Below are 144,179 nucleotides of genomic sequence, written 5' to 3'. Positions count from 1 at the left end.
GGGAGTAGAATACCAGAGAAATAGCAGGTCTTGGGTGTATAAATAGTTGTTCATTTTCCCTGATTATTTTCTCTTTACAATAATACAACCATCAAAATCAGAAACTAACATCAATAACTTACTGCTATCTAATCCTCATGAGCCACTTGAGTTTCACTAATTGTTCCAGTAACATCCTTTATAGAAAAGTGTTCAATCCAGGATCATGCATAGCATTTAGTTGTCATGTTTTTTTTAATTTGCTTTAATCTGGAAGAACTCCCCACTTGCTCATGGACTTTCATGGCTTTGAAATTAAAAAAAAAAATTTGTAGAAATAGTGTCCCACTATGTTGCCCAGGCTGATCTCAAACTCCTGGCCTCAATCGATCCTCCCACCTTGTGCTCCCAAAGTGCTGGGATTGCAGACCTGAGCCACCCTTCCCGGCTGGCCTTGAAACTTTTGAAGATTACTGGCCAGCTTTTTTTCCTAAATGGAAAGTTCCTCATTTTGTGTTTGTCTGATGTTTCCTCACGATTACATCTAGGTTATACATTTTTGTCAAGGATGTCACAGAAGTGATGTTGTGGCCACACTATCAAGGGGTGCTCGATATTGACTTGTCCCATTACTTGTGATGTTAACCTTGAGTAGATAACATCTGCCAGATTTCTCCATTGTAAAATTACTCTTTTTTTCTTTTGTAGTCATTGACTGTTTACTGGGAAGTACTTTGAAGTGATATAAATATCCATTTCTCATCCAACTTTCAGCCAATATTTTTAGCATCCCTTGATGATTCTAGGCTGAATTTTTACCATTATTTTGCTTGCCAAAGTGATGTTCTAATTCCATTATTACTCTAAGTTCATTAGTTGACATTCCGTGGTAAGGAAAAGCTTTCTCCTCTTCCCACGTATTATTTATTTATTTCAGTATAAGCTCATTCCCCTCATATTAAATGAGTTATAATCTATCACTGTTATTATTTATATTGATGCTCAAATTATCCCAGAATTAGCAAGTGGGAGCCCCTTCAAGCTAGTTTCTATGTTCTTTTGACAAGTATCCATTATTGTTTTAGCACTTTCTTATTTTTTTCTTTTTCCTAACCACTAAATGATATAGGAGCACCTCCTTAATTTCTGACACAAAAGATATTTCAGGCTCATTTGGTACTCTCTCTGGCCCAGCCTTAAAAGTAGACATTTCTCCAAAGAGCCTTGATTTCTTTTAGCAAAGAATGGTATTTATTTATTTATTTTTATATTTATTTATATATTTTTTTGAGATGGAATCTCGCTCTGTTACCCAGTCTGGAGTGCAGAGGTGTGATCTCGGCTCACTGCAACCTCCACCTCCTGGGTTCAAGCGATTCCTCCGTCTCAGCCTCCCAAGTAGCTGGGACTATGGGTGCATGCCACCACGCCCAGCTAATTTTTGTATTTTTAGTAGAGACAGAGTTTCACCACATTGGTTAGGCTGGTCTCAAATTCCTGACCTCAGGTGATCCACCCACCTCAGCCTCCCAAAGTGCTGGGGTTACAGGCGTGAGCCACCGCACCTGGCAAGAATAGTATTTAGAAGCCAAGACCTGAGTACAAAATGTGTTCATTGCTGTGAGGTGTTGCTCCTCCCAGACCCTCTCAGAGGATAGACCTATATTTACTTATTTATTTTTCCCTATTTATTTTTATATAGGAAAGCCTTAAGTTTATATGGTTACCTTCCATTCTTATCCAACACCACAAGATTCATTAATTCTAGTTATTTTCCTCTCCACGTGTAACTTCTCTCTCTGCTAGGCAGACACCTGTCTTTCATTAGTCTCAGTATGTTTATTCATGTGATCAGAGCCCCTGTACATTAACAATCTTCTGTTTCTGCCATCATGCCCCTGCACAGCTTCCCTCATCTGTGCAGATGGCCCATCCTCACCCCTGCACTGGCACAGGTGTCCTCTTCCCTCCACTCAAACCCTGACAACGTTATCAGGCTATCACCATCCCCCATTCACAGAGGCCACCTCACTCCACTTGGGCTCTTATACCCTATGATATAGCTTAGATATTTGTCTTCACCCAAATCTCATGCTGAATTGTAATCCTCAGTATTGGAGGCAGAGCTTGGTGGAAGGTGATTGGATCATGAGGGTGGACTTCTCATGAATGTTTAATACCATTCCCTTGGTGCTACCCTCATGATAGTGAGTTCTGGTTGTTTAAAAGTGTGTGGCACCTTCCCCCTCTCTCCCTTGCTCCAGCTCTGGCTGTGCGATGTGCCTCCTCCTCCTTTGCCTTCCACTATGATTGTGTTTCCTGAGGCCTCTCCAGAAGCCCAGCAGATGCCAGCATCATGTGTCCTGTACAGCTTGCAGAACTGTGAGCCAATTAAGCCTCAGGTTTTTTTTGTTTGTTTGTTTTTGTTTTTTGAGGCAGTCTTGCTCTGTTGCCCAGGCTGGAGTGCAGTGGTGCTATCTCAATCTTGGCTCACTGCAACCTCCGCCTCCGAGGTTCAAGTGATTCTCGTGCCTCAGCCTCCCAAGTAGCTGGGATTACAGGCACCCAAAACGCCCAGCTAATTTTTGCATTTTTAGTAGAGATGGAGTTTCACCATATTGGCAAGGCTGGTCTTGAACTCCTGACCTCAAGCAATCCTCCTGCCTCAGCCTCCCAAAGTGCTGGGATTACAGGCATGAGCTACTGTGCCCTGCTACCTCAGGTATTTTTTATTGCAATGTGAGAACAGACTAATGCACCCCATGACAGGCCCCCAAAATGCCAATACAACATGCCCCACTGATGCAGATTTTGTTCAACCCAACCTAATGGCTTTAGACTAAAATATTCAAAGGAAGCAAATGAAGAAGAGAGGGAAACATTTCCCTGATTTTTTTTTTTTTTTTTTTGAGATGGAGTTTTTGTTCTTGTTGCCCAGGCTGGAGTGCAATGGTGCAATCTCGGCTCACTGCAACCTCCACCTCCCAGGTTCAGGCGATTATCCTGCCTCAGCCTCCTGAGTAGCTAGGATTACAGCCCAGCTAATTTTTTATATTTTTAGTAGAGATGGGGTTTTGCCATGTTGGCCAAGCTGGTCTTGAACTCGTGACCTCAGGTGATCCACCCGCCTCGGCCTCCCAAAGTGCTGGGATTACAGGTGTGAGCCACTGCACCCAGCCTCCCTGATTATTTTTTAATTAAAAAATTAATGCAAATATCATGAACAATAAAGAAAGACTAAGAAACTCTCTTAGAAGGAAACTAAGGATCACTTCTTGGCCTTTTGGCTAAGATCAAGTATAGTATCTGTTTTTATCAGTTTCATATCTGATATGTCCTCTATCCAAGGACAATATATTAAATGGATTTTTGGAAACAGGAGATGGAATAGGAGCTTGCTACATCCACTCCACACATTGACCTGATATTGCAGTACTTCCAGGAACAGTGCACCCAAACCTTGAAAAAAAAAATTTTTTTTTTGAGACAGAGTCTCACTCTGTCGTCCAGCCTGGAGGGCAGTGGTGCCATCTCTGCTCACTGCAAGCTCCACCTCCCAGGTTCACGTCATTCTCCTGCCTCAGCCTCTTGAGTAGCTGGGACTACAGGCACCTGCCACCACACCTGGCTAATTTTTTTGTATTTTTAGTAGAGACGGGGTTTCACTGTGTTAGCCAGGATGGTCTTGATCTCCTGACCTCGTGATCCGCCTGCCTCAGCCTCCCAAAGTGCTGGGATTACAGGCGTGAGCCACCGCGCCTGGCCGAAAAAATACAAATTTTAATGAAAAAACAAAAAAAGAACAAGGAGACTAAGGAGACAGGACAACTAAATGCAATGTGGAATCTTGGGCCAGAAAAGAACGTTAGTGAGACAATGATGAAACTGGAATAAGGCATACTACTACTACTACTAATGTTATTATTAGTTAATAATGTTATGTCAATGTTAATTTTATGATGTTGATCATTCTACTATGATTATGTAAGATGTTACTATTAAGGCAATCTAGGTGAAAGGTATATAGGAAGACTTGATAGGATTTCTGTAACCTTTCTGTAAGTACAACATTATTTCAAAGTAGAATTTTTTTTTTTAAGTATTGCATTTTGGGCACATGTTCCCAGGATCTCCTTAGGGCTGTGTCATGTAAAAAAATATTTTTAAAGTATTGCATTTTATTTAGAAAAAATTCAAATAAGATAGACATACTCAAACTAAAAAATGAAGAACAAATAAGAAATTGTACTGATTTTATACAAACTCTCCCAGAAAACAGAAGAGGAGAGAGAACATTTCTCCCGTTGTTATTCTGATACCAAAATCAGAAAAGACGTTACAAAAGGAAAAATACAAAAACCATGGGCCAATATTCTTATGAATCTAAATAGGATAATTCTTAACAAAATATTAGCAAATAAGGGCCGGGTGTGGTAGCTCACTCCTGTAATCCCAGCACTTTGGGAAGCTGAGGCGGGTGGATCACCTGAGGTCAGGAGTTTGAGACCAGCCTGGCAAACATGGTGAAACCCTGTCTCTACAAAAATACAAAAATTAGCAGGGCATGATGGCATGTGCCTGTAATCCTAGTTACTCAGGAGGCTGAGGCAGGAGACTCACTTGAACCAGGGAGGTGGAGGTTGCAGTGAGCTGAGATCGCACCATTGCACTCCAGCCTGGGCAACAGAGCAAGACAGAGCAAGTCTCAAAAAAAAAAAAAGAAAAAAAAGAAAATCAAATCTAGTAATACATAAAAAGCGTAATACATCATGACCAAGTACGGTTTATCCCAGGAATGCAAAGTTGGCTTCCTGGTTTTGAATGTTGGTTCAACATATAAAAAACTCAATCAATGTAATTTAGCACATTAACAAACTAATAAAGGTATGGCCATAAAAGCATTTGCCAAAATCTAGCATTTTTTCATGGTAAAGACCACTCATGTAACTGGGAATGGAAGAGAACTTTCTCAAACGATAAAGAACAACATACTGGCTGGGCGCAGTGGCTCACACCTGTAATCCCAGCACTTTGGGAGGCCGAGGTGGGTAGATCATGAGGTCAGGAGTTCAAGACCAGCCTGGCCAATATGGTGAAACCCCCATCTCTACTAAAAATACAAAACTTAGCTGGGTATAATGGCAGGTGCCTGTAATCCCAGCTCCTTGGGAGGCTGAGGCAGAGAATTGCTTGAACCTGGAAGGCGGAGGTTGCAGTGAGCCAAGATTGCACCACTGCACTCCAGCTTGGGTGACAGAGTGAGACTCCATCTCAAAAACAAAACAAAACAAAACAAAAAGAACAACATACTTAGTGAAAAAGCAAATATTTTCCCTGAAATTGAGAACACAGCAAGATATCTGTCCTCACACCTTCTATACAACACTGAACTGGTGTCCTTGCCAGTACAATAAGTCAAGAGAAAGAAATAAAATACATACTATTTGGAAATAAAGAAATAAAAATGTTATCATCAATATAGAAAATCCTAAAGGATATACAAAACCATGAACTAATAAGTGAATTTAGTAGTCACAGAATACAAAAATTATATTTCAAGATACTAGTAATAAACATTTAGAAATTAAAAATTTTAAAATTACATTTACTTTAGAATAAATAATATAAAATTCTTGGGGATAAATCTGACAAAACATGCAAGATCTTATACTGGAAACTAAAAAATATTGCTGAAAAAATTAAAACCTAAATAAATGGAGAGGTATACCATGTTCATGAATCAGAAGACTCAATATTCTTAAAACGTCAGCTTTCCCTAAATTAACCTAAAGATTCAAAGTAATCACAATAAAAATCCCACAGCCTAGTATTTTTATGTTAGAAATTGACAAGCTGATCCCAAACTTTGTATGGAAATGAAAAGAACTTGGGCTAGTCAAAGCTATTTTGAAAAAGAACAAAGCTGGAGGACTCACATTACCACATTTCATATCGCTTACAAATTTATAATAATCAAAACAGTGTCGTTTTAGCACCTGGTAGACAGACTGATGGAATAGAACAGAAAGTTCAAAAATAGGCCAGGCAGGGTGGCTCACGCCTGTAATCCCAGCACTTTGGGAGGCTGAGGCAGGTGGATCACCTGAGGTCAGGAGTTCAAGACCAGCCTAGCCAACCTTGCGAAACCCTGTCTTTACTAAAAACACACACAAAAATGAGCTGGGCATGGTGGCAGGTGCCTGTAATCCCAGCTACTCGGGAGGCTGAGGCAGGAGAATTGCTTGAACCCGGGAGGCAGAGGTTGCAGTGAGCCAAGATCATGCCACTGCACTCCAGCCTGGGTGACAAAAGCAAAACTCCGTCTCGAAAAAAAAAAAAGTTCAAAAATAGATCCACACATATAAGTCAATTGGTATAGACAAAGATGCCAAGGTAAATAGTTCCAGTGGAGAAAGGATAGCCTTTTCAACAAATGGTGATGCTGGAACAATTGGACATAAATGTGCAAAGAAATGAAATTTGACTCTGACCTTGTATCATATAAAAAATTAACACAATAGGCAAATCTATAGAGACAGAAAGTAGATTAATGATTGCTTATAGCTGAGGAGATGGGAGAAGAAATGAAAAGTCACTACTAATGGGCACAGGGTTTCTTTTTGGGTTGACACAAATGTTCAAAATTAGATCATGATGGTGACTACATAACCCTGTAAATATACTAAAAACCATTGAATTCTACACTAGAATATATTCAATGTGTGATATATGAATTATATTTCAATAAAACTTAAAAATTTAACTCTAAATGAACCATAAACCTAAATATAAGAGCTATGACTGTAAAGTACTAAAAGAAAACATAAGAAAAATCTGTGTCACCTTCAGTTAGGCAAAGATTTCTTAAATAGAACCAAAAAAGGACAAACCACTCAAGAAAAAAAATACGTTTTATCAAAACTTAAAACTTTTGCTGTTCAAAAGACACTGTTCACGGGCCAGGCATGGTGGCTCACGCCTGTAATCCCAGAACTTTGGGAGGCCGAGGAGGGCGGATCACTTGAGGTCAGGAGTTTGAGACGAGCCTGGCTAACATGGTGAAATCCTGTCTCTACTAAAAATACAAAAATTTGCTGGATGTAGTGGTACACGCTTGTAATTCCAGCTACTCTGTAGGCTGAGGCTGAGAATCACTTGAACCTGGGAGGCAGAGGTTGCAGTGAGCTGAGATCACACCACTGTACTCCAGCTTGGGTGACAGAGCAAGACTCTGTCTCAAAAAAAAAAAAGAAAAAAAAGACACTGTTCAGAGAATAAAAATTCAGGTCTTAGCTGCTTTCAAAGAAGAAAAAAAGTAAAAAGTCACAAACTGGGAGAAAATATTTGCAAAAGCACATCTGTGATAAACAATTTATATCCAGAATATATTAAGAACTTATAATTCAATAATAGATAACCCAGATTTTTTTTTTTTTTTTTTTGAGACGGAGTCTCACCCTGTTGCCCAGGCTGGGGCAACAAAAAAAAAAAAAAGAAAAGAAAAAAGAAACGAATCTCTACAAGCATCATGATGGGTGAATCTATATAGCATTTTGCTAAGTGAAAGAAGCCAGGCACAAAAATGTACATGCTTACAGTATGATTCCATTTACATGACATTCTAAAAGAGATTAAACAATAGGGACAGAAATCAGATCAGTGGTCACCTGGGGTGGGGAGTGGAGACAGGAGATGGACTGCAAAAGGGCAGGAGAGAAATTTGAATGTGGTGGAAGTGTTTGCTTTTTTTTTTTTTTTGAGACGGAGTTTCACTCTTGTTGCCCAGGCTGGAGTGCAATGGCATGATCTCAGTTCACTGCAACCTCTGCTTCCCAGGTTCAAGTGATTGTCCTGCCTCAGCCTCCCGAGTAGCTGGGATTACAGGGGTCTGCCACCATGCCCAACTCATTTTTTGTACTTTTAGTAGAGACGGGGTTTCACCATATTGGCCAGGCTGGTCTTGAACTCCTGACCTCAGGTGATCCACCTGCCTCAGCCTCCCAAAGTGCTGGGATTACCGGCAGGAGCCACCACACTTGGCCTGGAAGTGTTCTATATCTTGATTCAGGTGGTGGTTACATGACTGTGTACATTTCTCAAAACTCATCTAACCATAGACTTTTTTTTTTTTTTTTGAGATAGGGTCTCACTCTGCTGTACAGGCTGGAGTGCGGTAGCACAATCATAGCTCACTGCAGCCTCAATCTCCTGGGCTCAAGTGATCCTCCCACCTCAACCTCCCAAGTAGTTGAGACTACAGGCGCATGCCACCACATGTGGTTAACTTTTTAAAATTTTTTGTAGAGACAGGGTCTCACTATGTTGTCCAAGCTGGACTTAAACTCCTGGGCTCAAGGGATTCTCTTGCCTTGGCCTCCTAAAGTGCTGAGATTACAGGCATGAGCCACTGTGCCCAGCACCATAGACTTTTTTTTTTTTTTTTTTTTGAGTTGGAGTCTCGCTCTGTCACCCAGGCTGGAGTGCAATGGCGTGATCTCGGCTCACTGCAACCTCCACCTCCTGGGTTCAAGCAATTCTCCTGCCTCAGCCTCCTGAGTAGCTGAGATTACAGGTGCGTGCCACCACGCCTGGCTAATTTTTGTATTTTTAGTAGAGATGGGGTTTCAACATGTTGGTCAGGCTGGTCTTGAACTCCTGACCTCATGATCCACCTGCCTCGGCTCCTAAAGTGCTGAGATTATAGGCATGAGCCGCTGCACCCAGCCCACCCTAGAGTTTTAATAGGGTGATTTTACTATATGTAAGTGTTACTTCAAAGAAGCTAACTTTTTAAAAAATTATATAATAAGTACCAAAAAATATTTTAGGGGTGGGGGGAAGTAATGCTTTATCTTTAGAAAAAACTCAAAGAATATAAAAATATACAAAATTTAAAAAAATTTCCTCTTTGCCATTTTCAATCCTAGCTCTATTAACAGTTTGTAACTATTATTCCAGATTATTTTTATATACTCATTTATATTTGTAAAAATATGTAAATATGATACCACAGTACATATTGTTTTGTAACCTGCCTCATTCATATTACTTTTCATTCTGGACATCTTTTCCTCTTTTATCAGTAGATTAAAATCTCTCTCCTCTCCCACATCGGCACATCTCACTGTCAAGGATGAAATGGGCTTTCCATTATGTTGACCACTTCTGCTTGCCATAGGTCAGCTAGCCAGAGAGGGTCGGCCTGACCGACTAGAAGAACAGACATCTTCCAGCAGCTGTCAGCGTCCAAAGGACACTGTGTTCCTTGGACCTCTTACCAAACCAGCCAGGTCAGTTTCTCCTCCTATTTCAAAGCATATTTCCTCTCATCCTCTTGAATTGCCACAGCATTTGACCTGTAGTTTCACTACAGGATCTGGGGAGAAAGGGAGGACTGTGTCCTAGAAGAAAATATTTCTATAAATACTGAGCAACTGTTCACACATTATAATTCCTATTATTTTAATCAATATACTTGGAGCTTAAACAGTTCTACTAATGCTTGAGAGACCTTTTCAAGGTCACACAAGCGACTGGCAGTGATCAGAAGGAGAGGGTAAGATGTATTCAGCCAAGACAGCCTGCGCCAGGGGCTGCTATCTCTACCAAGCCCAAAGTGGAATGACAGGAGCATGAAGTTCAGCATTGGCAGCTGGAAGTGACAACTGGATTGTGGAAACTTACATGACAGTGTGGGTGGCGTTTGCCCACTCACCCCTAGAAAGAGCACCTGAGTGCTCTAGACACCCAGGTTCTCGTTCACAGACCGCTGCTCTTCTCTCCCCTGACATCCCGGAACACCTGTCTTGGTGAAGTACATGGCAGCTTCAGACTGTGCTGACCACAAAACGCTCTCAATCCACATAAGGAATTAACAAGCTGGAGTTCTCCATATCACTGTTCTACAAACTGGAGTCGGCGAGGAGCTGACAGAACTGGAGAGGTCGCAGCCACTATGCTGTGGTTGATCGAAAGCTGTGGTTTGGGGTTTCTCAGGGCCTTTCACATTATTTTTCTTTTTTTCTTTTGTCATTAGTTTAGATATCATTAGTTTGTTATCAAAGAGAGACATGGAAATTATACATGATGAAACATTTTGGAACTTCAGTGGGATGGGCAGGTTCATGTTGATGCTATTTCAATGGTGATTTATTTCAGTCTACATACTTTGCAAGAATGTCACCATCTCTAAATAGGAAATAATCCTTGTAGGCCGGGCACAGTGGCTCATGCCTGTAATCCCAACTACTTGGGAGGCTGAGGCAGGAGAATCACTTAAACCCGGGACGTGGAGGTTGCAGTGAGCTGAGATTTTGCCATTGTACTCCAGCTTGGGCAAGAAGAGTGAAACTCTGTCTCAAAAAAAAAAAAAAAAAGAAAGAAAAGAAATAATCCTTGTCATCTAGAACTACCTTGGTAGGGCCCTTCACATTCTAAAATTCTTTACTATGTTTCTAATCCAAGGCAGCAGTGCCATGGTTAAGAGCACATGCATTTCAGTGTCAGAAACTTGGGCTCAGGTCCTGGTTCTGCCACCTACTTGCCAAGTGTTGTTGGACAAGTTACTTGACTTTGCCCAGCCTGTTTCATCTTTGCTGGGCTGCTGGGAGGTTTCTGTGGTATGAAGCAGGACACAGCACAGCACTTGGGACCTGGAAGGTGCTTGGTACCATGGCTATCATTGTTACTATTATTAAGAAATTTATTGAGGCTGGGCGTGATAGCTTACATCTGTAATCCCAGCACTTTGGGAGGATCACTAGAGCCCAGCCTAATTCGATACCAGCCTGGGCAACATAGTGAGAATCCTCATCTCTAAAAATAAAAGTAAAATAAAATGTGGGCGCAGTGGGTCACGCCTGTAATCCCAGCACTTTGGGAGGCTGAGGCAGCTGGATCACTTGAGGTCAGAAGTTGGAGACCAGCCTGACCAACATGGTGAAACCCTGCCTCTACTAAACATACAAAAAATTGGCCACGCATGGTAGCACATGCCTGTAATCCCAGCTATCCGGGAGGCTGAGGCAGGAGAATTGCTTGAACCTGGGAGCTGGAGGTTGCAGTGAGCTGAGATTGTGCCACTACACTACAGCCTGGGCAACAGAGCAAGACTCAGTTACAAAAAAAAAAGAAGTAAGTCACTTAACATCTCTGGGTTAAGCAAGGTGCAGTGGCTCATGCCTGTAATGCCAACACTTTGGGAGGCTGAGGCAGGTGGATGGCTTGAATCCAGGAGTTTGAGACCAGCCTGGGCAACATGGCAAAACACCATCTCAAGAAATACAAAAATTAGCTTGGTGTGCTGGTACATGCCTCTAGTCCCAGCTACATGGGAGGCTGAGATGGGAGGATCTCTTGAGCCTGGTAGGCAGAGGTTGCAGTGAGCTGAGATCACGCTGCTGCATTCAAGCCTAGGCAGCAGAGCAAGACTCTGTCTCAAAAACAAAAACAAAAATAGATAAAAGAAATCTCTGTGTTGTATTAATGTTAAGCTATTGTTTATTGAGCACTTACTATTTGCCTGGCACTGTGCTCTCATCATCATTCATCCAATCCTTAAAACACCCCATGTGTAAATGTTCTGCAGTCATCAGGTCTCTGCAAACCTACCCCCAAAGACTGAGGAAGCTGAAAGGCCATAGAAAGAGCCTGACAAATCCAGTTTCTCAGAAAGAAACATTTAGTAGAAACTTATTAACAGAAGCCAAGTCTCGGGATGGTGGATCCCCTCAAGGTTATCCCCCAGATCCAGGGCTTATATACCATAGATAATTTGCTTAAGGGCATGATATGGTTTGGATTTGTGTCGTGGCCTAACTCTGACGTCAAATTGTAATCCCCAATGCTGGAGGAGGGGCCTGGTGGGAGGTGATTGGATCATGAAGACAGACTTTTCCCTTGCTGTTCTGGTGATAGTGAGTTCTCATGAGATCTGGTTGTTTAAAAATGTGTAGCACCTCCCCCTTCTCTCTGTTCCTCGTTCTCCCGCTGTGTAACACATGCTTGCTTCCCCTTTGCCTTCCTCGCTGATTTTAAGTTTCCTGAGGCCTCCCCAGCCATGCTTCCCATACAGCCTGCAGAACCATGAGTCAATCAAACCTCTTTTCTTTGTAAATTACCCTGTCTCAGGTAGTTCTTTATAGCAATGCGAGAATGGACTAATACAGGGCAGGATTTTTGTTTGTTTGTTTTTTGTTTTTGAGACAGAGTCTCTCTCTGTCTCCCAGGCTAGAGTGCAATGGCACGATCTCGGCTCACTGCAACCTCCACCTTCCGGTTTCGAGTGATTCTTCTGCCTCAGTTTCCCGAGTAGCTGGGACTACAGGTGCCCGCCACCACACCCAGCTAATTTTTGTATTTTTAGTAGAGATGGGGTTTCACCATATTGGCCACGCTGGTCTCGAACTCCTGACCTTGTGATCTGCCCCCCCCTCTGCCTCCCAAAGTGCTGGGATTACAGGTGTGAGCCACCACACCCGGCCGGGGCAGGATGTATGTGTTTATGCCTAAGGACAGGATTTTTGTTTTTTTGTTTTGTTTCGTTTTTTGGAGATAGAGTCTCACTCTATCACCCAGGCTAGAGTGCAATGGCACAATCTCGGCTCACTGCAACCTCCACCTCCTGGGTTTGAGCAATTATCCCTGCCTCAGCCTCCCGAGTAGCGGGATTACAGGGGTGTGCCACCACGCCCAGCTAATTTTTGTATTTTCAGTAGAGACGGGGTTTCACCATGTTGGCCAGCCTGGTCTCGAACTCCCAACGTCAGATGATCTCCCCGTCTCGGCCTCCCAAAGTGCTGGGATTACAGACATGAGCCACCACGCCCATCTGAGGACAGGATTTATAGTTAGTACATGAAAGGAGAAATCTTAGAGGCATTCCCAGAACTAGGGTTAATCAGAAGTCAATATGGCAGATTAGCATCCATGATGGAGTTACTTTAGCCCCCATAGTAAGTATCACTTATGCACAGAGAAACATAGGCACAGAGAGTTAATCATCTTGTCCAAGGTCGCACAACCCATAAGTGGTGGAGTCAGGACTGCAGCACAGCAGTGATCTATTTTAGTGGATACAAGGGATGAGACTATGTGATCTCCAGGGTCCCTGTCAGTGACAAGCAATGTCTCTGTGGATGTTAGGGTTCCAAGGTTTTCTGAAGCACTCAACATTATCTCCCTAAAATTGTGCCTCCATGTGAAGGTGAGAATGGGCCCACATCAATGCAAAAAGTGGAGAGGGAGTCTGTATCTTGGCACAACATTTTCAGTCCTTCTCAAACTAGGAAAGGATGGTCATTCCACACCTCTTTCTCACATACAGTTAGATTGACAAGAGGCTTTCTTCCCAGAATATCTCTAAAGATAATGATATGTAATTTATGGCATGGTTCTGAGGAAGCCAGTAAGGTGGAGAGCCCAGGACTGCGCCTAGAAGAGAAGCCCCGTGAGAGAGCAGCAGCACAAGGGCTCAGGGCTGCCTAGCAAAAAGCCTTAGTTCTGCCCAATGTTCTTGGTCCAGTTCTTGTGTGCAAGGAAAAGCAGAAGGTGCAATCTGAAGAGTGTTAGTAACTAGTAACTATCAGTAGCTAAAGGCCAGTAGGCTGGCAGAGGGGACATGTTATAAGGGTCCATTGTCTGGATTCCAACATACCTGGATTTTAGGGGTTGATGGAACTGTTCTGTATCCTCATTGTGCTAGTTTGCATAACTGTATTTGTTTGTCAAAACTGGCAGAGCTGCACCCTAAATTTTACTTTATGTAAATTATGCCCTAATTAAAAGAAAACTAAAACAAAATCCTGCCACATATCTGATCTCATTTTATCCCCATATCTCTATCATCTAGGGCAGATTCTCTGCTTTGTGCTGGGGGAAGGTAAGGATGGTGGAGGGGAGTGGAACTCAAGTGGCTTTGGGACCCTGGCCCCTTGCCTGGAGCTATTTACATTCTGATTTGGTGAGGCCTCCAAGACTTTAGCCCCTGCAGTTACTTCTCTCTCCCACCCTCTCTTTCCCATGAATATCCAATGTTTTAAGTCATCAGTCTAAATAACACCAATAATTGATAAATTAATTTGTTAACTAAAAATTTGGGCCAGGTGTGGTGTGGCTCACACCTGTAATCCCAGCACTCTGGGAGGCTGAAGTGGGTAGATCCCTTGAAACCAAAAGTTCAAGAGACCAGTGTGGGCAACATAGCGGAACCCCATTTCTATGAAAAATTTTAAAATTAGCTCAGTGTGGTGGCGCATGCCTGTGGTCCCAGCCACAAGAGGCTGAGGTGAAAGGATCGCTTGAGCCCAGGAGGTGGGAGAGTGAGATCCTGTCTCAAAAAAAAAAAAAAAGGTTTGGCAATGGGTGTCTGAATTCTCCAAAGCTCCAGAGAGCCACCTCCTTTCAAAGTCCCAAGTTTTGTCACCGGGAGGAGACAAGGAATACCTGTTTGGAGGAACCAACTGCCCCAGGCATGTTACTCTGAAATAAAAGGAACTTGGAGTTTGTAGGCAAAATATTCTTGGTTTGATAAGAAAAAAGCAGGGTCAAAGCTGGGCAATCTGTCACACTTCTCAGCAGTGACTTCTGACAAAGATTCTTTGCTTGGCCATACCTTTTTCAGGCTTCTGAATTTTCTGCTAGGCCCATCTGTGCACTTCCTTGTAAAATCCGGTTTTAGCAAAGAACTCTAAGTCCGTTTATCAAGAAGGTCCTATCCTCAATATCATCTTCAATATCTGACCAGGTTCCTCATCCTCCATTATTCCCCAGGCAATGTTTAATCACCCTGGCCTGTCTTCAGCAAGAATCCTATTAGGTATGTTTGGCCAGAATCTCCCTTACCTCTGATGTTTCTTCTTGGTAATTTTCTACCCACTGATCCCTATAGTGCTCCTTGGCTACAAACTCCCATTGAGCCCAATCTCTCTACCCCTCTGCAAGACCCGGTTGCGGTGGTCCCCATACTTGGTGGTCCTGAATAAAGTCTTCCTTACTGTGCTTTAATAAGTGTTATTGAATAATTTTTTCTGTTAACACTTCTAAACTGTCTGTTGAACTACATTTTGCAATTTGGAGAGCATCAGAATGGAGACTCTGACATAATTATATTTTAAACAGAAGTTATTGTTCTGGGCTGGGCACGGTGGCTCACGCTTTTAATCCCAGCACTCTGGGAGGCCAAGGCAGGTGGATCACCTGAGGTGAGGAGTTTCGAGACCAGCCTAGCCAACATGGTGAAACCCTGTCTCTACTAAAAATACAAAAAATTAGCTGGGCGTGGTGGCGCGCACCTGTAGTCCCAGCTACTAGGGAGGCTGAGGCAGAAGAATTGCTTGAACCCAGGAGGCAGAGGTTGCAGTGAGCCGAGATCGTGCCATTTTACTCAGCCTGGGCAAGAAGAGTGAAACTCCATCTCAAAAAAAAAAAAAAAAAGAAGTTATTGTTCAACCTCAAACATCTCCATTAAAGATCTGTGATTTTTTGTTTGTTTGTTCTTTGTAAGTTGGGCTTTGACTATAGGATGGGACATATTATAATGGGTGCAATATTATTCCATTATATTAAAATTTATCCTGTATCATATAAAATCTATTGTATATTATTAACAGTAGCCAAAGTGATCGATCAACTTCCATCAACAAACTTACAATGCATATTAGGGAACTAACCCTGGTGTTAACAAAACATCCTCTGCTGGCTTTTTCTTACAAAAGCTGTGAACAAATGCCTTTGGTTTTCTGACAAAGGAGTCAAATTAATTCAAGGACTTCAAGTAAGGTATAGACTAAGCACAGATCAGCCCTTGACATTAATCTCCTTCTCTCCACCATGACCCCTAAGTCCTCAGGATTGTCTCAACACATTTGGAGAATAATTCAAAGTTAGCCATCATTAGCAGGGACTGCCCTGCCAAGCACACTGTGTGGAACAGGACCCGAACCAACAGCTTCTTTGTTATTCATCAACCCCAGGATCGGTTGCTCTTACCTCCAGGTAGGGAAGCTCTTCTTAGCTCCCTGGCAAAGGTGAAACAATCTTCATGATTTGTTTCCAGGTACTTCTAGGTGTGAATTAACATTTATGCAGTCTGTAAAATATGATGAAATTAAAATAAACATTTGTGAGGTTCAGTCCCCAAGTATTGTCTTAGAACATTCAGGCTGCTATATGACAAAATACCATAAACCAGGTGGCATATAAACAACAAACATTTATTTCTCTCAGCTCTGGAGACTGAGAAGTCTAAGATCAAGGCAACAACAGATTCAGTATCTGGTGACAATGCATTCCTCATGAACACCACCTTCTCACTGCATCCTCACATAGTGGAAAGGGCAGATGAGCTTCCTTGTGCCTCTTTTAGTATTCTTTTTTATTTTACTTTTTTTATACAGACAGGGTCTTGCTCTGTCACCCAGGCTGGTCTCAAACTCCTGGGCTCAAGCAATCTTCCCATATTGGCCTCCGAAAGTGCTGGGATTACAGACATGAGCCACCGCAACTGGCTCCTTGTGCCTCTTTTATAAGGGCACTTATCCCATCTATGAGGACTCTGTCCTCCTGACCTAATTATCTCCCAAAAGGCCCCACCTTGTAATACCACTGCACCATTGCTTGGGGGGATAGGATTTCAACTTTATGAACTTTGGAGAAACACAAACATTTAGACTATAGAATATTGCATGCCTACCATGTGCCAGGTACCATGCTAGGTGCCAGGGATATGACTAGGAACAAAATGGACAAGGTCTCTGGCCTCATAAAGCTCTTCGTGGTCTAATAAGGCAGCAGCCAATAAATAAACAAACACCAAATAATAATCGATGTCGTCCGGGCGCGGAGGCTCACGCCTGTAATCCCGGCGCTTTGGGAGGCTGAGGCCAGCGGATCACAAAGTCAGGAGATCGAGACCATCCTGGCCAACATGGTGAAACCCCATCTCGACTAAAAATACAAAAAATTAGCCGGGTGTGGTGGCACGTGCCTATAGTATCAGTTAGGAGGCTGAGGCAGGGGAATTGCTTGAACATGGGGAGTTGGAAGTTGCAGTGAGCCGAGATCGCACCACTGCACTCCAGCCTGGCCTGGCAACAGAGCGAGACTCCATCTCAAAACAAACAAACAGACAAACAAATACAACTATGGCAATAAATGCAGCCTACCTGACAAGGTAAGAAGGCCTCTTGGAGCAGCTAAAAGTGAGCAGACCACTCCAAAGCCAGGGTGACAAGCATCCAGCCAGGGGGAGCTGCAAGCACAAAGACCCTGACTGGAAGGAGGTGAAGGGAGGCCAGGGCAGACCTGGGGGTAGTGACGAGGTGGGGGCGGTGACAGCTGAGGTCAGAGAGGTAGGCAGGGGCCAGATCACACAGGACTCACAGGCTGGTAAAAAGGTGATGTCAAGGTCATTGAAGGTTAAGCACGGAGCGACATGATCTGATTTCCCTTTGTAAACAATCATGCTGGCTGTTTGAGTGGAGAACAGATTAAAATGGGAGAAAGTACAGAAGTAGGAAACCAACTTTTTATTAATTCAAAAACTTTTTATTAAATTCCTACTACATGCTAGGCTCCTTGACTAATGTGGGATGGTAGAAAAGGAAGAAAATGAATAAAGAGAGAGAGCTCTGTTCTGGAGGGAAAGCCAACAGGACCTGCTCATGGTGAGAATTCAGGGACACTGCAGAGAGAAAAAGCAGAATTTCACTCCCAGGTTTCTGGTTTTGGTAACTGAGAGGATGGTGGCACCATCTTGGGAAAGAGGTGGAAAACCAGGTCAGGGAGGGGTGGGAGGATGCAAGAATTGTTTCAGGGTCAGACGTGGTGGCCCACGCCTGTAATTCCAGCACTTTGGGAGGCCGAGGTGGGAGGATTGCCTGAGTAGAGACCAGCCTGGGCCACATGGGCAAGACCCCATCTCTTAAAAAAAAAAAAAGTTGTTTTGAAGAGGTAAGTCTGAGGTGCTATCTCCTAAGAGGAGATAGTTACTGCCTCAGAGGTAGTCTGAGATGATATCTCCTAACAGGAGATATCAAGTGCTATGGATGAATGGAGGGCTTCAAGGAAGGTCTGAGCTAGAAGACCATCAACATATACATGACAGTGGACCTGAACATCTAGAGGAAAGAACTGAACCCCAAATATCTCCAGCAACCAACCAGGTAGAAGAGTCAGCAAACGTGGCAGTGAGATAAGAGTAAAACCACTGAGTGCAAAGCCTTGTATACCTGAATAAAGACACCCAAGGATGCAGAGGGACTAACTTTGAGGCGCTTACAGTCAATCTAGTGCAGGAGAGAGACATGCAAACAGGAAGTCACAAAACAAAAATAGTCCTATGAGAAGGAACGCACCAGGTGCAATGGGAACAATACATGGGCACCTAATCCAGCCTTGGAGAATACAGGAGGACTTCCAGGAAGAGGTGATGGATAAGCCCCAAGGATGAGAATAAAATGGAGATAAGTAGGAGGAGTTTGGGGGAGATAACACTCAAGGCAGAGAGCGCAGCACGTGGAAATTCCTGCAAGCAAAAGAAAACATGGTCCTCTGGGGGAAAGGCAAGAAATTCTACATGGCTGGAGTGTGGAGGATGAGAGAGCAGGAGCTGAAAGATGAGGTTGGCACAGGAGTCAAATCATGGAGGTCCTTAAGTGCCAGACCAAGGAGGCTAGGCTTATCCCCAGGTCACTGGGAGGGAGTGAAACATTTTATCGACTCAGTGAAGATACTTCATTCTGCACAGATCACTCTGGCTACTGGTGGAGAATGGCAGGTGGCATGGAGACTCACCAGGGGACTGTGGCCCATGAGAGATGGCGGAGGCCTGAATGAGACAGGATCTGCAGTGGAAACAAGGGGTGTGAAAGGCCTGGGACACAGCAGGCTTGCTGAGTGACTAGATGAGGGATTGGTAGGTGAGGGAGGGATGTTGAGGTTGAAGAGGGCCAATAAATAGCATCCAGGTCTCCTACCCCGAATTTGGAACCAGTTCAGACAGAGACACAGTCAGACAGATGGAAACAAAAGTAGTAGCTTCATTATTGATAAGGCTTAATTGGAGAACAAGGTTCAGCCTGTGTGGCTTCCCTGACATTTCTTTCTTTATTATTTATTTTTATTATTTTATTTTATTTTATTTTATTTTTTGAGATGGAGTCTCGCTGTGTTGCCCAAGCTGGAGTGCAGTAGCACAATGTCGGCTCACTGCAAACTCGGCCTCCCGGATTCACGTCATTCTCCTGCCCCAGCCTCCCAAGTAGCTGGGACTACAGGCATGTGCCACTACGCCTGGCTAATTTTTGTATTTTTAGTAGAGACAGGGTTTCTCCATGTTGGTCGGTCTGGTCTCCAACTCCTGACCTCAGGTGATCCACCCAACTTGGCCTCCCAAAGTGCTGGGATTACAGGTGTGAGCCACTGCACCCGGCCTTCTTTTTGTTTTTTCTTCTTTCTTGTTTTTTTTTTTTTTTTTTTTTTTTGAGACAGTCTTGGTCTTGTCACCCAGGCTGGAGTGCAGCGGTGTGATCTTGGCTCACTGCACAACCTCTGCCTCCTGGGTTCAAGCAATTCTCCTGCCTTAGCCTCCCATGTAGCTGGGATTTCAGGCGCCCGCCACCACACCCAGCTGATTTTTGTACTTTTAGTAGAGACAGGGTTTTGCCATATTGGCCAAGCTGGTCTCGAACTCCTAACCTCAGGTGATCTGCCCGGCTTGGCCTCCCAAAGTGCTGGGATTATAGGTGTGAGCCACTGCACCCGGCCTCTTTTTTTTTTTCTAACCCTTTTTTTTGTTTTAGTTTTGTCTTTGTTTTTGTTTTGAGGCAGGGTCTCACTATGTTGCCCAGGCTGGCTTGAACTCCTAGGCTCAAACTATCCTCCTGCCTCAGCCAAGTAGCTGGGACTACAGGTGTATACCACTGTGCCCAGCCTCCTTAATATTTCTTGAATTAACTGTACCCACACAGTCATAGCAAAACTGGGCAAACATAAGCCCCCTCCCCAAGGACAGCCCCCCACAGAAGAGGGGAGCCTCTTCCCCAAGGACAGCTCCCTACAGCTCAGGGAGAGAGGGCTGAGCCACATGGGACCAGTTTCTCCTTGCAACTCACCAAGTTGATGATTCAGTCACTCACCCACCAATGGGAAATGAAGGAGAGGGCAGAGAGGCCAGAAGTATTCCTCCCATATTTTCCCTTTCCTGTAGAGTAGATTGGAAGTTCTCAGCCTTCTCTAAAAATGCGAGAAGAGGAGGAAAGGGTCCCTCACTGTGCTTAGAGATCTTCCATTTGGCCTTCTAGATCCAACCACTCTGGGCCATGGGTCTAAGTTCTTGTTCTTGGGCTCTCTCCACACACACAGTCCCCCAACCCCCCAGTTCTGGTCACCACTCTGTCCCCTCTCCCCTGTAGGCCTCGGGGTGAGAACAGATTCCCAATGGTACTGTGCAATCCCTTGAAGTTTCTTTAGAGCCTGCCCACATATTTGCAAACAACCTCTTTATTAAAAACTCAAACAATCCTAATTTGAGTGTGTCAGCTGGTTCCTGTGGGAAACCTTGATAGTCACACCGCTTCCCCCAGATAAAGAGAAAGCAAGCACAACTGACATGGGAAATGATTAGGACTGTCTTCCTATGGGTTATGGCTTGAGAAGTTTGCTGCTCAGGAAAGATAGTGGGCTTATTGAGATAGCAGTTGTCTTTTAATAGCTCTACTATTTTGGTGAGAATGATGCTACTCAGTTAAAAAAAAAAATCATTGAAAATCCCACCTCTCGGAAACAAACACTATTAAAATGTTTTCTCTTTGTGTGTGTGTGTGTGTGTGTGTCTGTGTGAAGATGAAGATCTCCTTATGTTGCCCAGGCTGATTTCTAAGTCCTGGCCTCAAGCAATCCTCCTACCTCAGCCTCCAAAGTGCTGGGATTATAGGCATGAGCTACTATGCCCAACCAGCTATTAAAGTTTTTGATTAATACTATTCTACATATTTCTCTACACATATATGCTCCTACAGATATACTTGATTTTACATAAATGAGTCACACTCTAAATGCTGTATCAAAACCTGCTTTTGGCACAAATGTTCTCAGGATCTCTTGAGGGCTGTGTCACAGGAAATAAAAAAAGAAAGAAAGAAAAAGAAAACCTTGCTTTCTCTCACTCATCCATAAGCCTTGTGTTTTGAGTTTCCTGTGGAATAATTCAAGTAAATGTGTCCAGAAGTAAATTGCATATAACAATCTAGAATTAAAAAGAGAGGTGTGGTCTTGGGGTCACCATCAGAGAGCTGGTCACCAAAGCCTCAGGAGGTAGAGGGTCCTAGCAGGCAGAGGGTGGAAGACAGAGAGGCAAGTGCCAACCAAAAGGTCCCTGGAACGCAAACAATGATGGTGGGAAGGAGAAAAGCACAGGAATTCTTGGCCTTCAAGAGAGGGGTGGCCAACAGCGTAGATGGCCAACATCAGGTCAAATAAGATAAAGGCTTTGGATTTGGCAACAAAGTGGTAGCTAGTGGCCTGGAAGAGTGATTTTAGTCAAGTGGTAGTGTGGGAGCCAAATTGTAAAAGAGCTAAAGAGATAATGGAAGGAATCCACCTGCTGACACCACCGCTACTCCACTCCCTCTTCATCACAGCTCTCAGACTCCAATGTGCATATGAATTACCTGGGCCTAATGTTATCATGTAGATCTGATTTAGTAGGTCTGGGTGGGGCCTGAGGTTCTGTATTTCTTACCAGCTTCCTTGTGATGTGTTTGCAGTGCAGCCCTGATAAGCTCACCTGGGGTTTTACCAAAGACACTCAAGTGTGGATGAAAATGAATTCTTGCGGTCCTAGATGCACCTCAGAGAAACACTGAAAAGGAACACCAAGGAAACTTCTCATCTGCCTCGTTCTTTCCTGTGTGTATGTGCCTCACTCATGAAAATCCCTACATTTGGGTCATTTAAAAGTTTACTTTTTTTTTTTTTGAGACTGAGTCTCACTCTATTGCCCAGGCTCACTGCAACCTCCACCTCCCAAGTTCAAGTGATTCTCCTGCCTCAGCCTCCTGAGTAGCTGGGATTAAAGGCATGTGCCACCACACCTGGCTAATTTTTGTATTTTTGGTAGAGAAGGGATTTCCCCATGTTGGCCAGGCTGGTCTCGAATTCCTGATCTCAAATGATCCTCCCGCCTTGGCCTCCCAAAGTGCTAGGATTATAGGAGTGAGCCACTGTGCCCGGCCTAAAAGTTTCTTAAATCCCAAATGTATGAGACTTTTCTAGTTAACTTTTTGTTATTTTTCTACTTTAATTGCACTAGGTCCAAGAATACACTAATATTATAGTCCTTTAAAACTTGTTGAGATTTGGCCGGGCAGGGTGGCTCACACCTGTAATTCCAGCAGTTTGGGAGGCCGAGACAGGCAGATCACCTGAGGTCAGGAGTTCAAGACCAGCCTGACCAACATGGAGACACCCCATCTCTACAGAAAATACAACGTTAGCCGGGCGTGGTGGTTCATGCCTGTAATCCCAGCTACTCGGGAGGCTGAGGCAGGAGAATTGCTTGAACCCGGGAGACGGAGGTTGTGGTGAGCCGAGATCACGCCATTGCACTCCAGCCTGAGCAACAAGAACGAAACTCCATCTCAAAAACAAAAACAAAAACAAAACAAACCACCTGTTGAGATTTGCCTTATAGCTAAGTACATGGTCAATTTTTGTAAATGTTCCATGAGTGTTTGAAGACAACATATTCTACAACTGTTGGGTGCAGTGTTATGTCTATTAGGTCAAATTTCTTAATCAGGTTGACAGGTCTTCATATTCTATTGATTCCTAAAAGGAGACGTGTTAAAATCTCCAGTCTCCCTACCAGGAAAGCTTTTCCTCCTCACCTCAGTCCACGTTATTCACGATAAGCAAAATGTTACGTGGTCTTTGCAGACCCAGCCCTTACCCTAATGCAACTGACAACCTCAGAAGACTTCCCTGGTCACCAACACCTCCCCAACCCCACCTCATACCTGGCACTCCTTCCTCCTCTGAGCTCTTACAGCATTCACTGTCTATACAAACAATTTGACACTTACATAATTTGTCTTCATCACAATTATTTGAGTTGATAATTTACTCCTGTCAGGTTTTAAATTCCACATAGGTAAAGATTATCTTATTTTTCTTTTATAACAGTTTTATTGGAATATAATTATTGACATACCATAAAATTCACTCTTTAAAAGCATACAATTCAATGGGAAACTATCTCATTTATTCTGGCATCGTCTATAGCTGTGGTTCTCAGTCTTGGGTGCACACTGGAATTACTGGAAGAGCTTTAAAAAATCCTTCAGTCTGGAAAAAAAAAATCCTTCAGTCTGGATCTCCCCTTCAGAGGTTCTGGCTTAATTGGTTTGGGGTGTGGCCTGGGGATGGGAATTTTTTTAAGCTCCTAGGATGATTTTAACTTGTAGCCGGGGTTGCCCTAGAGTGCTCTGTTCATAGCAGGCACCCAAGAATTGTCTGTTGTAATCATCAATTAGCTTTAACTTCTAGTATCCAGTTAATTAACTCACTCAAAAGTGGCCGTCTGTCTCCCCAATAGCCCATCAGCTCTTATCACATAATTGTCTGCTTATATCTGTCTCCCCAACTCAGCAGGAAAGGAACACTATGAGACAAAAGCATGTAGAAAAGGTAACTTCACTTGCAAAGATGTGCAGACTTAGTAGGACTGGATCACTGAATAAGAAATACAACAGATATTAGACCGCGAGCGGTGGCTCACGCTATAGGCGTGAGCACGTGAGCACTTTGGGAGGCCGAGGCGGGTGTATCACGAGGTCAGGAGTTTTGAGACCAGCCTGGCCAAGTTGGTGAAACCCTGTCTCTACTAAAAATACAAAGATTAGCCGAGCGCGGTGGCGGGCGCCTGCCCCAGCTACTCGGGAGGCTGAGGCAGGAGAATCGCTTGAATCCGGGAGAGGGAGGTTGCAGTGAGCCAAGATCGCGCCACTGCACTCTAGCCTGGGCGACAAAGCAAGACTCCGTCTCAAAAAAAAAAAAAAAAAAAAAAAGAGAGAGAGAGAGAAAGAAATACAACAGATATTAAAGGAAAAAATGTAAAGGAAAAATTACCACATTTACATTTGTCTTTTCAGCATGGATGACATGCTCACGTTGAGGAATGTGTGTCACAAGAATTGTGTGTGACATATCCCCAAATTTCCACATTCAAAAGTCAGGGATAATATGGTATTCATCCGGGAATCAGTAACTCATGGGAAAAGCTCAAGATGTCATTCACTTTGGAGACCAGATGTAAAGGAGTAGTATGGGTACTTTGTCTCAGGGTGGAAAGTGTCTCTTATGGTTTTCTTCCTTCCCATGGGACTTGTTGCACACTTAAAATGGCGGCAGGACCGGCACGCTTGCTTGCACAGCTGTGAGCTGCATGAAGGCAGGGATGGTTTTGGTCTTATCCGTTATGGCATCCCCTTGTGGCACATGTTAGGTGTTCAATAAACATCGGTGGAATGGATGTGATTACACTTCATGCCACAGTATATAAATATGATTTTAACTGGACAGGGAACTGCAAAAGTTTCCCATATTGATCCTTTTTGCAATCTTAATTATGGTACTCTGAGCTGGGATATTGCCTAAACTGCCTGGGCTACAACAAACTCTGAAGGGGCTTTTACTTCCACGTCCATAGTGGTTGAGGGTTCGCGTTGTGTGAACGCTGGAGCCTCACGTGAGTAGCTGAGTAGCGAGGATGGTCACTCCCAGATAAACGATTCTCGCGGCTGGGAGCGGTCGCCCGGCGAGGTCGGTCATTCTGCCTGTCCGGTAGCACCACGAAACACCTGCCACTGACACCTCCCCACCAGACCCCGAGGGTTCGCGCAGGCATCCCGAGCCGCGCCCCCTGGTCCGCCGCAGCCAGATTCCCTCCCGGGCGGGTTACGCCCCTAGGCGCAAAACGGAATCACTCCGTATGAAGAAGACAAAGTATAACCAGTCACACCAAAGAGAGGCAGCATTATTTAGCCGGCTACTCCCCCAGAGACTCCACCCAGTCCCCTGGGCCCGGCGTCCACCGCGCAGACGGTGCCCGGCTCCAGGAGCTCCAGCTCCCTCCACGTGTCCTGTCTTCCCAGCAGCCTCCTCTGCCGCCTCGGGAGGAAAATCTCCTGACAACTCGCGGTCTGCGGACTACGACTCCCAGGAGGCGCCGCGCCGCGGCTCTCCCCGCCCCCTCCCCGGGATGCGCAGGCGCCTTGGGCTCCGTCAACAAGCCGGGCTGGCGACGCCTGGATGCGGTTTCTTCCGGGATTTGTAGTTTTTCTGGAGCTACCCGGGCCGTCTGTCAGAGGGACAAGAACTACAAGTCTCGGCTGCCCCAGCGCTGCGAGCCTGGTCACGTGGCGGGGGCCGACCGGGCGTGCGTGCCGCCGTTGATCCGGTGCTGCAGTGAGGAGGTGGTTCTTGCCCGTGTTGTGTGTGTGTGTGAGTGAGAGAGCGAGTGAGTGAGTGAGTGAGTGTGTGTGTGGGGGGGACTCGGCTTGTTGTTGTCGGTGACTTCCCCCTCCCCTTCACCCCTTCCCCTCCCCGCCGCCGCTGCAGTGGCCGCTCCCTGGGCCGTAGGAAATGAGCGATAACGATGACATCGAGGTGGAGAGCGACGTGAGTCCTGGGGCTTCTTCCTTCCCGTGCGGGTTGTCAGGCGGGGACAGCGGCCGGGGCTCTTAGCGGGGCGACGGCGGGAGGGGGCCGGGCTGCCGCCGCCTCCTTCCCCTTCCCCTCGGGGCCAGGACTGCCTCCGTCGCGTTCCCGGTTCGCTCCCCTCCGGCTCCTGGCCGGAGCGGCCTCCTGGGACTGGAGGTTGGGGAAAGACACGCGGCTTCTGGGACCCCCACCTTCTCCCGTGGGGGAGGGTGCTGCGGCCTCCCGCTCCCACCTTCCCCGGCTCAGGATCCGGGGGACAAGGATGGGGGGCGCCCGGGATCCCATTGTCCGGATCCAGGGGAAGGGGACGGCGTTCAGGACCTGCCCCTTCGGACTGCGATCCTCTCCTCCCGTGACCCGCGGATCCTGGGGGCCGAGGAAGGGCGGAGAGGGGTTGGGGGTGCCTAGATGCCCGAGCTGGGTCTGCAGGGAGGAGACAGTGCTCGGGACCCCTCTGGCCCAGGTCGGATCCCGGAAGGAGGGGCGGCGCTCGGGACCCCTCTACCCCGCTACCGGATCCCGCCGAGGGTGGAAGGGTGGGGGCAAGGGGTGGGGAGGGAGGAAGGGGTGTCGGGCTGACTCCCCACCCTCCGCTTCCTCTGCCGCCGGCATTTTCTTTCTTATTATTGAATGTTAAGTGTAAAAATAACTTCTATATTTTCTATTTTTTTTTCTCTCTTATTCCAGGAAGAGCAACCGAGGTTTCAATCTGCGGTACGTCTCCTACTCTCCATTTCATTTTTATTTCCGTTCAGTTCTATTCCTTTTTGGGGTCAGAGAGAAAAAGAGATCGTACTATTACTTTTAATATTGTAGTAAACTCTAATGTTAACCACTAAGGTGAGGTGGGGCCTGGTTCTGGAGGTTGGGGGGGTTGCAAATCCCATTATTCTAGATTCTCAGGTGATAAGTTCGGTGACTCTAGGTGAGTAAGAGGAGCTGTATGCAAAGAATTGAATTGTTTTGTAGTTTTCAGATAGGGGATCCAGATGCCACTATGTAAGTGGAAATGAGAAATGCAGCATTCTGGTCTGGTAGTAGTATTTCAGGGCAAAGTGGTCAGAAGATTTATTTAGGAACAAGTAGGTTTTAAACCATATCTGTATAATTGTGTGAAGCTGAAGCCACATGCAGTAATCGCCTTTAACCAAGTCATGTGACTGCTATAGACCCGTAGAATCTAGCACAATATGGTATTCTAATGCAAAAATTGGAAATGTAGAGGAGCCAAACGTTACATCATCAAAGTGTCACATAAAGTTATTATGGTCTGATTCTCTGTATTTGAAGAAAAGGTATAAAGAAAATTAAGAAATAGCTGAGAAAAGTGGCATTGCAGAGACAGCTTTGCTGAAAGGTGATGGATGAGACCATATAATGTTATCAATAATTTCTTAGGGTTTTGATATTAATGTTCTCAGTAGATGGTTCTGTGGATTTAGATAAGCACTAATTTCATGTCTTTGGAGTCTGAGACAGTAATATGGATGTTTCATGAATAGATTTGAGGGAAAAAAGAATACACACAGAATAAATCAGAATCAGCGAGGGGAAGAGAAATAAGTATATCAGAGTGTCTAATATTTGATAGTTGGGAGCAGTAAGAAATGTATAGAATGGGGGTAAAAAGTTCAAATGCCCATGAGGGCCATAAAGAATAAAGAAGGAAGAGGTGAGGGCTTGGGTACTGGAGAGCAGTGCCTCTTCTAAAAAGTCAGCACTACTGAACTCCAGTGGTTTGTTACGTAGGAGTGAAGGGTCAGTATTGCCAAATCTTCCTATTTTTAATTTAATTTTATTTATTTATTTTTGAGACAGAGTCTCACTCTGTCGCCAGGCTGGAGTGCAGTGGTGCTATCTCGGCTCACTGCAACCTCCTCCTCCTGGGTTCAAGCGATTCTCTTGCCTCAGCCTCCCGAATAGCTGGGACTACAGGCGCGTGCCACCACACCCAGCTAATTTTTGTATTTTTAGTAGAGACGGGGTTTCACCATGTTGGCCAGGCTGGTCTCGATCTCTTAACCTCGTGATCTGCCAGCCTCGGCCTCCCAAAGTGCTGGGATTACAGGCATGAGCCACCACGCCCAGCCGATCTTCCTATTTTTAAGAAAGATTAGAAATCTAAAACTTTATGTTATTTTTCTGATTTTTAAAATGATGTGTGGAACAACTGTTTGGGGGCTTGTTAGAATTTGCAGGATGTCACTTTGATACCTCTGGTATAAGAACTTGATAACCACAGGATAAAGGCAAGCCATCTCAGTTATACCTGCTCTTCATTAGAGCAAGCAAAGATTGTGCAGGTTGTCTAAGCAGATAGGCATTAAGAAAACTTATTTATTGAGAGCTGATATTTCCATAAAATCCGGGGATGTAGTTGTTCCAGAAGTCTTAAAAATTATCCCTGGGTAATAGTCATTAAAGATAATTTGTTTTATTTTATTTATCCGTGAAGTATTCTCATATACTTATGCATATATTTGAAAATTGAATTCCTTTTTCACATTTACTTTTATCCTTCATGTTTGGGGCCTAGTCTGTTGAAAACTTTTTTTTTCCCTGCAAGTCTCCAGTTGTAAAATCTGTGCTAGGGCTTGGTCAGAGTTGGAGGGTAAGGATCGTTTAGCCTTCCTTTGCAGAATTATCCTTTGAATTGAAATTATACTGACTTCCCAGTAAGAGAAAGTTGTGTTTTTTTTGTTGTTGTTTGTTTGTTTGTTTGTTTGTTTGTTTTTTGGTGAAATTTTGGCTCGCAGTTCTTGAAAGCTTTCTGCTTTTCAAAATTTTCATCCATATGATTGTTGATATAAATTTGTTATTAAATTATTATAATGTTTCTGCTTTCCTGGAATGCTAATCTCATTGTTTTGTCTAGATGTTTTTAGTTTGCTGTTAAGGTGCCTAGGATTTTTCCTTTTGATTTTGGGGGTAGGCAAAGGAAGTTGGTTTGACACTTTGTTTTTAATTTAACACATCTATTTGTTGAGATTTCTAAATATTACTCTGCACAATGTAATTACAACAGCATGGAGAGAAAAAGCAGATGTGTTATAGACAAATTTTATAGTATATCAAACAACTATTGTGACTGTGTAGGGTAAAAAGGATTCCATTTTTTCCCCTCTGTGAATGCATCTGCTTACTTCTCAATATTTAATATAGATAATAAATATATTTTTTAAAATTTAAGAGGGAGCTGTTCTTAAGTTTTGCCTTAGAAAAAAGGTTTAAAAGAAGATGTGGACTGTGAACAACCAAATACTTAGGTATTCAGGACTACAGAAGATGTTGAAAAAGTTATTTGAAAAGGGTTCTGTGGATCCTAATATAAAAACATTCATGTATGTTTTATAATGTCACTACAATATATAGGCCTTACTACATGAGAAATGTAAGATACTGAGAACAGAGTTAGGAAGTTAGGCTAACTCTAACAGAAAGTGAAACTGATTTGGCAAATATTTTTTTCTATTGCTTCAGTACAAACGGAAAACAGCTTCTCCAATGACCAGTAAGCTTTGTTAAAGGAAGTAACCCCAAAGAGTATTCTTACTACTAAATTCAGTACATCGCAAAATCCCACTGATGTTATTTTTATTATATTTTGGAGGGAAGAGGTTGCATTTTAAAGATAAATTTCTGGGAGAGGTATATTATATTGCAAGGGCTTCCTTTTGCTTTATTTCTGTTTGGGAAATTTCTTTAGGAAAGAGTGAAAGTATACAAGGAATGTATGGGTTAGTGTGTTGGTCAGGAAATGCAAGTTTTTTTCCAGTGACCATCCTTGATGGCACCTGACTGAGTTGCAGTTGCAGTATACTTGTGAGGGGTTTGAAAACAGATTTGTGCAATTCCACTTCTGGACCTTTCTGGCATAAAATATTTTTAACTTCTCAGAGCTCTTTGCTTCTTTAGGAATATTCAGAAGAGAACGAGCTTGGTAGCCTCCGAGATTGGAATTCACTCAGGAAACTACTGTCTGTTTTACCTGCAGTCAGTTGCATGGCAAAAGTGCTGCACAATGCATGTACTTTTTCTCTGCTTAGAGTGTTGACAGTGATGCTTACAGTGATAACAAATGCCAGAGTTAGTTCCTAAATGTGCCTGTGTTAGAGTAAAAGTTGTTCTTATGTCTAAAAGAATTTTTCCAAGATGCCAGTAACGGTGAAATAGTTGTCAAAGAATTCAGCTTGGTTTTTAATTAAAATTTCCTGACCAAGGCATCCTTCTCTGAAATGGCTATAGTATGAGGCCCTGTTTGGATTATAGCATTTGCCAGTTCTTTTAGGCACCAGAAGAAAAAAGTTTGAAAACAAATACATACATTAGATAATGTTGGAAATGTATACCAGGCAATCAGCTACAAGCAGGACAGGTATTGGAAAATTGAAATCCATGTCTTTCTCTTAGGGAGCTTGGTGAGTTTATCCCATCCTACCTGCCTATTATTTTATGTTATAATTTTTGGGTTGATTAAAATGAATATTTTAAGTTGCTTAGAAATTGAGCTTTATCCTATCTTGTTCTTATCTATCAGAAGTAAGAAATAGATCTTTTCGGATGAGATTTTTGGGTCTGTGTATTCTCGTGTCCTTAGTCTCTAATAAGAATAGCTTGATAAGAATCATAAGCAACACAAGCTTCCCTCTAAAATACAACCTTCACATTTTGTAAAGGTAGTAAATATTGAGTGGGCAACTAATTCCCTATATGCTGAGAATTTTCTGTATTAGAATTGAGATGATTCCCCTTATAGGTGGGGTTAGCTGTCAGGTAGCCTGTAAGACATGGCATTGTTCTGGAGAACCTTGTGCATCCTGGAATAATGAAGCATTTATTTCCCTGTGCTATTTGCCTAGAACTTGGAGGAAATAAGATTACTGACTGATGTGATGCCTTGAACAAAGATGCAGTCTCTCTGCAGTAAGTTGGAAGGAAATAATTTTAAGAGATTTCCCTCAATTTTGAACAGACCTCCTTAGCCTAGATGACTTCTTGCCAACGTAGCAACTTCTTGGCTAACAAAATAATGTTTGCCTTCAACATCTAACAACACTTAAGATACACGTGCTTGGTAGTGTCAAAGATGGACAAATTGTAGGTGAAGATTTTTATTCTGGCTACCAGTATGGAAAGTTGGGTAGAAATATAACTGAGAGGCTGAATAAAAACTTTGGCAGAGATGTCAAAGCTGGAAGTGATTTGGTGCGGGAGTTTCTGTTGAGCATCTGTGGACCACTGCATAGCCCCTTAGTATTTCTGTTAGGGATGCCCTGGAGGAAGGGTTTTCTGGCAGACATCCAGACGTACAAATCCAGCATACTAGAAGAGTGGGCAGCATCCAGCCACTGTTCCCATAGGATGTGTAGGGGAGATGTTTGGGAGCCTGCTGTACAGTCCAAGAATACCTCTGTGGTCTCCTAGAATAGGGCCTAATTAATTTCACAAGGGGGTTTTCCGTACCATTTGTTTTCATTACTGAACATCATTCTCAGTACAGGCTCATCTGAGTAGAGTTTTATTTGTTCAAGACAATTGTTTGGCCTTGTTTTTTAAAACCAGTTTTGCATTTGGGGGAGGATATTAGATGCCTTACACTGGGAGTCTTCACCCAGTTTTTCTTCTTCAACTCTGAAATCTTGGCCCTCTCAAAAAGGGTTGCCAGCAAGCAATGACAGTTAACAAGGCAGTGATAAAGCCTGCAAACTAGTCCTCCAATGGGGGCGGGGATGAGGCGCGGGCAGTGTTATCGGTCTGGGTGGATCTGTGGTTTGGAAATGTTTCCCACAGAGAATTCTCAGCCTTGTGTAAAGGTTTTTCTGTTTTTCATGTGCTCTTTCAAAACATTAGTGATAACATTTAATTCAGAGTTGCCTGGAATTAGGCTTGTTAGTTCTGCATGTTTTTAACTTGTTCTTTCAAATCAAGCTTGGGGAAGAGAAAAATACATCCTTGCCATTGTCTCTGAGAGATTTAAAATTGACTCCACTAGTAGCTCAGGGATGGACATGGCAGCAGGGATTGGTGTAAGATTCCACTCTTCTGCTAGTTAAATTGGGCCTGGAACCACTACAGAAATTCCATCCACTGCTTTGAGAACAACAGTCCCCAGCCCAGGCTTTCTACCAGGCAGTGTGGACTGCTGCCTTTCCTTGTTGAGCCAACTTCTCAAACTTGGCTGGCTCCCCAGATGAGAAGCCAAGATTTCTGCTCATGATCTACAGCCAAGTTCACTTACAATCCTCCAACCGAGAGACTTGTCCATTTGAGTCCTTTCAGAGCTCAGTGAATGGGAGGGGGTAGTGCATTGTGGGGATGATTTTGGTGTTAGATTATACTTAGCTCCACCCCTTTAGTGCAGGTCCACGTGAAACCAAGTGCAACTTCATTCTAGCTGTTTGAGATTTGCAGGGCTCTCCCAGAAAGAAAACAGACAATTAGAATTTTATTTGTATCAACAAGAGGGATTGTGGGTAATTCTGGTGCACAGCTCTTAGCTGGGAGGAGGGCCAACAATCAGGGTGATTTAGTAGGCAGGAGTATCTTGGGCTGCTCTGGAGACCAAAGATGGGCGATTAATTTGCATGTAAATAAACCACCTTAGGTAGTATATAGCAAACAAGAGCGGCAGACACATGCCAAATGTTGTCTCTTGGCCTTTAAGCTCCTTAGGTATAGTCCCAGCCCAACTTATCTTTATGTAGATGATCAGAGGGAACAACAGTAAGTTCAAAAGGACTAGATACTTAAATAGGTTCAATTCTGTCGCACTATTTCATGCTACTGTTAGAAGGCATCTATAATTTTGCGCTAAAGTTGTATGATACAGAGTACCTACCTCTACCCTCAGGTTACGTGGTGTTCCAAACTTGACTGTCCTCTCAGCTTCATATTTCATGTCACTATAGTTCAGTAAACATTCATTTTACAGTGAATCCAGACTTAACAAGATTAGGACAACTTTAGAAGTGCTCCAGGCATCTGCCCCCAAAAGAGAGAGATGCTGTGGAGAACCATGGTTGTCATGGGAACCACATGTCCAGTTCAACAGAGCTGTAGGTGAGGTATTATGTTTAAGAGACCAGGAAGTAACTCAGATGACTACAGGTGCTCCCAGTCTCCTCTTCCTCTGTAATGACTAGGACTTTTAGGATTAAATAACAGGAGAATTTCAAGTCCTTTTCGTTTTCACAACTCTTGATAGATTTTTGTCTGTACGTCTTCTCTAGTACAAGGATTCATGTGAGGCAGCATTATTCTTGTGCTAAGCCAAGTTATTTACTCTTGTTCCGTTTTTTGAATTTCTGGCCCTCTGTTTGTGTAGATTGAAGCTACCTGAACTTCCCATGTACAGAATGGCTCTCTAGATCTAGCTCAGTGCAACCTTGTGCATTCAAGGTGAATGCTCAGAGCATAATTTCCGTAATTCCTAGAGTGTAGGTGTGATGAAGTTCTTCTTGCTTTGGGTTGTTTATGTTCCGTTGGAGGGGAGACCTCTCTGATGGGGACCTGCTGAAGTGCTCTTACCATGCTCTCCAGCGCTGTCTCTTCTGCCTGAAGCCAGAGCATTTGGCCATTCCTGATTTGGTGGTGGCAGTTTTGGTCCATCTCCAGCTGACTGTTCTTTGTGATTCCAAGCAGGCTAAGGCTTTGACTTGGATATTTAGATACTGCCAGTTAGCCTGACCTGCCACAGGTACCTGAGAGAATTTATTCTGAGTATGTGGTGTCAGAAGTTGTGCCCTCTAAGAACTGCCTGTGTGCAAGGAAGCCCTTGTCAGGATAGCACCTTGGATCTACTTTTAAAAAATAGGAACTCAGAATTCAGTTGTCATCTTATCAGCTCTGTCATAATGATCTCAGATTCATGCATCTAGGTTTTATAGAGGTTTTAGCTTCTATTATATGATTTGATGAGAAGGTCTTAAACTAGTGCCTTTTAGTGGGCTTGGGACTCATGGTGATGGTTTCACATTAAAGAAGCACCAGTGACTTAACTCTTTCTTCCCCTGGACACCCATCTGGGGAATCTCTTACAGTGGAGGTGATCACATCTTAAGAAGGGGCCACTGGAGCTTTCTCTAGTCACTTCCTAACCACAGACTGGTGGCTCTTCTGTCACATAAGCAAGTTGGGGGGGACCACTGATGTTACAGGAGAGTCACACTTTGTCCCCCTGAATAACTTTTATTTTACTTATGCATGAGCTGGATGCATCGAGCTACTTTGGATGTTCCTGTCGCAAGCGTTGCTCACCCCTTTCTCCCCCTTTAGCAGAGCCTAATTCTGGAGACTCCTAACTGCCCACCTCGAGAAATCCTTCCCAGTCCACTCGCCAGGGACAGTGCTGACAGCGTGTACTTCCAGGCTGTACCCCACCCACCTTGTACCAAGCAAAAGGAGTGACATTCCTAATGTGTTCTTTCTCCCATTCTTCTAGGCTGACAAACGGGCTCATCATAATGCACTGGAACGAAAACGTAGGGACCACATCAAAGACAGCTTTCACAGTTTGCGGGACTCAGTCCCATCACTCCAAGGAGAGAAGGTGAGTTTCCTGAGAAAGCTGAGTAGCTGGCCACTACTAGCTTGGAACTTGTTGCAGAGCTTAGCAGAGCACTCACCTATTGGGAAGGAAATGTAGTCAGAGATATTCAGGTAGCATGGTTGCCTTATTTTTGACTGTTTGGAGGATCACTGCATACCTTACCTACTCCAGTTTATCCTTAACAAAATATGTCAGATATAATGGAGCTATTTGTGAGATAATGGTAGGAGTTATCTTTTAAAATTTGTATTATTTGTAATAAATTCAAGAAATTATAACTATACACTATAGTATAAAGAGTGGCCAAGAGTTCGTTTGGGATAACAGTAAAGGTTCCAGAGGTCATTAATACCCTAGACCTCCATGAGAATTCCTTTCCTATGGTTCAAAGTTAATACTTATTGTAAATGAGCACTTGCAGAAATGTGTGTAATGTATGTGAAAAACAACCTGGGCACCATTGATTTTCCAGCCCCAATAATTGTTATTTCCAAGGCGTATAAAGAGCATTTTAAGCTGTGGGACAAAAGACTTGAGTGAAGAGACATGTTCATGTGAAACAGAAAAAAAATAACCATTCTTCCCCACTCCCTTCTGGAACCTAGCGTTTTCCCTGGAGGGCTAGGCACCAGCTGTTTCTACATTTGAAAAACAAAATTAGAAGCTTTGAGTAAAAGCCTGTGGGTTAGGGTCACTCCCTGGAATTTGGAGAAAACATCTGCATGGCTAGTTCCATCCTTGACAGAGAATGTAGTTGTCTGCAGCAATTCATTGGAATAACTGGCAAGCTGGGAAGAGGACCTATGCTTTTGCTTTAGTGATCCAGTGTTTTATAAAGAAGGAACTATTCTGTTAAGAACAATCTTTGCTTTTGGGTGCACTTTGATTTAGTTCTGTGCTGGGGGTCCTGGATTTGTTTGGTTATCCAGGATCAAATTTGGAACCCTTATGCTTTCATTTTTTATATTGTCACTCTGGTAAGTTATGGCCTCTATACTTTATCTAAGGTGTGGCTTTCCATGTGGCGTAAACATGGAGAAGTTCTGACCTTTATAAAGAACAAAACAGGCCATGTGCATACCTGGTATTGCAAAACCAGAATTTGCCATGGGTTAAGCCTACTTAGTGTGGACTTGATTTAATGACCTTAAACCAAGGTACTTACCTGGAATAACAACCTTCCTGGGTACAACACTAAGTACCACGGAAATCTTTATGACTAGAGACAGACTCACCCCTTTAGTCAAAGTAAACACATGCCAAAGATTATCTCTTAGGTTTCTTTGACCTGTTGACAGTTGGTGCTTATTCCTGTACCATAGTATCAATTAAAATTGCTTTGGTAAACTATATGGAAAAGAGATGCCTTCTAAGTCTCACATCTAACCAGGAGTGGCACTGGGGCAATGTTTCTCAAGGGGTGAGTTGCAGACCACCCACATAAGATTCACTACTGAATCAGCCTTTCTGGATGGAAACCTGGGAATCTGTATTTATAACAAGCAGTCAGATGATTCTTAGGCATTCTTAAGTTTGAATACATTGGGAGAGGTGGGTCATAGGATCACAACTATACCTTTTCCTTATCCAGCCTATTTTACAATGCCATAACATTCTTCCTTAAGTCCTTATAATTACATTATTCTAAATCCTATTTTCTCCTTTCTTTCTTCAAGGAAGTTAAAGGTTTGAATTTGGTAGTCTTACAAATGGAATAGTTTGTCATTTGTTGTGGCTCATTTATTTACTCATTCATGCCGTTCAACACATACTTACTGAGGGTCTGCTACATGCCAGGCACTATCCTAGATACTGGGAATACAGCAGTAAACAAAACAGACAATAACAGGAGCTCTTGCTCTGATGAGGAAACGATTAAAAAATGAAGTAAGAATTTAAAATATATGTATTATGTCAGGTAAGTACCATGGAGAAAAACAGAGAAGAAGAGTTGCAATTTTAATTATGGCAGAGAAGAAGAGTGTTGCTGGCAAGGTGACATTTTAGCAAAGCTTTGAACAAAGTGAAGCAAAGAGTAGTGCATCTGTCTGGTAATGAGCATTCCAGGCAGAGGGAATGCAAGTGTGGTAGCACTGAGACAGGAACCTGTAAGCATTCCTGGGCCAGGCAGGGAAAACAAAGAGGCCAGAGTGGGTAGAGTGGAATGAGTGAAGGGATGGTGGCAGGAGATGCCGTCAGAAAAGTAGCAGGACTAGGAGAGAGGAGTGGTCCAGGGGAACCAAATTCTAGAGCCAGTCAACAAAACCCCAATTTGAGAATTTACTAGATACCATTCTAATTTCAGAATCCTCCTATCCTGTGTTATAATCCGAATATGTCCTACTGACAGTGAATGAAGGAAATGTCTATAAGCTCTCAACCTCTTCCTCTTTAAAAAGCGAGCTGCCAGCGCTGTTTCATAGGTGCCGTGAGTCTAACAGCATATTTGGGTCCCTCAGGCTTAGGAGTTCTCACTAAACCTGGTGTTTTTTTTAGTGTGGTATTTGAACTAAAGGAAATAGGCTCATTCTTAGATTGTGGTAATTAAGGTTATGACATTATGTAAATAATCATGAAATGATTATTTTACCATGTGAGTTTTGGGAAACTTAGATTCTTAAAGGGAAAGCCTTTGATTTGGGTCTCTCTGTGTTCCAGTCTCCTTTGACTTAAGCATCTTTATGTTTCAGCTGACTTCTCCCTTAGCATTTGGATTATCTGTCATATGCGTCCTAAGCCTTTTGTTTTTTAAAGAGAAAGCAATATGTTAATTGAATTGGATCCTAACCAATAATAGGGGATACTTGTGTAAAAAAGAAAGAAAGCTTTAAATGTGGGACCCAAACTCTATTTACCCTTTGTTTTCTGTATTTCTACTATAAATTAAAATCATTTTAAAAAATGGTTGGCTGGGCATGGTGGCTGATGCCTGTAATACCAGCACTTTGGGAGACAGGCAGGTGGATCGCTTGAACCCAGGCGTTTGAGACCAACCTAAGCAACATGGCAAAACTGCATCTCTACAAAAAATACAAAAATTAGTTGGGCGTGGTGATGCTTACTTGTAGTCCTGGCTACTTGGGAGGCTGTGGTGGGAGGATCACTTGAGTCTGGGAGGTCCAGGCTGCAGTGAGCTGTGATGGCACCGCTCCAGCCTGGGTGACAGAGTGAGACCCTGTCTCAAAAAAATAAAAAATAAGAATTACCTTTTTCTTGAGGAAAAAAATCAGTAATAATTGACATTGTATTGCAGTGTAAAATTAAATCCACACAGCAGTTGTATAAGGTATGGTACTGTTATTTGACAGTTAGTTATTACTGCTGTTGCTCCTGTCAGTGTTGTTAACAGGCTCAAGATCACTATCCCATCTGTAGCAGGACAGGGGCTAGAACTCAGGATTGCCAGTTGCAAGTTCCATCTTTTTCCTATACCATATGGGTAAGCAGTTTAAGGATATTTTAAAGAAATCTTGCTTAAATACTTGTATCTTGTCATTGTCCTGGGAGCTTCCCCTGGATAGGCCGATTAATCTTGGCAGTGTGTCATACCACGGCTACTACAGAAATGCTATCCTCTGAGGTGGCGTATGTAGGTAACACTGAAATGCAGGGTATTAAGGATCATTTAAAGCCTATAATTTCTTTCTGAGTTCACATAGTTGCTCTGAGCTCAAGAAAATAGACCATTACAGTTGGTGGTTCATTTGGGTTTTGCCATAGGTCCCAGAGTTAGCAAGTAGACCCTCGAACTCTGTTGTTTGAGTCTTTTGTGTTCCTTGCAGTTTCTCAACTGTACGTGGAGTTCCACTGTTGTTCCACTGGGAACAATAGGATGGAATTAGAATCATCAGCCAGCCAACCAGAGTAATGGAGTAAGGGCAAGATCAACTGTAGCCCCCTCCCCACTTTTTTTTTTTTTTTTTTTTTTTTTTAACAGAGATGTTACTTTTATAGAAAGTATTATTTAAGTGTCCTTGCTTGGGTACCAGGGAGTGTTACACAATGGTTCACTGGCACTAAGCTCACCATACTTATGTTGGGGAGCAAGACCTGATAGCCAGCCTTTACATGGGAGTATAATTCTGTCCTCCATCTCATAAGCCCCAGTACCTGAGCCAGAATGATTATAACCAACCACACTGTCTCTTTATCATGGATGGCTTTAGCAGTAGGTTATTTTCATCATTGCCATTTGTAGCTCTACAGTGGTTTATAGTAATTTCTCATCTTTTAAGTCTCTCCCTCAGTGCCTGTTGTTATCAAACTCATTGCTCTCTGAGGCAGTTGAGCTCTGCATTTCTCCCTTATGGGGAGAGCTGTGTTGGAGAGAGAGAATATAACTTCAAATGAAAATAAAGAAAAACAGAATTTCTTGATTTGGAGGTGAGAATTTGAGGGCACTGCCTCTGTCAGTTCCTATCACAGATTCTGGCACATAGTAGGTTCTCAGTAAGTAAATTGTGGTGGAGAGAGAGAGCCAGAGGAAACAGCAGGCTTGCTCAGCCATTAAAGAAAACAGCAACAGTCAATATTATGTGTGCAACTATATAAGTAAGACCTTGTGAGTGCCGTAGAGGTTAAAAGACATAATAGATGGTGTCTACCCTTGAGGGTCTTGCTCTGTTGTTGGGAAAGAGGATTACATCTAACAATTAACAATAATGAGATAACATGTTGAGCATCAGATAAGAGCTTTACATTGAGTTAATCTCAGTTTCATTTCCATTAAAATCTGGTTTTCTTAACAGGTAGATGTTGAAACCAAATATAATAGTTCCCTTATGGCAGGGAACATGATTCTTAAGGATAAAGGCTCTCATAGCATTTATACTTTTATGTACACACATTTATATATTGTACTTAATATATGAGGTTTTACATATATTTGTGTGATTATTCAATGACTGTCTGCTGGCACTACACTACAATAAGTACCATGAAGGCAGGGAGAATGTCTCCTTTTGGTTATATTTCTTCCCTCAGTGCCTGCACATAGTAGGGAGCATAGTGAATATTTATTAACTGAGGGGAGGAATCCCCCATCAACCTGGCCACATTATTTTGGGAGATGGCTCATTCCTGTTGATGCTTTTAAGGCTGACAGTTCATTCGGTAACTTATGTCTATAGCATATCTGAGCTGCTAGAGGGATTGTCTTTTAAATGAAATGTAAACTATAGCCCTATCTACTTCTCCTCATTACTCATTAAGGTTATATTAGCTAGTCAGACTCCAACTTGGGCAATTATCTTTTTAAAGTTTCTACATCTTAAATTGTTGCCCATAGTTGCCCAAGTCTCCCTTAGGCTCCAGGCTCAGCAATTGTAAATGCATTTAATTTCTTATAAATTATTTGCGTGCTGCTGAAAACCTCCAAGGGCTTTTCATTGCCCATTTAGGTAAGGACTGGTATTCCGTGTTCTGTAAATAAGATACCCAGCTTGCCTACCTGCTTTTTCGCCTCCTTCCTGACATTAACCTTCCGGTTACTATACATCCTTGTATTAGTCCGTTTTCATGCTGCTGATAAAGACATACCTGAGACTGGGCAATTTACAAAAGAAGGAGGTTTAGTGGACTTACAGTTCCACATGGCTGGAAGGAAGCCTCACAATCATGGCGAAGGCAAGGAGGAGCAAGTCATGTCTTACATGGATGGCAGCAGGCAAAGAGAGAGAGCTTGTGCAGGGAAACTCCTGTTTTTAAAACCATCAGATCTTGCAAGACTTATTCGCTATCACGAGAACAGCATGGGAAAGACCTGTCCCCGTGATTCAATTACCTCCCACTGAGTTCCTGCCACAACACATGGGAATTACAATTCAAGATGAGATTTGGGTGGAGACACAGCCAAACTATATTATTCTGCTCCTGGACCCTCCCAAATCTCATGTCCTCACATTTCAAAACCAATCATGCCTTGTCTTAACTCATTTCAGCATTAACTCAGAAGTCCACAGTGCAAAGTCTCATCTGGGACAAGACAAGTCCTTTCTGCCTATAAGCCTGTAAAATCAAAAGCAAGTTAGTTACTTCCTAGATAGAGTGGGGGTACAGGCATTGGATAAACACAGCCATTCCAAATGGGAGAAATCGGTCAAAAAAAGGGGCTACAGGCCTCATGCAAGTCCAAAATCCAGCAGGGCAGTCAAATCTAAAAGCCCTGTAATGATCTCCTTTGACTCCATGTCTCACATAGAGGTCATGCTGATACAAAAGGTGGGTTCCTTTGGTCTTGCATAGCTCTACCCTTGTGGCTTTGCAAGGTACAGCCTCCTTCCTGGCTGCTTTCACAGGCTGGCATTGAGTGTCTGCAGCTTTTCCAGGTGCACAGTGCAAGCTGTCAGTCAGTGGATCTACCATTCTGGGGTCTGCAGGATGGTGGCACTCTTCTCACAGCTCCACTAGAGAGGGCCCCAGTAGAGACTCTGTGTGGGGGCTCTGACCCCACATTTCCTGTCTGCACTGCCGTAGCAGAGGTCCTCCATGAGGGCCCTGTCCCTTCAGCAAACTTCTTCCTGGACATACAGGTGTTTCCATACTCCGTCCTCTGAAATCTAGGCAGAGGTTCCCAAACCCCAATTCTTGACTTCTGTTCACTCCCAGGCTCAATACCATGTGGAAGCTGCCAAGGCTTGGGGCTTGCACCCTCTGAAGCCACAACCTGAGCTCTGCATTGGGCCCTTTCAGCCACGACTGGAGTGGCCGGGATGCAGGGCACCAAGTCCCTAGGCTGCATGCAACATGTGGACCCTGGGCCCAGCCCACAAGACCAGTTTTTCCTCCTAGGCCTCTGGGTCTGTGATGGGAACAGCTGCTGTGAAGATCTCTGACATGCCCTGGAGACATTTTCCCCTTTGTCTTGGGGATTAACATTCGGCTTCTCATTACTTATGCAAATCTCTGCAGCTGGCTTGAATTTCTTCTCAGAAAATGGGATTTTCTTTTCTATCACATTGTCAGGCTACAAATTTTCTGAACTTTTATGCTCTGCTTCTCTTATAAAACTGAATGCCTTTTACAGCACCCAAGTCACCTCTTGAATGCTTTGCTGCTTAGAAATTTCTTCCTCCAGATACCCTAAATCATCTCTGTGAAGTTCAAAGTTCCACATATCTCTAGTGTAGGGGCATAATGCTGCCAATCTCTTTGCTGAAATGTAACAGGAGTCACCTTTGCTCTAGTTCTCAACAAGTTCCTCATCTCCATCTGAGACCACCTCAGCCTGGACTTTATTGTGCATATCATTATCAGCATTTTGGGCAAAGCCATTCAACAAGTCCTTAGGAAGTTCGAAACTTTCCCACATTTTTCTGTCTTCTTCTTCTGAGCCCTTCAAATTGTTCCAACCTCTCCCTGTTACCTAGTTCCAAAGTTGCTTCCACATTTTCAGGTATCTTTTCAGCAGTGCCCTACTCTACTGGTACCAATTTACTGCATTTAGTCCATTTTCATGCTGCTGATAAAGACATACCTGAGACTGGGCAATTTGCAAAAGAAAGAGGTTTAATGACTTACAGTTACATATGGCTGGGGAGGCCTCACAATCATGGCGGAAGGCAAGGAGAAGCAAGTCACGTTTTACATGGATGGCAGCAGGCGAAGAGAACTTGTGCAGGGAAACAGCTGTTTTTAAAACCATCAGCTCTCACGAAATTTATTCACTATCACAAGAACAACATGGGAAAGACCAACCGCCATGATTCAATTACCGCTCACTAGGTTCCTCCCACGACACATGGGAATTGTGGGAGTTAAATTCAAGATGAGATTTGGATAGGGACACAGCCAAACCATATCAATCCCTCTTCTGTTTGCCCAGGAATTTCATTCTCAGCTTATCTGAGTGCTTTGCTTTTCTCAAGGTCCAACCCCAGCCACACTGCCCGGGTGACTTGGGGGTTCCATATTGATGAGCCCTGCTCACAAGGCCTACCTGCAGCCTGTCCTCTATTTCCTGAGTTCCCCCCTTCCCTCAGTCTCCAGCTCCTTGCCTTAGAGGCCAATATCAAATACTGCCCCTCCCTTAGAACTCTCCCTTGAACCTCTGTGGCCTTTTGTGGGACCTCTCCTCAGTCTCCCTAATTTCTGTGATTAACTTATCACCTAATTAAATGGTATGCTCCTGTAGGGCAGAAATCTAATTATTCCTTCTGGGAGACTGTCATACAGAATGAGAGAGGTCTCACTCCCCCAAGAGTACTAGAGAGCTCTTCACCTAACATTTTTCGCATCTTGAGATTCGGAAGGATAGAGATTGATTACTAGGCCTTGCCTTTAGCATTTTTGTTTTCTCCAACAAAATTGCAAAAACTTTAGAAAAATGGGAAGAAGAAAAAACATGAATCCCTCCTTCCTCTAACACAACTACAGCCTTCCCTTTGGCTTTGACAAATGCTGCCCAACAGAAATTTAGCATGAGTCACAAATGCATTTTAAATGTAACTTAAATACAATTAAATTTTCGAGTAGAACCAATTAAAAAGTTAAACAGGTAAAAATTTGAATAATATAATTTATTTAGCCTAATATTCAAAAGTAAGTATGATCTCAACATGTAATCAATATATTTAAAATTATTTATTCACCAAGTCTTAAAATTCAACTTAACAGCACATCTCAATTCAGAGTACTCACATTTCAAGTGTTTATTAGCCACATGTGGCTAGTGACTATCAGATCAGATAGTATAATCCAAAAATAGACTCTCTGTACCCCCCTGCCCCATTTAATGTGACTAAAATTAGACATCATCTTAAAGTGGATGTGAAAAGAAACCTGCCTCCTTTTTTTTCTCCCCAAAAGCTGCTATTGTTCAATCCATGGATTTATTGATGGAGTCTAACAAGCAAGGAAATATAGTGTTATCAATTTGTGTATTCCTTCCTGGTCTCTTCATCTACATGCTTCCCACAGGGAAAGTACTATTTATAGCTTGCTGCTTTTACATAATATATTTTTTCCCCAGGTCATACAGTGTGCTCATGTTTAGTCATTAGGCATGTTTCTTTTGGGCTACTGGGGTTGCATTCAGTTTTTAAAATTTAAAATTTATAATTATAATATGGACATCTCTGTATATGTAGCCATTTCCATAGACTCCAAGAAGTTGGATTTCTGGGTTGAGGGGTGTGAGCATCTGACCTTTTTCCGTGTGTTGCCAAAATGCTTTCCAAGAGGATTGTTTTTATATCCTCTTTCTTCCATTTCTTTCTTTTTTTCAAGCAAATTCTAAAGAGTAGTCTTTTGGTAGTGTTTTGAGAGTACCAGTTTCATTATCACTGGAATTTTTTTTTTTGGAAGAGGGTAACTAATTCAGTAAACAAAAGTTAGTAATTTTGTATTCTGTTTATTACTTGTGAAATTAATTGCTTTTCCACATGTTTATTTACTAGCTCTATTTCCTCTTTTGGAAATTGTGTACTCCTGTCCTTCATCGTCAAAGTTTGATGCAGAAATGCCACACCTTCATTTCAAGCTACCAAATGCACAAGAAAAAAGAATGCAAGATTTAAAAAATGATTGTTTTGACCCCTTACACAAATGTCTTACTCCTGGCTTTAATTAAGCTGCTTGAGGGCTGATAGCTCTGCCTTTCCCTGGTAATCAGCAAAATGGCCCTGTGGCTGGGGAGGCCCTGGCAGCAGGAAGCCTTCAAGGAGCCATGGGTCTGTGCTGACTCTGGCCTTACAACCTTCCAGCCTCCTTTGCTGGCATTGATGGGGTTCCATTTTTGAATGAACTAGTTTAATGTGGATCCAAATTTATTGTGCATATTCTTTCGTTTTGGTTTTCAAAAGATGGCTTGTTCACATGGAAATGTACACCAGTTTAGCCCTGGGCCCTCCCTTTACCTTCGTATGTGTAAAAGCTTACACAGGTTTCAGAAAATAAATGGTTTCATTTTCTCTAAAATAACTAGTACAAAATAAAACAGATGTCAGTTGTTGAGTCCAGCAGTACCTCTTTTTTCATCCCTCCAGATATGGCATTTTGGTTCTTAGGGGAACAAGACAGCTGTAACATCAGCCCACTGGCATCTGTTTTGGGCACTGAAGAGGAAAAGTGTTCAGTAGAGTTAAGATTATTGTTTCTCACGTCAGCACTGGGACCCTAGGGAAGGGCAGTGGTGTTCCTAATGTTAACAATCTAGCACTACTATTCTTTTCCTCACCTCTCCCCACCCACTTTCTAAAACAACTTGAAGTTTTACAGAAATCCAAGTTACTGTGATAAAATTTATAACTCCAGAAATATTTGGAACTCTTGCCTTACATTGAAAATTTTTGAGAACCATTGCCTTAAATGAGATTTAATAACCTTGGACTTCATCTGAAGCATCAGTGCTAACAACTTCAGGAGTCATTTGGGGCCTTAAACGGTTCTATTTAGAATCCAAGTCTTTTGGGTCTGAGGCCTTTTGTGACATATGTAGTCAGTTCTTGCTGTGATGTGTGGGGTGGGTGGATGCTGTTCAAAAGCAGAGGTCTGAGTGGGTGCCTCTGCTTGAGAGGGTTGGCCTTCTCTCTGTCTGCTTAATGCCTTGGGAGGGAATGCAAATGGACACGTAGCTGCAGCATAAACAGTAGGAGGGACAGGAACCTGGCAGACCCTCTGCCACACCCTGGGTCTTCTACGTTGTTCATTTTGCTTTTATCCTTCTGGGCTGCCAAGAGGTAATGAAGCCAGCAGTGTACTGTGGGAAGCTGACATCCCCCACCTAACCTTCCACTTCCGCCCTCCAGACCAGATGGTTAGGTCAGTTCTCTCAAGCTCGCTTGCATCTTGAGGCTTTTCTTTTCAATGTGTTTCTCCTAGAAGCCTGTTTAGTTCTCACCTGTCTTTAAAATAGAAAGAAAAATAACCTTCCTTCAATGCTGCTATCCTGCTATTACAAACTACCATTTTTCACTTTTTTTTTTTTATGCAGGGTCTCACTCTGTTTTTCAGGCTGGAGTGTGTTGGCACAAGCCTGTCTCACTGCAGCTTCAGCCCCATGGGCTCAAGAGATCCTCCCACCTTTGCCTCCCAAGTAGCTGGGACCACATTCGTGTACCACCATGCCCGGCTAATCTTTTGATTTTTTTATAGAGCCCAAGTGTCTTGCTGTGTTTTCTAGGCTGGTCCCCAACACCTGAGCCCTAGTGATCCTCCCACTTCAGCCTCCCAGGGTGCTGGGATTACAGGCATGAGCCACTGCACCTGGCCTACTTCTTACTTTTCAACCAAATTCTGAAGACTAGTCTTCATCATTGCCTCACTTGCAACTCAATTCTTATGCCTGTTACTGGTGCAGAGACAATTTACCATTGGGCTTTGGCTGTTACTCCTCCAAGAAAACCACCTTCACTAGGGTCTTCCGTTGACATCCTTGTAGGCAAATCCGGTGACTTTCGTAGTCCTTTTCCTCCTCCAACTTTCCCCTCCATGACAACACTGTCCCTGCAATTCTATTGATCTTTTTAAATTAGTTCCATAGCTTCCCCTGTGTTCCCAAAGTATGAGTGTCCTGGAGGCTTGGATTCAAATCCTGACTCAACTTCCTATTAGTTTACATAACATTGGGTAAATTACAGCTCTGTGTCTCGGTTTCCTCATTTATAAAATAGGGAAAACATCAGAAGGTTGTGTGAGGATGCCTGACACTTAGTAAGTACTCAGTAAGTGTTAGTGCTGCCATTGTTACCACCCCCATCATCATTGTCATTTGTGTTGCTATGTGCAGCCATGGCTTTGGAGCAAGATCTGGCAAGGCTGCCCAGTATCCTTTTGTGTGGCTCCCAGAGGTGAGAGAGAGGCCTGCTGAGCCCTTTGCGTTTACGCACATGGCTACATGGGAGGCCTGGCTACCTCTTCAGTCCCTTCAGCCACTATCCACCCTGTCTCAGGGCTCCATCCAAGCCATTTAAAGAGCCATTTCTGTTCACAAAGACAGAATCAAAATTATGATTCTGCTAATTATAAAACCATCAGGAAAAAAATTTTCAGGCTTTTACTGAGTACCCAAGGCAGCACTTGCTCTGTGGACATGTTGACTTACCAAGTTCTATCTGATCAGTCACACTCACATGAAGATACGCAGTTGACTCAGCTGACTTAGAGCAATTTTCAGAAAACAGAAACTGAAAGTCCAGGGTTATTCCATAGTCCATGCCATAAATCCCAGGGTTTCTTGCTGGCTTCGTGTTTGCTGGTCACATATTATAAACTCATAAAGACAAGGAAGGCCCTGCCCCCACCTTCATGCTGTGTTTGGCCACATGATCTTGTATGGAGTGGAAAGATGGGAGGGGAGGATTGCAGGTGAGTCTAGCATTTTTAGCTTCAGCCTTTTGCTTTTTCTTTCCTGGACTACATGCACATGCAAATTTGGGGTATTTCTATATTTTGTGCTTTAAATTTTTTTCTTGTTGGGCCTTAATTCTTGTTGGGTACCCTGGGAAGAGTAAAATAAAGTTAACTCTGAACCATTCTTTTGGACTTGCTGAGGGATCAGGGCACCCTAAGTGACCAGGGGCACTTCTGCTTTCAGCAGAGGATGGAGGAAGGGCTGTGCTTAGCATTCTGAAGGCCTCGTTCTGAGTTTAAACCAATCCAGCCTTCTTTGGACTCCTGTTGTTCCCAAGACACTATGTTCTGAACATCTATGAATTTTATCTTCATCCAAAAACTACCCTGAAATGGAAACTGCCATCCCTCACAGATCTTTTTCTCTCTTCTGGCTTGTTTTGCTGTGCTTACTGCTCACTTTTCACTTCTTGATCCTAATTCCCTGGTTTCATGTATAAATATTTGAAGGAGAAACTGGTAGCAAAAAGGCTGTTACTCAGTCTGGTCATTCATTAAAAGTTATCACTGAACATTTGCAAGTGCTCTCTGGTTTCAGAGATTGTGCATTTTTTCCCTTGTCCCAGATGCACATGGGTAGTTAAGAGCTAATGTTGCCTTCTGGGAACTGTTAGTTGAAAAAATAGCTTTTACATAGGCAAATTTAAAAAGAGAGATGTAAATTACGTCAGTGATGGAAAGGGTAGACTTTGGAGGGCTAGATGGGGTCTTAGAGAATTTCTAGTCAGATGAGGAATAGGCAAGGTGAGAAATGTGTCTGCAGCTACAGAACCCATTAATGACAAGCATGCAGAGAACTCCTCTGTCCTCTAATTCCCAAATTCTTCCTTGCCACTCTACCACCTCTTATCAATACTAATCATTTTTCATTCCATCTCCAGTATCCAGAGAGGAAGGTATTTTAATTAGTCCCTTCTAATTATGTGCTCCTTTTTTCCACCCCATTTTGTCACCTAATAAACCCTAATAAGGCCCCTTTGTAGAAATGGGAAACAGTGTCTGAAGTATCCATTGCTAGGCTAGGAATTCTCATTCCTTCTACATAAGCTGACTGACTCAACTAAAGAAACACATCTCACTTTTTCCCCATCCCATCTTGACTATGCTATTCCAAACGCCACCTTGGTCTAACACAGGGCTCACCATTTCAGATAGGAGCGTGTTGCATGCACACATGCAGCACCAAGGCCAGTGCGTAGCACACAGTAGGTAATCACCCCAGCCAGAAGCCATCTTTCCCGCGGTGTCTCTAGTCTCTGCTAGTCAGGTTACGCTTGTCAGCACTGCCCTGTGATATTTCCATCTATAGACATATTTATCTCCTCAACTAGATAGTAAGTAAGCTTTGGGGCAAAGAAGCCATGACTAATACATTTTGTTTCCCCACAGTATCTGCCTAGTACCTTGTACGTAATTTGCACCTGATAAAAATGGTTGATTATGAACAATTTCCTTGAGGAAATTACCTTAAGGGTGCTAAAGAGGAAAGCCTGGAAATTCTAGTACTTGTGAGGACTTATGAATAAGCACGGGCCTTACAAACCTTTCTGAAACTCAGCCCAAACTGAGGCCTATAAATTGAGATTGTTAGGATTTAATATGAGTAGATCTGGTTTTGCTAGCCACGGTGTACATGTTTTCTTTGTCTTTCTCCCGCTGTTGTGTTCTGGTTGTTTAGGACCCATTGGGCTTGTAATACAGAATTGTCAAGCACTCCCTACCCTGAGTAAGAAGCTTTCCGGCTGCTCAGGAGTCTCTAGCTGGAAGGCCATACTTAAGCTACTAGGCTACCCTGCCTTGAGCTTCGCTTGGCTTTGTACTATTCTACCAGTTTGGCTGGCTGCCTGGCCGTAAGTAACTCTGACTATGTTTGTAGCCTGGAGAGAATCTCCCAGACAAGTTTGATGTCTAGGGGCACAGTAACATGACATCCATGTTATTGACTTACGAACTTACTCTAGCAAGGCAGTACCCAGGCAACCCACAGCCATTGTAGAGGTGTGGTTGTTTCCTGAAATGGCCCAATCTCATGCTCTTCCTGTGTTGACATCAAGCACCGACAGCTTTTTATGAAAGTCTCTTTAGCCAGGAAGGCTGAAGTAGTGACACAGCAGCATTGTTCAGTTCGGAATAGTTAACAGTGGTTTCAGAGTTTGGCTGGAATCTTGGGTCTTGATGAAACACATTGTACCCATTCCTGTCTCAAGCCAGGCCCTAGCAGAATTAGTGACCTAAAGCTTTCGTTTAAGTAGTATTTTAATGTTTCCAGACATAGCCAAGCTAAAGACTTTAAAGCAACCTAAAGAACCAGAGGAGATGGGAGGAGTACAATTCAGGAGTCAGATGGCTCTGAGTTTAAATCCAGGCCATGCCACTGTCCAGCTGGTGATTTTGAATAAAGCGGTGTACTTCTCTGATCCTTGGGTTCTTAGTAGAGCTACCTCTGAGACTAATCTTGTGAGTTAAGCTCTGTAAAGCACTTGGCACCTTGTATGTCACAAAGAAGGCCTTCGCGGATGCAGTGGCTCGTGCCTGTAATCCCAGCAGTTTGGGAGGCCGAGGCGGGTGGATCACCTGAGGTGAGGAGTTTGAGACCAGTCTGGCCAACATGGTGAAACCCCATCTTTATTAAAAATGTAAAAATTAGCCAGGCAACGTGGCATGTACTTGTAATCCCAGCCACTCTGGAGGCTGAGGCAGAAGAATCACTTGAACCTGGGAGGTGGAGGTTGCAGTGAGCTGAGATCACACCACTCTACTCCAGCCTCGGCAACAGAGCGAGACTACGTCTCCAAAACAACAACAACAACAACAGGCTGGGCGCAGTGGCTCACGCCTGTGACCTATAATCCCAGCACTTTGGGAGGCCAAGGTGGGCAGATCACCTGAGGCCAGGAGTTTGAGACCAGCCTGGCTAACATGGTGAAACCCCATTTCTACTAAAAATACAAAAAAATTAGCTGGGCGTGGTGGCGCACGCCTATAATCCTAGCTACTCAGGAGGCTGAGGCAGGAGAATCACTTGAACCCAGGAGGCGGAGGTTGCTGTGAGCCAAGATCATGCTGTTGCACTCCAGCTTGGGCAACAAGAGCGAAACTCTGTCTCAAATAAATAAATAAATAAATAAATAAATAAATAAAGCCTACAGTAGCCATTATTGTATTTCTTCAGCCTTTTCCCACCTTACCCTCTCGTTTCCAGCCACCCAAGCAGTTGCTGCAGGCCAGGTTCCCTCACTGCCTGGATTGGGTTTTTATTTTGTCCCCTGTGCTTTTTCTCATATTGCCACAGGCATCCCGGGCCCAAATCCTAGACAAAGCCACAGAATATATCCAGTATATGCGAAGGAAAAACCACACACACCAGCAAGATATTGACGACCTCAAGCGGCAGAATGCTCTTCTGGAGCAGCAAGGTGAGCACCCGAGCTCGTGGGGCAGCTGGCCCTGCTGTGCTCCAGCCAGGTCAGGCTTTGACACCTGGGCCTGCAGAGTCAGAGCCAGTCATGGAGTATGTGCTCAGTAGCAGGCTTGGTCCTGCTTCTTGGGGCCTGAGTAGCTGAGTGTTAGAGCCGTCCTGAGGAAGGACCTGAGGCGCCAGTGAGGAGACAGTGGAAGCTAGGAAGTTGGACATCTGGAGACTTGTATCTTTTCTAGCCTGACCTCTCCCCTTCTTGGGGCTCAGGTGCTCTGCCTGCAGTAGGGATCATACCTGGCATCAGGTGTCTGAAAAGAGCTTTGAGGTCCTTGGAGTGGAATGTGCTGTGTAAGTACCAGAGACTCCAGGTGTTCAGGGACAGTGAGCCCTCCCCATTGTCAATGGTAGTCCAATCAGGGCAGCCTATGGGCTAGGCCCATGCTGTTCTCAATGCTCACACCCGCCTTTTCCTACAACCACAGGGGAAAGCGAGAGCTGATCAAGTTCTTTGTTCCTGGGGAATTCACTTCTCTTCCTCCCTCATGGAAGATGCAAGTAAAAGGAAATGCAAGTAACCACCTGGGTTAGAAAACCTCAAATAAAATAAAATAAAATAAAATAAATTAAATGGGTTGACCTTCCAGGCTCAAGCTGAGCTGAACCAAGGGATGGGCAGTGGGTGGTGTCAGTGGGTTGGTTACTGGGCCAGGCAGCCTGCATGTAGGGGCTATTTGAAAAGCCCAGGTATTTTATGTGTATTGGTGACTTGCTTCCAAGTGTCCAGCTTGTCATTCCAAGTGGATCTTGTACACGAGAGCTAAGCCAAAACTGTTCTTTGGCTGATATGTCTTATGTCATCCTTTCCTGCTGTTGTGTGGCCTCACACCTTGTGGAGCCTCATGCTCCTGGGCCAGCTTCTTCTCTGTTATTGCACTGCTGAATCCCACAGGGAGCTCACGCTCCAGTCTCTCCACGGGGCTTCCACGGCAGGACGGTGACATCACAAGCCTTCTCTTCAGAGTTGGGTGGGATTGCAGAGTGTCTGCTGGCTCCCAGGTCCAGCTGGGAAAGGCGGGAGGGAAATGAAGTGTGTGAGTGAACAGCCACCCAAAGGGAGCTACTTCTGAGCATCTTGAGCCTCGGGGGCCAACAAGCAAGCCCTTAGGAAGAACAGGCTGGACCCTGAGTCTGAGACTCGGTTACTCCCCAAGTCTCCAGAAGGCAGTAACACACTCCCTTGGTTGCCTTTTAGTCCGTGCACTGGAGAAGGCGAGGTCAAGTGCCCAACTGCAGACCAACTACCCCTCCTCAGACAACAGCCTCTACACCAACGCCAAGGGCAGCACCATCTCTGCCTTCGATGGGGGCTCAGACTCCAGCTCGGAGTCTGAGCCTGAAGAGCCCCAAAGCAGGAAGAAGCTCCGGATGGAGGCCAGCTAAGCCACTCGGGGCAGGCCAGCAATAAAAACTGTCTGTCTCCATCGTCTCATCCTCCTTTCAGTTCATTGGTAGAACCCTCAGAACCATTTAAGAGACTCTTTATTTTTCTCTTTCTCCCTTTTTTTTTTAAATTTTTATTTTTACGTAGAAGCTCTTGGACAACAGCTCTCGTTCTCCTTCCCCATTTCCACTGTATATTTTTTAATGTATTCCCTTCAGGGATTCCCTGTCCCCAACAGGAATTTTTAAACCAAAACACCCCAACTTGGCAGCTTTTTCTGTGGAGGACAGACGACCGGCCGGACCTCTGAGCACATAGTGTCCTGCCCACCCTACCAGCTCCTCCAGCCCTGCCGGGCACATGCCCGGGGGATGCCTGCCCTGCCCAGGTGGCCTCCTGGCCCGCCCTCACCTCTGATAGACTTTGTGAATCTGAACTGCTCTACTTTGAGAAGATGACCGGTTTGGAGTAATCAGAATGAACCCTCCTCCTTTTTAAGGGTTTTTTTTTTTTTTCCTTTTTCTAAAAAGCTATGTATCGCTCCTATTGAAAGACCAGATCCTTAAAGAAGTTTGTGGTATAAAAAGAAAGTGGGGACAGATTCGCAGCACAGAGTCGCTGGCATGTTTCACTCCTGCTTCTCTCAGCCAGCTGTTTAAGCCTGCGGCGCCAGCCTCACGGAGGGCCGTGTGACACTCTCGTGGTATGTATGGGAGATGGCAGCAGTGAAGCAGCAGCCACCAGGGAGTGGCCATTTGGGGTTGGGACAGGGAGGGTGTTTTGGGTGGCATAGAGGTTTTGTATTGAGGGCCAGTGATGATGTTTTGATATTTATTTCCTGCTACTTAAATTTGAATCTGAGTGAATTGTACCTATTTCTGATGATGTCGGTCTTGCAAAGCGACAGATTCATAAAGTAATGATGAAATCTTTCTTTCTTCCCGTGTGTATTTCTAAGAAATAGAGCCAGCTGATTTTGTATGTAAATACCAAGAGCAATTTACCTGGTACTAAACCCGCACCCCAGTGCGGACCCTTCCCAGCCCTCACCCCACTTCCTTTCCTACTGTCCTGGAACCTGTCTCCATTGTGTGATCCAGCCCTGGTTCTGGCTGTGGTCAGCAGATCCCAGTGAAGGGTTTTGTGTGTTTAGGCCTCATTTCTTTGTCTTTTTCCTACTCCGTTCCTGGCATTTGCTGATTTCTAGTGTATACTCTGTAGTCTCAGTTCGTGTTTGATTCCATTCCATGGAAATAAAAAGTATGTTGTACATACTGCCGAAGAATTGTCTTGCAAGTTAAGGCTTCCCCCTTTACTATAAGACTATAAATAAAAACTTATTTTATCCTTCTTGGTGGTGGTGTCTTCTTACCCTTGTTAAGGCCAAGGTGGTTGATGAGAGACCCCTCTGGAAGCTGTTAGGGCCTCAATGTAAGTCTGAGTGAGAAGTGGAGGTGGCTTACCTGGTCTTGCAGAACCAGGAGCAGCCATAAGCCAGAGTTGCTTCCCCTTTCTCAGCTCAGCCTGAGAGAGTAAATGGGTGATGATGGCTTTGTTCATTGGATGAGGCTTTTGAGGTTCAACAGGGATGTAGCCTTAGCTGTGGCAACATTTTTAGATCTAGTTTCTGCTAAGCAAGTGACCTTTGGGGGAATTGGTAGCCCAGAGCTGTGGTTCAGGTTCTCCTGGTAATGAGTGCCCAGTTCAAAGGTGGCTGTTTTCCAGGACCTTTCAGTTTCTAGATAGTTCCAGTTTATTAAGAGGAGGCAGCAGAGCTGCCAAGGACTGGAAGTCAAGAAGGCTCCAACTGCACCGAGTTAGCTCTACTCAGACTGGGACCCAACACCAGCCTGAACTTGTTTGACCTTGGAAGAAAAAGGAATTATGGCCAGAACGCAGCTCAGTGTTGGTTTTCCTGTCTGGCTGACAGGAAATACTGCTGTTCCTAGACCCAGAGAGGAAGTCAAGTCAAATCAGTTCTTGGATTTGTCACCATCTTTAGAGTGGTGGAGAGCACTGTGGCTCCTATCAATTGTATGTCAAATCCGTAATATTTTTTTTGTTTAATGGGAGCTCGGGCAGATGGGTCATGTCAATTTGAAACATGATCAAGCCTCCAAAGGCCAGGATTACATTAAGGAAAAGAAAAATGCTGGGAAAGCAAGATCCCATTTATAAAGGCACTTCTTTTCAAGATAGAGGAAAGAAACTGCAATAAGGAAGAAATGGAAATGAGAATCAGGTTATTGCCTAAAGCCCTCAAGGTTAACATGCTTTCCTCTTTTTCATTGCCCTTAACTATATCTCTTTGTATATCTGGGCTTATTGGTGTTAGAAGTGAGCTGTGGGTGAAGCCGTGTTGATGCAGAGATGGAAGGCATGTGAAGCTGGCACCCAGTAGGGAGATAGCAAACAGGAAAGGGCAGTCAAGCCAGCATGAGAACAGGTGGTGTCCCTGAGAGCCAGTCCCTGGCTCCAGTGTATTGGCTGGACAAAGGATTGAGTTTAGGCTTCTCTAGATGTCAGTAAACCAGTTCAGACAAGGGGCACAGTGGCTAGGTGGCTGGTTCACCTAGGAAAATCCAAACCACCTGATTGACATGGTGAGCGGACTTTGGCACAGGGTGGAGGTACCACTGGAAGCAGCTTCCTGGACAGGAACACAGGGCAGGGGAGCTCCGCCTGGAAACTGCTCAGCTGAAAAGGACAAGTCAAAGTCACAGCCAAGCAAGCCCCTTCTGGTATGTGTGTCTAGGAAGCGAGTGTGAGTATTCCCTCAGGATACCAAAGTCTGACCATAGCTTACTCTCTCACAGTAATGGTAATCTCTGGTTTATTTTTTATATTACTCTGGACACTCACTTGCACAAAACCAGATAAGCTGTAGATTTGCTTGGTCACTGTGGCAGGTGGCTTCACTGAGGGGTCTGTTAAGCGTGCTATTTCCCTACCTTTACAGTTGCCCCAAGTGCAAGGGTATTTAGAATGGCCCAGTTTTTAAAGTTCTTGATATGCTAACCCCATTGTAAAACATCGACAACTTCTTAGGTAAAGAATCTAAGCTCACAGAGCTGTCATCTTAGCTGAGACAGGTTTAAAAAACAAGACTGAGTAGACAATAGGAGCCAGAGCCCTGAACTGGGACTGAAGTAAGCAGAATTCTGTTTCTGATAGTATCATGTGTGTTTTATGCTTGGCCTCTGAAAGCAGACTGGCTGGGTTCACAGTCCTGTCTCTGCCACTCGGTGGCTGTGTTACTTCTCCCAGCCTCAGCATCTTTATCTATAAAATGAGGATAATAATAGCACTAGCCTCATGAGATGGTTATGAGGCTTAAATGAGATAATGCTTATAATGTGCTTGACCTCAGGACCAAGCAAGCACTGAGGTGCCTCTGCTGTCATTATCTACACAAAACATGTAACCAGGGCTGACTCAGCAAGGTGGAAAAAGCCAGCTCCCAGACACCTTTCCTAAAGTGAGTAAGGGTTGACTTCTTGGTATATCACAAATGCTTCCCACTCCTCAGAGATGTGCCCCATCCTTACCAGGCACAGTGACTAAAGAGAGCAAGGTGACACCAGGACTGGACTGACAAACTCTTCAAGACTAAAGCAGCCCCTGTGGGTACATTAATTAGATCTGGTGTCAACTCGAGCGAGGCTCTGCCCATTCCCTCCCACCACGATTCAGTGGCATCTCTCAGCTTTGGACACTTTTGGAGGCCCAGGCAGAACTGCTCAGAAGCCCCATGTGGTGTTACTCAAAGTGGGATCCTTGGATCATGCCCAGGGCTGCTTGTTAAAAGGATTCCTGGGCTCTAACCCCTCTGATCTAAAGTGTGCCGTGGCCCACCAGTCAGTTTAACAAGCTCTTTCAGGTGGTCCTCAAGTCACTCAGGTTTGACTCCCAACAGTAATATAACCCGGGGAACCAAAAGGACACTGTTGGGGAAGTTAGGCACAGCTGAGCTGAATTAGCGAAGTGGTTCTGAGGTCAGGATGAAGGTGGGGGAGGCAGGCTTGTTAAATAGTTCAACCCTTAGAGCTGTCTTGATGAGTCTACGTGCTCCCAGCATGCCTCCAATGCTCTAGGGGGCTGGCTGAGCTACCCAGTTTTTAAACTTGAGAAGGAAGAAAGCTGAGGGCTGCCTACACTAGCCCCTTTAGAAGCCCCAAGCAGGGGTAATGACATGGGGCAGCACTCATTTCTGTAGCATGCCTTGGCTGGCCTCTGGTCCCCAGGCAGGTTTTATAATCCAGCCAGAGCAAGGGTCTCTTTCAGGTCTGGTCACCAGGATGCATTCTCAAAAGCCTCTGGGAACATGAAACTAGAGCATTCCTTTCTTCAAAACTGTTTCTCTAGCCTGAAGAGGAAACCCAGGTAGGAAAAAAGAGTTTGTCAATGTCTACACTGCTAGATAGCGAATAGAGAATTTCCTTCAGTGTCTAGGGTTTACTAGGGCAGCGGCTAACTCATACATCCCCAAAGTTTCCTTGGGAAGGGAATAAAAAATAGTTTCTAGTTAACTTCCTCAGGGAGAAAACCAATTTGGCTAAGCCAGGCTTAACTATAGGTAGGACTGGGTGACCGCACCAGGCAGGCCTGTGCATGGGTTTTGGAGGCTCTCCTGGCAAACCCTCATCACCCTGCTGGTAAGTGTTGTCATTGCTTGGTGTTTCATTGGGGTCAGTGTTGGGAAGGAGCCCAGGGAGCTTCAGAATGACTGCCAGAGCGGGTAGGGCTAGGGGCTCTGAGCCCGCCTGTCTGGGCTGCCATGCCAGCTACAACCCTTACCTTTGGGGTGACATTGCTCTGGCTTCCTGTGCCATAATGTGAGGACGATAATAGCACCAAGTGCCATTGTGAGGCTTAAAGGAGTGTGAGAAGGCCATGAATTGTTCCTGGCATTTAATACTCAATAAATACTGTCAAATCTTAGATGTGTCTGCCATCAGATGTCCTGGGTAGTGCAGCCATTTTTTAGTTTTGTTAAAATGTGGAATGAGGCTGGGCGCAGTGGCTCACACCTGTAATACCAGCACTTTGGGAAGCCAAGGCGGGCGGATCACTTGAGGTCAGGAGTTTGAGACCAGCCTGGTCAATGTGGTGAAACCCCGTCTCTACTAAAAATACAAAAAAATTAGCCAAGCATAGTGTTGCATGCCTGTGGTCCCAGCTACTCGGGAGACTGAGGCAGGAGAATCGCTTGAACCCAGGAGGCAGAGGTTGCAGTGAGCCAAGATCACGCCACTGTACTCCAGCCTGGGTGACACAGCAAGACTCCTTCTCAGAAAAAAAAAAAAAAAAAATGTGGAGTGAATAAACTCTCCTTTTCACTGATGTAATACGAGTTTAGTATATTAAAATCCTTGAAAGGGGAGGTAAATGTATGTTGAATGCTAAAAGGCAGTAAAAATTTGCATGTTTTCTGAAAGAACTTGAGCAAGACCACAAATCTGTTACCTTTTGAGAAAAAAAAGGAGTTGGGGAATGAAATACACCCTTGCAGGCTGGCTCAGAGCCATTAACCATTAACATACTGGCGACTTTGCCCTGTTCTTCATTCCAGTTTCAGTTTGCGTTTCTGCAGTGCCGGGTGGCAGGCACTGTGCCAGGTGCAGATACTGCAAGTGCATCTGGTGCCTGCCCCGTGTTTCTTGCCCAGGGCTGGTTATGACAGTGGTCAAGCCATCGTTTTTCAGCCTTCCCCTTCAAGGACCCCTTGAGCAGAATCTGCCTGGTGGGTGAGGTGGAGCAGATGAGCCTCATGACTGGGCTGAGGGGCCCACATGCTCTAGCTCACTCTGGATCCCATGTGCACGCTTGCACACGCAACACACCCAGCAGGATGGGCGTGTCTAGAAGAATGCCGAGCAGGTGGCCTTGGACAATTCACAACCAGCCGAGCAGGTCCCCTCCTGCGCCCTGTGCTAGATGCCAGCTGCCTCAGCAGGCCTGTTGTGACTGCCAGGCCCCATTTAGGATTGTTTTCCTTTGCTGTCCTTTGCAGGGTGGGGCTCTTGTATACCCACAGCCTGCTCTGGGCAAAATTATGTAGCACGGTGTCTGCTATTAATTTTTTCCAGTAAATTAAAGGCTAAAGAAGAAGAAGAAGAAAAATCAAGGATCCAATATTAAGAAATCTGAGCCCAAACCTTCTACTCCAGTGCTGAACGTGGTGAAGGATTAAGCCTCCTATCAAGAAAAACAAGCCTGACAGCCTGTAGACTGATAGAGGGAGGTGTGCCTTCTCTCCAGAAGCCTACTTCTGCAGGAACCCAGGAGTATGGAATGAGCCATGCAAAGTCTGATTCAAAAAATAACCCAATGGGCATGCACCCCCAGTCACTCATCCAGAATCCGGCTGGCAGCCTGGCAGCCCATGGCTCCCATGCACAGTGCTTGAGAGCTTCATTGTTTCCTGTCTGCTGGTGCCATCAACAGCTCTGGGGTGGCAGGGGCAGATCTTGGGCTAAAGGACAGTGGCCAACAGCTTTGGGCCAAAAGCCCACAGCAAGACCAGCCAGCTAAGAGGAGGAATGTCATGTCCACAGCGAATACCTACTGCAGCAAGGCTGTAGGAGACTTTGGAGAGGAAGGACCCTGTTTCCAACAACTTGACCATGTTTCCCATCCAGGGACCTCTGTGCAGAGAGTGGTGGTGAGCAAGTATTTCCAACTGGGAGCCCCCACAGAGTCGGTGGCTGGTCTGTGCACTTGTTACTGGACTCCTAGCACTGTGCTTGGCTTGTGGTGGGTACTCTACAAATGCCGCATGCATATGTACGTGTGCCAGTGGACTCCAGCCTCGTGATGTACCTTCATCTCTGTGCCCTTGATAAGGCGGTTCCGGGGTTGCCTCTGCATGAGTTCAACCCTCGGGTATTTGAGCAGCAAGTAGCCTCAGCCCAGCACTGTGCTGGCTACTGGGGCAATCTAGGCAGCTTATAAAGGCTGGGCCTTGCCTTGAAGAAGCTTAGAGATGAGGTTAGGCATTTAGCACAAATGCACATGTCTGGGCTCTGAATGCCAGAGGAGTTCAGGAGATGGGCCCTCAGAGCGGTTTGGCACTATGGGAGGGGCAGGGCCACCAGGTCATCGCTTCTCAAACTCTTGATGGGCTCTCCTTCTGTCCTGCCCACAAGAGCCCAGCCTTGGGCTCCCCATCTAGCTGTCCAGAGAGGCTGGGGGTGGGGGGCTGTTGGTGAAGGGAGGGTGGGCCAGAGCCATCTGCTCTGCCCAGGTTGGGTCACCATTCTATTCCACCACTTTCACTGGTCCCTTGGTATCCAGGCACAGAGCAGCCACTGCTCCAGAGAGTGAGGAGAGGGGCTAGGGGGATGGAGCCTCGCAAGGAGCATGGACACCTAGCACTTGTGTCATCACCATCACCATCGACATCTGCCTTACCTGGCTACCTCTCCGTTCAGCACACCTGGGAGCAGCACCCTTGCAGCCCTTCTCCCTTGACAGAGCTGTGACATTGAGCCCTGCCCTGGTCTGGTAGCTGAGGGCCCAGCCTCCCCTTGCCTCCTTTGTCCCATCAGCCCAGGCCATCATGGGCACAGAAGGTAGCAATGAAGTCTCACACTCGGGGTAACCAACACGCAATACTTACGGAAAGACTGTGTGATCAAGGGTTGAGAGAATAGTATACTGAACCCAAATGTACCCATTACATAGTGTGAACAATTATCAACATGCAGTACTCATTGAAAGAAAAGGGATGATAAAAATGCACTATTATTGAAAGTAAGAAAGTGTGGGGTCTGTTAAAGAGACGAAGGAGCCCACTGAGAAAGCTCCCAAAGGCCAAAACTGCAACAATTTGAGCAACAAAATAAATAATGTAGCATTGGAACATAATATGAAGTATAAAATAAATGAGTCCATAGTGAAAGAAATGGTTGAATAAATTGAGAATAAACATCTCCCATGTAGAATTCCGGGTAGTTTATGCAGGTGCTCTGCCTTCAAACATATGGAGCATGACGCCCCACTTCTGTTTGTTGTTTTGAGACAGAGTCTCACGCTGTCGTCCAGGTTGGAGTGCAGTGGCACAATCTCAGCTCACTGCAACCTCCGCCTCCCAGGTTCAAGCGATTCTCCTGCCTCAGCTTCTCAAGTAGCTGAGATTACAGGTGTATGCCACCACACCAGGCTAATTTTTGTGTTTTTAGTTGCTATGGGGTTTCATCATGTTGGCCAGGCTGGTCTCGAACTCCTGACCTCAAGTGATCCACCTGCCTCAGCCTGCCAAAGTGCTGGGATTACACGCGTGAGCCATCTCCCCACTTCTTAAGCGTGGACTGCATATAGTAGCTACCTTCTAAAGGATACATTCAAGAAAGGGAGAAAAAGTAACCTTATGGAGGAACCTGACAAACTACCTCAGCCAGGCGATGAAGGGTAACATCAGCATAAACATGATGAAGCAGGTTGATAGTATGTATCCTTGATGTGTGATGAGAATGGTACTTTACCTCTGTGGCCTTCCTCCAAAAAACTTACGCATGGTCTGGGCACGGTGGCTCATGCCTGTAATCATAGCACTTCGGGAGGCCAAGGGAGGATGATTGCTTAAGTCTAGCAGTTCAAGACCAGCCTGGGCAACATAGCAAGAGCCTGCCTCTACCAAAAAAAAAAAAAAAAAAAAATGTAATTAGCTGCACATGGTGGTGTGTGCCTGTGGTCCCACCTACTCAGGAAGCTGACCAGGAGGATTGCTTGAGCCCAGGAGGTTGAGGCTGCAGTGAGCCATGATCCACTGTACTCTAGCCTGGGCGACAGAGCAAGACACTGTCTCTTGGAAAAAAAAAAAAAAAAAAAAATAACCCCATCTAGTCATAAGGATAACATCAAACAAATCCCACCTGAGGGATATTCTACAAAATACCTGGCCATACTTTTCAAAACTGTCAAAGTCATCAAAAACAAGGAAAGAATGAGAAACGGTCAAAACCAAGAGGAGTCTAAGGAGACATGAGACATGACAGCTCAGTGTAATGTAGTGTCCTGGGTGGGATCTTGGGACAGAAAAAGGCCATTAGGTAAAAACTAGGGGAATTCAAATAAGGTATGGACTTGCGTTAGTAATGTATCAAAATTGGTTCATTCATTATGGCAAATGCCACCTATTAGTGGAAGATGTTAATAGGGAGAACTGACTAATGGGTCTGTGGGAACTCTGTGTACTATCTTTGCAATTTTTCTGTCAAACTATCCCAAAATGTTTATTTTTTAAAATGCTTTTTTTTTTTTTTAAGACATGGTCTTGCTGTGTCACCCAGGCTGGAGTACAGTGGCATAATCATGGCTTACTGCAGCCTTGACTTCTCAGGCTCAAGTGACCCCCCATCTTAGCCTCCCAACTAGCTGTGAGCACAGGTGTGTGCCACCGCATCCGACTAATTTTTTTTTTTTTTTTTTTTTAATTTTTGTAGAGACAGAATGTGGCTATGTCGCTCAGGCTGGTCTCAAACTCCTGAGTTCAAGTGATCTTCCAGCCTCGGCCTCCCAAAGTGTTGGGATTACAGTCATGAGCCATCACACCCGACCTAAAAAATACATTTTTTTTTTTTTTGAGATGGAATTTCACTCTTGTTGCCCAGGCTGGAGTGCAAGGGTGCAATCTCAGCTCACCACAGCCTCTGCCTCCTGGGTTCAAGCGATTCTCCTACCTAAGCCTCTAAGCCTCCCGAATAGCTAGGATTACAGGTATGCACCACCACGCGCGGCTAATTTTGTATTTTTAGTAGAGACGGGGTTTCTCCATGTTGGTCAGGCTGGTCATGAACTCCCGACCTTAGGTGATCTGCCTGTCTTGGCCTCCCAAAGTGTTGGGATTACAGGCGTGAGCCACCACACCCGGCCATGCATTTTTCTTATTGTTATTTTGTAAGCGCTGTATTTCCTCAGGGGGAGCAGAGGGCAAGGGAAAGTTTCCATTAAGCTGGGCTAATGATGAGCGCCCTGTCCCTGCCCTGCCTGGTTTTGTTCTTGGATGTGCCAGAGAAGCGGGAGGGAGGAATGTGAGGCCACCTGGCCCCAGTTCCCCAGCTGGTGGAAAACAGAGGCAAGGAGGGTTACTGCAGGAAAGTGAGAGGATGTGCAGGAACCTGTTAGGTGTGCCTGGGCCAGGTTGGAGAAAGCTGGCTGCTGTCAGGTCAGCTCCTGGGAAGACGGACTCATCACGGCCTCACTGAGCCACACGGCATCACACTGCACTGGTGTGGCCACACACTTGGCGGCAAGTGGAGACCTCATTAGAAGGGTGAGGGGCCTGCCCTATTTGCTGTCACCATCCCTGACCTAGTGACAGATGGCAGCTGGTATTCAGGGCCTCAGTCATCCAGCCTAGAGGTAAACCAAGCATGTTTCACCAGTGCCCCCTATTCCCCGAGACCTCTCACCTTCCTTCAGAGGCCTGCGGTGGTGGAAGGGCATGGGCTTTGGAGGCAGCAGATACGGGCTCGGGCTCAGGCACCACCACCTGACAGCTGGGAAACCTTGGGTGATTTGCGTGAGCTCTCTAACCTGTTTCTCCAGTTGTAAATGGCAGGTAATACGCCTGCTTCACCCACCTTACAAGGTGAGTCAAGGATCAAATGAGAGGCGGTAGAACAGGAGGGACTGTCTTAGGGGTTATTGTTTGGGCAGATGAGGCAAGAGTGGTCAGCACTTTTTAAGCAGCAGGTAAAGCCTTGGTCTTGGGGCTAATTGGTGGTAGAGTTTTGTATATAGTCGCGCCACATAATGTTTTGGTTAACAACAGAATGCATGTACGACAGTGGTCCCGTGAGATCATAATACTGTATTTTTACTGTACCTTTTCCATGTTTAGATTCACAAATACTTACCACTGTGTTCCAGTCGCCTACAGTATCCAGTACGGTGACAAGCTGCACAGGTTTGTAGCCTAGGAGCAACAGGCTACCCCATCTAGCCTGTGTGCGCGGTAGGCTAGGCCATCTAGGTCTGTGTAAGCGCACTCCATGATGTTCACACAACGACGAGATCACCTGACTGCTTTTCTCAGGGTGTATCCTCATCATTAAGTGACATGACTGTATTAGGTTGCTTTCAGTTGCAGGTAATAGTAAGTCCAACTTACATTGGCTCATATAACTGAAAATCCAGAGGCCACATGGGCCTCGGGAGCCATGTGATCAGGGCCATGTTTCTCAGTCTCAGAGCATATGTGTGTGCTGGCTTCTCATGCTGGTTTCCTTCTAGGTAGAAAAATGGTTATAGGAGGCCCAGGCCACACATTCTACCATCCCCTAATAGGAAAGAGCTGCTTTTCCCCGTCATACAGTGTCCACGTCTCTCTCTTTAGACTATTTTAGGTCACATGCTTGTGCTCTGAATTGATCACTGGGGCAAGGACAAATCATGCTGACTGACTTAAGCCTGAGTTACTCCCAACCTGAACAAATTACTGGGGCAAAGAGAGATAAATGAAAATTATTGGCTTAGCCAGTCAGGGCCTGGGCCTGGAGGTAGGAGGGCATCAAGCCCTGGCAAACCTTTTGGCTGCCACAGGTGGGGAGGAGTGGTATGGATGCCAACAGTGTCCCTACAGGCTTCTATCCCAGTAATAATCCACTGTTTGAGAGCAATGGCCATTTGCCTCTCTAGCATCCATTTACCCCTTTGGCAACAATCCTAATTTGCATTTGGAGCTTTGTTCCTTCCCCGTTCCCAAAAACTACGTGCTTCTAATGAAGCCTCATTTCCCTGTCATGGGAGAGGCATGTGACCAAGACTTTGGCCAGTTGGTGCACTGTATTCTCCAAGCCATTGGACTGCTTCTTGGAAAGGCACTTGGTTTGATTAAAGCCAGTGAAACACAATGATACTCACTGGAAGGAAGGCTGGGGTGGAACCAAGTGTGCCTGTCTGCTGAACCTGACCCCAACAGGATGTAGGGTCTGGAGCTATTGGTGCTGCCATTTTACAACCCCATGGAGAGCCTGAGATTGAGGCTAATGTAGAAAGATGGAGGGAGGGTGAGGAACCTAATAGGACCAGCCTAATGCCTGGACTATGCAGTTTGAGTCAACAGATGGCCTCTTTGCTTCTAAAGCCAGTTTGGGTCAAGTTTTCTACCAGTTGCAATGGTGTCTTAAATCATATTATACTTTCCTTCCTATTCAAAGGCAGTAAATGCCACCAAGCAGTGCATGTGGGCAACTAGAATGCTTGGTCCAATCCTTACTATTTGTCACTTGACACTAATATTACATGAAAAGCATCCCAGTCATGAAAGATATGGAAGAATGCTCAGTAATACCAAGAAGGGAGAGCAGTGTGGAACTATTGTTTACTGGTATTATTATCTCAGGGGTGTTTCCTCTGATTATCCATGAGGTTCTCTTTATGCTCCACTCCCTGTAGGGTCTGGCAGGCTTCCCAACTTATCTGGTGTTCAAGGTGGGTCTAAGGGTGAAACTGGAGCCCACCTGGATACAGAGATCTGTATTAGTTTTGTGTTTATTGATGGGAGAAAGTATTTGGGGTCATCCACCTTGAATGCTACATAAATGTCTTCTACTCAAGGAGTCACATAATAAATCTCTCCAAAGGTGCGGTGGCTCACACCCGTAATCTCAGCACTTTGGGAGGCTGAGGCAGGAAGATCGCTTGAACCCAGGAGCTCGAGACCAGCTTGGGCAACATGGTGAAACCCCATTTCTATAAAAAATACAAAAAGTAGCTAGCTGTGGTGGTGTGCACCTGTGGTCCTAGCTACTTGGGAGGCTAAGGCAGGAAGATCTTCTGAGCCCAGGAGGTCGAGGCTGCAGTGAGCCATGATTGTGCCACTGCACTCCAGCCTGGGTGCATTTGAGCAAGATCCTATCTCAAATGAGTGAATAGACAAATCTCTAGGACTCACCTTGAGGGCTGTCAGGAAACCCTCTGGAAAAGGATGTCTCATGGATATGCCAGTGTAAACTCTCCTGAAATAACCCTTTCTCTTCTCTACCCAGACTAACTTTACCTACCCTTTGGGGCCCAACTCAGATCCCTCCTTCTTGGTAAAAAGCCAGTTCAGACTGAAGCAATCCCTTCTATTAACCACACTAATTATTACTGCAATTAATCTCACAATACCTTGAGGCTCCTAGTGCTGAGAGGATTTTGCCTTTTGTTATAGTGATGGAAAGGATGCATTTCAATATGTTGCCTTGCAGTGCGAACCTTTGTTAACAGGGCAAAAATAGCACAGGCGGCAGGAATTACATTCCTGGATGTGCATTTGGCTTATTTACATGGATTTGGGTGTCCTCTAAGGACACCCATCTTCTCTCCCCTCCAAGAGGGTCAGGCCACAGGATATCCATATTCTTGGCCTCCCATGGGAGAGGGTCTCTCGCCAGAGGAAGGGAAAGCCAAGTGGCCACAGAGTTCCAGCCTGTCCCTGTGACAGCCCCTGCCTCTGGCCAGACATCCACCCACCCTTGCTAAGTCAGCCTGCTCTGGGGCTACTAGGCTCAGTCCTTGCTGTCTGTCGGAGACAGACCATGAAGTGCAGTGTGTGGAGGGCTGGGACACAGCATACCGAATTACCCCAGGGAGCTTGGAAAACAACTCTTCCCACTCTCTGTTAGGCCCACGGCTTCCTCTACTGGAGGAGACAGCATGTGAGGATGGAACTCGGTCATTCCTTTGTCACCACCGATACGAACAGTCTGGAATCCTGCACACAGGAGACTGACGATCCCTGAGCAACCTTTAGTAGCTCCTACCATTGGGCATTTTCTTGGTACAGATCACAAATAAGAGACATCATAGAAAATGTTATTATTTTATTATTTCAAGGAGGTAATACATAGCCCAATATGTCAAAGCAAAAGGGAATTAGAGGCAGCAAATGGCCAGGTTTTTCTAAGCGCCTCATGCTGCATCTCTGAGCTCCTGTCTGCCTGTAGCCCACAGCTGCTTACATGAAGGCCAGGTCAGTAGACAGATGGCCCAACTTGATACTCCACTGACCGAGAAAGGGCTCAATGTGCAGCACAGCAGAGGCACTGCCAGGACCCAGCACGCTGGGCGGCACCCCACGCTGCCACCACCAGCTACAGAGGCTAGTGCCTTAGTAGCAGCCAGTGTGTCTAGCACTTGATTTTATTCCTGTGAGCCTAGAGTGGGCAGGACGTGAATAAATCCTGAGTCATAAATTAAGGTGAAAGACTTAGTAGTGTTAATACTCTGGGGGAGAAAAGACAACACAGTCTTGGAGGAGAGTGGGCTTGGAGTCTGGTGGAAGAAAGACAGAAACCCCCAGAAGGGCCTCGGCCTGCAGGCACTGCCTTGAGGCCATCAGAGGGGGTTTTCACGGTACATGATAGGGAGGAGTGAGGGAGGTGGGCACTGGAGGGCTGTTTCCTCTGGCACAGTTGAACTAGAGGTTCACTTTCCACTCATAATTGGTTTCCTAGGTCTAAGTCACCACACCTGGGGCTGAAGCAAGTCTTGCCTGTGCACCAAGCGTGGCCTTGGACCCTGGAGAGATGCAAGGCTCAGTTCTCCAGTGTTGAAGTGGAAGGACTCCCAACTGAAGGAGATCTTTCTCTCCCCACTTCCAGCTCTTTTCCCTTGCAAATGACCAGGGTGCAAGTCGAGAGGCAGAGGCACCTCCTGGTGCAACCCCACCACAGTCTTAACAGAGAACTCATCTTGGTGGGACCCAAAGCCCAGCCTTGGCATGAAGCAGACTTATTCCGCCCATCGGAGGGCACCCAGTCTGGTGACTGAATGGTGGCGTGCAAGTGGGAGTCAGCAGTGGCTCTGGATGCCGTAATACTCAGATGCCATTCATCTCTGTGTGATCGTCCTGGCTGGAGAGCTGGTGAGGAGGGACTGCTTCCTCCTGGTGTGCACTGTTCACCAACCACACCGCGTGGGCTGATAGATTTTTGGTTTGACAGGTGTGGAAAGAATTTTTAAAACCAGCCACTGTGTTCTCCAAACCCAGAGCCATTGGTTTTGTTTGACAAGAAAGTACCAAGAGAACCACAGCTCCACTGAGGCTAAGGCTTGTGTAGCACAGAATGCAGTATGTATTGAAACGTATAAACCTTGTCTGACTGGGGAGATGGGTGAGCAAAGAGCTGCCAGGACCCAGGTCCTCTAGTCGGTTGCAGGCTCTGCCGATGTCTCATCCTTAAGCTCCTCAAAACCTGGGACTGGCTTCTGCAGAAAGTATGTAGTGGCCTGGATCACCTTGTCTGGTCCAATGTTGTACACTGGGTGAGTGGGCTGCTGCAAAGAGAAGAAGAGGTGCCAGTTAATCACCCCGGTGGTCCTTGAAAACATAACACATCCTTTGCTCCATGAAAGGCACTTCTAAGAATTTAGTGTAAGGAATCAGAGATACACACAAAGATTTATCACACAAAGCCCAAAGGTTCAAAAATGGTGTATTTGCTAAAACTATCTAGTACATGGGACACAGATTAATATACAGCCATTATAAACACGCATTTAAATATTTAATGATATAGGCAAATACAACATATTATGTGAGAAAACAGTATGTACAATACTATCTCAAACTGTTTTTTTTTTTGAGAGAGTCTTGCTCTGTTGCCCAGGCTGGAGTGCAATGACACGATCTTAGCTCACTGCAACCTCTGCCTCCTGTGTTCAAGCGATTCTCCTGCCTCAGCCTCTTGAGTAGCTGGGATTACAGGTGTGAGCCACCACGCCTGGGTAATTTTTGTATTTTTAGTAGAGACAGGGTTTCACCATTTTGGTCCGGCTGGTCTCGAACTCCTGACCTCAGGTGATCCACCCGCCTCGGCCTCCCAAAGTGCTGGGGTTACAGGTGTGAGCCACCACACCTGGTCTCAAACTTTTTAAAAAGTGTATTTGTACCTGTGATATATATAAATGGCAAAAATCGTACCCATACCAAAATATTAATAGTGATATGATTGTTTTTCATTTTATTTTCTATATTTTATGTATCCCAATTATTAAAACAATAAACATGTATTTACATTTATAATCAAGAAAAAGGGGGCCGGATGCGGTGGCTCATGCCTGTAATCCTAGCATTTTGGGAGGCCGAGGTGGATGGATCACCTGAGGTCAGGAGTTCAAGACCAGCCTGGCCAAGATGGTGAAACCCTGCCTCTACAAAAATACAAAAATTAGCCAGGCATGATGGCGGGTGTCTGTAATCCCAGCTAGTTGGGAGGCTGAAGCAGGAGAACTGCTTGAACCCGGGAGGCGGAGGTTGCAGTGAGCCAAGATTGTGCCACTGCACTCTAACCTGGGCAACAGAGCGAGACTCTGTCTCAAAAAAAAAAAAAAAAAAAAGGAAAAGAAAAAAGGACCACAACCCTAATATGTAGTAAGGCTGTCAGATCATATTTAAATATATAAACAAAATTTAAATATGAAATTTAAATTAAATAGATGTTATTCTAGTACATCACAGAAACCCAAAAGAAACTTTAGATTTGACACGGCATAATCCTAGGCCAATATTCAGGATTCTCCCACTGTGGGATAATGAAGAAGGGGACACAACTGCAGATGAGATTTAAAAAATTTTGAGAGAATACTATGAGCAACCTCATGCTGAAACATACAAAAATTCAGATAAAACAATAGTTTTTAAAAACCAGGAAAACTGCCAAAATTGACTTAAGGAATTTTTAAAGGCCTACATGAAGAAATTAGTAACAACAATTGCTTATTCTGCCACCCCCACATACCTTAAAAGATACTAGACCTAGATGGTTTCTCAGGCAAGTAGTATCAAACCTACAAAGAAACAGATAATCTCTGATCTATACAAACCTTTTAAGGACTGAAAAAAAAAAAGGGGCCAGTGCGGGGGCCAGGTACAATGGCTCACACCTATAATCCCAGCACTTTGGGTGGCTGAGGTAGGATAGCTTGAGGCCAAGAGTTCAAGACCAGACTAGGCAACATAGCAAAACCCTGTCTCTACAAAAAATTTAAAAATTAGCAGGTTCTGGTGGTGTGCACCTGTAGTCCCTGCTACTTGGGAGGCTAAGGCAGGAGGATAGCTTGAGCCCAGGAGTTCCAGGCTGCAGTGAGCTATGATCACAGCACTGCACTCCAGCATGAGTGACAGAGTGAGATCATGTCTCTGAAAAAGAAAAGAAAAAGAAAAAAGGTAAGAGGTGCAGGAAGCTACCCATTTAATTTTATGAGGCTGTGATATTATCCTGAAACACTGGAAAAGGACAATACAATAAAATTTTAGATCAATCTTTCTTATGAATGCACATGCAAAAAAATCCTAAATAAAAGTACTAGGCAAACATACTGGCAAACTGAATCCAGCAGTATACTGAACAAAACACACAGACACAGACACACTGTCTCTACTATGACCAAGAAGGGCTTATCCTGGGAATATAAGGCTTAACATCAGAATATTAATGAAACATATCAAAGAAGAAAAATCAGATGCGGAGAAAGCATTCAATAAAATTTAACACTACCTTATGATTGAAACTAACAAAAACAACCTAGCAAATCAGGAATAAAAGTGAATATCACTAACTTGATATAATGTAACTATCACAACCCTACAGTAAACATCATGCTTAATGATCAGATTATAAAAAGCCTTCCCATTACAATCAGGAGCAAGACAGGAATGCCCTCTACTACCTTTAGTCAGCACTATGTGGGGATCTTACCCAACAATACAAGGCAAGAAAAATAAAATGGAAACTAACTTAGACAAACTTAAAACTATTAAGAGAGTTCAACAAGGTGGCTGGACACAAGATTTATAAATATTATTAGCATTTCTATACACTAGTAACAAACAGTTACAAAACTGAAAATAAAAAAAGATTCCAGTCACAAGAGACATAAAAACTGTAAATTAGACATAACTCTAACCGAAAAAAAAAATGCTAGTCCTTTATGGAAAAAATTATCAAAAAACCACTGAAAGACATTAAAGAAAAGAAAAATTATGTTCATAAATGGAAGCCTAAATATTGAAAAGAAGTCAGTTCTCTTTGTACTCCTGGGAAGACAGGAAGAAAAAAAAAACAAGTTGGTTCTCTCCTATTAATCTAAAATGTAGTGCAATTCCAATAAAAATCCCATTAGAACTTGACAGGCTGATCCTACAATTCACAGGAAAAAGCAAAAGGCAAAGAATAGCCAAGGCAATTTCGAAGAAAAACAACAAGGCAGACAGGACTTGCCTACCTGTTTTCAGACTTGCTTAAAAGAGTGCAGATAGGCAAACAGACCAAAGGAACAAAATAGAGAGTCCAGAAACAGGGCCCCTTCATGTATGGAAAGTTGAGGGTGTGGTACACATGAGATACACATCAGCAGGAAAGGTTGTAGACTTCAGTAAATGGTGCTGGTCAACTGGTTATCCATATGGAAAAAAGATAACATTATATCCAAGCCTCACCATACACAGAAACCAAATCCAAGAGAATTAAAAATCTAGATTAAAAAAGCAAGCTTTAGACTATTTAGAAGAAGTTACACTTAATGACTTGCTGCATTGCCTTGTTCATTCCCTTCATAGCACGCATCACAATTTGGGATGTATTTGTTTAATGCGTGCCTCCTTTTGTCTGCTTCCCTCAAAAAATGGTAGAGATTCCTTAAGTTAATCCTCACCTACCCTCCCCCAAAAACAAACCCCTGAATGACAGAAAAGACAAATAGATTTGACCACTTCAAAATTAAAATATTAAAATATTTTTGTGGGGAAGGGGTGCTGGGGGCAGGGTCTCACTCCGTCTCCCAGACTGGAGCAAACAGAGCTCACTGCAGCCTTGACTACCTAGGCTCAAGCGATTCTCCCACCTCAGCGTCCCAAAGTGCTAGGTTCACAGGTGCGAACCACCATATCTGGCCTAAAATCTTCTATTTAACAAAAAAACACTAAAAACAAAATGCTATGGTTTGGATGTGGTTTTTTCGTCGCCACAAAAATTAATGTTGAAATCTGATCCCCAAGGTGGCTATGTTGAGAGGTGGGGTTTGTGGAATGTGTTTGGGTTTGAGGGGTGGATCCCTCAGGAGTGCCTTGGTGCTGTTCTTGCAGTAGTGCGTGAGCTCTCACTCTTGCTCTGGGGAGTCTGGATTAGTCCTTGAGGGAATGGATTAGTTCCTGCAAGGGTAGGCTGTTATAAAGCCAGGATGCTCTCAGGCTCTCCTCTCTTTGCATGGGTTGGCTTCCCCTTTGATTTCCACATGTTATAATGCAGCACAACCCTTGCCAGAAGCCAGAGCCATGCCCTTGAATTTCTCAGTCTATAGAACCATGAGCTAAATAAACCTCTTGTCTTTATACATTACCTAGTCTCAGGTATTCTCTTATAGCAACGCAAATCAGAGTCACAAAATGAAAAGACAAGTCACAAGCTGGAAGATATTCACTACACACATGTAACTGACAGAAGATTAGATTAAAAATATACAGAGAACTACAAATATTTAAGGGAAAACAACTGAAGTTACCCATCAGTAAGAAAATGAGCACAGAATATGAACTGGCAGACAATTCGCAGAACACAACACAAATGGCCAACAAACATTTGAAAATATTCTCAACCTCACCAGTAATCAGGAAAACACAAAATCAAACAAATACCATTTCACACCCATCAAATTGGCAAAGAGGAAAAGGTCTGACTATGGATCAATTCATCTTACACAACCACGCTGGGGAGCAGTTACAGAGCTATCTATCAAAGATGACAATATGTGTCCCCTTCAACCCAGCAGATCCCCTCCTGGAGACATTCTAACATGTGAACCCAATGAGACAGATACCACAACATTTACTGCAACACTGTAATAGCAAAACATTGATTAACTAGCAGGAGAACAGAGAAATACACCGGGGTACATTTATACAAGGGAGTATCATATAATAGTTAAAATGAATAAACTGGAGCAACACATGTGAACACAGATAAACCTCAAAAATACAATGGTAAGTGGAAAAAGCAATGCAGAATGACTGGTACAGTAGGTACCATTACAAAAAGTTTGAAAACATGCAAGCAACTGTTATATTGCTTATAAAAAACTATATTGCTTATAGATACATATGTATGTAGCAATAGCACAAAAACATCCACAGGCATGATACATGTCAAATTTGGGACAGGGTTACCTCTGGAGAAGGAGGGAGGAAAAAATTGGAAGAGGGCTACATAAGAGGCAAATAGGGGGAAATAATTAGGGCCTGGAAAAGCTGGGTGGTTGTTTTTCTGATTAAGAACGAGGTTGAGCATCTTTTCAACTATCTATTGGCCATTTGTGTTTCTTCCATTTGAAATGTTTCCCAATTAAAAGAAACAAAGATGGGGCCAGGCGTGGTGGCTCACACATGTAATCCTGGCACCTTGGGAGGCCGAGGCGGGCATATCACTTGAGGAGTTTGAGACCAGCCTGGCCAACATGGGGAAACCCTGTCTCTACTAAAAATACAAAAATTAGCTGGGTGTGGTGGTGCATGCCTGTAATCCCAGCTACTCAGAAGGCTGAGGCACGAGAATTGCTTGAACCTGGGAGGCGGAGGTTGCAGTGAGCCAAGATCATGCCACTGCCCTCCAGCCTGGGTGACAGAGTGAGACTTTGTCTCACAAAAAAAATTAAAAATTAAAAAAAAAAATTTTTTTAAACAAAAAAGGAAGGTTAAAACGACACAGATGAGAAAATAAGGCAGTGACCTAGATGGTAGCAGCAGGCCATGTTTACACTGGTGGAAGCAGAGCTTAGTAAGAGTAGGGAACTGCACACACAAATTCATGACAGTCTGCATGGGCCCTGTGATTTGATCACTGGGGACAGTCTCCATTGGATTCATGTCCAGGCTCACGTCTAGGCTCAGAGCACCTCCAGGTTGTCCTCAGCTGGCTGCAGCAGTGAGCATCCTGCCCTCACAGGGCTATTGTTTTTTAAGGAAAGCAGACAAACACACATTAAACAACACACCACCAACTGAGTAAAGTACTACAAAGAATATGAACAAGGCGCTGAGGCAGAGCGTTCTGGGGATCTCATTCTCTGAAGAGATGGCATCTATAAGCTGAGCCTCTGGGGGAGATGCGGCAGGCTGTACAGCCAGTGCCACATGGCTGCAGTGCTATCATGAGCCTGCTGGGACTCACAGCCTCAGAGTGACACGTAACTGTGGCCTCCTCTAGGGGAAGCTAATACCAGCAGTGGGCTAGGTCCTCAGCCCTGGGATAAAGGCACAACAACTCTGTGACAGATCAGACCGCCCCATCTGGAACCCTGAGCTTGCCCAGAGGTGCGTCTCCTCTGCGGTCACATCCTCACTAACGGCTGCACAGCTTGAAGGGCAAAGGGACCACAAGCTTCCGCCTGTCCACACAGGAAACGCAGAGCCAGTTCTGCTCGCTTGGAAAGCCTTCTGTCCGCGAGGTCCCTGTGGAGAAGGGGTGTGAAGCCCTGCACCCGCCTTACCAGAGCGTTTTCGGGCACACCCAGGACCACATCATGCAACATGGCTCCGCTGCCGAAGTGCTGGGCTATGGACAGGCCGCTCAGGCAGTAGCAGGTGTGGTAGAAATCACGCGACCTGTAAGGACAGGCAGCTCTGAGCAGGCGCTCCTCTGCTCCGCACACATCTACAAATGCAGCCACACCAATTCAGAGACCACTGGTGCAATCACACGTCCCCCGCATCCTCCATGTGGCTAGAGGAGGCATGGTTTTCCCAGCAGTGTTATTTAAAGCCCCACTGGCTGAGCACAGTGGCTCACACCCATAATCCCAGCACGCAGGAGGCTGAGGCAAGAGAACGGTTTGAGGCCAGGAGTTCAAAACCAACTTGGGCAACATGGGAGACCCCGTCTCTACAAAAAATTAAAAATTAGCTAGGTGTGGTGGCCAATGCCTGTAATTCCAGTTACTTGGGAGGCTGAAGCAGGAGGATCACTTGAGCCCAAGAGGTGAAGGCTGCAGTGAGCCATGATTGTGACACTGCACTCCAGCCTGGGTGACAGAGTGAGACCCTGTCTCAAAAAAGTAAAATACAATAAAATAAATGCCCCATCCTCCAGCCCTGCCCAGCAGTGGGAACTGTATTTTTTTTCTTTTCTTTCTTTTTTACCTTAAACTATTAAAGGAAACTGTAATTTTACAGTCAGTCTTTCCAGCTGTCTTCTGGAAAGGGCTCTCCAGGGACAGTACTAATGATAAACTGATACACTTCTCTAGAAAAATACCTAAATATCTAGAAATGGGCCACATTCCTCCTGATAAATTGCGGGACCAGGCCTTCCCCTGGATGCCAAGAGCAGCAGGACGTGTGCTGGGGTGGGGGGAGACAGAGGGTGGGTAACAAAGGTGAGAGGACTTATTTTATTTCCCTTTTTCTTTTTATAACACATAAGCCATCTCAGATTTGAGCTTAATCATTTAATCCACTCTATAATAGTTGTCATGATTACAGTCTCTGTTTACAACACTGAGGGGTTTTAAAATCCTGTATCCTATTCTATTTAGATCAGTTTGTTTTGTTTTGTTTTGTTTTGTTTTGTTTTGTTTTAAAAAAAAAGGAAGAAGAGTTATCTACCCAGCAATCTGTTTCCCTGTCTGGGGGAGGGGGTTGCATGCAAGCTGGGGGACAAGACGGGCAGCTGGAGGTGCCAGGATCAATGGCCTCAAGGGGTGCTCCCAACTGGGTGCTTTTTCCCATACAACCTAGCACTATGCAGGTGCTGAAGGTGACATCTCTGCTCTTGAGATCTGGCTCTGAGTAGGCCTGAGGTGCACGCCCCTCTGCTCTCTCCTCCCCTCTCCCTTCCCTCCCCAGAGAGAAAACACTCACTTGCCAGGTTTATCCAGAAGCCCCCCCGCAGGGCACTGGCAGCACATCAGGATGTACTCCTGCAGGGCCTGCTGATGGAACATCCAGTGGCTCATGCTAAGGGCAGGGTCACCTGTTGAAGGGCAAAGGGTCAGTAAGGGCCCGGCAGATCCAGCCAAGTATCAATGACCTAATTCCGCTTTCTCACCTGGGGGAATAGTCAAGGTTTCCTGCTCCCCTTCCTCTTCCATTCATTCTTGGTACAACTGCTATCTTCCCCATGTCCTACGCACAACATGTCCCTTCTCCTGAACTTTGACATGTGTCAAAGAGCAGCAGTTCAAAGTGGCACTTTCACTTTCTTGAAATGCACCCTGTTAACGTGGATGGTGATCCTCAACCACATCTCTGGCAGGCAGTGAACCAGCCTAGCTGTTTAGCTTACCTTCCCAGACTGACCTCAGTAGCTGCTCCCAACTTGGTCCATAACTCTACCCTGGACTTCAAGAGACATTCCCTCTAGCATATCTCTATAACTTGTTAACCAGACTGATTAGCTCAGAGAACTCTTAATGGGTAATAAAGTCTGTTTCTTCTACTTTTCTAAGCCTAAATTTAATTGATCTCCAAAGGGAATTCTCTAACTTGTCTCTCAGCTCAAAGAATTTACCTAAGAAACATTACTAGTAACTGCCCTCCTGCATCATATGATACCCTAGCAAAAACTGGGTATTCTGGTAATACTACTAAGGTACTGACAAGCAACTGGACTTCTTCACTCTGAAGTTCAATCACTATGGTCAAAGAATTCTGTGGGCCACACAGTTATCAAGTGGGAAGGAGGGACAAATCACAGACAAGTGTGCAGAAACATCTGTGTAGAAATCGATTAAAAATATATATACATATAGGATATACATTAAGTCCTTGGTCAATTTTATACTTTGATACCTGGGCTAAAAGATGCCTGACAATAAATCATTTTAAAAAAAAGATGCCCAACAATTGGTAAATGGCACCTGAAAGCTAATTGTTCTTTCTTCCAGTCTTTTTGGTTCTATGCATTTTTCTACCTAGTTATTATAACTGTGTAGCTTATGTTTTTCACTTACCACTATAGGCATAAACTTTTCTATTCTACTACATAATCTGCATAGCCATCACTGTGAATAGCCATATAGTATTTCATTAAGTGGACATATAAGGTAAATGTATCATAAAAAGAACTGAGCTAAAAATCTTATATATATGTGAGTATATAAATTTCTATGGTGGGCCGGGCACGATGGCTTATGCCTGTAATCCCAGCACTTTGGGAGGCTGAGGGGGGTTGATCACGAGGTCAGGAGATCAAGACCATCCTGGCTAACACGGTGAAACCCTGTCTCTACTAAAAATACAAAAAAATTAGCCGGGCATGGTGGTGGGCGCCTGTAGTCCCAGCTACTCGGGAGGCTGAGGCAGGAGAATGGCGTGAACCCAGGAGGCGGAGTTTGCAGTGAGCTGAGATCACACCACTGCACTCCAGCCTGGGCGACAGAGCGAGACTCCATCTCAAAAAAAAAAAATATTTCTATGGTGAAAATTATAAAAGTTTATGGTATCAATAACCTTTCACATTTTGGAGAAAATAGCAAAAAAGAAAAACGGGAAAAGATTTCTAAAAATAAAAATGAAAAGTTTATGATACAGTCTATAAAGAGATTGAAGCAAAATATTAAACTGTTGAATATTTCCTTTTTTTTTTTTTTTGAGACGGAGTCTCACTTTGTTGCCCAGGTTGGAGTGCAATGGCACGATCTCGGCTCACTGCAACCTCCGCCTCCTGGGTTCAAGTGATTGTCCTGCCTCAGCCTCCCGAGTAGCTGGGATTACAGGCATGCACCACCATGCCTGGCTAATTTTTGTATTTTTAGTAGAGACATGGTTTCACTATGTTGGTCAGGCTGCTCTCGAACTCCTGACCTCAGGTGACCCACCCTCTTTTGGCCTCCCAAAGTGCTGGGAATACAGGCGTGGGCCACCGCACCCAGCCTAAATTGTTGAATATTTCAAACAGACAATAAGAATTTATTAAATTTCTTTAAAAAGAGACACAGAGGAAAAGGGTTTCCAAGGTTGAACACTAGGTGAGGGACAGTGGCCAGCTGACATTTAGAGGCCAGGGACAAAAGCTCTCGTCTTCAACCCTGAGTCACACTCAGCCCTGAAACACCCATTAAGAGACACAGGAAACTAAGTCCGACCTAAGGAGAAGCATCCAGTCTCCCATCTCAGGCTGGCTGCAGGCCACAGGCTTTGATACACTTGCACTATTTTAATTCCCTTCCTTTCTTTTCCTCACCTGTAAGCACAGTGAACTTTGTTGTAGAAGATACATACATATATGATGGGACTTCACTCTATCTTCTTTTACTTATTTCCAAGGTTGTTTCCAGTTCCTTGCCATTATGAGGAATGCTGCACTAAATCTTTGTCAATATTATGTATGCTTAAGATTATTTTCTTTAAATAGACTGACCACGGTGGAATTATTCGGTTAAAGGGAATAAACACTGTTAAGGCTTTTAATAGATACTGATAAACTGCTTTAAGAATTTATAGACTACTCTCAGCACAATCCCTGTGGAGTAGCCCTGCTCTGCAGGAGCTGTCAAAAATAAATATATAAATAAACTAAAAATGAAAACAAAGACTTTATATAGCTACCAGCAAAATTTAAAATTTTGCTATACCACCTCCAGCATTAGCACCTTTTTGTTGTTGTTGTTGAGATGCTATCTTGCTCTGTCGCCCAGGCTGGAGTGCAGTGGTGCGATCTCAGCTGACTGCAACCTCCGCCTCCCAGGTTCAAGTCATTCTCCTGTCTCAGCCTCCTGAGTACCTGGGATTACAGGTACAAGCCACCACGCCTGGCTAATTTTTGCATTTTTAGTAGAGACAGGGTTTCACCATGTTGGTCAAGCCAGTCTCGAACTCCTAAAGTGATCTGCCCAACTCGGCTTCCCAAAGTGCTAGGATTACAGGCGTGAGCCACCATGCCCGGCCAGCTTTAGTTACTTTTTAAAAGTTATCAGCAATTAAAATGGTAAAAAGAAATAGTACCTGATAGTTTATTTTGATTGGCATGCCTCTGATTACTAATTAGGGTGAAATTTTTCCATAACTTGTGTTTAATATTTGCATTTCCTTATGACGGTGTCTGTTGGGCCTAATCTTCTGAGATCCAACAGCCAATTTTATTAATCTAGCTTTTTCTTATACTTGCCCCTTGTCTACATCATATGCTGCATCTATTTTCTCCTTTTTGCTCCTCTGTTTTGGTTATGTGAGTTTAAAACTTTTTAAAATTAATTTTAAAATTTAATTAATGTAAAACATATATATGTTTTATACTTAATATTGTAATCATACTATTGATTTTTCCTTCATGATTTCCTTTGTAAGAAAATATTTAATGTGTATGGGGATTTTTGGGGGGATGAGTGATGAAAATGTTCTAAAATTGTCATGATGGTTCGCAACTGAATAGGTAAGTTGTATGGTATGGGAATTATATCTCAACAAAGCTATTATTTAAAAAAGCATATTTATTAAACTTTAGGAACTGCATTACGCATCTGTACAAAATGTACATATATTTCATATCCTATAACAAATAAAAGACTATTATTATAAGGTAAATGATAACCTGTGGCTAAAATTAGAGTCTGAAAAGAAAACGCTATGTTTATTATATAAAAAACTATAGACTGTTTCAGTGACTTCCTATATTATTAAAGCATAGAAGCTCAAAGTTCAAAAACTCTACAAGGAGCTTCCAGATATCCTGAATTTGGACACCAGCACACATAATCACAACAAGATGAAAGCAGATATGATTATAGGGTGATAACTGCACACTGGAATCGGCCTTTTAAATCCTTTCTACCTCTTCCTGAAATTATAGGTCTCCATTCTAATCTCATTTTGCATTTCAAAGGTTCCTTTTATCTAAAAAAATCAAAAGTCTTTCCACACCATAACTGATAGGTGCAGCCATCTGTAGCTCAATTTCACAGGTAGGCAAGAAAATTCCAGGGTATGTCCAAAAGAACATATAAGAAACCAGTAACTACCAAGCCAAGTGGAAACTCACAGGCCTGCTGCTTTCTTATTGCTCCACAAAACAAAAAACAAAGTAACTCACTGATTTAGTCAGCACTTGAGATTTCTTAAGCCTCTTTTTTTTTTTTTTTTTTTTTTTTTTAAGATGGAGTCCTGCCCTGTTACCCAGGCTGGAGTGCAATGGCGTGATCTCAGCTCACTGCAACCTCTGCCTCCGGGGTTCAAGGGATTCTCCTGCCTCAGCCTCCTGAGTAGCTGGGATTACAGGCAACGTGGCACCACGCCTGGCTAATTTTTTGTATCTTTAGTAGAGATGGGGTTTCACCATGTTGGCCAGGCTGGTCTTGAACTCCTGACCTCATGATCCACCCACCTCAGCCTCCCAAAATGCTGGGATTACAGGCTTTTGTTTTTTTTTTTTTGAGACAAAGTCTTGCTCTGTCGCTCAGGCTGGAGTTGCAGTGGCACTCTCTGCCTGCAACCTCTGCCTCCCAGACTCAAGTGATCCTTCTACCTCAGCCTCCTGAGTAGCTAGGACTACAGGTACGTGCCACTATGTCTGGTTAACTGTTTTTAATTTTTTGTAGAGACAAGCTCTCACTGTATTGCCCAGGCTGGTCTTGAACTCCTGAGCTCAAGAGGTCCTCCTGCTTTGGCCTCCCAAAGTGCTGGGATTATAGTCATGAACCATCATGTCCAGCATTTTAAGGTACTAATAGTAATTCCTTCTTCTACTCAAATACTGTCATTTACACATAGAAGGTAGTCAATGGCATGGAGCCACTGATGGTCACTTGCTGGGTCAGGGCATGGCCTAGACCCACGTGCTGCACTATGTAGAGCATTCTTTTTGCTTTTTAGTTAGCAATATGATCAATGCCTTTTAAAAAATGTATTTGTACATTTACCAAAATAAAATTAGTAATGCACTTTTTTTTTTTTTTTTTTAAAGGGCACAGTATAATACAGAAGGATAGAAAATCTAAAAAGTTGGCCAGGTATGGTGGCTCACGCCTGTAATCTCAGCACTTTGTGTGGCCAAGGAAGGTGGATCACTTGAGGCCAGGAGTTTGAGACCAGCCAGGCCAACATAGTCATATCCTGTCTCTACTAAAAATAGAAAACATTGGCTGGGTGTGGTGGTACACGCCTGTAATCCCAGCTACACAGGAGGCTGAGGCAAGAAAATCAATTGAACCGAGGAGGCTACAGTGAGCCGAGATTGCACCACTGCACTCCAGCCTCAGCAACAGAGTGAGACTCTGTCTCAAAAAAAAAAAAAAAAAAAAAATCTAAAAAGTCTCCCTTCTTCTGTCTTCTGTCTGCTTCTCTTCTCCCAAAGGTACCCATTGTTCAAGGCGTTTTGTGTAGGGTTCCAGGAAAAGCTGTGTACATCTCAGGCTGTGTGCCCAGGGACTGCTCCAGGCCCCGCCCCCTTACACTTCATGTTGTATCTTGCAGAGCTTTCTATATCAGCCCATGGTATGCAGCTACTGTTTGGAGAGATTTTTATTATTTAACCCTTAACCTTTTGATAGGCACTTAGGCTGCTATTAAAACTCCACTTCAATATACATCCTTTGCTAATATCCCTGCAGGTAAATTCCTGACAGTGCACTTGCTGTGTTCAAAGGGTAAGTGCCCTTATAATTTAAATGGATGTCTCCAAACTGCCCTCCAAAAAATGACTTAACCTATTTACATCCCCACTAACAGTATCAAATTACCTGTTTTCTCACACTGTCCCCAACATAGGGTATCAAGTTTTTTAATCTCTGCTAATCCAATAATAAAAACAAATAGTGCCACTCTTTTGATTAGCATTTCTTTAACTACAAGTGAGCTAAACAATTTTTCGTTGGATTAATGGCCACCTACTGTGGTTATGAGCAGGGCAGGGTTCAGATGCCAGCTAGTCTGGATTCACACAACCACATACTAACCCTTGTGAGTGCCAATCAGGTATTATAAAGCAGTCACTTAACCTCACTGTAGTTTGTTTCCTCATCTGTAAACAATGGTACCTATTTCATAGGGTTGTTTTGAGAATTAAATGAGAAAACATATGGGAAACGCTCAGTACAGCCCCTGGCATACAGTGAGGGCTTGGGAAGACTCCGCTACCAGTAGTAGTGGCAGTTGTAGTAGAAAAAGTAAGAAGGACAGTTCTTTCACTGGGACCTCTTTCTTCAGATCCTTTGCCTGTTTTTCAGTTGGGTTGTCCATCCATTTCTTACTGGTTTGGATGATTTTTTTTTCAAATTAAAGAAATTAGCCATTCATCACTTGTTATAAATATTTCTCGCACCTTGCTGCTTGTTTTGTTTGTAGAATTTCCCTGTTTCTGTAAAATAACTTTTGTTGTCTTTTTTTATGCAAGAAATACCTATTAACTATAGAAAGATTAGAAAATACAAACAGAAGAAACAAACATCACCTGTAACTTCACATCCTAGATACTTTCTATGAATTTTTTGTAGTCAACTCTTCACTAAAAATGGGATTCCACACATATTGCTTTGATATGATCACAATATACTGTGACTATCTTTCTACACTGCATCCCCTTTTGACTCCCAAAGTCAGTATTTTGCCCTCCTTTCAACACACTTCCCTTCTTTACAGACTCCTGTCTGTTCCAAGTTCAAGAGATGCGCTGTGTTTGAGAAGACAACACAGGCCTTCTCCCAGCCAATGAAAAAAGCTGGAAGCACCAAGATTCATAGGCACCCTTTTCCACAGACAAAGCTTTGAATGCCACCAAGCCCCCTAGAACATGTGCTACAAGAAACAATTAACCAGCAGCCCCCCTGGAAGACTTTGACAGGTGGTGCTCCTGTTATAGCTCATTCCACATTTCCCTGGGATTGCAGAATTACTGAGTCTTATCCATGCCAGGGACAGGTTTGTAAAAGACTGACCATTTTACCAGGGGCTTGACCTCACCAGTTCCAAATAAAGAGGTCACCATGACCCCAAGTTTTTTTCTATCTTAGAAATGTTGGGCCAGTCACGGTGGCTCACGCCTGTAATCCCAGCACTTTGGGAGGCCAAGGCGGACAGATCACCTGAGGTCAGGAGTTCGAGACCAGCCTGACCAACATGGAGAAACCCTGTCTCTACTAAAAATACAAAATTAGCTGGGCGTGGTGGTGCATGCCTATAATCCCAGCTATTTGGGAGGCTGAGGCAGGAGAATTACTTGAACCCAGCGGGCAGAGGTTGCGGTGATCCATTGCACTCCAGCCTGGGCAACAAGAGTGAAACTCTGTCTCAAAAAATAATAATAATACTAAAATGAAAAATGTTTGACTTGGGGAATTCCTGACTTCCCTACTGGTGGTCAAGGCAGAGACTGTGCAGGCTCCAGAGTCAGTGCACTTGCTGACAGTGCGCTTGCTGTGTTCCAAGGGTAAGTGCCTTATATGCCTTAATACTGACACCTAAAGCCCAGTGGGCCCAGGCCGGGAAAATGGGACAGAGGCTCTGCTTACTTTAATTCAGTGTCAGAAATGGTCACAACTCAACAACTCAAAGGAAATTAAGAAACTAAATAATGAGGCTCAGGGCCGGGTGCGGTGGCTCACGCCTATAATCCCAGCACTTTGGGAGGCCGAAGTGGGCAGATCACCTGAGGTCAGGAGTTCAAGACCAGCCTGGCCAACATGGTGAAACCCTGTCTCTACTAAAAATACAAAAATTAGCCGGGTGTGGTGGCACGCGCCTGTAGTCCAAGCTACTCAGGAGGCTGAGGCAGGAGAATTGCTTGAACCTGGGAGGTGGAGGCTGCAGTGAGCCGAGATCGTGCCCCTGCACTCCAGCCTGGGAGACAGAGCACGACTCCCTCTCGGGGGCGGCGGGGAGGGGGGAAGACGGGGGGTGGGGGGCTCAAAAACAGGAGAAAAAAGTATGGGGAGGGGCAGAAAAGAATCTCATCTTTTACATTTGAGCAGTCACATTATCCAACTAAGTCCGAAGAACAGCTTCTCTCTGGACCCAGGGATCTCATTCCAAAAACAGATCCGCAACCAGCAGGGCCCCATGACTTCCTCTCTCCCACAGGTCTACTCAGAGACACCTGCTCTCACATCAGGTACACCAGAAAGATGGTGCAGGAGTTAGCAGGCAGACTGAGGTTTCAAGAGATAGAGAATGTTCCCAGACTTTTTGCTCGCTAACTACTTCGGTTTTGCGTTCCCATTTGAGACCCCACAGAAACGAACGTGGATTTCTCTACTCCAATGGTGCAGGTGGAACAAACTCCCATTTAGGCTTGTTCAATGAATGTAAAATAAAACATTTCTAATAGTGACAACTCTGCAGCCAGTCAGACACGGCGAGTCTCTTCTCCATGGGTTCTGGTTCTCTACCCCTTTACGCAGTTGCCTTTCCTGTTGCTGTTGCAACAGTGACTGTTGCAACACTGAGGGTTTTCAGCTCTGCCCTGCACCCAGAGGAGGTGGCAATCACCACAGAGCCCAGGACAGAAGTGGGCTGCTCCTTCCAGATAACGCAGAAGCAGCACCCACTTCCTCCCCGCTCCCCGTAGCAATTTCAAGGAAGCTCATTCTGTCGCAGCCAATTTGAAGAAGCAAAGAATGACACTAAACCAATGAAACTAAATCTTACTCTGCATTCGCATGCCCCATGGCATGAGGTTCCACACTGGGCACTCAAAATCCAGGATAGACAGAGCTCATTTCAACCCCTCTAAAAAAGCATGCTGGGCTTCCAGACTTTGTGAGTAGTGGAGGGAAATCATCCAGCCCCAGTGAACAGCTCCCCAGGCTCACCTTGGGCGTGCAGTGCGCGGTGGAGCAGGGGCAGGAGCCCCGCCTGCCAGAAGGAGTAGCAGCCATCCACCAGCTTGTTGCAGCGGCCCTGAAATCCTCCTTCAAATCGCATCTGCCGGCTTGTCACCCATTGCTGAGGAGACACAGATGGGAAAGGCAGTTGTAGGCTAAAAGAGACAAAATCCAGCCCGACAGAATCTCCAGGAGTCAATCTGTGGGATGGAGGGTTTCCCATCTTGTGGCTTCTTGGCACTCTAGTTTTGGTGCTCTGGTTTTCTTTCCTTCCCTCCCCACACTGCCATAGACACAGAGTGAAGCATTTAAGCCAATGCTGTAGAGGCATCCAGCATTGATCTCTGCTCAATGCCTAGCAGACAACTACCTTTTCCTGGGTTCCAAAGCAGTGCCAGTGCTGAGAGGATAAAGAGGCCAAGCTGGTTTGTAAGGAGACCTTCAAAGTCTCTTAATAAACATGGCTTAAGTTGGAAATTGAAGGCAAGACTACCAGTAGCTCATTTCTCATTACTTCCCTGCTCCGGGGAGTTTATTAAAAGCAGATAAATGGAATTTGGTACTACATTTCATCAGATGATCTCAAACTGCTCCTGACTTTTACTTGGCACCTGGGGAAATTTACCCAAGGTCTCTTAGCAAGTCACTAGCAGGCCTGAAAGCAGAAGCCATTCATTCTAATCACCAAATGACAACTCTGCCCAGTCTGTGGCTGATATAAGAAAATCTTTTACTTTGAAGCTGTAAAATAGGTCTTGGTCTTGATGTCACTCAGTGGTCACACACGATACCACCATTCCTTGCTTATCTACAAGTTTTCTAAACACACTCTACTACAAAGATCAAGATAGTCATGGGTTTGGTCCCTCAGAATGAGCAGAACCAACTGGCTGAGCAGATATGACATTTCCATTTCCCTCCCTAGACCACCTAGGTCATTCCAGCCACGGACTTACAGAGCTGCCTCACTCAACTGAAAGGGTACAGGGGAGGGTACTTCCTGTTTCTAGAGTCTTACTAGGTAAAGGTCCTGAAAGGAGCCACTGGGACCCTTGGTGGAAGTGGGGGCCAGCCCTCCTCTAAAAGCTGTTGTTTAGATTATTCCCTCTTCAAGGCAACACCTGCCCGCAGAGAGTCACAGTCACAAATGCTTAAAAGAGACAGAAAACACTGTACTGCAGGTTCAGGTCCTAATATATCCTAGGTTGATCTTAAATGAACCAGGGCTTCCAGCATGTAATGGAAGTGGGCTAAGCACTACTCAGGCAGAGAGAAAGCAGGCGCTGCAGTGGGAGTCGGTTCCTCATTTCTACTTACCGCAGGACTTAAGTGTTTTTAAGCAGACTAATTTACTTTTTCCAGTGCCTAAGCCCATGGATTTGTTCTGTTTCCTTGGGCTATAGGAATTCATACTTCAGATATGGGTCCTACTTCTCCCAAAGCAAATGGAAGGGAGTAGTTTGGGTTAGAGCAGGGGTCCCTAACCCCCGGACCATGCCAGGCTGCACAGCAGGACATGAGTGGTGGGTGAGCCAGTGAAGCTTAATCTGTATTTACAGCTGCTCCTCACTGCTCCCATTACTGCCTGAGCTCCACTTCCTGACAGATCAGCGGCAGCATTAGATTCTCATAGGAGCGCAAACCCTACTGTGAACCGTGTATACCACGCTTCTAGGTTGCACACTCTACATGAGAGTCTAATGCCTGATGATCTGTCACTGTCTCCCATCACCCCCAAATGGGACTGTCTAGTTGAAAGAAAACAAGCTCAGGGCTCTCACTGATTCTACATTATGGTGAGTTGTATAATTATTTCATTATACATTACAATGTAATAATAGAAATAAAGTACACAATAAATGTAATGTACTTGAATCATCCTGAAGCCATCACCCCCCGTCCCACCCCCAACCCCAGGTCCATGGAAAAATTATCTCCCACAAAACTGGTCCCTTGTGTCAAAAAGATTATTACTGTGGGTTAGAGGGACACTAACATTTATTAAGTACCTACTACGTGCCAGGCTGTTTATAAATGTTCTCTCCTTTAACCTTAAAAAAATAAGGATTGTTATCCCTACCTTATAAAAGAAAAAAATATCAAGCTAAAAGAGATTAGACAATTTGCCCAAGGACTCATGTCTCAAATGTAGTAGGGACAGGGTTCAAATCTAGAACACTGTCTTTATAACTGAGGCACTCCCTAATCACATTCCTTATTTCTGCCTGGGAGATGGGACTTTTTTGTTCCATGCCTTATTGGTGTTCAGATTTTAAAACATCTGAGAAACTCTTAAGTTCAGCATACAAAGTTGGTTGTTTCAGCATGAGCCTTCAAGCCTTCACGAATCTTTAAAAAGACTACACCGGGGGAGGCTTTCTGAAGGTGGAGGCAAGACACTGCTGGTTACATGTCTACAGGGTACAACAGAAACTCTCCAGGAAGCTCACGATGGGCCGCATAACGGGAGGCTGGCATTTGAACTCAGGGACAGGAGGTGCATGTCAGTTGCAGCTGGTTTGCTTTGACATCATGGTCAGGGGGTACATGCTCCCCAAATGACATGACAGGGAATGCCTTCTCCCTGGTGGCCGTGAAGGTGTGTGTGTTTGTGCACCCACTGATCATTTAACTACAATCTAGTGACTCCCTGAAGCTGACTGCTTTCTGAGTTTCTTCTGAATACCGGCCAGGAGCTTGGGGTCCAGACATAAATGTTGGGCTGCCTTCTCAATGCAATTAGCCAGCTCTGCCTAAACAACTCATTTAAATGTAGGTACTAAATGTTTACACAGTGCAGCAGGTAATAAAATTTGGTTTCGAAATGCTGCAAAGCTCTTCTTGTAACTTTTCCTCTTAGGAGGTTCTTTCTATAACACACGATAACCTCTAATTCTATGAGACTGAAGTATAAGGAAGGTACTCTGCTCACACCAGATGTCTGCAGGACACAGTCTATGTAGTCTACACACTATGTAAAAAGCTCTAAGCAGGAAGACAGAAAGGCAGAAGGCGGAGCCAAGACAGAGCAGCTGCTCACTCCTTCCTCTGTGCTGGAACAGAGCTAACTCTGTTAGCCCTTCCCATAGCCAAACTCTCCTGAAGCCTGCATGTCTGAGTACAATCACATCACCATGACCTGGGGCCTGAGAGGAGGATGGCTCAAAAGATACTTACTAATAAGCTCTTCAAGTTCAAGGAACGTTCCCTCTTGAGGATTACCAGCGCGGCCAGGCCACAGAAGGTATAGCCACCATGGGCTTCCATCCCTGGTACCCCGCCAATGCCACCTTCCCAGTTCTGACACCTAAGAAGAGATTGAGAAAAGCAGAATGAGTGGCCAGTGAGTGGACGTACACAAGACCAGGACCATCCTAGGTGGCAGAGAAAAAGTTCACTCAGATTCAGGTGTGAACCATCACAACTATGAATGAAAAGATGCCAACTAATTAACTTTTGGAAATGTCTTTTCAAAAAAAAAAAAAAAAGCTGGGCCTGGTGGTGCCCATGTGTAATCCCAGCTGCTCAAGAGACTAAGGCAAGAAGATCACTTGAGGCCAGGAGTTCAAGGCTGCAGTGAGCTATGATCACACCATTGTGCTCCAGCCCAGGTGAAAGAGTGAGACTAGGTCTCCAAAAAATATAAGTACAATAAAAACTGTAAAATATTAAAAACCCAGACACTTAGAAACAGCCTACTTGTGTAAGAAACATAATAATTCAAATTATTACTCTTTGGGAAAAAGTTATAAAATCATATATATACATATATGTACATATATACACATATATATACACATATATACACACATATATATACATATATGTACACATATATATATAGTGATAACCATCAAGTTAAAATAAAATTGAAAAGTGATTGTTGATTCTAGTGATCTTTTATTTTTGAAACAGGGTCTTAACTCTGTTACCTAGGTTGACTGCAGATCACGGCTCACTGCAGCCTCAACCTCCTGGACTCAGGCAATCCTCCCACCTCAGCCTCCTGAGTAGCTGGGACTATGGGCGTGCCCCACCATACCCTGACCATTTTTTGTATTTTTTGTAGAGATGGGGCATTGCCATGTTACCCAGGCTGGTCTTAAATTTCTGGCCTCAAGGAATCCTCCCACCCCAGCATCCCAAAGCGTTGGGATGACAGGCATGGGCCACCGCACTTGGCCTCTGGTGATCTTTGAGTACAGGTCTACTAGTAATATTTTTCCTTTTTGTTTTTCTCTTTGTTCAAAAAGTTTTTATAATGAACCTGTATACTATTAAAAAATAAACGTTATTTTTAAAAATTATAATTAGGCCAGGTGGCGATGGCTTCTTAAACAGCCTGCAGAACCATGAGCCAAATAAACCTCTTTTCTTTCTAAGTTACCCAGCCTCAGGTATTCCTTTATACTGACACAAAATGGACTAACACAAGAAGGACAAGAAATAACTGACTTAGTAGAATAGAGAAACCTTCCCTACCCAAAGGATAGGGATGGGAGAGGGGCAACAAAAAGCAAGGTGATCTGCTCCAATAAAAGGCTCCAGGATTAGAGATACAGGGAACCTCCACAAAGTGGAATGCGTTTGAACCAAGTTTGTTGGTTGCAAAATTATATAAGAATCAGACCTTTAAGTCCCCTACTCAAATCCAGCAGAAGATGGGAAGTTTCAGAGGTTTAATCAAAAGGATCTGAGTTCCAGAATATCCAACAAGCTAAGAGGAGGAGGGAGCACTGTACCAAATGTGATTACGTGAGAGTCAGTAATCTCAACACAATACCCCCAGCCCCATTCCTCTGTGTATTTCACACAAGGCTGCCAGTTTCATACCCCAAGCAGGAATTTAGAAGATTCCTCTCTGAGGGAACTGATAAGCCCAAGGGAAAAACCCTACAGACACTGCTTTGAGAATTCCCCAATGAATGGCTTGATCCTGCCCACTCTCGCAGAGCTCCCCAGCAGCTTTTCAGTGCTGGACCCTTAAATATGAACAGACAGCTGTAGAGTACCAGACATTTGACTGCAGTCTCTACTATGAAAGAGGAGACCAAAACAAACAAAAATAAATTGGAGGAAATAAGACAGGGAGCAAAAGAAAACTTTTTAAAGTTGTATCTTTAGATAAAATATTATATGAAGTAAGACTATTGAGAGGACAAAATATCCCCAGAAAAGAACAAGAGAGTAGATAAAAAAGTAGTCAGGAAGTAAAAGTAGTCAGGGAGGAAAACTAAAAATAGGATTACAAAAATAAAAACAAGAGGATTAGAAGATAAATACTAAGAGAATCTCTCAAAGTATAAGAAGAAGGATTAAGAGATGGAAACGAACCATGCAATGAAATATTTTTATTTTTATTTATTTATTTTTGAGACAGAGTCTCGCTCTGATGCCGAAGCTGGAGTACAGTGGCACAATCTTGGCTCACTGCAACCTCCGCCTCCTGGGTTCAAGTGATTCTCCTGCCTCAGCCTCCTGAGTACGTGGGATTACAGGTGCATGCCACCACACCCGGCTAATTTTTGTATTTTTAGTAAAGACAGGGTTTCACCATGTTGGTCAGGCTGGTTTTGAACTCCTGACCTCGTGATCTGCCTGCCTTGGCCTCCCAAAGTGCTGGGATTACAGGTATGAGCCACTGCGCCCGGCAGTATTTTTATTTTTATTTATTTATTTATTTATTTTGAGATGGAGTCTCACACTGTCACCTGGGCTGGAGTGCAATGGTGCGATCTCGGCTCACTGCAACCTCTGCCTCCTGGGTTCAAGCAATTCTCCTGCCTCAGCCTCCTGAGTAGCTGGGATTACAGGTACCCACCACCACACCCGGCTAATGTTTTGTATATTTTGTAGAGGCTGGGTTTCACTATGTTGGCCAAGCTGGTCTTGAACTCCTGACCTCGTGATCCACCCGCCTCAGCCTCCCAAAGTGTTGGGATTACAGGCGTGAGCCACCATGCCCAGCCTCAAAGTATTCTTAAAAGTCAGACAATCAAATGTACTAATGGGATGTCATATTTTTAAAAGGCTGGCCAGGTGCGGGGGCTCATGCCTGTAATCCCAGCACTTTGGGAGACCAAGGCAGGAGGATCATTTGAGGTCAGGAGTTTGAGACTAACCTGATCAACAGGGCGAAACCCCGTAAAAATTAGCTGGGTGTCGTGGCGCACGCCTATAATCCCAGCTACTTGGGTGGCTGAGGCAGGAGAATCGCTTGAACCTGGGAGAAAGAGGTTGCAGTGAGCCGGACTGCACCATTGCACTCCAGCCTGGGCAACAGAGCAAGGCACCATCTCAATAAATAAATAAATAATAAATAAATAAATAAATAAATAAGAGGCTGGGCATGGTGGCTCACACCTGTAATCCCAGCACTTGGGGAAGCTGCAGCAGGAGGATTACGTCAGCCCAGGAGTTTGAGACCAACCTGGGCAACGTGGTGAGGCTTTGTCTCTACAAAAATTTAAAAAATCAGCAGGTGGTGGATGCCTGTAGTCACAGCTACTCAGGAGGCTGAGGATGATCACTTGAGCCTGGAAAGTCGAGGCAGCAGTAAGCCATGATCGTGTCACTGCACTCCAATCTGGGAGACACATAAAAAAAAAACGAGACGTCTCAAAAAAAAAAAGGCCCGGCGTGGTGGCTCACGCCTGTAATCTCAGCACTTTGGGAGGCCGAGGCAGGCGGATCACTTGAGGTCAGGAGTTCGAGACCAGCCTGGCCAACATGGTAAAACCCCATCTCTACTAAAAATACAAAAATTAGCTGGGCGTGGTGGTGGGCTTCTGTAGTCCCAGCTACTCAGGAGGCTGAGCCAGGAGAATTGCTGGAACCTGAGAGGCAGAGGTTGCAGTGAGCCGAGATCACGCCATTGCACTCCAGCCCGGGTGACAACAGCAAGACTCCGTCTCAAAGGAAAAAAAAAAAGAGCAAACACAGAAAACACAAGAGAAGAAATTATCAAAGAAATACTGTAAAAAAGAATCTTGGTACTAAAGTATATGCACTTCCAAATTGAGTGCCCAGCACAATGAATAAAAATAATCCACATCAAGATTCATCATCAAGTTTCCAAACAAGAATAAACATTCCAGGCCAGGCGAGGTGGCTCATGTCTGTAATCCCAGTACTTTGGGAGGCTCAGGAGGGCAGATCACTTGAGGTCAGGAGTTTGAGACCAGCCTGGCCAATATGACGAGACCCTGTCTCTACTAAAAATACAAAAATTAGTCAGGCATGGTGGCAGGCACCTGAGGTTGCAGTGAGCTGAGATTACGCCACTGCACTCCAGCCTGGGTGACAGAGCAAGACTCCATCACACACAAAAAGAATAAAGATTCCAAGCCTCTAAAGAAGGACAGGATGGGGATAGAAAAAGAGAGACAGAAGAAAAAAACATACAGAGAATTAAGAATCACAATGGCACTGCCAGGTAGTACAGCACAGTGGAATCCATTTGATTTCTCTGTATTTCTGCTTAATATAAAATTTAAAGGCTGGGTGTGGTGGCTCACACCTATAATCCCAGCACTTTGGGAGGCTGAGGCAGGTGGATTGCTTAAGCCCAGGGGTTTAAGACCAGCCTGGGCAACATGGAAAAACCCCGTCTCTACTAAAAACACAAAAATTAGCCAGGTGTGGTGGCATACACCTGCAGTCCTGGCTACTTGGAAAGCTGAAGCAGGAGGATCACTTGAACCCAGGAGGTCAAGGCTGCAGTGAGCCAAGATCACTCCACTGCACTCCAGCCTGGGTGACGAAGTGAGACCCTCTTTCAAAAAATAAATAAATTAAATTAAATTAATTAAATTCAGTATCCCACCACTTGACATATAAGGAAACTATGACACACAGCAGTGGAATAACTTGTCCAAGCACAAAGCTAATTAGAAATGGCAGGCTGGCCATGGTGGCTCACACCTGTAATTCCAACACTTTGTGGGGCTGAGGCAGGAAGATTGCTTGAAACCAGGAGTTCAAGACCAGCCTGGGCAACATAGTGAGACTCTGTCTTTACAAGACATTTTAAAAATTAGCTAGGTGTTGTGGTGCACACCTATGGTCTCTGCTACTCAGGAGGCTGAGGTGGGAAGACTGCTTGAGCCCAGGAGGTCAAGGCTGCAGTGAGCCGTGATCATATCACTGCAATCCAGCCAGGGCAACAAGCAAGACCGTGTCTTCAAAGAAAAAAAAAAAAAAAAAAAGCTGGGCGCAGTGGCTCATGCCTGTAATCCTTGAACTTTGGTAGGTCAAGGTGGGTGGATAGCCTGAGCCCAGGAGTTCAAGCCCCACCTGGACAACACAGACAGATCCCATCTCTACAATTTTTTTTTAAACATTAGCTGGTTATGGTGGCACGCGCTTGTTGTCCCAGCTACTTAGGAGGTTGAGATGGGAGGACTGCTTGAGCCCAGGAGGTGGTGGCTGCAGCGAGCTGTGATCATACCACTACACTCCAGCTTGTGCAACAGAGCAAGACTCTGTCTCAAAAAAAGAGAGAGAGAATTGAAAGATAGAGGAAGAAAGAAGGAAGAGAAGAGGAAAGAAAGGGCAAAACTGGGATTCAAACCCAGGCTGTCTGAGTTCCGTGTCTAGTCTGTGCCTAACCAGTCAACCCCCCTGCAAATGACAGCTGTACACTGAACAAAATACAAAAAAACAGCTTCCTGAGGGTTCAGCTGACTGAAAAAGGGCAGGCAGATTTTGGTGGAGTTTGAAACTTGGAACAGAGAACAGCATGCAGTTAGTCCCTCCCTTCCCCCACAACTTTTTCTCTCTGGTTTGCCCTCAGGATGGCAGCCATAGCCCAGGGCGGCAGCAGCAGGCCAGGGGTCAGGGGTCAGGGCGGGCAGCCAACACTCTAATGGGAAGCCAACCATCCTTCTGGCAGGAAGATGCAGGCTGCCAGAAACTGAGGACGAATCCAGAAACAGGAAAGTCAAAAAAGAAAAATCCCAAATTCTGCATTTAAACTCAGTTCAAGTTTCCACATATGTGCTGGGGAAACAAAGCAACTTCTAAGCAAGAACTGAGCTCTGAGCTGCTGCAGGAGTGACAGTTTGCAGCTTGAGTCTGACCAAGTTGACTGCCTGCTAAACTGAAAACATCAACCCCTTTTGGGGCAAACCAACAGAATCCATACCGTTCTGTTGTATGACACCTCCACCATCATATCACAATGTCCAGGACACAACACAACATCACTCAGCACAGGAAGACTCATGGAGCTGACATGCCAACTCCAGGACACACAGATGTGGAAATTCCCAGACAAGCAATTTAAGGCAGACATTATAATTACATACTTACCACAGCAAAATGAAGAAAAATGCACTCATAAAGAATAAAAAGATGGAAAATCTCAGCTGAGAAACACAAAATATAAAAGAGAACCAAACACAGGCAGTGCCTACTCTCCAGCTCTCAACTATAGCTGCCTTACCATTGAGCATGACAGTCCTCAATGAACTCTGGTTACTATTATCAGCCTTATTAACAATGACATTGGAAGCTAGAAGATAATGAAGCAATGCTTACAAAATTCAGAAAGACTACAGTTTATACCATTGCCAAGTTAGAAATCTCTAACCAAATAATTAAGTGTGAGATTAGAACACAGATACATGCAAGAAATTAAAAATGTATCTCCCAGGTACCCTTTTTTGGGATCTGTTGGAGTACAATACTTCATGAAAATAAGAAAACCAAGAAAAAGGAGGACAGGGACTTCAACAAAGGAGAGAAATGAAGTGAATTTCATGCTGAAAGGAAGCTTCGGGATGCCTGCTGTGTAGCAAGCTGAGAGCAATCTGTCCAGACTGAAGCAGGAGGGCAGAGAGCTCCAGAAGGGGCAACTCAAAACGCACGTGTGCACAGAGACAGGTTTACCTGAAGGGTTTGACTATGTTTAGAGTAATTTTTTATAGCTCTGACAGACAATTTGGGAAGGAATTCATAAGTACATTCATGATATATCCATTAACTCCAGGAAAATGAAACTCATACAAAAAAGTAAACATGATCTCAGCATATCATCTGGTATCACTGTAAATTATATTTATATGGTAATACATACTACTTTGATAAAAATAAAATTTTTTTAACTAAAACAGTATCTCAGCTTGGCTATCATTCCATCATAGTATATATGTGTCTACTATACCTTTTGCTTTTTTTTTTGAGATGGAGTCTCGCCCTGTCGCCCAGGCTGGAGTGCAGTGGTGCCATCTCGGCTCACTGCAAGCTCCGCCTCCTGGGTTCACTCCATTCTCCTGCCTCAGCTTCCCAAGTAGCTGGGACTACAGGCGCCCGCCACCATGCCCAGCTAATTTTTTGTATTTTTAGTAGAGACGGGGTTTCACCATGTTAGCCAGGATGGTCTCGATTTCCTGACCTCATGATCCGCTTGCCCTGGCCTCCCAAAGTGCTGGAATTACAGGCGTGAGCCACCGCACCTGGCCTGCTTTTTTTAAACTATGAAATATCTGAAGCATCCAGGAAAGTACAGCAAACAAAATATAGAACATACACGTATCTAATACCTAGCTTAGAATTAGCCATATACACTTCAGGTCTTTGTTGTTGTTAACTATTACAGCTGAAGTCTCCTATGCAGACTTATCTCATTTCCTTTGCTCTCCCCTCAGCGGGAATCACTATGCTAAATTTGGTGTTTATCTTTCGTATGCATGTTTTTATATTATTACCACATGATTCTTCTCAGAAACAATACAGAATTCTCTTGCATGTTTCAAATTTTAAGTAAATGTGCTAATCTGTATGGTTTTTTGTATTTTTTTCTTTTCATTCTTTCAACTCAACATAGAGATTTTTCCATATTGATCCATGTAACTCTAGTTCATTCATTTTCACTGCTACATTATATTCCGATGCAACTATACCACACTTACCCATCTCGTGCTTATGAGCACTGAATCTGCATTCAGCTTTTGGCTCTTATAAACAAGTCCTGTGCTCCTCTCTCCCATTCGTGTGTGCAAGGGTTTCTGTGGGAGTGGAATTACTGGGTCCTACGCAAGGGCACCTTTGACATACTGTCAAATTGCTCTAAAAACTGGTTAAATCAATTCAGGCTCTCACTAATATTGTTTACCAAAGGTTTTTATCTTTGCCAATCTAAAATATAATATAACATTAAAGAAAGTTTGGAAAAAAGAAGACATTTTAAGTATTTAAAAAAATCATTAGATCCTAATGGATCTCCTGTGATTTTTGTATTTCCTTCCAAGTCCCTCTGCATTTTCTTTATTTTTCTGAAGCAGTGTCGTGACCGCCTGCTCTCCAAGAGGCCAGGAGAAACCCTGGCTTCTCTCACCTTGCTATCCATTCAGCAGTGCCCTCAAAGAGGTCTGGAGTGATGATGTTGGTCAGCGAGGCTACGGAAGCAGCACAGTATGCGCTTCTGGAAAGACAGAAACGGGAAACACATTAAGCTCTACGGAAGAGCTAATGAGGCTCAGTGAACTCCGCGGGCGGACTGCTCGCCTTGCCTAGTAAGCTGTAATCACCTCCTGTCCTCACTCTTGGCACACGGTCAGTCCTCCTGGGTCTCCAACTGAGAGGTGTGACATTCTATTTGGATAGAGTTGCTCACGGCATGGCTTCAGTGAAAGAACATGACATTTTATTCTCCCTACCTCCACATGGTCCAATCTACATCAGAGGAAATAACAGCCATATCAATTCATGTCAAAAGTGGATTCAGCTCTTCTTTCAAAGACCTGTAATGGTTGCCATAAATCTATGGTATCATTCAGGTACTTCTGATATGCTCATTCATTTGGATGTTAGTACTGTTTCAGAGCCAGGATTTCTGTTTACAGCCTTGACACATTAAAGATTAACTATACTTTTTCTGCAACAGATAAACTGCAAAACAGGCCACCAAATTGTAATAGATCAAACAAGGATAGGAACAGGTGAGTCCACTCGAATACAGTCCTTAAACCTCTGGAGGGAGAAAAGACCCTTGATTTCAAACCTCTCACCAGTACACACACACACACACACACACACACACACACACACACACACACACACACACACACACACACACACACACACGTTAAATGAAAAAGGCGCACGTCTATATTTTTTGTTTTGCTTTTGTTTTGGTTTTTATTGAGACAGGGTCTCACTCTGTCGCCCAGGCTAGAGTGCAGTGGTATGATCTCAGCTCACTGCAACCTCCGCCTCCTGGGTTCAAGCAATTCTCCTGTATCAGCCTCCCAAGTAGCTGGGATTACAGGCGCATGCCACCATGCCTGGCTTATTTTTCTATTTTTAGTGGAGATGGGGTTTCGCCATGTTGGCTAGGCTGGTTTCAAACTCCTGACCTCAAGCAATCCACCTGCCTTGGCCTCCCAAAGTGCTGGGATTACAGGCATAAGCCACCGCGCCCGGGCTGTTTTTTAAAAAAAGCATTATTAGGCTGGGCACAGTTGCTCACGCCTGTAACCCCAGCACTTTGGGAGGCTGAGGCAGGTGGATCACGAGGCCAGGAGTTCAAGACCAACCTGACCAATATTGCGAATCCCCGTCTCCACTAAAAACACAAAAATTAGCTGGGCATGGTGGCGTGTGCCCGTAGTCCCAACTGCTTGGGAGGCTGAGGCAGAAGAACCACTTGAACCTGGGAGGTGGGGGTTGCAGTGAGCCAAGATCATGCCACTGCATTCCAGCCTGGGCAACAGAGTGAGACTCTGTCCCAAAAAAAAAAAAAAAAACACAAAAAATTATTATACTTGATTTAGGATCATTCTTGCTGTTCCATCCTCCCAGCCCTAATTCTTCTCGGGGCACATTTTATTTCAGCTTCTCCCTCTGTCATGGTATACACACATGGACTGCCTTTCCTTCCCCTCTATGGTTTTTTCAAATACCCAGCACAGGGAAGACAAAAATCATTGGTTTGAATTCTGCTCAAAAATCCTTCTCCTGGCCAGGCGTGGTAGCTCATGCCTGTAATCCCAGCACTTTGGGAGGCTAAGGCAGGTGGATTATTGGAGGTCAGGAGTTCGAGACCAGCCTGGCCAACATGGTGAGACCTCGTCTCTACTAAAAATACAAAAATTAGCTGGGCATGGTGGCACATGCCTGTAATCCCAGCTACTTGGGAGACCGAGGCAGGAGAATCGTTTGAACCCCAGAGACAGAGGTTGCAGTGAGCCAAGATCCCACCACTGCGCTCCTGCCTGGGCAACAGAAAGAAACTCCATCTCAAAACAAAACAAACAAAAATTATATTCCTAAGGGCTCCTAAGAAACATAAAAGAAGGGCCTAGTTTCCATCTTCTTTTTTTTTTTAGATAGGATCTCACTTTGTTGCCCAGGCTGCAGTGCAGTGGCGCTATCATGGCTCACTGCAACCTCAAACTCCTGGGCTCAAACTGATCTTGCCTCAGCCTCCTAAGCAGCTGAGGCTACAGATGCATGCCACCACACCTGGCTAATTTTTTAAAAATTTTTTGTAGAGACAGGGTCTTGCTGTGTTACCCAGGTTGGTCTTGAACTCCTGGCCTCTAGTGATTCTCTCATCTCAGCCTCTCAAAGTGTTGAGATTACAGACATGAGCCACTGCGCTCGGCCCTGGTTTCCATCTTACTCAGTATAGATATAACATGAAGTCAGACTTACTGAGGTATTCCAAAGAAGTCTCTGCAGAAGCTGCATGCATTATGATCCTACCAGCATTTTTAGCAGCCAAAGGCACAGTGGAAGTTTAGTTCCACCAGCAGGCATTGGGAGCACACAAGAGTCACAAGTGCCAATGCCAAATGTGATCATCTACCATCAGCTAATTTTGAAGATCTGTCTAATTTCCTTGCAATCGTAGGCCTCTTAAAGAGGCTCAGATGCATTTGCTCTTGAATCCTATTGTGACTTGTGAGGTAGGAGGCGACCTATAATACAGTTTGCCTCTCACAAGTGTGAGGACTAAGAAGTGATGACAGAAGACACGAGTCCCAGGTCTCACGCTGAGATGGGGAGGAAACGTAATACAACCTTTTCATGTATTTCTCCCCCTTTCCCTCCACCCAGTCATCGCAGCTCTCAAATTTGAATTTGTCCACTAACTTTCCATCCTTGCTGCCATCACCCAAATCCAAGCCTTCTTCAACCTGGATCAGTCTTCCTGCTCTCTCTCCCTCCAGCCCTGAAACCAGAGGGCTTTTATTGGAACACTACAGTCCATCACTGCAATTGGGAAACTTCTAAGAAAATACAAATCAGATCATATCACTAAACTCCAGACTCCATAGGAGATTTCAGGGCCTCTGTAGCCTGTTCCCAGCCTGTCCCTCCAGCTCCACTGCTCCCCTGCCCACCAGGCGATCTACACTTCAACACTGAACTTGTCCTTTCTTGAGCAACACATGCTCTCTCACCAAACTTCTGCAAATGCTAGTTCCCTGCCTCCACCTTATCCTCACAGAATGATCTAGATTATATAACCTAGATGAGGAGGTCAGGAATAATGACTTCTTCCTTTCTTAAGAACTGAGAAAAAATAGTGCTTGCTATGAGTTCACTGTGATTTGATTTTTTACAATACACTGGAACTACAGACCCTTCAGTAGGCTCATCTCTGAAACTATCAGCAGTGTAACAGAGCAGAAAGATCATCCAGAGACTGCTGTCTATCCCAGAAGGGCAGTGAGCTAGTCTCCAGATGTCAAACTCTCCCGTCACTGCTGCTTTTCTCCAAGTCAAATCCACCCAAACAAGCACTCCTGAGGACTGGCTGATGCTTCCAGGCAAAGGACAATGAAAGAAATGCCAAGTGAAAAATGATGGAATCGGGGTACTAGAAACCAGGCAAAGCAAGGAAAATGGATGCAATCTGCTAGATTTTCTCTATCATTCATATCTTTAATCCTTTATGTAAATAGAAAGCATGGGCACAAATGGCAGAGCATCACCCAAAGAGCAAAGGTCAGGGAAGAATATGGCTACAGTGCTCGGCAGGGGAACCAAGCTGCCTTACTGGAGAAGTTTCTTAGCATTTATCTAGAACATATAAATAAAGAGCATAGGGGAAAAAAAAAGTGCTGGAATGAATAAGATAGCAAATAATCACAGCTGCAAAAGGTATATGATAAAATACCAAAAGGATCTTGCTATGATTTGTTTGCTTTTGCCTAATAATCTTAGTAGGTTTTTAAAAGCTACATTTCAAGACTGTGCATATTTTGGGGGAATAGCAACAGAACAGGAATGAAAATGTAGTGAACACGAGGGAAAAAAACTCTTTTAACATTTTCCTTAAGAAGAATCAACACATACTGATTTACCTCAGTAGTTCTACTGATTTCACTGGTATACACAGATCCTAATCTAATTTTTTTGGTTGGATTAGACAAGTTAGAGATAGAAGAACATCTTGAACTAAAGGCCTTTGCAGCCTGATTACCTGTTATTATCTGTAATGTATTTTATGCTCCACAATGTTCGTGGTTTTTTCCTCCCCTATACTTTCAAACCAATGGTTAAACCAGATGCTTAAGCCAGACTATTAATCAACTTGTGTAGAAGCAAACCCATTTACACATAGGCAGTAAGACAGCTTTGCTATAGAAACCTCACAAAATGTATTTCTCAACTAAATAATAAGAAAATGGCATAAAATCTCAATAAGCCACTGTCTTAGAGAAATGGCTTATTCAATGAATTCCCTGTATGCCTCATAAGTAATCTGCCAGGTGAGGAAGCAACTTGCTTGGTACATCAGACACTTATGGAGGAAAATAATAATTTCGAGCTAACTGGCACCAATCAGTTAATGCGATTTTATTGCACTGCACTCTCCTGGCCCACAAGGCTCTCTGCACCTCCCAGAAAAACTCTCATGTGCCTCAGGAGGACCTCAGGGATTAGACATTCTCATAATTTCATCAAATTCACTCAGAAGGTATTTACTGAGGCCCTGCTGGACTTTCCCCTCCCTTCCTATCTCAGAGAGGTGAAGGAATACATTACACCATACAGTTATTTATATTGTGGTATATCATTTTGTACCAAACAAATGTATTTTTAATTTCTAAAACAAAAGCATTTGTTTCTGTCATATATTTTCACATTTACATAAAATAAGTCAAGTGATCATGACACCTGAGGACATCTGCAGCACATCTGAATGATTCTGACGTGTCACTGACATGTCATCCCATGTGTCATTCTGGGACAAAGCAGCAGCTTCCCCATGATGTTCCTTAGGCTTGGCATCTCTAATGGCAGATGAGCTCTAGAGTCAACTGATGTGGCAGCCTGTGCAAAACCCCACTCACCTCACATCCACCTCACCTCCGACATGCATGAGAAAGGAGCCGTCAGGTTGCCTCAGGGAGTACAAATACTGAAGAAGCTTCTCTCTGAGAAACAGGGAAAGAGGCAGGAGAGGCAACAGTCAGTGCGTGTCAGCAGGCGGGGAACTCCTCTGGGTTTCTGTCACTGCTGGCTTTCGCTGTACCTGTTAATGATGTCATAGGCCTCCTCGGTGCCAATGATGCACAATGCATTGACTGCTGCATATGTGGGAGCAAGGTGTGGATACTGACCGGGTCCTCCTCCAAAGCCACCTTCTGGGCTCTGACACAGCTCCAGGAACTGACACACACTAGGTACACAGCCAAAGGGCAAAAACAAAGTCAGAGAGCATTCATGTCAAAACACCAAATTCCCACTAGATTCCATGCCTTTCCAATGATCCCCCCCTCCCTCAAAAGTTGGGGGAATCTCTCCTCCCACCTGTTGAATATAACCTCTCCCCAAAGGGCTTAATTCTCTCCCCAGCTATCATCATTTCTGTCTGCCCTCCTCTGAGTTTCGTACTTAAGCACTTGCTGGTCATGAAGCAGGGAACACAAGGCTGGGAAGAAACCGACTTTCGTGGCTATGGGGTAAGAGTCTCCCGTGCTTCCCACACAAACCTTTCCCAGACTTTCCACTCAGCTTGCTGCCCTGGACCTGTGGTACCAGCCTCCTCCTCCTTGCTTTTGGGAACCTCCCAGCCTTTGAATTTTGCCAAAACACGGTGCTCAACTGCTTCTTTCCACACTAACCATCCTAGTCAGGATCCATCACCTAGGCCTATCATGAACATGTAAATAGAGGTCTTCTCACTCCCATTGCCACCTAAGCCTCCGTGGGCCACTGATTTCTACTCCACCAGTAAGAAGCAAGTTTTTTTTTTTTTTTTTTTTTTTTTTTTGAGGCAGGGTTGCCCTTGGTCGCCCAGGCTGCAGTGCAGTGGTGTGATCTCAGCTCACTGCAGCATCTGCCTCCCAGGTTCAAGAGATTCTTTTGCCTCACCCTTCCAAGTAGCTGGGATTACAGGTGTGCACCATCACACCCAGCCAATTTTTTGTATTTTCAGTACAGACAAGGTTTCACCATGTTGGCCAGGCTGGTCTTGAACTACCTGACCTCAAGTGATCCACCCACCGCAGCCTCTGAAAGTGCTGGGATTACAGGTGTGAGCCACTGCATCCGGCTGAAAAACACATTTTTAATGGAGCCTGCTTCCATGGCTGGGAGAATAGAAGAGAGGCAAGCTGCTCTCACGCTCACCTTAATTGTGGTAAACATAAGAGGAGCTGCACTGACTCGCCGTGAGAATGCCTCCCAGTCTGCGGGTTCTTGGAGAATTCTCCACGTTAATTCAAACAGGCTCCCATTCCCTCACTGAGGGGAGCTGTTTTCTGAGGGTTTGCCTCCAAGCCTGGCATCAGGCTGCCCAGAGGTTACAGTCTTGCTTTAGGTGAAATCAAGAGAGCCCTATCATCAGTCCGGGGTCTTCCGAAGTGCACCAGAAAGGGTGCCCCAGGAAAGCCCTGGTTATCAAGCTGTTTCTCCACAGCTCAGCAGGGTCACAGCCTTCCCGCCAGGAGAAACCTCCATTTACAACAAGCAAACTGTCTTTGCAGTGTTCATGGGGCCTTCTTTCCTGGGCGCTTTCACCTCATTATTTCCTTGCTACTGCTGCCAGAAAGACTACATAGCCTACTCTCCAAGAAGACACAAGTTTATAACTGTTTGCCAACATCACATTTAATTGCTTTCGATTTCAGAGTTCCCATTATCCGGGCAGGGAAAGCAAAAGCAAACGCTGCTGCCTTGCTCTGTGAGTTCTGAAACGTCACAGGTTAAAACAACACATACTTCTTTTTGCACCTAAAATTTTACTGTAGAAAACACAAGGATTGAAACTGAAGTTGAAAACAATTATGTGGCACTATGGTTTTTGTTTTTGATTTTGAGAGAGGGTCTTACTCTGTCGGCCAGGCTGCAGGACAGCGGCATAATCACGGCTCACTGCAGCCTCAACCTCCCCAGACTCAAGCTATCCTCCCACCTCAGCCTCCCAAGTAGCTACAATTACAGGCATGAGCCACCACGCCTGGCTAGTTTTTGTATTTTTTATAAAGATGGGGTTTCGCCATGTTGCCCAGGCTAGTCTTGAACTCCTGGGCTCAAGCAATCCTCCCACCTCGGACTCCCAAAGTGCTGAGGTCACAGGTGTGAGCCATCGTGCCCAGCATGTGACACATTTTTAACAGCAATTAATTTCTGTAGAGAACTTGAATTTGTTCCTTCTTTCCAAATCATCATCAATTCTTACGACATTTCCCAGAAACAAATAGTTAATAAGCTCATGCCCTAACAAAGGCTGGCTGCACTAGCATACCAAAAGGTTTCTGTACCACAAAAAGTTTTAGCTGATATAAAACTTAACAGCACATTTTTTAAAAGAAAGAAAAAGAGTCACCTGGTTATCCACTCCCTTTCCCAGCTCCTAAGATAGAATCGTGCCGAACGCAACGCTACTGACCCTAAAGCCTCGAATTAGTTAGGATCTGAATGTACCAGACACCTTGATACCATCCCTCCATGCCAACCTCCCTCAGCTGACATGCTGCATCTGACTGTCTGGGGCTGTGCTAGAGAACTGGAGGTTGGGCTTCTCTTGATCTCAGACACTTCTGTATTACAGAACATTCTGATCCCAAGGCTTTCCAACTTGCACCTTAAGGAACTGGCAAGTTGACTATGAACTACCAGCTGTCATTCACAGACTTCTTAGCAATTCTGAAGACCAAAATGTTAATGATACTTCTACATATTTAAAACAAAAAAACAAAAAAAAGGAGCCAGGCATAGTGGCTTGTGCCTGTAATTCCAGTACTTTGGGAGGCCAAGGCAGGAGGATTGCTTGAAGCCAGTAGTTCAAGACCAGCCTGGGCAACACAGTGAGACCCCAGCTCTACAAAAAAATATTTTTTTTTCCCACAAACGTAGGGGTAGAAAAACTTATCATAGAGACAAGAAGTTCACCAATAAATAAAAAATTACAAGCAAAAAACATTGTACAAACACCAAGTGGCACGTTTTGTGAAAAACAAGTATTCACAAAATCATTCCTTTAGAATATGACTGAAAGCTGTAATACATCAATTTTCTTTAACGTCAGCAAGGCATTTCATTCTAGCTTACGTGCCAATTACCAGCAAAGTGGGAAACTATCTTCTGCATCATGGATCTTCAAACCCAAAATGTGTGCATCAGAATCTGTAGAAAGCTAATAAAAGAATACAGAGACCCAGTCTTGCTGAGGTGGAAAAGATCCTGGGCCTTTGTATTTTTACCAAATTCTCAGGTGATTCAGATACATGCAAAGCTTGAGCCATCACTAGTCCTTGCTGCACAACTAAAATTACTTGGGGGGTGTTTTAAAAATCCCACCACCCAAGCCACACCTAATTCCAATTAAACCGAAATCATTATGGGTGGGACCCAGGTGGCAGTATTTTTTTTAAAACTCTCCATGTGATTCCAATGTTCAGCCAGGTATCAGTGCTTCTCAAACTTGAGTTGCATAGAAATTACCTGTGGATCTTGTTAAACTGCAGCTCTAATTCAGTAGAACTAGATGGGTCCGAGAGTCCTCTTTTTTTTTTTTTTAGGAGATGGAGTGTGCCTCTGTCACCCAGGCTGGAGTGCAGTGGAGCGATCTCAGCTCACTGCAAGCTCCACCTCCTGGGTTCAAGTGATTCTCCTCCCTCAGCCTCCCGAGTAGCTGGGACTACAGGCGCATGCCACCACGCCCAGCTAATTTTTGTATTTTTTAGTAGAGTCAGGGTTTCACTGTGTTGCCCAGGCTGGTCTCGAACTCCCGAGCTCAGACAATCCGCCCGCCTTGGCCTCCCAAAGTGCTAGGATTACAGGCGTGAGCCACCATGCCCGGGTGAGAGTCCTCATTTCTAATAAGTTCCCAGGTGATAGCAATGCTCCTGGTCTGAGGACCACATTTTGAGTAGCAATGAGATACATCTGTGCTGTCCAATAGGCAGCCAGTAGCCACATGAGGCAATTTAAATTCTCAATTAATTAAAATACAAAATTCAGCTCTTCAGTCACACAAGACACATTTCAAGTACTCCACAACTAACTGTGGCTAGTGGCCAATATAGAACATGTATAGACGTTTATAGACACCTATAGACATTTACAGAATATAGAACATTTTCATTATCACAGAAAGTTCTGCTGGACACCACCACTCTTATCATTCCATCATTAAAGAGTATGTAAATCTTGTAAGAGGGTCAAGTTCAAAGCAGGGATATCAGCAATTGCCTCTCAGCCTTATAAGGAGTTTACTGGGACTCTTAGGTGATGGCTGAGGACTGATCTAAAGTGATTGATTCTGGCCAGGCGTGGTGGCTCATGCCTGTAATCCCAGCACTTTGGCTGAGGCGAGGGGGATCACTTGAGCTCAGGAGTTCAAGGCCAGCCTGGGCAATATGGCAAAACCCCATCTCTACAAGAATTATAAAAATTAACCAGGCACGTTGGCACCCACCTCTAGCCCCAGCTACTCAGGAGGCTGAGGTGGGAGGATCACTTGAGCTTGGGGAAGTCCAGGTTGCAGTGAGCTGTGATTGTGCCACTGCACTCCAGCCCAGACAATAGAGTGAGACCCTGTCTCAATCAATTAATCAATGTTGATTCTAAACACTGTCATCAGTTTGGATGAAGGATTCAAAGGCATGTACAGTAAATAAGCATATAATACAAAATGAGCAGCAAAACAAATCAGAAACCAATAAGAATAAAACAAATGCAATAGGTACAAATAGCAAGAATTACGCTTAGAGATGGCAGGGATGGGGGATGGGTAAGGCACATGAATATGGGAAATGACTAGGAACATAGCAGGAAAAGACCAGTAATAAGGGTCCACGAGTTGTGAAGAACAACAATAAAAATGCTTGTTAAAAGCATCATAAACGCAGTATTAGTCAGAACTGTATCTGGCTCTAGCCTCCATTTTCCACCTCAAAGGGAATTCACATTAGAGTTGTAAAAATGACTACTTTTTTTTTTTTAAGTATTTGGCTGGGTGTGGTGGCTCGTGCCTGTAATCCCTAGACTTTGGGAGGCCAAGGCAGGAGGATCACTTAAGGCCAAGAGTTTGAGACCAGCTTAGGCAATACAGCAAGACCTTATCTCTATTTTTAAAATAAAATAAAAAGCTTAATATTACAGACAATCACAATGAGAAAGCTACCCAGCAAAATACCTCAAATATGCAAAGGATAATTACATAAACATTCTAGTAGGTAAAAACTGAGACTAATTTGTAGCAAGAAGTATTTAGGTTACATAAAAAACTTCAGCACTAGAATAGGCTATCATAGACAGACTTAAGGCCTAGGATAAGTTATAAAAATTATAGCTATGTTCTGCACAATTGGGCAGGTTTAAAAAAAAAAAAAACAGAAAAAAAGATTACAGCTTTGGAAATAGGAACAGTCATCCATGGGCAGAACGGCTTAGGAGGGGATGTAAATGCAAGATGCATGAGCTGGCATCACATCAAGCTTGTTCTTGTACTAACTAAAACAGCTTCAGCTTGATATAGTGAAGAGGAAATCTCCTTCCCTAGGTAGAATATGACAATGGACAGGTGAAGACGGGCAGCATCTCTTGTTGATTCCGGGTGGCCTCTGCTGCTCACAGAGTCAGACGTGTTATTTGACTCTTCATCAAGCACCGGCAAGTCTCTGGATGGCTACTGTTCTGGAAGAATGGTCAGGTCGAAAGTTGGCTACTATAGGCCGGGCGCAGTGGCTCACGCCTATAATCCTAGCACTTTGGGAGGCCGACGTGGGCGGATCACTTAAGGCCAGGAGTTTGAGACCAGCCTGGCCAACATGGTGAAACCCCATCTCTACTAAAAATACAAAAATTAGCCAGGCATAGTGGCATGCGCCTGTAGTCCCAGCTGCTTGGGAGGCTGAGGCACGAGAATCGCTTGAACCCAGAAGGCGGAAGTTGCAGTAAGCTGAGATTGCACCAGTGCACTCCAGCCTGGGGGACACAGCAAGACTGCCTCAAAGAAAAAAAAAGTTGGCTACTTTAGAGCAGAGTTTCTCAACTGTTGACATTTGGGGCTCAGTAATTCTTTGGTGCAGGGACTGTCCTGTAGAGGATATTTAGCAGCACCCCTGACCTGCACCCACCAGGTGCCAACAGCGCCTGGCCAGGAAAAATGCCCAGGAGACAAAGGCCTAGATATGGTGTCCTCACTGAAAGGTAAGGAAACATACAAACTACACTTAAAAATTAAAATGAAAAATATTTAAGGGGCTATTCCGGGGATAAGCTACTAACAACCTTTTGAAAGGGAAAGGATAAAACACTGAAATAGCAAAATTTGAATTTATCTTTGGAAAAATCTTACAAGCTGAAATGTCCTAAAATGGTTTTTAAGTTAAAGGCAATTTTTAAATCTTACAGAAGCTAAAAACATAACTTTAACAGTGTGATGGTCTCCCTGTGAATTTTATTTTGCTCTGTTTCACTGAAGCTGCTTTCAGTAACAAAGAATGGGATTCTCATTAGAGGATGCTTCTTTCAGTGCCAAAACCATTAAGCAAAGCAAATGTACTTGTCTAGTTCCAAAATATTAATTCATTTTAGGTAAACACATATAAATGTGTGCACATAACCTCTTAAAAGAGGCAAGCTAGGCGGGGTGCGGTGGCTCACATCTGTAATCCCAACACTTTGGGAAGCCAAGGCGGGTGGATCACCTGAGGTCAGGAGTTCAAGACCAGCTTGGCCAACATGTTGAAAGCCTGTCTTTACAAAATACAAAAATTAGCTGGGCGTGGTGGCACACCCCTGTAATCCTAGCTACTTGGGAAGCTGAGGCAGGAGAATCACTTGAACCCGGGAGGTGGAGGTTGCAGTGAGCTGAGATCATGCCACTGCACTACAGCCTGGCAACAAGAGCAAAACTCTGTCTCAAAAAAAAAAAAGGCCGGGCGCGGTGGCTCATGCCTGTAATCCCAGCACTTTGGGAGGCTGAGAGGCAGGTGGATCACCTGAGGTCAGGAGTTCGAGACCAACTTGGCCAACATGGTAAAACCCAATCTCTACTAAAAATACAAAAATTAGCCAGGTGTGGTGGCTCCCGCCTGTATGCCTGTAGTCCCAGCTACTCGGAAGGCTGAGGCAGGAGAATTGCTTGAACCCAGGAGGTGGAGGTTGCAGTGAGCCAAGATTGTGCCACTGCACTCCAGTCTGGGCAACAGAGCGAGACTCTCAAAAAAAAAAAAAAAAAAAAAAAAAAGAGGCAAGCTGAAGTCATACCTATGGACTGGGCATGGTGGCTCACGCCTGTAATCCCAGTGTTTTGGGAGGCTAAGGCAGGAGGATCAATTGAGCCCAGGAGATTGAGACCAGCCCAGGCAACACAGCAAGGCACTGTCTCTACCAAAAATAAAGAAAACATTCCAGGCTATGAATACATTATTCTTGAAACCTCTGATACCAGCAGTAACAACCTGGCCTTGCTGGCTTTGGTCAGCGGTCATAGCAGCTGACAAAAGTATTTTGTCCACTAGAGGGAACCCAGCTTATCATATTGTTCCCTAAACAAATGGAAGCACAGCAGTGAACAAAATAGGAAAGAGAAACCTTTGTGTAAGTGTAGGGGGCGTGTGTGTTACATGCAGGGGAAAAGAAGGCAGGAAAATAATAAAACTGCAGAGCTAGACTTTTGGCCTCTAGGTCACCTTAATATATTTGTATGAAGAAAGAAAACTGAACGCCTTTCAAAGCATTTCATTTCCCTGTGCAAGATAAATAAAAAGGCAATATTCTATTTCAGCTAGTCTAAAAAAAATCTTCTATTTATATAGAAGTCCTTAAGATTTCTCTGTATCTTACTAAAAATAATCTATTTCCTTATGGGTCAGAGCCAGTAGGCTTTGTTCATAACAAGTGTTTTCTGCACCTAGAAGTAACCACCTCCTAGGCACAAAGCAAAATACATTATTGGGAAGTCTAAGAAATGTTTAAAAGTTCATTAAATCAATGCGTAGAAGAACCACGGGTAAAGCTTTTAAGGCATCTGTGAAGCAGAAACTCTCATTAACTGTCAAGTGGTTTTTGAAATAAGGACAAATCAGCTTATTTTTAAACCATTCCTTTTTTAATTACAAAATAATAAAAGATCATTGTAGAAATTTCAGAAAATGCAAGTAAGCTTAGAAAAAAATGTTTTGTTTGTTTGTTTTTTGAGACAACAGTCTCCTTCTGTTACCCAGGCTGGAGTGCAGTGGTGTGATCTCGGCTCACTGCAACCTCTGCCTCCCGGATTCAAGCGATTCTCCTGCTTCAGTCTCCCGAGTAGCTGGGATTACAGGTGCCAGACACCACATCTGGCTATTTTTTGTATTTTTAGTAGAGACAGGGTTTCACCATGTTGGCCAGACTGGTCTCGAACTCCTGACCTCAAGTAATCCGCCTGTCTCAGCCTCTCAAAGTCCTGGGATTACAGCCATGAGCCACTACATCCAGCTAGAAAGTTCTTCTTTTTCTTTTTCTTTTTCTTTTTTTGAGACGGAGTTTCACTCTTGTTGCCCAAGCTGGAGTGCAGTGGTGCAATCTTGGCTCACCGCAACCTCCGCCTCCCGGGTTCAAGCGAGTCTCCTGCCTCAGCCTCCTGAGTAGGAGGCGGGAGTGCAGTAACAGAAGGAGACTCTTGTCTCAAAAAACAAACAAACAGCCTCCTGAGTAGGATTACAGGCATGTGCCACCACGCCTGGCTAATTTTGTATTTTTAGTAGAGACGGGGTTTCTCCATGTTGGCCAGGCTGGTCTCAAACTCCCGACCTCAGGTGATGCACCCGCTTCGGCCTCCCAAAGTGCTGGGATTACAGGTGTGAGCCACCGCGCCTGGCCTTTTTTTTTTTTTTTTTTTTTTTAAGACAGAGTCTCATTCTGTCCTCCCCGCTGGAGTAGAGTGGCATGATCTTGGCTCATCGCAACGTCCACCTCCCAGATTCAAGCAATTCTCCTGCCTTAGTCTCCCAAGTAGCTGGGATTACAGGCATACACCACCAAGCCAGGCTAATTTTTATATTTTTAGTAGAGACAAGATTTCCCCATGTTGGCCAGACTGGTCTCGAACTCTTGACCTCGGGTGATCTGCCGACCTTGGCCTCCCCAAGCCCTGGGATTACAGGTGTGAGACACCGTGCCCAGACCAGAAAGTTTATAAAATCACTTTTAACCCCATCGTCCAGAAATAACTACTACATGTATCTTTCTGGTTCTATCTATGCATATAATAATCTACATTTTTAATGTATGTAAATTAAATCTTTTAAACTATTTTCATTTCACATCTCTCTATATAAATACATATATTTTAACATACAAATATACACATTCATATATTTATTGAGACAGGGTCTTGCTCTGTTACCCAGGCTGGAATGCAGTGGTGCCATCATGGCTCACTGCAGCCTCAAACTCCTGAACTCCTGTCTCAGCCTCCTGAGCAGCTAGAACTAGAAGTGTGCACCACCACGCCCAGCTATTTTTATTTTTGTTTTTGAAATGGAGTCTCACTATGTCGCCCAGACTGGTCTTGAATTCCTGGGCCCCAGTGGTCCTCTGACCTTGGCCTCCCAAAGTGCTGGGGTTACAGGTGTGATCATGCATGGCCACATTTATACATTTTTTAATGGTTATATAGTATTTCACAGAATGTACTGCACCATAACTGACTTATGTTTTATTTTTTAAATTTATGTATTTTATTTATTTATTTTTTTAGGATGGAGTGTCACTCTGTTGCCCGGACTGGAGTGCAAAGGCACAATCTCGGCTCACTGCAACCTCCACCTCCTAGGTTCAAGCGATTCTCCTGCCTCAGCCTCCTGAGTAGCTGGGATGACAGGCATGCACCACCATGCCCAGCTAATTTTTGTATTTTAGTAGAGATGGGGTTTCACCATGTTGGCCAGGCTGGTCTCAAACTCCTGACCTCAAGGGATCCACCCACCTCAACCTCCCAATGTGCTTGGGATTACAGGCGTGAGCCACCACGCCCAGCTTTACATTTAAAAAAAAATTTTTTTAAACATTCTCTACTGTTGATATTTAATTTAGATTGCTTCCAATGAAAGGCCCTTTAAAGGCTCCTCTCTTCCTATGTGACATTGCCCCAAAAGCGGTGCTGACACTTCCTCAGAAAAGCCTTCACTATAAAACACCAAGTACGCAGCCTAGAAAAAAACTCAGTCGATTTTGGCTCGAGTTCTTCCACCTCAGGCACCCCCTGTGATTCTCTCTTCCAGTTTCTCATGGGTCTGCGGCCTCCTCCATCCAGCGTTCAGATCCAGGCTCACAGAAATCCCCATTTTTTCTTTCTTCTCTCACACCCAACTTTCCCATTGTGCAAGAGTGAAGGGAAAACTTTCCAAATATCCTGATTGTGTAGGAGTGAAGGGAAAACTTCCCAAACAATCCCCAGGCCCCCGAGCTGGTATTTCAAAAACACACGAGGCTGGATGTGGTGGCTCACACCTGTTATCCCAGCACTTTGGGAGGCCGAGGCGGGTAGATCAACTGAGGTCAGGAGTTCAAGACCAGCCTGGTCAATATGGTAAAAGCCTACCTCTACTAAAAATACAAAAATTAGCCGGGCACGGTGGTGGGTGCCTGTAATCCCAGCTACTCAGGAGGCTGAGGCAGGAGAATTGCTTGAACCCGGGAAGCAGAGGCTGCAGTGAGCTGAGACTGTGCCACTGCACCCCAGCCTGGGTGACAGAGTGAAACTCTGTCTCAAAAAAAAACAAAAAAAACAAAACAAAAAAAAAAACAAAACAAAAACCACATGGGCCTTTCTTTGACAATTAAATTCCTGTTACTGCAGAAACTGTGTCCAACTCTCCTTCCAGTGCTGGAAGCAGCCAGGCTTGCAGTGGCATCCCGATGATCAAAACAATGCACTTGACTCTCCCTCAGAAAGCATCCTACGTACCACAAGGGTTAATGGCCTAATTCTTTATTATCTTCCCCATCCACATTCATCACAAGACACCCTGCCCAGGAAGGCAAGAATGAGAGGTTATTGTTAAGACAGAATGAATGAGACAATGTGCAGTTCTGTTCCTCTGACCTGACAATGTGACTGAGGCAGGGGCTCTGTGACCAGAGAGGGGCCCCGGCTAGCCTCTGTGTGTCCCAGCACAGCTGCCTCCTTGTGCTGTGGAGAAACAAACCTGGCTCAGAAGTCTCTCATCCCAGATGCTTCGCCCTCAAGAGCACCAGAGGAAGCTGAGAAATTCGAGATGCTGCCTAAGCCCATGCTGCCTCTCAGTGGATCTCTTGGATCCAATTCCTGGCTGCCCTTTCTTATTCCAGGTATCCCTAGGACTGGAGTCATGATCAGTCTTTTCTTCTTTAATATATAAATGGTGATGAGTGTCTGGGAATGAGATGCCAGATCACGAATGCCATCTGTACAAGGATCTTGGGAAGAAGCTCAGTTGCTTAGATCTCTAATCATCGATCAGGTTTAGGAAAACTGAGAGTCATGGCATTTGTATGCCACACCAGTAACACATCCAGTCCCATCAAGAGCTACATGGTCCCTCCAAGCACCGGGAGCGGGGAGGTACTTCTATAGAGGTGCGTAGGAAAGGCAAAGGCATTTTTGTTCACTGGACTGGCACGTGCTTCCCCACAGAAGCTGTTCAAATGCATACTGTAGTTTCTGGCAAAATCTTGTCTTTCAGAGTTGATGATTAAGACTTTTCTCAAAGACCAGAGTCAAGAGCCAAAAGAAAAGGCCACAGAAGAAACCAGAATCCTTCTCTTGGAAGTTCAAAGTCTTGTTCTACCCACCAGCTTACATTATTAGGTTTCTAAAGTGGAGGAGTTTCAGGAAGTTGCCGGAGGTCATGAGAAGAGCAAAGATTTCTTTGTGGCACTGTTTTTTTCCATTCCAAACAAATAAAACAGAAACAAAACAAAATCCCAAACTCAAAATACAATTTCAGAGAACACCCCAGACTCACTCTGTAGCCACTATCTGGGGGATGGGTTCATCTAGCAGTTCCAAGCTGTGCAGGATCCAATAGCAGAGCCATGGGCGGCTGGCATCCAGACACTGGGAGAGAGACAGGAGAGAAAACATCCCTTATTCACAATCACTCCAAGACACTGCTGCCAAGGCTGTATCTGTCTCACTCCCAGCAGCCTGGCAAGGGGGAGGAGGGCACCCTTGCTCAAACAACAATCAGTGAATAAAGGACGCTTTGCTTTGTGGCCTTAGCCAGGAGCTGAAATGACCATCTGTTTAAAAAAAAAAAAAAAAAAAAAAAAAAAAGATAACAAGGCTGGGCGTGGTGGTTCATGCCTGTAATCCCAGCACTTTGGGAGGCCAAGGTGGGTGGATCATTTAAGGTCAGGAATTCAAGACCAGCCTGGCCAACATGGTGAAACCCTGTCTCTATTAAAAATACAAAAATTAGCTGGGCATAGTGATATGCGCCTGTAATCCCAGCTACTTGGGAGGCCGAGGCAGGAGAATCACTTGAACCTGGGAGGCAGAGGTTGCAGTGAGCCGAGATGGCACCACTGCACTCCAGCCTAGGCGACAGAGCAAGACTCCGTCTCAAAAAAAAAAAAAAAGAAAGAAAAGAAAAAAAAGACAACAGGATTAAAAAAAAGATGACCCTGAACCCAGTGGATCCCTCCCTGGCAGGCATCTAAGGAAGGCTGAGCAGAGGACTTCCTACAGGCCAGGAGGTTAGGGGCTGCTATTTTCTCGGTATAGAACCAAGGAGATATACATTCTCCGAAGAGATTTCCTAGCTTAACTCAATCACTGATTCAACAAATATTTGATAGTATCTACTTGTGCCAAGCACTGTATTAGACACTGGGGGGATGATAATAAAATTTGGTTTCTACCGTTTATTTTTTTGAGACAGGGTCTCGCTCTGTCACCCAGGCTAGAGTGCAGTGGTATGATCTCAGCTCACTGCAGCCTCAACCTCCCGGGCTCAAGCAATCCTCCCACCTCAGCCTCCTAAGTAGCTGGGACTAGGGGCACACACCACTATGCCTGGCTAATTTTTTAAGTTTTTATAGAGACAGCATCCCACTATGTTGCCCAGGCTGGTCTTGAACTCCTGGGCTGAAGCAATTCACCTGCCTGAGCCTCCCAAAGTGCTGAGATTACAGGCATTAGCCACCATGCCTGACCTGGTTTCTGTTCTTGAGATGCTTGGGATATAGAATGTGTGTGGTTACCTGTAGGGGAAGAGAGCACTGGACAGACATATAAGTTACCTCATGTCTTTCTGGAACCAACACATGTACATATACCTGGAGAAATGCTGTAATGGACGAAAACAGAGTTTTGAGGGAGCACGTGGAAGAGACTGACTAATTCTGCCTGGGGAGCTAGGAAAGGCTTCCAAAGGCAAAATGCAGACGGCTCTTGATCCTAATTAAACCATAAATGATTATTGAGCATTCAAGGCTAGGCAGGGTAGGTAGGAGTACTGCCCCAGTTTTATAAATTAAAATATATAAATGAGGTCCAAAGATTAACCTTTTTCAGATTATAAAAATAGCAAATGTCAGAGGTGAGACAAGAACCTAGGTTTTTAGAGTCAATCCAGTATTCTTTCCGTTGGCCCAAGCTGCTCTCTTCAAAACTGTGCTGATATCCCAAGCTGTGGCTAACCCACCACCTGGAAGGTAGGCTGGTGAGCTACTGAAGACACTGCCAGGGATGCAGCTTAGGTTTGAATCCCAGCTCCTCATCTTACTAGCTATGTGCCTTTGAGCAAATGACTTAATTTTACTATGCCCATTTCATTATTTGCAAAAAACAAAAGATTGATCTACCTCACGTAGTTACAAGATTTAAATAAGAGAATGCAACTGGGCGCAGTAGCTCACGCCTGTAACCCCAGAGCCTTAGGAGGCTGAGGCAGGTGGATCACTTGAGGTCAGGAGTTCGAGACCAGCCTGGCCAATATGGTGAAACCCCGTCTCTACTAAAAATACAAAAATTAGCCAGGCGTGATGGTGCACACCTGTAATCCTGGCCACTCAGGAGGCTGAGGCAAGAGAATCGCTTGAACCTGAGGTGGAGGTTGCAGTGACTCACGATCATGCCACTGCACTCCAGCCTGGGAAATAAAGCGAGACTCCATCTCATAAATAATGAGAGAATGCATGGTAAGCTTTCAGCACACTGTTCAATAAATTGTTAGCTGATATGGTACCAACTGTAGCATAACTATTGAGGACTTGAGTCAAGGATTGAAAATTCATAGCCCACAGGTCAAATCTAGCCCATGGATGTGTATTGTTTAACTGGAAGTAGCTGCAACATTTGTCAGGAGAGTCACATGAAAACGTGATTTCCGGCTTCATTTGGAGGAAGAAAAAAAAAAAGGAAACAAAGATGATTTGGCAACCCTGGGTCTGCATTCCCAGATGGCAGCAATGGGCAGGAAAGAAGTAAGGGCACGGGGTCTCCAGTTAGCCTCAGTCTCCATGCAGCCCACTTCACTGATTTATGCTGCCTGCCTGGGCCCTACAGGCATTTGAGCTGGCAAATCATTGCCACAAATAATCAAATGTGGAACCCAAATAAAAAGCAGATTAAAAATAGAGATGCTGCTCTGTGTTAAGCAGGGCAGAAAGATTGGAGACTTCCTGTTCACATTCACCCTTTGCCTGCCACTCAATCCCATCCAACATCTGTCCCCCTCCACCGTCACCCAGCCCTGAGGTTGCTCTGGGAAATATTAAAGATCTACTCTTAAATAGTAGTGTTAAATTGCAAGGACCACTCTCTATACTGCTCCTCTAGTCAGTATAGAAATTAGATCTTATTACAAGAAAGGGTTTTTTGTCTCTTTAATGAAGATATGAAAAGTAATGTACTAGAAGGAGTGGTGAAGTTGGAAAATTTGTAACCATCATGATACAGACTTAACAGGTTTGGACAATAGTCCTCAATAAATGAGCGAGAAATTAGATCAGCTTATAGGGCAAAGGGTTAAGGGTGAACAGGTAACTGGCATTTAGCCAGCTGTCAAGGAGGTCTAGATAAAGCACGTGAACCCCTCAGTCATCATCTAGTAACAGAAGAAAGCCCCATCCTATCTAGGGTGCTCCACTCACTCTGGAAGAGACTAGGTTCTGCCCTTTCAGGGCTGAGTCCCAGCTCTGTGACAGCACCCTACCTCCTGCCAGAGCCACAGAGAACAAAGAGTGACTCTGCAACAGGTCAGCCCCAACAGTCTTTTACGTTTAAATAGAAAAAGGAGGAGGATTTGGTGGATAATTTGACAACAAGAGTTCCTGGGTAATGTGTTTACCTCATAGGCATCTGTCAGTTGTCGAAGGCCTCTTTTCAGATAATGGAAGTGCTTCTCCCTCTGCAAAACAAGCCTGGAAAGACAAACAGCTTATAAGCCCATTCTAATAGCTTATGCTTCCACCATACACACGTATATGCACGTACACACACACGGGTACACACTCAGCTTCAGGACGTCCCCCTGCAGTCACTGATTGGATAACCAGCAACTTCTCTGGTTGCAAAGAGCAACTAAACCTGAGAAAAGAAGCTCTTGTCTGAATGTCTCTAAAGCATCTGAAAACCATGCCAACTGACATTTTAAGTGCGACTGTCTCCTAAAGGCAGTGACTTTGGGCTAACGGAAAAGCCGCAATGAGCACACGCAGCCAGGCAATGACAGTCCACCCAGAAACTTCCTCCAGCATCTAAGAACAGATATCTTTGTGGCTCCCCATCCTATAAGCAATTTAAATCTGAGCCTCGCCACTTCACTGCCTCAGCCGCTGTCATTTCAGTCACCCCTTCTGGGATGACTTCTCCAAGGCCCGTAATTTACTCCCTGCCTGCCTCTCGGTTATCCAACTATTATTCTCTCCCTGAAATTCCACCTCCCACGTTGTGACCCACAGCCCTGGCCAGAGGACCGTGTTCTGCAGCCAGTCGCTGTCCTTGGCTTTCAAGTCAGCAATACTGGCTTTAAGATTGAATGTGCCGCCCATGGCCACCTGCACAGGTCGGGCAAAGCACAGAGGCTGCACTTCTTTCTTGGTCTGGCAGAAGAGCCTGTGTGACTAGGGAAGGAAAGAAAAAGCACAGATTGTCAAGATGTTCCCTGTGCTTGCAGATTACAGAAACAAAGGAAAAAGAACCATTCCCTTTGCCAGGTAGTCAATTCCACAATTGTTTATCAAATTCCCAGTGTACTTGGCTCAGAATAAGAGCCTTCATGCAGTCTTTTTTTTTTTTTTTCCTGAGACGGAGTCTCGCTCTGTCACCCAGGCTGGAGTGCAGTGGTGTGATTTCAGCTCACTGCAACCTCCACCTCCTGGGTTCAAGCTATTCTCCTGCCTCAGCCAACTGAGTAGCTGGGATTACTGGCACGTGCCACCACACCCAGCTAATTTTTGTATTTTTAGTGGAGACGGGGGTTTCACCATGTTGCCCAGGCTGGTCTTGAACTCCTGACCTCAGGTAATCCCCTGCCTTGGCCTCCCAAAATGCTGGGATTACGGGCGTTGAGCCACCGCACCCAGCCCTTCATGTAGTCTTTACCTCAAAAACTCTTCCAATTCAGAAATGAGGTAAGTATATCAATGGCTACAAGGAAAGAATGGGTAGGTTTTGCAAGGGAAAAACATACTACTGAGGCTCAAAAGGAAGGGGATATCTCATGAAGAAAGGAATGATCAGGAAAGTTTGTGTGAAAAAGGAGGAATGTGCGATGAGTGGCCCTGGCAGAAGGAGAAAATTTTAATTCAATTTTAATTCAAGTTTAAATAGCTGCAGGTGGCTAATGGCTACTCTACTATGCTGTACAGGTATAAAGTGTACAAGAGGAGTGACAGGTGGGAGAATCTCACCTCAATACAGGGATGAAAGAGGAATGGGAGGAAAGCAGGAGTACTGCCCCAGTTTAAAAACAAACAAACAAACAAAAAAACAAGGATCTGGGATGCTGACTAAGGCATTTCTACTCAATTTACTCGGCAAAGGGAAGTCCTGAAGGTTTTTGGGATGAGGAAAGAAATGATCAGAACTGTGCTTTAGAAAAACAGTAGGTAGTCAGTATGTGTTTACAAACTGAAGTAACTGAAAACATCGCAGTGGGCAGACAGATGGGGTGGGGAGACGGGGTTAGAAGCTCTGAGGAGCTGACCCAGTCGGGGCTACTTAGGGCCCGAACTAGTGTGTGACCCGTGATCAGCCGACTTTTGGATGTGTGGGTCTTAGGATGCTGGGAGTGCATTCAGGTGATGATGTCAATCAGGCTGCTGGACACACACGTGAGGCTCAGGAGAGGGATTCAGGTTACATACACAGACTACGAAGCATTTGTCTGCACGCAAGTGACAGGTGAAGCCACAGAAGGTGAGAGGGCAGAGAGAGAAGTTTGAAAACAAAATTGTGGGAAGACCCATCTCTAAGGGTTTGGAGGAGCCAATGAAGGAGAGAAACAGGAGAGTTTACATATGCTAGGGAAGAGCAAAGGAAGTGTCATGTCACAGGCCATCAGGGAGGAGAGAATTAAGACTGAGGGGAAAGGCAACAAACCACAGAAGGGCTAGAGACCTCCAAGAGCATTCAGAGCAGAGGTGAAGGCAAACTGTAAACAAGAGAAGGCCAGACTCAGTTTCTCTTTCAGGAAAGTCCACTCAGGACGCAGGGAGCACCCATCTGTGTGGGCAGAGTGTTGTCCAGCACTGGGGTAGAGGCTGCTCTGTACCCTAGAGCGACAGTCCAGAGGTGGACACACATGTGAAAATGACAAGCAGAGCCCTGTCCAATAAACGCTGTGATCAGCCACGGGAAGAGATAGAGGGTCAGAAAACTCTTCCCAAAGGGAACAGCATTGAGTTTAAGGCTGGAAAGACATGAGTTAAGCAGGCAAAATGAAGAAAACACCATGACACATTCGAGTTAGTTTAGTTCAGCTGGATCAAAAGTACAAGGCAGTAAGCAGAGAAATTCCACATTAGAAATGCAAAAGCTCAGAGGAAATCCATAGGGAAGGTCTGTAAAGAGGATGGAGGAGGGCTGGGATGAGGGTATAGTAGGAGAGGTGAGCCTGGAATAAGGAAGGATGCTACATTCTTTGAGCGAGAAATGATGGGTATGAAGCTAGCGAAATATAGGTCTCTGATGTGGGAAGAAGGAAACAGGAAAGTCAGGTGGGTCAGCCTCGATTTTCTCAGGAACTAGGAGTCAAGACGGTGGGAGAGCTGTGGAGTGGCCACGGTGGTGGGTGTGTTAGGGAACCTACATGAGACGAATAAAAGGATTATAAGGCAGTTAGTGAAGGGCCAGTGAAATTAAGAAGTATAACATGTTGGTGAAGCCAGTCAGCAGCCTCAGGAGAAACCAAGCCTGCTGACACCTTGGTCTTAGACTTCTGGCCTCCAGAAATGTCAAAAAATAAATCTCTGTGGTTTAATGCACCCCATCTGTGATACCGTTTTATGGCAGCCCAAGCTGACTAATACCCTCACCGGTCCTTCATTCTCAACTCACCTCTATCCAAAAATCTTTTCTGTGTAGGAAGTTAAGAAAGAAAAGGTAGAGCTCTTCCTATTTTTACCTGAACAATTCAGCCCCAAAACCATTCAATTACATGGAGCAGAATAAGACAGGTTTCGTGCAGGACTTGAGGGGGTGCAGGGTGGGATGCAGGCTGTCAGCTCAAGTGGATGAGGAGGGCCCCCGTGTCACTGTGCAGAGGGTGACAGGAGAGCAAGTGGGTAAATCTATTAAGGCTATGGGAAGTCAGGTTTCCACTGTCTGAGAAGGAACTTACACATCTATGTGTACTGGGTAATGATTTAAATAGAATTTCTTATGAGGGGTGAGCCCACTGGGCTTCCAGACTCTTCACAGTGTGCCTCCACCCACACTACTCTCCAACCTCATCTCCGCCCCTGAGCTCTGGTCATGCTGCCTTCTTTGAGCTCCGCTCCTTTCAGTCTCCTGGCCTTAGCACATGCTGTTCCCTCTGCCTGGAACACTCTCCCCATCCTTTAAGTTAGCCACCCCTATTCCACCTACAGATTCAGCTTAAATGTCACTTTCTGTAAGAAGCCTTCCCTAACTTCCCAATCCAAATTAGATTCTCCCAGTGATTCTCTCTCTCAAATTATCCCACCGGTAACTGTATATTTGTGTTCATTTGTTTAATGTCCACTTCCCCCACTAGACCAAGAGCCCAGCAGGGGCAGGCCCAGGGCTAGCCTTGCTCACTCTGGCTTCCCTGAGCCCAGCAGAGTGTCCTGTCCTTTGGAGACTCTCTAGATACTGCTGCTGAAAGAGAGGATCACACAAAGGCAGCAGAATGGAATGAGAGCAAAGCCACTTCCTCCCCCCAAACCTGGGCCATCCTGGGAAACATGCATTTGATTGTGACAGATGAGAGGACAGGGGATTCAGTCCATTGCTGGTTCCTGGGGACTTTCTAAAATCACTAAAGCCAGGGGCCTCTCTAGTCAAAAAATAAGCACCTGGCATGTAAGCAATAAAGCAATCGAGGAAAGGTGAACTTATTTGTGAGACCTTGGAAAGAACAACAGTCAGAAGGGAATACATCCTCTACCTGCTCAGGATCTGGGAAATTCTAAAATTGTATCACATACAGGAATGGTAGAAAACACGGGAGCTAAGCTGGTGCCTGTGAGAGACCTGCTTTGAGGACTTTAACTCAGAGTATTCTGGCTTCAGAGCCATTGTCAGCACTTAACCTCCAGGGCTCTATTAGCACAGGGACATTATCAATATTTCTCACTTCTGAGGAGCACCCGTCTCCTGTGCCCAGGAGAAAACAAATTTAAAAACTACATGTGAGCGAGGTATCTGTGTAGTTTATGCATTTCAGGTTTCTTATTAAAGCCAAGGTGATAAATGCAAAAGGGTACATTCAAAAGGGTGTGAAACCGTGACAATACCCACAGGGAAGAAAAAATGAATTTTCATGGGAAAGCAGACATGAATAAACAAAACCAGGAAAAGCATGGTCAAAAAGCTCCTTGGGACTGACTACCTCACTCCAGGTAGACAGTCCCAACCTCAGAGAAGAAAATCATTCCTGGGAAGGGGATTAAGTATAGAATGTACTGACATTCAGCTCCAGGCTTGACTTTCAGCCCAGTCTGCTATTCAGCTTTGGCCCTGGAACACTGAATAGGCAAATGCCTACTTCAGCATCATCACAGGCATCCCTGGACCTGGGCGTGGTCTGTGGTCCTGGGCGTGTGGGTGAGTCTGTCCCATTTGATCAGCATCATGACCTCAGACACACAAACAAACCCTGCCATCTAGATTTACTGCTAACAGCTAACCATGCACTTTAGCTAACAGTGAAGGTTACTTCCTGTATTAAAGTGTCAGACTTTTAAATTTTGACTATTAATATGTTAAATATTGAGACTGTGATAATGATTTAAAATTCTGATAAATTTTCTAATTTATTCTTATATCCTCGCTTATTCTATGATGTTGATGTTTGGCTTCAGCCTTATATTGATATGTTGAATTATATACTCAGCCATTCAGCCAAAATGTATAGTATCTCCAATATTAATTAGCATCCTTTAAAACACTCAATTTCATAGGCAACAATGATAAAAACGGGTAATTGTGAAATTCCTGAAACTAACCCAGAGCCCTGATATATTCTATTTCCACAGGATCCGAGCCCAGGAGGAACACTTTTTTTTTCCCACCCATACTTGACCTACCATCTATGAATCAGGGGATTTCACTCCTTTAATATCATCTACCACCACTCTCAAAAAACAACTGCTTCCTCCCAGACTATAACCTCCCATTTTCCCTCATATCTCAGTGTGAATAAAAGTCTTTCTTCAGCTCATGAGCTAAGGAAAAACAAATTTTAAAAAAGGAATGAAAGAGACCAAGGGCTCTACCTGATGGCAAGTGAAAAGGGAATGTCAAATAATCAAAGGTTCATGTGAGAAACAGAGGCTGTGTGTCCCCAGAGCCCAGGCAGTGGACAGTGACTCAGCCCGATCGGGTGAGTCATCGGGGGCACAACCACAACAACAAAGTCCCTCCAAAAGCAATCACCCACACCCTCACCATTATGAAGTCTTGTCCCCTCTAGGGAGGCTAAGCTTGAACCAGCTTGTGCCTAGGGGCAGCGAACTGCCAAGGATACCATTATATTTAAGAGAGCTCGTTCTCCCAAGCTGTTTAAATAAATGGCGTCATTTGCTAATCTCTAGCTGTGTCTCATGACAAGAGGAATAATTCATTTTATTGAGGTCAGAGCATTGGGTTAATGCAGAGATTTGGTTTAGCAGTTAAGGGAAAGACTATACTAGTAAGCTGATATTTTTCCTCCTTTCCTTCCCCAGGGAACGAAGATGAAGTTAACCCTCCCACCTGTCTTTCCCTATGAACACTTGCCTTTTCCAACTGTTTTCTGCCATGGCTAATCAGAAAAAGTTTCTTAAGGAAATGGTGGCAAAAAAAAAGACACAAAGGTAACAAACAAAGCTGGACCTATTTATAATGTTCCAGTAAGCAGAAGTACCTAGAGACTGACTTGCTAGGATTTAGTCTGTTAGAAGATCTCAAGAAGTCAAGAGACATGATGAAGGAGGAAAGGCTGAACTTCAGACCTGCAACTTCCCAGCCAGAGTGAATCAGCCAGTGACCTAACCACACTTTGTTCAGAGATGTCAAGGAAAAGTGTTCTCTCGGCCAGGTGCCATGGCTCACAGCTGTAATCTCAGCACTTTGGGAGGACTGCTTGAGGCCAGGAGCTCAAGACAAGCCTGAGCAACACAGTGAGACCCCCACCTCTACAAAAAATACAAACAAAAATAAAATAAGCTAGGCATAGTGATGTGTTCCTATAGTCCCAGCTACTGCGGAGGCTGCACTGAAAGGATTCGCAGGAGTTCAAGGCTGCTGTGGGCTATGATCAGGGCACTGCACTCCAGCCTGGGCAACAGAGCAAGACAGGGCAAGACAGGGCAGGGCAGGGCAGGACCGGACAGGACAGGACAAGACAAGACAGACAGAAAGGAAAGAAAGTGAGAAAGAAAGAGACAGAAAGAGAGAGGGAGAGAGAAAGAGAGAGGAGAGAAAGAAAGAAAGAGAGAAAGAAAGAGAGAGAGAGAAAGAGAGAAAGAAAGAAAGAAAGAAAGAAAGAAAAAGAAAGAAAGAAAGAGAAAGTGTTCCATCATTAAGATAAAATGGTGACCACACAGTTTTAGGCTACTGATCAATTCTGATGGCTGGAAATATAACAAATAATGGTTTCAAAAAAAGACTCTGACTGCATGAGAAGTACTAATACAAGAATGAAATAACCTTATGAAATTCTAGTGTGACATATCAAAACACTGGAAGAGAAAATAAAGGTTCAAATTAAATAATAAATTTTTTCCTATAATTCCCTTTTCAAAATACCTGACCTCACAGGACTTAGAAGACTTCAACTTGCTAAGCTCCAAGGAAAACAAAAGGCATTCTATTTCTTGTTTGAAATTTCATCCTTGGGATATGGAACACAATTACCAACAGGGAGTAGGCATGGAGAAACTCAAACTTCCCATGTTTTTCCAGTCAAATAATAATCCATCCCTTCCATCTCCCTGGACTCTAAATGTTTCAAAGTACAATATGAAAAAGAAAAATCTGGGCCGGGCACAGTGGCTCACGCCTGTAATCCCAGCACTTTGGGAGGCTGAGGCGGGTGGATCACCTGAAGTCAGGAGTTTAAGACCAGACTGGCCAACACGGTGAAACCCTGTCTCTACTAAAAATACAAAAATTAGCCGAGTGTGGTGGTGGGTGCCTGTAATCCCAGCTTCTTGAGAGGCTGAGGCAGGAGAATCACTTGAACCTATGAGGCGAAGGTTCCAGAGAGCCGAGATTGTGCCACTGCACCCCAGCCTGGGCAACAAGAGCGAAACGCTGTCTCAAAAAAAAAAGAAAAAGAAAGAAAAAGAAAAACCTGAGAGTTCTCATCTGAAGACCAGAGCAGCAGGCCATCACTAAACAAAAACCTGGAATTCCTCTTTCCATCTTCACACCTCAGAATTGAGGCATTGAGGGGAATCCCCATGTAACACCTGGCAGCTCAGCTCGAGTGGAGAATCGCTCTAAACAGTATTCTACCAGAGGGAGGAGTGGGGGTCTTAGCATATCCAGGTAACCACAAGGACAAGAAACACCATTCTTGTAGCAGATGCTCCCCGTGGTTAGATTCGCTCAAGGAGGAAAGAAGAAAGGCTGCTGCATGGTGGTGTTCTCCCAGATCCCCCCAAACTCCTAACCACAGCTTACCTTGGTACAAGGTGGTTGAACTTGTAAGAACTGAAGACCTCTTGGATCTTTTCTTCTACCTTTGCCTGGTAAGGATGCAGGAGATAGGAGAGAGAAAACAAATACAGATGAGACCTCCATCAGCTTTTTCTTCCTATTGCCACAAATGCCTATTGGCGAGGGTTGGTTGGTATGGTCTGGAACTTCACAGTACTGTAAGACAGGGGTTCTGCAGGATGACAGGCTTAGGACAAGGCGAGAGGGAATCCCCTGTACCATGCTGGCATCACAACGGACTTTTCCAGAAACCAAATCCATAATATCCAAACTAATGGCAGTTTTGTTGTTTGGTTCCCTGGCACCAGTTACTCTGGGAGCAGATGAAGACAGATGTCTCTTGCTTGTGTGGGAGAGCATATGCCACCCCAAAATATGCCTCAACAGCATAAGGATTATTTTGAGAAACTGCAGCTACAGGAGAAACTCTGAAAACAGAGTATACCAGTTTTTGAGGGAAATTGACATCTATAAAGGAAATCTCCACTTGTGAGAGTGTTTCCCTCTCTGTACCAAAAGAGAAGGATGACTAAATCAGAGGAAACTATTATCAATGGAGAAGGCACCTACTGAAATCTGCATAACAAACATTACTCTTATTTACCATACTTGTCCTGTTCACCTCCCCATAACTGGCTTCCCCCACAATCTTCTCTGTTTTTAGTTGAAAATGCTATAGAAGCTGGAGTTCTAGATCACCTCTTTCAGAATTACTCATTTTCCCCTGGGTATCCCCTATGTATACATGAAGCATACATGTTAACAAACTTCTGCTTGTTTTTCTTTTGTTACCCTGTTGTTTTGTTATAGTGGTTCCAACCCAGAAATTAGAAGGGTAGAGGGAAAATGATTTTTTTTCTCCCCTCCACTTGAAATACGTATTCTTCCTGCTCTATGAAGTTGTTTGGATGTTCATTAACTCACCACTCTCAAATACATAATTAGTTTCTGCCTACAGTCATGCTTCTTACTGTAAAACTGAACAGTTAAAATATTAAAATCATCTGGGAGATTTGTAACAACATCAATTGTTGAAACACCAAAACAAATAGCAAATTCTGGTCCTACGTCACACACAGGACTCCACAGTCCCATAAAATGAAGGATCTCAGGAAGTCAGGTCACAAAAGAAATCAGATCTTTCTCTTCTGAAGACCACACCATAATGCTAAAACCGCCCCACATGGTTGACAAAAATTGCGTGCTGGGTTCTGGACAGAAATACAGTTATAATTAAGCATGAATCAGGCTGCACTTCAGCCCACTTCCTGGTTGCTAAACGTCTGACCATTTGTATCCCATCATTCCTACAGAGCCAGGATCTCTGACATTAGAATCATAAGACTTTTGTTTAAGGATCATCTAAAATGTTTTTCAGACTTTGAAGTCCAGCAATCAGTTTGAAAACCCCCATAAAGGAACAGGATCTGCCTGAGAATACAGCTTCCTTATCTCCCTGTCAATGACTTCACCCTACACTTTTCAATCAATCAACAAACTCCTCACTCTGCACTTCAGCCCACTCCAAAACCCTTAAAAGCCCTAACCCCAAATTCCTCAAGGTGGGATTTGAGGATTCTTCCCATCTCCTCATCAGGTGACTCTATGACTAAACCTCCTTCTCTGCTGCAACCCCCGTCTTTCTTTTTTTTATTTTATTATTATTATTTTTTTGAGACGGAGTCTCTGTCATCCAGGCTGGAGTGTAGTGGCATGATCTCGGCTCACCACAACCTCCACCTCCTGGGTTCAAGTGATTCTCCTGCCTCAGCCTCCCAAGTAGCTAGGATTACAGGTGCCCACCACCCCGCCCAGCTAATTTTTGTATTTTTAGTAGAGATGAGGTTTCACCATGTTGGCCAAGCTGGTCTCGAACTCCTGACCTCAGGTGATCTACCCGCCTCGGCCTCCCAAAGTGCTGGGATTACAGGCGTGAGCCACCACACCCAGCCAACCCCTTGGTGTATTGACTTGCTGAGTGCATCAGGCAATGGTTGTGGTCACAATGTGGTCTCATGGGAGAGCTCCTGTATACAAGGTATAGTAATGAGGGAGCGTCTGGTTAACAGGATTGGCGTTCACCTTCCTTGGCATTCCTAATCTTTGTAGTGAGACATGTTTTTTTTTGAGATTTCAAGATACATAAAAATCTCCCTAGGAAACTTCAAAATTGAGTCATTTATTTCCGAAATACCCATTGAGGTAGAGCTCCTAGTCCCTTTGAGAAGCATGCAAGAATTATCTGTGATGATGAGGGGAGCAGTGATATGAATCATCTATGATGGCAGCCAATCTAAAATTAATTTACATCTGGTTTTAGAATACGCTTTGATATTTGCTTTTGAACATGAATTTGAAGGATGATCTGTTTAAAAGGTTATAATACCTCAAAAAACAGACTGACGTCACCATGAGAATCTGACTTGGGAGGAATAAGAAAGTTGTCCCAGAATCATAATTCTTTTTCCATTCCTGACACTCATGCAGCTAAAATAAAGCACCAGCCTAAATGAAACACAGACTGCATTTCTCAGTCATGCCTATTAGCTGAATGGGATAGAAAAATATATAAGAAATTGGTAAGATCATTAAATAAAGATTTGCCTATGATATACCATCATCCCTCAGTATCCATGTGGGATTGGTTCCAGGATCTCCCAGGATATCAAAATCTGTGGACGCTCAAGTCCTTGATATAAAATGCTGGAGTATTTGCACAAAACCTATACAACCCTCCCATATAATCACGAGTAGCTTAACTACAGGGATACATTCTGAGAGACGCCTTCTTAGGTGATTTCATCATGGTGGGAACATCAGAGTATACTCACACCAACCTGGGTGGTATAGCCTACCACACGCATAGGCTGTATAGTGTGGCCTACTGCTCCTGGGCCACAGACCTGTACAGCATATTACTGTACTGAATACTGTAGGCAAATGTAACACAATAGTAAGCCTTTGTATATCTAAAAGTATCTAAACACAGAAAAGGTAGAGTGAAAATACAGTACTATAATCTTTCCAGACCACTGTGGTATATGTAGTCTGTTGATTGTTATATAATGCACGCCTGTATTGTAAATCATCTCTAGATTACTTATAATACCTCCTAGTACAATATAACTGCAATTGAGAAAAGAAAAATAGCTCAGAACAGTCTGAGTTATGTTAGGTATGCAAAATTTATCAGGCCCAGAGAGACCAAGTATAGGACTTCATTTATGCTCCCAACACCCATGTCCGGGGGCAGTTGTTTAAAGGCATTTCATTCCTCCCTAGCTGCCTCATCCATTATCTTCATGTTCCTGGAATTTGTGATACAAAGAATAATGTATACCTTATGTAATTTTAGTGTAGAGTCTTGGTAAACAATTTAGGAATCGCCTCTTCTTTTCTTTTGTTTTTCTTTCAGTCAGCTTTTTGGGTAACTATTCTTTTTTTTTTTTTTTTTGAGACGGAGTCTGGCTCTGCCAGGCTGGGGGGCAGTGGTGCGATCTCAGCTCACTGCAACCTCCACCTCCTGGGTTCAAGTGATTTTTCTGCCTCAGCCTCCCGAGTAGCTGGGACTACAGGAGTGTGCCACCACGCCCAGCTAATTTTTTGTATTTTTAGTAGAGAAGGGGTTTCACCATGTTAGCCAGGATGGTCTCGATCTCCTGACCTCGTGATCTGCCAGTCTCAGCTGGGATTACGGGCGTGAGCCACCTTGCCTGGCCCTGGGTAACTATTCTTGTCCTTTAAAAACCTACTTGTAACTGTTGCTAATTAGAGTGTATATTCAGGGCAACTTGAATCTATGCTCTTGGGTTGCAATCTTCAAGCTTAGCCCAAATAAACTCTCTACTTACATTAACTTTGCCTGAGCTTCTTCCTTTTAGATTGACATAATAACAAGAAAATAAGTCAGTACTTATTCAGTACAGACACAATCTTTTTTTCAAATATTTTTGATCTGTGGTTGGCTGAATCCACAGATGCAGAACCCACGGATATGGAAGACCAACTGTACTGTTTTATCTAAGTGAGTTAATTAATTCTGAATGACACAAAATCAAGTGGGAAGAAAATTCACTTCCTTTACCCCAGTACAAGCCTATTCAAATCCATACGACTTAATAATATTCAAAGGCTAATGCATGAACCCATCTTCCCCTTGGCATTCTGGCACTTAGATGTCTAGGAAGGAAAGCTCCCAGCCAGGAACTCCTTAATCAGAAGTCTCATCTTCAGCTTTCTTGCGGGAAAGCAGCCAAGTACAACGCAAGAAAAATGGAGGTTTATTTCTAAGCTAAGACACCTGACAAAAACATGGAAATATGTCATACTGCAAGGTGGAAAATGCTTAAAATTTTCCCAACATAGTGTCCTTCTCTTTGGAGTTCCTAATCATTTCTTCAGAATGAACAAGTGATTTTCCAGTGCAGTTAGTAACTAACTCATATCTGAAAAGTCAAGTTATGAATTCTGATGACTATCTGTGTATTACAGGTCAGCTGTTCATAACAATGAGTAATTTTCTTTTAAGAACTAGTATATTCTGGTATATTTCTCTTTTTTTTCTTAACAGGTCCCATGGAGAACTAAGAACTGGTGTATTTTTTTAACAGCTTTATTGAGATATAATTCATATACCATTCAACTCACTCATTTAAACTGCACAAATCAGTGACTTCTAGCATATTCATAGATTTGTGCATCCATCACAATCAATTTTAGAACATTTCACTCCCCTGAAAAGTAACCCCCCACCTCTTAAGCATCAAATCCAGTTTATCATTCTCCACACTGCTAACCACTAATTTACTTTCTTTGTTTTTGAGATGGAGTCTCACTCTGTTGCCCAGGCTTGAGTGCAGTGCTGCGATCTTGGCTCACTGCAACCTCTGCCTCCCAGGTTCAAACGATTCTCCTGCCTCAGCCTGCTAAGTAGCTGGGATTACAGGCACCCACCACCATGCCTGGCTAATTTTTTGTATTTTTAGTAGAGATGGGTTTCGCCATGTTGGCCAGGTTGGTCTCAAACTCCTGACCTCAAGTGATCCATGCGCCTTGGCCTCCCAAAGTGCTGGGATTACAGGCATGAGCCACCATGCCTGGTCCACTAATTTACTTTCTATCTCTATAAATTTACCTGTTTGGAATTGTATATAAATGGAATCATAAAAGCTGTGGTCTTTTGTGGCTGGCTTCTTTCACAAACATAATGTTTTCAAAGCTCATCTATGCTGTAGCATGTACCAGTACTCCATTTCTTTTTATTCATATTATTTCGCCAAATAATATTCCACTGTGTAGATCTATCACATTTCGTTTAGCAGTTTATCAGCTGGTGGACAATTTGGCTGTTTCCATTTTTTGGCTATTATGAATAATGCTGCTATGAGTCATAGAAACCATTCCTCTTACTCAAGAAACAGGTTCTCCAGAAACTAAGCTAAACTTGTTTGAAATGTAAATTCTCAGGTATTCTCAGTATAGACCTATTGATTCACTTAGCTGGCGGGGTCCACCCAACTTCTTTTAACAAGTCCTCCAGTGGATTCTGATGCAATGCTAACATTTGTGAACACTGTCAAAATCAAAATGGAGTCACTTGTGTTTAAAAATCCTGACAAATAAAGCCAGGGACAGCTATGAAGAGAGGGTTCTCATGCATCAATGCCTGATTAACAAAAACTATCCCAAATGACTCTGCAAAAACCACAATCCTGCATAAAGGTCATCACAACCTTACACAAAAAATATCTCCACAAGGACATCTGTCCAGCAATTGCCTGTCCAATCTCAGACTGGTCACACTTGTTACTGATCCTTGTAGCCAATAATAATTATCTTAAAAGAATTATATAATCCTCATTATTCCTTGAAAAACCTTTGTCTTCCTTTACCTCCTTGAATATGCACATAGTTTACTGTGGCACAAAGATTCCCACTGCAATACACTATTCCCAAATAAGTGTCATGTTCTTTTAGAGAGCCTCTCTCTGTTAATTTAGGTTGAAAGTTTGATAAAACAAGATTTTTAGTAGTGGCAATGGTCACTAAATTTCAGCTCAGAGGTTGATGCGCAAAGTTTTACCTCAAATAGTACTTTCTTCATTCATAATTAATTTAAAAAACAGTAACGTACTTTTCTTCTCAACTAGTAAAGGATAAACAAAGATAACAAACCTTTTTAAATGTTTAACAAACAAAAATTTCTCTAAATAACCTAACATTTTGAATGTGCAGGAGACCAGAATATGCCACCTCAAAACATGACTTTGGAGACCAGAATATGTCTTCCCACGATAGGCTTCTTTGGCATAAGGATTACTTTGAGCTGATTATTTTGAGAAACAGCAGACAAAGGAAAAGCTCTGAAAACAGAGTAGAAGTTACCTCATTTGTAAGGGAAAATTACATCTATAAAAGGAAATCTCCATTTGCCTCTCTTTCTGTACCAGGGAGACAAGGATGACTCTAAGCCACTAGGAACTCTTACCAATGGAGAAGGCACCTGCCTAAATCTGCATAACAAACCTTATCCTTGTTTACTGTGCTTTTCCCGGTCACCTCCCCATTCCGGGCCTCCCCAACATCCTTCTTTGTTTCAGCTGAACACTAGTTAAACCTGAAGTCTATGCCACCTCTTTGAGATTTACTCATTTTGTAACCGCCCAACGGGTTCTTCCGGCTTGCTGCACAGACACAATCAATTCACTAAGACCATAGCCTTGCAATAAAGAAAGACTTTAACTGACATGCAGCTGGCCACACCACACTGGAGACAGAGTTATTACTCAAATCAATTTTCCCAAAGGTTTGGAGGTTTTTCAAGGATAGTTTGGTGGGCAGGGGGTTAGAGAATGGGAATGTTGACTGGTTGGGGATGAAATCATAGGGATGTGGAAGGAAGATGGTCCTCCTGCACTGAGTCAGCCTGTGGGTGGGGCCACAGGACCTGTCTGTGTGGAGTCAGCCAGTCAGAAATGCAAAAATCTGAAAAGACATCTCAAACGGCCAATCTTAGGTTCTGCAATTGGGATGTTATCTACAGGAGTAATTGAGAAAGCTCTAAATCTTGTGACCTCCGGAATAATCGCTGGTTATCCTTTACACCTACATCTTAGCAGAATTCAGGACCCTCTCACAATCCTAAAGGGAGATTGTCTTTCCAAAATTACGACCATCAGAGAAATCTGACAAGACTCCAACTGATCAAGCAAGACTCTGTTTCTTTTTTTTTTTTACTGTGAAATGAAAAAAGGCAAAATGACAGTGTGACAATTTATGTGAATTTTTAAAAACACAAATCCAGCTGTTTATGAATGCATAAAAGGATTAAAAGTGAAGTGGAAGGATGCACACACAACTTATGATCATAAGGGCTGCTTCTGGGAAGGGTGGGAGGCACACTGAACTGGGGACAGGGTTAAAGGAGGCTTTGGCTATATTTCTAATTGCTTTTCCTTTAAACAAATAACCAGAAGCAAAAAAAAAGATGTTAGCAAATGTTAATTCTCGGTTATAGAAAAATGGCTCTTAATTACATTATTATACTTTTGTTAACCATAAATTTCTTAGAAAAATAAAGGAAAAGGATTTCAAAGTGCTTAGTTTTGTGATACCTCATCCCCCACACCTACTTAGATAGGCAGGCCACAACATACGCAGAAGCTGTGTTCTCAAAGTTCATTGGTTTTTAGACCTTATTTGTTGTCCCATCAACACAATGTTATACCTAACTGTTAGGTTCCAAGGCCAGCTCTCCCATTATTTAATGTATAACCTAACAAATGTTAAGCCTAACAGTACCTCTCTCACCTTCTCTAATCATGAGGCAACTGATCACTCACGATACGGCAAAAAGGGAACCCAACAGTTGAGTTTACCCCTGCTCCTGACAGGGCACAGGCTAGATGTTTCTTTTCTTTTCTTTCTTACTTTCTCTCTCCTCTCTGTCTTTCTTTCTTTCTTATAATAGAGATGGGCCTCACCATGTTGCACAGGCTGGTCTCAAATTCCTGGCTTCAAGCAGTCCTCCTGCCTCAGCCTCCCAAAATGCTGGGATCACGGGCATGAGCCACGGTGCCCAGCCCAGGCTTGGTTGTTTCTTTTCTTTTTTCTTTTCTTTTTTTTTTTTTTGAGACAGAGTTTTGCTCTTGTCACGCAGGCTGGAGTGCAATAGCATGATCTCGGCTCACTGCAACCTCCACCTCCCAGGTTCAAGCGATTCTCCTGCCTCAGCCTCCTGAGTAGCTGGGACTACAGGTGCCTGCCACCAGGCCTGGCTAATTTTTGTATTTTTAGTAGAGATAGGGTTTGACCAAGTTGGCCAGGCTGTTCTCAACCTCAGGAGATTCGCGTGCCTCAGCCTCCCAAAGTGCAGAGATTACAGATATGAGCCATTGCACCCAGCCCCAGGCTAGGTGTTTCTGTGTACAGAATGTTTTCAAGTTTGCTGGTCAGGCTTTATACATACATACATACATACATACGTACATATACATACATACACTTATATGCACACATGTATATATATAAAATATATACACGTATAATATACACATATATCTTTAAAATATATAATACAAACCAAGTATGTATCAACTTATAAACTATACACACATATATGATATAAACTAATATAGTAATGCGCCACATAACGATGTTTTGGTCAAGAACGTACCTCATATTCCACGGTAGTCCCGTTAAGACTATGATGGAGCTGAAAAATCCCTACAGCCTAGTAACACAGCTTTCATGATGTTGTAGCACAAAGCAGTACTCACATGCCTGTGGTGACGCTGGTGTAAATAAACCTACTGCACTGCCAGTGTTATAAAAGTATAACACATACAATTATGTACAGTACATAACACTTGATAATGATAATAAACAACTACATTACTAATTCATGTTTACTATACTATATATTATTATTTTAGAGTGTAACTCTACTTATTTAAAAAATTAACTATAAAACAGCCTGAGGCAGGTCCTTCAGGAGGAATTCCTGAAGAACGCACTGTTATCCTAGGAGATGACAGCTCCATGCCTATTACTGTCCCCGAAGGCCTTCCAGTGGGATGAAATGTGGAGATGGAAGGCAGTGACACTGATGATCCTGACCCTGTCTAGGTCCAGGCTAATGTGTGCATTTGTGTCTTGGTTTTTAACAAAGAAGTTTAAAAGGTAAAAAGAAAGTTAAAAAATTTAAAAGTAGAAAACAGTTTACAGAATAAAAATATACAGAAAATATTTTTGTACAGCAGTACAATGTGCTTGTGTTTTAAACTGTTATTACAAAAGGGTCAAAAAGCTGTAAAAAAATTTTTTAAGTTTATGAAGTAAATAATTTACAGTAAGCTAGGTTTAATTTATTATTGAAAGAAAAAAGCGTATGAATAAATTTAGTGTAGCTTAAGCATACCGTGTTTATTTTTATTTTATTTTTCATAATGTCTGCTCAGTAATAAGTGTACAGTGTTTATAAAGTCTACAGTAGTGTACACTCATATCCTAGGGCTTCACATGCACTCACCACTCATTCACTCACTCACCCAGAGCAACTTCCAGGCCCACAAGCTCCATTCATGCTAAGTTCCCTAGATAGGTCTATCATTTTTTATCTTTTATAACATATTTTTACTTTACCTTTTCTATATTTACATATGTTTAGATACAAAAATATTCACCATTGTGTTCCAATTGCCTGCAGTATTTAGTACAGTAACATACTGTGTAGGTTTGTAGCCTGTAGCCTAGGAGCAACAAGCTATACCATATAGCCTAGGTGTGTAGTAGGCTATGCCATCTACATTTGTGTTAAGTACACTCTATGATGTTCACATGACAAGGAAATTTCCTACTGACAATGTATTTCTACTGTTAAGTGATACATAACTATATGTATATTAGTTTGTATTGTTCAATAATGCAGAGATTGTGTTAGACTCTAGGGGCCAGGGATCAAGTAACTGTACTAGGGTCCCCAACACTTAGGTGCCATGGCAATAAATAAATGAAGAGCTAACCAAATGCCTGCATTCTGGACAGCTCTGTTTAAAAGGTATTTCATGGAGTTTTTCATTTAATCAATAGAAATCCAATCACTAGGCCAGGCGTGGTAGCTCACGCCTGTAATCCCAGCACTTTGGGAGGTGGAAGCGGGTGGATCATTTGAGGTCAGGAGTTTGAGACCAGCCTGGTCAACATGGTAAAACCCCACCTCTACTAAAATACAAAAATTAGCCGGGTGTGGTAGCACATGCCTGTAATCCCAGGTACTTGGGAGCCTGAGGCAGGAGAATCGCTTGAACCCAGGAGGCGGAGGTTACGGTGAGCGGAGATCGCGCCACTGCACTCCAGCCTGGGCGACAAGAGCGAAACTCTGTCTCAAAAAAAAAATAAAAATAAAAAAATAAAAAATAAATCCAATCAATAAAAGCAGAGAATAGTTTCCATTCAGTAAGTGGTAAACAACAACTAATGCATTTGGCACTTTCTCTTTCACAGCTTCTATCTAAAGCCAATCTCATGAGGCACCAACTTTCATACCAGGCACTATCACTTCTCTGCTTCCTATATCTCCCTCCTCTCCCAGAGACAGAATGTTTCAGAAAGTAGATTTGCTGCCTAAGATTCATGTCATTGAAGCTGCAGCAAAAGAGTCATTTAACATATGAAATATAAGGCAAGACTTTTAAAAAAAAAATTATCTCTCAGAAAATACAAGTCACTTTATATTCAAATACTTACAAAGTACCTCTTGCTGTAGGAAGTTTTTCAGTTTCCTTATTTTGAATACAAAGTACCAGCTGGGGATGACACAATACCCTAAAACAACCTCAGTTAAGGTGTGGTTTGGGCTGCTTTGGCTAATGGTAATCAGTGAAACAAGATAAATTAAACCCAAATTTAGTAATTATCCCTGGAGATATAAACTCACACTTCCATGTGTAAACTGCCATTGTAAGGCCAGCTTTTTATTTTGTTTATTCATTTTTTACTTTTTTTAGAGATGGAGTCTCACCCTGTTGCCCAGGCTGTCTCGAATTTGTGGGCTCAAGCTATCCACCCGCTTGGCCTTCCAAAGTGCCAGGATTACAGGCATCAGTCACCATGCCTGGCCAGTAGACCAACGTTTTAAAGATCATTTTAGCTGGGCGCGGTGGCTCATGCCTGTACTTTGGGAGTCCAAGGTGGGCGGATAGCTCAAGTTCGGGACCAGCCTGGGCAACACAGCGAAAACCTGTCTCTACAAAAAAATACAAAAAGTAGCCGAACGTGGTAGCACGCCAGTAGTTCCAGCTAGTCAAGAGGCTGAGGTGGGAGGATCACTTGAGCCTGGAAAGTTGCTGCAGTGAGCCATGATCATGCCACTGCACTCCAGCCTGGGAAACAGAGTGAGACCCTATCTTTAAAAAAAAATAGAAATCATTTGAAAAAGTAATAAAGTGGTTAAGTTGCAGTGACCACAAATATATACCAACTGGAAACACTGCAAAAAAAAAAATTCTAGGCTCACGTCTGTAATCCCAACACTTTGGTAGGCCAAGGCAGGCCTGTGAGGTCAAGGCTGCAGTGAGTGGTGATTGCATCACTGCACTCCAGCCTGGGCAACAAAGTGAGACCCTTTCTTAAAAAAAAAAGTCTAACGTTATGCAAGTGGTCTTGTAACTTGGAATAAACTGTTCAGTGGTAACACCTTATTCATATTCAAAAAGGATGTATCTCAAGAACTGAACATGTGGTCCGGAAATCCACATTGGCTGACTCAAAAAGTGGCTCCAGTGATGACAAAAATAGTGAAGTCAAAGATGCATGTGTGTGAAGAGCCTGAAAAGAAACATTTTATAAATAAGAAAAGGAGGAAAACCAGCATTTCTAAATTAGTGTTACTTTACAAAGTAGGTGATTTTAAGTAGGTATATGGACCCAAATTTAAATGTAAATTTTGTAAGCAGGTATTTTTCACTTATATACCTAAAAGTACATGTATTTTCAACTTGACCAAAAACAACCTTTTGGACTTTTTAATGGGGAAATTTTGATATGCAGGATTACTTTACACTTGGGCAATATGGTATATGCTGAATTTCAATAAAATAAAATGGATTCAGAAAGCTAGCCTACTGACCACCTAACCAAGCAGAGCTCCGGTCCCTTCTATCAGAGGCATAAAAAGTTGAGAAGTTTTATTATATTTAGTGATTTGTTCCACCTCCATTTACTAATATTTTGGATCCTATAAGCTGAAATAAGTCAACAGCAGGTCAGGATTCTGTTCCGCTGGTCCCTCCTTAGGATATGTGGTGGCCCACTGCCCGAACCTGAAGCCAGCACATCACCTGCCTCTTAATACCCTGATGGGGGCCCACCCGCCCAGCTCACCTCATTTCCTACCACATCCAACCTGCACCCTCCGTTCCTGGTAAGCCATCTTAACGCCCCCAGTCAAGCCTCAGTCTTCCCTCAAAACAGCTCTCCCTCCTAGAATGGCTGCCCCAAACTCTATTTTTTACAGCCCACCCAGTTCCACATTCTCCATGAAGTCATCCTGACCACCTCAGCCCACACAGATGGCTTTTCAACTCCCCAAAATCCTCATGCAAAGCAGTCATAATTTAGCACTCTGTGACTGCCTATAGCATATTCTTCTTATTTTTTTCTTTTTTGAGATGGAGTCTTGCTCTGTCACCCAGGCTTGAGTGCAATGGTGCAATCTCGGCTCACCGCAACCTCCACCTCCCAGGTTAAAGAGATTCACCTGCCTCAGTGTCCTGAGTAGCTGGTATTACAGGTGCACACCACCACGCCTAGCTAATTTTTGTATTTTTTTAGTAGAGATGAGGTTTCACCATGTTGGCTAGGCTGGTCTCAAACTCCTGACCTCCAGTGATCCGCCAGCCTCAGCCTCCCAAAGTGCTGGGATTACAGGAGTGAGCCACCGCACTCGGCCTTACAGCATATTCTTTTTTATCTCTCTAAGATAAAAGAATTTTGAGGGCAGGGATCAAGACTAATAATTCTCTCATATTCCCCTCAGAGTTCATGTCACTTCATTGACAATGAACCATGCTAATGGTTCAATGACACCATGCCATTTAAAGTGGAGGATGCGTTTGCCTCTGTTCAAAGACAAACTCAAAGAAAAACAGTAGTATCTTTTGTAAACACCTGTTTTTGGCAAGGCTGCTGCTACCTCTGAGACTATCAGTATTAACCTACTGGCCTGAATCAGAGTGTTTGCAATGGGATGATTCCAGATGGCACAATAAGGAAGGCAGGCACTAACAATACAACCATGTCTTGTTCTCTAGTGTCATGAAAGGCCCTCCCTGCATCTGCATTAACAAAACAGCTTAGCAAGGTAGAGACCTTCATAAAAATATCCAGAGCTGACCATTTCTCACTACCTCCACTACCGTCACTGTGAGCTAAGCCACTGTCACCTCTCTCCCAGGATACTGCAATAGCCTCCTAACTGGTTTCCCTGTATCCACCCTCACTCCCCACCATCTACTCTTGACAGTAACCTAAATGAGCCTGTTAAAATGCTAGTCGGACTGTGTCACTCCCCTGCTCAAAACTCTCTGATCATGGATCAGTCTAAGTCGTGGCAGGAAACAGATGGCACAAAGTGGGTGATTTGAGGAGAGTTTATAAAGGAACTATTTACAAAGATGTGGGCAGGTGTAGGGAAACCACAAGAGAAAATGCAGTATCTGGAGCTGGTAAATCAGGGGTACCTGAACTCCTCATAGACCTGAAGGTGTGAAGGATGGAGAGGGAGGGAGACAAAGAGCTCCGCAGAGAAGGCACATGACAGGAAATGTGACCTTAAGTCTAAGGAAACCCCAGCCCACACAAGCCTGCAGGAGGGAAGAAATACAGTGGTCTCATTCTTCTCCTTCTCAGTCACCCCCAGCAATACTTCCCATGGCCCGCAGCCATAAAGCAAGGCAACCTGTCAGTGCAGGGCCCCCTCCTGGGGCACATCTACAGAGCAGGCTGGAAAAGGGCCAAGTGAATCTGGGGCAGTAAATGGCAGGTATACAGCCAAGTGGCTCTCCATCTGAGTCAGGGTATTTTAAAGTACTTCCAAAGGCCAGTGAGACCCTACATGATCCGACCCATCTCCTACTCTCTGGTTTGCTAAGCCCCCTGCTCACCAGGCATTCTGCTGCCTTGGTCCTTTGTGCTTGCTGCTTTCCCTGCCCAGAATACTCTTGCACCAGATCCATGATGGCTTCCTCCCTCATCTGAGACTTCAGGTCTCAGATCACATGTGTTGTCACCAGAGGGTTCCCCTTAACACCTTATATGAAGACCTCCCCTGCTCCCACCCCACCCATTCCTGACACACCCTATCCCCTCTATCCCAAGGTGTTACTCTCCACAGCGTTTCTAATTAACATTTTATATTGAGATAGCTATAGATATTAACTCTTTTAATTGACTGCCTCATTGGCCTAGAAACAGTTACATAAAGGCATCAACTTGGCCTCTTTCGTTCAACAACTTATGCCAAGTGTCTAGAACAGTGCCTGGCACGTAGAAGGTGCTCAGGTATTTGTTGAATGAATGAGAATCAACGAATGGAACAGATGACTCACAGCTAAGGACTCCTTCCACTATTTATAGGTTTAATTCCTATTACCAAATTACTGCTTAACAAATAAACCGAGTCTTCTGATAATCAGATAGGAAGCAGGTAACAAGCATTTATTTTTTGGTTTGTTTTTTTTTTTAATTTGAAAAGTTTTCATCTTAAATAGACACAGGGTCTTGCTATGTTGCCCAGGCCAGTACCAAAATCAGTATAGTCGTTTTTTGTTTTGTTTTAAGAGACAGGGTTTTACTCTGTTGCCCAGGCTAGAGTACAGTGGCTCGATCATGGCTCATCTGTGAACTTCTGAGCTCAAAAACAATTCACCCACCTCAGCTTCCCAAGTAGCTGGGACTACAGGTGCATGCCACCACGCTCAACTACTTTTTTTTTTTTGGTAGAGACAGGGTCTTGCTATGTTGCCCAAGTTGGTCTCCTGGGCTCAGGTGATCTTCCCGCCTCGAACTCCCAAAGTGCTGGGATTACAGGTGTCAGCCATCAATTTGTTTTTACTGGCAATGGCACAAAATTGAGCTATCAGTAAATGGAAGCTTTAGTTAAAACTGAAAGAGTAATAGTATATCCTCTGTAAACAATTCCTCCTAACAAGGTTGTTACTTTTGATGAATGTATCATTAACCTACCAATGTGGTAGGTCTCTAAACCTCAGTCTTCTCATCCATAAAAAGTGAAAGGATTGAATGATACCACATATGGAGAGCATTTAGCACTGTGCTGAGACTCAATAAATGGTCACTAACATGATTATTAAAACAGTGAGGCAGGCCACAAAAATGAGATACAACATTATCATCCTACTACCTGAAACTGTTCATCCTAGAATCTAATAATGTGTGCTGGAATAACAACATGAAAAAGAAATATAAGATTCTTTACTGTCTGCCATACCGTTGGGTCTAGATTTGAAAGATGCTCGCACCAGGCGCAGTGGCTCACGACTGTAATCCCAGCACTCTGGGAGGCCGAGGAGGGCAGATCACTGGAGGTCAGGAGTTCAAAACCAGCCTGGCCACATGGTGAAACCTGTCTCTACTAAAATACAAAAATTAGCCAGGCGTGGTAGTGGGCGCCTGTAGTCTCAGCTACTCTGGAGGCTGAGGCAGGAGAATGGCGTGAACCCCGGAGGCGGAGGGTGCAGTAAGCCGATATCGTGCCACTGCATCCCAGCCTGGCAACAGGGCGAGACCCCATCTCAAAAAAAAAAAAAAAAAAAAGGCAATCCCATAGTCTAAGGTCAGATAATAAGTAAAACACTTGACCTGAATCAACTCAGCAATACATCATTTAGGAATTCTGCAAAGATCCTGTAGGTTTTTCATCAATGGGAAATTTCTTTACAATCTTTTGCAGTCAGCCTTCCCTGGGACACACTGGTAGGCAAACCAACCTGGAGAATTAGCTAGATTCGAGAGGTGAGGATTTCCTTTGCTACCCTAAATTCCATGAAGTTTAAATCTCCAGTTAAAATATTTTCTCTGCTACTTTGTGAATAACCACGTATCAAGCCCTTGTTTCTGTTATAAATTTATAATTCTATTTAGTCATAACTGTACAATAAAACAATTATTGTTACTAATTTTGCCAAAGTACAGGCTTACAACTTAAAGTAGGAAATACAAAACAGGTCTCTCCAAGGTAAAGCCTGGAGACTGATCTCACTAAGAGATCTTATTTCAGTAAGCAGCAGAATGTTCATTTATTAGTGTTAAGAATTATCCTAACCACTTCTCCTAGCGACAGATGGATAAACAGTTCCACATAGCAACCTTGGGAACAATTCCAATTAGGGAATAAGAAGAAAAACAAAACTATGGTTTTGGGCATATGAATATATACTCATTCGCCAAACACTTTTCAAAATGATAGGTTCGATCCTACTTCTAGGCCTTAGGGAATGATTAGTAGTCCAAAATCCATTCTTTCTATTAGATCACTTTCCAAACTGTTTTCCTGCCTGTCCCCCAACCAGGCTCCTGATCAGGAGCTGTTTTATTTCCTTGTACTTCCATCGTTTAATATTGTGTCCGACACGTAGCTGGTGCTCAAATGGCTGAATGACTACCAAAATGCCCACCCACGAGGCGGGCCCCCAAACCTGGTACTGTAGGTCAAAAATTAAACAGATCGTGAAACGGCATGACAGCAGCCTGGCCCTCCTCTCTGCCTCCAGAAGCTGAGGGCAGGTTGGGAAAAGTGCACTATGCACCCCAGAACCTCCCGAAGTAATGGCAGAACAGAGTGGGCTGTCCGACCCGCACGGGCTGCCTCTGTCCTCCAGGTATAGAACACGATTCTTCTCGTTCTTTAGGGCAGAGGGGACCCGGCTACTGCCCTCTCCTCCAAGCCCAACCTTGAAACGACCCTTCCCCAAGCTGGCCGCGCAAACGCTCCACGACGAAGCCCAAGCCTGGGCGCCCGGAGCTTCCCAGAGGAAAGGCGCCGCGGTGCGCTGTGGGAGTCGTAGTTCCCCGGTGAGTTCCGCACCCGGGCGGCCCTGCGAACGGGACTCGCGCTCCCAGAACACATCGCGCGGGCGCCTCGCCCAGTCCTGCCACCTCACCTGTTCTATGGACGTGACTGTTTCCACCGAGTCGTCCTGCAACCGCTCTCGCGCGTGCTCGGGCCTCAGACTGTACAGCGGCTCTGACCAGACGGGGGAGGAAGATGGAGGGCAATAGTAGGTGAAAGAACTCGGAGAAGCCATGATCAGGAGAGCAGCAGACAGTGTGTAGGACTCTGCTTCGTTAAGCAACAACGCGCATTGAAACTCGAGCGGGCTAAAGCGCTACGGCGAGCGGATAGAGGCAAAAAGATTTTGAACGCGAATGTCTCCTCCCGCCTACTCGTCTTTCGAGTGAGTTACTGAGATGCTGCCGCCCCCCATTGGGCAGAGGAGCTGCTGCAAGAGCGTAGACTTCTGAAGCGCAAGGGTGTCTACATCCGAATTTCATTTCAGCGAGATGGCGTAGGACGCCTCGGTTTGTTACGCAAATTGTTAAAGAACTTTAACATTCTGCTAATTCTCACTTAATTGTAAGGCAATCGTTTGCAATTTCAGGTGCCCAAGTACCCAATGAATGTAAGTTTGAAAGCATTTCTGACAGCTCTCCTGATTTGCCTCAGTCACGCTATTACTAATAGAATTATTGTGCACCTTGGGGTACTTGACAGCCTCCCAGGAGAAGGCAGCAGCTGCTCAAACGTGCAAGGACGCCGTCTCGGTATCACTCAGTGATGGAGGGAGGGGGGCATTATGATTTTCTCCTGTGTCTTGGAGGTTACACTGCAGTAGCAAGAACTGAAATGCAGTAGAAGGAACAAAGATGAGTGAAATAGACAGTCAGTCCGCAGATATTTTTGGAACACCTGCTATGTGTCAGGCATTGTGCTAGGTTCTAGGAATACAAAAGTGAACAAAACGAAGTCCCTTCCCTTGGAAACCTTACATTCTAAGAAAATCGACAGAATTGAATGTATCCAACGCAATAAATATATGAAGACTTGTGATAAATGATATGAAGGAAAATAACAGGGTCTATGAGAGAGACTAAAGGGGTAAGAAACTAATTGAATTGTATGGTCAGGCCAAGCCTCTCTAAGTGACCTTTCATTTGAGATCCGAAGGATGACGAGGAGTCATCCAGAAGAACAGTATGGGAAAGAACTCCTGAAAAAGGAAGAAACAGCAACTTTTAGAAGACATGTGCTGGGCACGGTGGCTCATGCCTGTAACCCCAGCACTTTGGGAGGCTGAGGCAGGAGGATCACTTCAGGAGTTAGAACATCCTGGGCAACATAGCAAGACCTCATCTCTATTAAATATCAAAAAAATTAGCCGGGCGTGGTGGCGCATGCCTGTAGTCCCAGCTGCTCGACAGGCTAAGGTGGGAGGATCTCTTGAGCCCAAGAAGTCGAGGCTGCAGTGAGCTATGATTGTGCCACTGCACTCCAGCCTGGGTGGCAGAGCGAGACCCTGTTTCAAAAAAAAAAAAAAAAAGAAGCAAAACAAAAAAACAAACAAAAACCATAGGCTCAAGTGACCCTCCTGCCTCAGCCTCCTGAGTACCTGGAACTACAGATGCTCACCACCACGCCCAGCTAGAATAAAAGAAATTCTTATTGATTCTTATGGAGTGGACTTACTCATCACACTTGCCTCCAGAACAACCAAGTTTAAAGTTGTGATTTTTAGGAAAACCCTGCTACCTTTGGACAAGCAATAGAAGAGAATTTATTTTAGGGCATGCATCAAAAGTACTACACCAAAAATTATAATACCAAGAGATTAAACTGGGGGAGTTGTATGTAGGAGATTATAGAAGGTATGATAATAACAGATATTCCGGGTACACTTGGAGACAAGCTTTACTTCCTGCTCAGAGCATTTCACTCTGTTCCCACTCCATTCCATGTCACATGTCTAGGATCCAGGGATTATAGGCCAGAGTGACATTTGACAACCAGCCATTCCCCTGTTCTCAGTCTCTGGTAGTAAATAGAAGCACTCACAAAAATTTCAAAGATGAGGCTGGGCTGGCCTAAAGACCTCAGGTGGATAAATACTACCACCATGTCCATTTTAGTGGTACTGTTGCTGAACTAAGACCTAGAGGCACCAGAATATTACCAAATCTGGAAATAAGGGGACAGTATGGGTTAGGACCCATGGATAAGGCTGCACAATGTGAAATGGTCTCATTATACTGCCCCCTGTATTGGCATCTTACTGTCTTTCCCTTAGTTATATTTTGGGAAATAAATGGTCTGATAAGGTCAGGGTTATATCTAAGGATTCAGCCTTTGTCACAAAGAGTTTCTTTGCAGGAGAGCTGGAAACTTAATGCTTCAATCCCGAAGACTGTGCTATTGAAAGAATAGCTGGGACAGTTTTGTGACAAATTGTTGCATCTGTCACAGATGCACCTAAAGCAATTGCAAACTGTATTTTAGAAATAAAAATTCATCTCTGAAATTCAGTCTCCTCTGCAGTGGGATCCAAAAGATGTGAATAGGAACATGGGCAAGAGTCTCCGGCAGGATAGTGTGTTCTCATTCAATTAATGTTTATTGAGTACAGGGTAAGTGCCGGGCACTGAGCTAAGTGCTGGGCACTGAGCTAAGTGCTAAGGAGACAGCAGTGAACAAGCCAGACACAGTCTCTGCCGTTATGGGTCTCATGACTTACCAGAAAAAACATTAAACAGTAATGACAGAATTGACTCTTTCATGACAGTTGGGAGAAATGGGATGAGGCAGAAAGAAGCATGGAGTGTTGTGAGCTTGCATGATGGGGGGACCCTAAGGTAGCCTGGAAGGTCTGGAAAGACTCCCATGAGGAAGTGAGTTAATTAATCCAGGGGATGGGAACATCCCAGGCAGAGGAAACCCAGTGACAACACCAAATCAAGTGAAAGCAGTAATGAAAAATATGTGGGGCTTGTATTCCATGTAAGCATCAAGAAGACTTGGATCAAATAGCCCACTAGTTGTCCCTCCTCTTGGTTTAATAAAACCACTCATTCAAGAAGCAGAATGAACATAAATATTAATGGTGCTATAGAGAATGATATATTTAGAGAGAAAACTCTTAGTCATGATAATAGCAACTCCAGCTTGGACTGCAGATGGTTTATGTTTATTTTACTCACATGTCTGATACTCTTTTCTAAATTAAACTGATCGTGTTTCTTTAAAAATAATATTAAATGTGGACCGTGCTATTTTATACTTTTAAGAGCAAGAAAAAGAAAAAAGTAATGGTCTAAATGAACCACTAGAGGTCGCTTCTGACCCTGGAGTGCGTTTAGGGAGTAAGTTTTAAAACTGCTCTCACCGTTATCCCTGTTTTCACTCATACAAGCCGTATGTCGGAATGAATTGTTTTCTTTAATATCTTGTGAAACTGTGTAGTAATACATATTGGAACATTTGGAAAATGGAAAGAACTCATCTATTATCCCGCTAGGTAATTAACTTCCTCCCCAAGTTTACTGCCCACCATCATCTGTGCCCTCCTACTCAGCAGTCCTGTCCCTCCTATTCCCCTAGATGGAATGACTGCCCCATCTCCTACCTAGGACCAGGTCATCTCCCTCCCCTCACTCGCCACCCTCCAAAGACTGTCGCAATTCTCCCTTGCCTTTCCTAAAACACCAAATTTTTCCTCTACTTTATCATCCAGATCTCCCTCAAGCATGCCATTTTCTCATTCTTGGCAGCGTGGAGGGTGAGGGGCTTTTTTTTTTTTTTTTTTTTTTTTGAGACGGAGTCTCGCTCTGTCGCCCAGGCTGGAGTGCAGTGGCGCGATCTCGGCTCACTGCAACCTCCACCTCCCGGTTTCACGCCATTCTCCTGCCTCAGCCTCCCAAGTAGCTGGGACTACAGGTGCCCGCCACCACAGCCGGCTAATTTTTTTTTTTTTTTTTAGTAGAGACGGTGTTTCACCGTGTTAGCCAGGATGGTCTCGATCTCCTGACCTCGTGATCCGCCCGCCTCGGCCTCCCAAAGTCCTGGGATTACAGGCGTGAGCCACCGCGCCTGGCTATGAGGGGTGGGGGGGTGCATCTCTAACCCTCTTGATTCCACTCTTTCTCC

At 44.1% G+C, this 144,179-nt stretch overlaps 2 protein-coding genes and 1 non-coding gene across 14 annotated transcripts; 2 read left to right on the top strand and 1 right to left on the bottom strand.

Annotated features, from left to right (window-relative positions):
• Window positions 1–3,246: 3,246 nt before the first annotated feature.
• Window positions 3,247–3,437, top strand: LOC115930727 (U2 spliceosomal RNA). Its single transcript, XR_004067339.1, has one exon. It is a non-coding gene; the product is annotated as a U2 spliceosomal RNA (small nuclear RNA).
• Window positions 3,438–25,011: 21,574 nt separating this feature from the next.
• On the top strand, window positions 25,012–122,930 carry MAX (MYC associated factor X). Of its 12 annotated transcripts, none has more exons than XR_004067202.3 (6): window positions 25,244–25,656; window positions 26,386–26,412; window positions 34,139–34,246; window positions 49,887–50,010; window positions 50,495–50,579; window positions 51,265–51,379. XR_004067202.3 is itself a non-coding variant. In XM_031001811.3 (5 exons), the coding sequence occupies exons 1-5, from the start codon at window positions 25,621–25,623 to the stop codon at window positions 51,450–51,452; spliced, it is 483 nt and encodes a 160-aa protein (XP_030857671.1). In that variant the 5' UTR covers window positions 25,012–25,620; the 3' UTR covers window positions 51,453–52,803. The 12 variants fall into 12 exon arrangements, 9 of the variants coding, with proteins under 9 accessions (XP_030857671.1, XP_055218052.1, XP_030857673.1 ...); XR_010130862.1 differs by having other exon boundaries at window positions 25,442–25,656; window positions 50,495–50,595; window positions 51,265–51,356; XM_031001811.3 differs by lacking the exon at window positions 50,495–50,579 and having other exon boundaries at window positions 25,012–25,656; window positions 51,265–52,803.
• On the bottom strand, window positions 65,253–140,506 carry FNTB (farnesyltransferase, CAAX box, subunit beta). The gene is made up of 12 exons (XM_004055304.5): window positions 140,146–140,506; window positions 122,930–122,994; window positions 114,924–114,996; window positions 111,594–111,685; window positions 99,680–99,826; window positions 99,498–99,581; window positions 94,526–94,612; window positions 86,365–86,494; window positions 83,176–83,308; window positions 74,297–74,408; window positions 72,928–73,042; window positions 65,253–66,723 (listed from the first exon to the last, which is right to left on the bottom strand). The coding sequence occupies exons 1-12, from the start codon at window positions 140,287–140,289 to the stop codon at window positions 66,592–66,594; spliced, it is 1,314 nt and encodes a 437-aa protein (XP_004055352.1). The 5' UTR covers window positions 140,290–140,506; the 3' UTR covers window positions 65,253–66,591.
• Between the last annotated feature and the right edge of the window lie 3,673 nt (window positions 140,507–144,179).

Source organism: Gorilla gorilla, chromosome 15 (genome assembly GCF_029281585.2).
Source record: "Gorilla gorilla gorilla isolate KB3781 chromosome 15, NHGRI_mGorGor1-v2.1_pri, whole genome shotgun sequence".
In the NCBI taxonomy this organism is placed as follows: Eukaryota; Metazoa; Chordata; class Mammalia; order Primates; family Hominidae; genus Gorilla; species Gorilla gorilla.
This window is presented reverse-complemented; position numbering and strand designations above follow the sequence as displayed.

What these genes read in the sequence shown, in the direction of transcription:
- MAX (XM_031001811.3), top strand. Translation starts at nt 25,621, where the DNA reads ATGAGCGATAACGATGACATCGAGGTGGAGAGCGAC. An exon ending in AACCGAGGTTTCAATCTGCG is followed by an intron (nt 26,413 to 34,138) that starts GTACGTCTCCTA and finishes CCATTCTTCTAG; the next exon opens with GCTGACAAACGGGCTCATCA. An exon ending in CATCACTCCAAGGAGAGAAG is followed by an intron (nt 34,247 to 49,886) that starts GTGAGTTTCCTG and finishes ATATTGCCACAG; the next exon opens with GCATCCCGGGCCCAAATCCT.
- FNTB (XM_004055304.5), bottom strand. Translation starts at nt 140,289, where the DNA reads ATGGCTTCTCCGAGTTCTTTCACCTACTATTGCCCTCCATCTTCCTCC. An exon ending in AACTGACAGATGCCTATGAG is followed by an intron (nt 111,686 to 114,923) that starts GTAAACACATTA and finishes TCTCTCTCCCAG; the next exon opens with TGTCTGGATGCCAGCCGCCC. An exon ending in GGAGGTGAGGTGGATGTGAG is followed by an intron (nt 94,613 to 99,497) that starts GTGAGTGGGGTT and finishes CTGTCTTTCCAG; the next exon opens with AAGCGCATACTGTGCTGCTT.